This window comes from Lethenteron reissneri, chromosome 68 (assembly GCF_015708825.2).
Source record: "Lethenteron reissneri isolate LAM-NWPU_2019-01 chromosome 68, ASM1570882v1, whole genome shotgun sequence".
NCBI classification, from domain to species: domain Eukaryota; kingdom Metazoa; phylum Chordata; class Hyperoartia; order Petromyzontiformes; family Petromyzontidae; genus Lethenteron; species Lethenteron reissneri.
The window spans coordinates 7,437,114-7,561,439 of record NC_083846.1 but is presented as its reverse complement, the minus strand read 5'-3'; the positions used below and the strand labels follow the sequence as shown (position 1 = coordinate 7,561,439).

Genomic DNA, 124,326 nt, shown 5'->3' with positions numbered 1-124,326 from the left:
TCACCCTGCCACTCACTCAATCTTTAATCCACTCACTCAACAATTTACTCACCTACTCAACTATTCACCCCCACTCACACACCCACCCATTCACCCACTCAACCTCTAACCTACCCACCAATGCACTCCACAACCCACCTACCCACTCACCCACCCAATAAACTAAACAATCTTTTTTATTTTACCAGAAAAGGCTCAGAACTATATTAATATTTTCAGAAGTGACCTGGTTACCTGATTATCACGGAGACATTTATTGCAGCCAAATCCTCTAAATGCATGTTGATCTTAAATCTGGACAGAAAACCTGGAGGACCCGGAGAAAAATCCACACAACCACGGGGAGAACATGCCAACTCCAAATATACAGGTGGAAAGGATGGGATCGAATTCACAAACTCCTGTATACTAGGTGAGGTAGTTAACATCTCGCCACCGTGGTGCCCCATTCTTTGACTCACCCACCCACCCAATCACACACTAACAACTCACCTGCTCAACCTTCGATATTCACTCACCCACCCACTAACTGACCCACCCAACAATCTACTCACCCACCCACTAACCTATTCACTCAACTCCTCACTCACCACTCCCCCACACAATCACGCACTGACCTACCCACTAACTCACTCAGTCACTCACTAATTCACCCCTCACTCAACCATCCACCCACTCATGCTACCATCCACTCACTTACTTATCCAGGCACTCACCTACTCACCCATTAAGCCACTCACCCACACAATCACCTAGTTACCCACCCACTCAATCTCTAACCCACCAATTTACTCATCCACCACCAACCCACCTCTCAGCCACTCCCTCACCCACTCACTCACTTCAAACTATTCACTCACCCACCCACCCACTAATTCACACAATCACCCACCACCCACTCAATCTCTAACACACTCATTCACCTACTCCCTCAACCACTGACCCCCACTCACCCACTGACTCACCCATTGACTCACCCACCAACTCACTCACAGACCCACCCAGTTAATCACCCACTCTATGTGTAGTCCTCACCTCTTCCAGTATTGAGATATTCTTCCTCCCAGCGGTATCTTCACGACAACGCCCTGGGGGGTGGGCAAGCCTCTCAACGAGTCCGGCGAGCGGGGCATCAGCCTGGTCATGTTGGGTTCATAGCGCAGTGCGGCATACGCATACACACAAGCAGACCCCACAAATATGAACACAATAACAACAGTGGGAGCCACTCACGCGATAGGGATGGACTGCATGGTCCACTCCAGCTCGATGTACGGCTTGCCCGGATACAATGTTAACTACCTCGTCTGGTATACAGGAGGTGTCGGTTAGATCCCAACCCTGACACCTGTATATTTGGAGTTTGCATGTTCTCTCCGTGGTCAAGTGGATTTTTATTCTGGTCCACTGGATTTTCCCTATACATTAGAAACAGGCGTTTAGAGGAGTTGGCTGCTATAAATTTCCACATAAAGCACGTTGACTTATCATTTATGGCCAGGTCACTTCTAAAAAAAGAGTTATGTTACTTAGTGAGATGGTTTAGACACAGGTGATGAGCCTGTGTGTAAGGGGTTGAGTGAGTGAGTGGTTGAATTAATGATTGAGTAACTGATTGGTTGAGTGAGTGGCTGAATGAGTGAGTGAATGGTTGAGTGAGTGGCTGAATGAGTGGTTGGTGGAGCGATTGGTTCAGTGAGCGAGCGGGTAGTTGAGTGAGCGAGTGAGTGGTTCAGTGAGTGAGTGGTTGAGTGAATTAGTGAGTGGTTGAATGAGTATTTGAATGAGTGAGTGTTTGAACCAATGAGTGAGTGTTTGAGCGCATGAGTGTGTGGTTGAGTGAGTGGTTGAGTTAATGACTGAGTGAGTGATTGATTGAATGAGTAGTTGAGTGAGGTTTAAGTTAGTGGTTGAGTGAGTGGCTGTATGAGTGGCTGAGTGAGTGAGCGAGTGGGATGAGTGAGTGAGTGGCTGGCGCGCACCTTTGCTGCGTTGTCCAGAGTGTCCCGCTGGTGCCGCCCCACTGTGTTGCTGCACTCCGCCAGGGTGAGAGCGGCGGTGCCGCGCCCGCAGCTGCTCCAGCGACTATGCCATCTTGCCCAGCCCCTCCTGGCGAGCACGCAGCATACCCTGGAGCTCCCATCACATGGTGCTGGCAATCTGAGACACCCGCCTGTAGCACACACACAGAAGAAGAGATACGGGAATGGATTAGGGTGACCCGGGTGACGAGAAGTTCACTACTTCGCCCGGTATGCAGGAGGTTGTAGGTTTGATCCAAACCCTGATGCTTACATATTCAATTCTGCTCGTCCAGGCGGGGAGAATCCAATCACATTTATTCGATGCGATGTTTCTCTTGGGATATAATAAGCGACAACATTTGGACCCCAAACCGAGAGGATTCTGGGATGTTTGTGGTTTTTTTGGCAATAACTCTGGAAGGAAATGTCGCAGACCCATCAAGGTGGGACTCGTCCAGCGACATAATGGTTGAGTGACTGGTTGAATGAATTCGGGAATGGTTGAATGAGGTGGTGGTGAGTGAGTGGTTCAGTCAGTTAGTGGTTGAGGGAGTGAGTGGCTGAGTGAGCGAGTGGTTGAGTGATTGAGTTAGTGTGACTGAGCGGCTGAGCGGTTAAGTTAATGAGTCGTTGAGTGAGTGTGGCTGATTGAGTGAATGGTTAAGTAAGTGAAAGAGTGATGGTTGAGTGGTTGAGTAAGTGATTAAGTGAGTGAGTGGTTGAGTGAGTGGTTGAGTGAGTAAGTAGCTTCGTGAGTGCGCGGCTGAGTTGTTGAGTATGTGGCTGAGTGAGTGGCTAAATGAGTGAGTGGCTGAGTGAAAGGGTGAGTGGTTGAGTGAGTGGCTGAGTGAGTGAGAAAGTAATTGGTTGAGTGGTAGAGTAAGTCATTAAGTGAGTGAGTGGTTAAGCTAGTGAGTGGTTAAGTGAATGGTTAAGTGAGTGGTTAAGTGAGTGGTTAAGTGAGTCGTTAAGTGAGTCGTTGAGTGAGTGGTTGGGTGAGGGGTTGAGTGAAAGGTTGAGTGAGTAAGTACTTGAGTGAGTGCTTGAATGAGTGGTTAAATGAGTCTTTGAGTGAGTGGTTGAGTGAGTGGTTGAATGAGCGAGCGAGTGGTTGAGTGAGTGAATGGTTGAGTGAGCGAGCGGTTGAATGAGCGAGTGGTTTAGTGAGCGAGTGGTTGAGCGATTGAGTGAGCGGCTGAGTGAGTGAATGGCTGAGTGGGTGAGTGGCTGAGTGAGTGGCTGAGTGAGTGAATGGTTGAGTGAGTGAGAGGGTGATGGTTGAGTGACTGAGTGAGTGGGTGGTTGAATGATTGGTTGAGTGAGTGGTTGAGTTAATTATTGAGTGAGTGAGTGAGTGGTTGAGTGAGTGAGTGAATATTTGAGTGAGTGAGCGGCTGAGTAGTTGAGTGAGTCGTTGAGTGAGTGTGTGGCTGAGTTTGTCGCTGAGTGAGTGAATGGTTGAATGAATCACAGCTATGATAAAAATGGACATCAGCATATAAGTGGTCTTGTTTTCACTCAGTAAATGAAGTTTAATATAAAATTGTACACTCACAGGATCGAGATAAAGATGACATTGCACATCGGAGTAAACCGAGTCGCGGCTATGATGAAATTTTGCATTAGCATAACATTGCTTTATTAGCATACAAAATGACTTTTGCAGAGCGATTTAACACAAAAGTGTGATAGACTACATTAATTTTTTTTGCTAAAAAGTACATACAAATCAGGCATCAATACCGTTGCTTTGTATGATCTGTGAAATGCAGAAAATGTCAGATAAAATCGGACATGTTGAGCTTGCTGCTGTATCGAATGAGTGGAATCAATACAATTAATATCGATTCACAATCAACAAAGACCATATATGGGAAAATCTCTGATCGGTGATTTTGATTGCATCGTATTGCAGCGCCCCTTTGATGATGTTATAAAGCACTTGCCCCAACAGTCTGTTAAAGGCTACACGGGGATCTTTGTGTGCGAGTAGCTCACAGATCCTTGAGAGATCTGAACACTGTCCGATCATCAGCGAGCTCCTCCGGCAGGCGAGGCTGCGTTGGCGGTTGTCTGTGCATTGAGAGGTGTTAACTATCCCACGCAGAGAAGTCTGCTTACAGAACATAAGAGATTCTTCACGTACCGTGCCCTGTGTCACCTGAATGTTAAATGGGGCTCCGGTAATTCAGTGTCCACCGCCGAATCATCTTTCACCATCACCACGCGTCCATTAAGGCCAATGTGACGAGGCCATAGATATGTAATGTAGTAACTCGGCAGGAGACGACTTCACGGGTAGCACACTCTTTATTTTCACCAACTTGTAGTTACACGGATGACTAACACCATACTCCGTTACACGGGTGACCAACACCCACTTAGCTACACGGGTGACGAACACCCACTCAGCTACACGGGTGACTAACACCCACTCAGCTACACGGGTGACTAACACCCACTCAGCTACACGGGTGACCAACACCCACTCAGCTACACGGGTGACCAACACCCACTCAGCTACACGGGTGACAACACCCCCTAGCTACGGGTGACTAACACCCACTCAGCTGTACTGACACGGGCTCTTACGCCCCGTAGCCTTCCGGGACACACCCAGCCGGGGTGCCCGTCTCGGCTCTGGGTACCACCGTCCCGACCCACACGGGCGTCGGACTACGGTCCCCCAGTCTCGGCTCCGAGCCACACAGGGCCCCGGTCCCCACAAGGACGGCGGGACTAGGGGTCTCGGGCCACTACCTCCTCCACCCCGTCTTCGGTCTTCAACTGGTTAACACTGACCACGAGTGCTCTCGCGCGTCCCCTTTATACCCCTCCTGCGGACGTCGCTGAGAGCACCCACTTATCTGACCAATCACTGCGCACTCGCTACGATCCTCTTTTCCCAGCTTGTGTGAGCGCGCCTACCACCGGCGCGCGCGTCCATGCCACGCCCACATCGCGTGCCCAACCCCGCGCCCCGTGATCCATCACTGTCGGCGCACGTCAATACACCCACTACATCACCCCCTACCACATAGCTCGCAGCCGACCCGGCTGCTAATAAAAATATACAACACCCTTCACTCCCTATGGTGCCCGGTAAACATAACAACAAAACCCTAACAACACAACATGAAACACCGCAATCCGCAAAACCCAGCAAACCGCCCCACCCACAACAAGAAAACATATGCACAATCCGGCGAAGTGGCAACGATACTGTGTATGCGGAAAGATAACAATAAAAAAAATTGCTTTATTCATTTTCTCTTCTTTCTCTCCGACTCATGCAGCGTCCCAATGTTTCCGAGCGTCCTTTGAACAGGACATTACCCCCGGCAGAGGGGAAGCCGGCAACGAAGTCGGGCTTTAACAAAAAAAGTTTTTTTTTTTTTTTTTTCATGAAAGGGTTGCGTCCTTTGCCCGAGTCCGCCTTGCCGGACCGTCGTACGGCACAGGACGCAGTGGGCCATCCGGCGCGCCGGCAGTTCAGGAAGGCATGGGCAGTGCATCGGGGCTCCGCGTGAGCCGCGGGGTTCCGGTTCCTCGACGGTCAAACAGCCGTCAGGTCCGAGACACCTGGGGGTGGTCAGGTGGAGACACGTGAGGATCAGCCTGCGACACATCCCTCCCCGAGTCGACGGTCACATCACACGCTCGGTCGTCACGGCACAACCCGGGGTCACGCGGCGCCGCGTAGGGTTTCAGTCGGGAGGGGTGCACGTACCAACGGCGTTTTCCCCATTTAATCTGTATACTCGGGGTCGTGCAACCCCGCACAATTTCCACCGGTCCCCTCCATGGTCTCAACAGTTTGGGGGACGTAGCCAACGGTGCGTGTGGACAATGCAGCCAGGCCTTATCGCCCGGTTCCCAATTGTGCGTATGCACCTTCCGTTCATGCAATCGCATCGTGTCGCGATCTGCCGAGAGCGTGAATTCATCTCGCAGCCTCACGCGCCTCAGCCAATTTGGCGATGTTAAACTTAATATGGTCTGCCAATTTAGATTTTGCACGTGGCTGTGAAATCCCCAGTTGGACGTCCATGGCCGGATCAGCCTCCCGCCCATACATCAGAAAAATGAGAAAACCCCGTCGCCGCATGGGTGCCATCCAATAGGGCCGCTAGTACCCCCGGTACCTGTAAGTCCCAATCCACCTGGTCGTCGCATACCTGTTGGCACAGCATAGACGTAATCGTCCTGTTCAGACGTTCAACCATACCGTCAGTCTGTGGGTGGTACCGGGAGGTACGTACTTTCTTTGTACCCAACAGGTCGCACACCTCGCGCAACAAAACACTCGAAAAGTTTTTCCCCTGATCCGTCAGCAAGCGTTCGGGGGCGCCTTTGTCCAAAACGTAACCTTGGACAAAGGCGTCCGCCACTGCCGCAGCCGACTGGTTGGCGAGTGGCCACGCCATGGGCCAGCGGGTGAAGTACTCTACGCCAACCAGCAGGAACTTATTTCCCCGAGGTGTAGTGGGAAGGGCCCCAAGATGTCTAGCGCGACCAATTCGTTCGTGCGCGAAACTTGAATGGATTTCAGCGGTGGATTAGCCGCTATTGGTGGCGGTTTTCTTTTAGCGCACCCTACACACCCCTTAAGAATGTTCGCCACGTCGTTTGCCCATCCCCCGGCCAATAGTAGTCTCGCTGAATGAGGGCGAGCGTTTTGTGAACCCCAGATGCATGAGTCGTTCATGGGCAGCCAGGACGACCTTACCCCGTACAGCAAACCGGCACCACAAGCATGTGACGCCGGGACATGGAGTCCCACTTCATCAAGAGGCCCTGTCTGCACACCCAGGAACCGACCCGGTTTCCCCGCCCTCGGGAACGTCAACCTTCCGAACGTAGCGCGAGTAGGGAACTGTCGGCCATTTGCAGACGGCCCCACTCGATGAGAGGCAATGCTAACAGCGAGTCCCTCCCCGTGGGGGCGTCGACCCCCGTAGTATCCGTGGCGGCTAGCACACACTTCCGCGGGGACAGCGACAGAGGGTTTACATCGCGCCGATCCTAACTGACATGCGCATTCCGTACACGTCGGCAACCGTGACAATGCATCCGCGTTCGAGTGGCGCAACCCCTTGCGGTAAATCGTCCGTGAATTGGTAGTCCTGAAGGACCTCCAACCATCGGGACAATTGGCCGGATGGCTGCGCCACCCGCATAGCGTATTGGAGAGCCGCATGGTCCGTGCGAACCGTAAAGTGACGGCCATACAGATACGGCCTGAATTGCTGTATAAAAACACAATCGCCAGCAATTCACGCCGTGTCACGCAGTAGCGTTGTTCCGCGGGGGACAGAACCCTGCTACCGTAGGCGACCACCCGTTCGACCCCCCCGACCACCTGTGAGAGCACTCCCCCCGATACCCGTGTTACTGGCATCCGTGTCGAGCACAAACGGTTGCGTGAAATCGGGGTAACACAAGGGGGGAGCCTGCACCAAGGCGTCACGAAGGGAGCAGAACGCAGCCTCCTCCTCCGGCCCCCAGTGAAACCGCACCCCTTTAGCCGTCAAAGCGTGCAGGGGCCTGGCTATGGTGGCAAACTGCTTGACAAAACGACGGTAATAGGAGGCAAATCCTATGAAGCTGCGGACTTCAGTAACAGAGGTCGGTGTTGGCCATGAGCCGACGCATTGCGTCTTAGCAGGGTTCCGTCGAGATCCCCGAACGGCTAACGATATGGCCCAAATACCTGACCGATTCCCGAAGCAGAAAACATTTAGCCGGTTTTAAACTTTAGCTTCGCGGAACGCATCCTGAGAAACACTGCTCTCAGTCGCTGGAGGTGCTCCTCAAAAGTTCGGCTGAAAACGATGATATCATCGAGGTAAATCAACAGGTGTCCCATTGGAGGCCTGACAAAACCAATTCCATGAGCCTCTGGAACGTGGCAGGAGCGGAATGTAAACCCATGGGCAATCGGTGGAACTCAAATAGGCCTCCCGGTGTCCGGAAAGCGGTTTTTGGTTTTGATTCGTCATCGAGGGGCAATTGCCAAAATCCCGAAAGCAAATCGAGCGTCGAAAAAAACTGTGCTCCTGCCAAGGCATCCAGCGACTCATCCATCCTGGGGAGCGGATACGCATCGGCATTGATATTTTGTTTAGGCGGCGGAAATCGACACAGAACCGCAGGGATCCATCCTGTTTTTTAACCAAGACGATAGGAGCACCCCACGGACTGGAAGAGGGCGCAATGATGTCGGCCGCCAACATGTCATTTACTGCCGACTGCACATGCTCCTTCTCGGCTGGACTGAGCCGGAAGGGATTCTGTCGAATAGGGGCCGCGTCCCCAGTCTCTATGTGGTGGCGCAACAGGTCTGTGCAGCCAATGTCGTACTTGTGCCTGCTAAACACGTCAGCGAACTCGAGCAGCAAGCCCCTCAATGCACCCAACTGCACACTGGACAAGGTACTGGACGCGGCACACAACGAGTCCAACCACTCCGTCCCCTCCTCACTTTGGGGATGCGTATCGACATTTGAATCGGCGTGAGCAACGAGCTGTTCCTCGACGGGTAGCGGCGCGGCGTGAGCCAGCACCGTTCCCTGCGTAATCACGGCCGGCCGCGACCCCGTATTCAGGACCACAACGAACGGCTCACTGTCCCCCCTCACCATGGTCTGGGCCACCGCTAAGTCGAGGTCCCCTTTAGCCCTGTTAGACGGCCCCAATAGAACTCCCTGTGCCCCCGCATCCGCCCCAAGGGTTTTCTCAACCGAAGGGGTACCAACATTTGCGATCCCGGGGGCACCCGTACAGTCCGGGTTGCCAGCGCCTGCACCGTCGCACAAGCCGTGCGTATCTTATTTGGACTCTTCAAAAACTCAACCCGCCGACCCGACGGAAGCTCAATGCAGGCCTGGTCTATGAGAATTTTGATGGGCATTTTAGACAGAAAGTCCATGCCTAGTAAACAAGGAACGGCCAACGATGATGATACAAAAATAGGACCCGCCAATTTAATGTCGCCAATACAAATATTCGCCCGAATCTGGTCGATGATTCCCAAGATCCCCCGTTCGCCGCGGTAAAATGGTACGTCCACCGGCAGAAGGGGTCGACATTGGACGGGAAGAATATTATAAATAAGGTCCGAAATAATAGTGGCCGACGCACCCGTGTCCACGAGCACCCGGACCTCAACCCCGTCAATGTACCCCGTTACCACGGACGACCCGGCCGACGCAGCCACAATCCTGTGGGCCAATTCGGACCACTCGACTGCCTTCGGGCCGTACGCGGACCCCTCTCGCCGAACCGAACCCCCGGTGCCCATACCGGTCCCCCCACCGCCTAAGCGGCGACCCGAACGTGCCGTGCGTGTGGACCGAACGTGTGAGGTGCCGCGACTTGCCGGGTTCAGCTGGGATGTCTTGAGGCCTTGGTCGTCGTCCGGACGTGGTCCCGCGGTGCGTTGACGCGGGGCCCGGCACCCGGACGCGACGTGGCCCCGAAGGCCGCAGTTGTAGCAGACGACGAGGGACGTCGTAGGTTTCGGTTGCTCCAGCTTGCGGGAGGAGCGTGTGGGCGAACGACCTCCCGTTCTCCACTCCCCCAGCCTTGAACCAGCGAAGGCCTCCTCCCGAGGCCCAGCAGGCTGAGGTCCGATGATCGTGGCGGCCGGTGCCCCGTTCTCCACCGATGCGCAGACGACCGTCGGCTTCCGCTTTAGGACCTCGTAAGCGTGGATACTCGTGGCAATCCCCAGGGAGCAGATGTCCATTTCGTCCGCCGTATTAATGGGAACTCCCAATCCGTGAGCCAGCGCCAGCAGCTGCTCCGTCACCATGGCGTCCTTCCCCTCCTTGTCCATGCGGGGAAAAGCTGAGTCCGCCAGGGCGAGCAGCGCCGTGCGATAGGCGAGCGTTGTTTCCCCAACCACCTTCCGCCGATCGTAGAACTGGTGGCGACAGGTCGAGGGCGGCCCGAACACCTTGGCCATCAGGTGTAGCGCGGCCTGGAGCGTTGAGCGGGACGACCTCGGGGCAGACGTGAAGGCCGCAAGCGCGTCGTCGTCGAGCATCGCTGGCAGCGCGCGCAGGGCAGTGGTGTCGGACCACCCCGACATTTCTTGATGCGCGATGAACCGTCGCTGGAAGGCTCCCCAGTCGCCCCCGTCCGCCTTGAACACCGACAGCGCGGGCAATCGTTGCTGGAGAACTCGATCGTCGTCGTCGTCGTTGGAACGATTTTCCCGCGCGCCGCTGTGGTTGTAGAAAATGTCGGCTCCGTCTGCAGGCGCAAAATGGAGAGCTCCGGCGCTCGCCGATGACGCGGGCTGCGCTGTGTGGAGATCTCTGGCCACGTGGTGTCCCCGTTTCCCGCCAACCGGAGGCGGACCCTCAAAAATGGCGCCAACTCCAAAACTTTTGGCGCGAAACGCCTTATGGCGGGAACCCTCCAGCCGCGCCGCCTCCTCCAACCCCGCAGGCGTTCCACCGGCCGCTGGAACGGAGATCTCCGCCAAGATCGCAGCGGCGGCGAGCAGCAACTCCGCCAGGCGGGAGTGTGCGTCCTGCAGGCTGGTGTCGGAGGCGAGCGGAGCATCGGCCATTTCTGCGAAGTGCTGCATCGGCGGCAACTCCTCGTCCTCTCCTCCCGAGGGTGGTGTCACCGGTACGCCGTCGTCTCCCCGGTCTTGCACGTGGGAACGAGAAGTCTTCCTTGTGTCCATTCTCCTTGAAGACAGGTTTACTTCTGACGCCAGTTGTAATGTAGTAACTCGGCAGGAGACGACTTCACGGGTAGCACACTCTTTATTTTCACCAACTTGTAGTTACACGGATGACTAACACCATACTCCGTTACACGGGTGACCAACACCCACTTAGCTACACGGGTGACTAACACCCACTCAGCTACACGGGTGACTAACACCCACTCAGCTACACGGGTGACCAACACCCACTCAGCTATACGGTGACCAACACCCACTCAGCTACGCGGGTGACCAACACCCTCCTTAGCTACTCGGGTGACTAACACCCACTCAGCTATACTGACACGGGCTCTTACGCCCCGTAGCCTTCCGGGACACACCCAGCCGGGGTGCCCGTCTCGGCTCTGGGTACCACCGTCCCGACCCACACGGGCGTCGGACTACGGTCCCCCAGTCTCGGCTCCGAGCCACACAGGGCCCCGGTCCTCACAAGGACGGCGGGACTAGGGGTCTCGGGCCACTACCTCCTCCACCCCGTCTTCGGTCTTCAACTGGTTAACACTGACCACGAGTGCTCTCGCGCGTCTCCCTTTATACCCCTCCTGCGGACGTCGCTGAGAGCACCCACTTATCTGACCAATCACTGCGCACTCGCTACGATCCTCTTTTCCCAGCTTGTGTGAGCGCGCCTTACCACCGGCGCGCGCGTCCATGCCACGCCCACATCGCGTGCCCAACCCCGCGCCCCGTGATCCATCACTGTCGGCGCACGTCAATACCACCACTACATCGACGCCGCGTTATAACGGGGGGGGGGGGGGGGGGGCAAGAAAAACGTCGTACTACGTGACATCACAACACCCTGCACACAGCCATAGTGGCTGATTAGGGTGCGCATCATTTACGAATATGTGGTTTAAGTGGTTGAGAGTAGATTTTGGTGTAAATTGATCACGATGCTTTGCGTAGCCTGCATTTAAAATTTCATGCGTGGGTGCGTGAGCAGATATGAGTGGGTGAGTGCGTGAGTAAGCCGGTAAGTGAGTATGTGGGTGGATGGAGGGAGCTGGGCAGGCATGGCATGGGCTGGAGTGGAGGTGGACTGATGCGGTACGGGAGGATGTGGAGCTGAGTGGGCTTTGCCGACGACTGGTACCAGTGGTGTCGAGATCGGCCTCTGCAGGGAGGCTCGTGAAGGATGCTTCTACTTGGCAGTTGGTGACACTCGCCCTCCAACAACAACGGAGGAGTGACGCTCACAACAACGAGCGGAACACCGGATGATAAATATGCAGCAATTTGGCACAGTATGGGGTACAGGTGGTGCTGCCAGTCATCTCAGTCAGCCAACCCATGGCACCTGGGTCTGTTCCAGGACCTCCGGTCAGCGAGCCTTCGACACTTCACGTGGCTTCAAAGTGCACCTGGCCTGGCACAGGCGCTGTGGTGACGTCACTGTCACTTATTGGCGAATGGTGACGGTTGATAATGCAGCGGTGGTTGTGAGAGATGCCATTTTGGGGGGGGGGGGCACCAACCCTGACCAGCTGTGAACCTCACGTCGCCCGCAGCCACCAGTGGCCACAAGGAGTTCTGGATGGGTGCGAGGAGCTGGTAACCCCCCTCCACCTTCAACTAAATTAACACACATTCACGTGCGAGCCCTTGGGTCTCTCTGTGAGTCGATGGATCTCTGTGTGGTGAGTCGATGGGTCTCTGTTTTGTGAGTCTATAGGGCTCTGTGCGAGTCTGTTTAAGTCGGTGGTTCTCTGTGTGATGTCTATGCGTTTTTGTATAACTCTATGGGTCTCTGTGGGGTGAGTCTATGGGTCTCTGTGGGGTGAGTCTATGCGTCTCTGTCTGATGAGTCTATGGGTCTCTGTGGTGAGTCCATGTGTTTGTGTGGTGAGTCTATGTTTCTCTGTGCAAGTGTGAGGGTCTGTGCGTAGTGAGTGTATAGGTCTACTAGCTGTACTACCCGGCTTCGCCCGGGACTTGTATCTACCACGGCCGGCCGCCTTTGTCTCCCCAGTGGCGATGTTAATACGCTACAGTAGTTAAGTTACTCGTTTGAGGCAGAGTCGACCTAGGGGAGGTTCAAATAATCGTCACCGGTGGTGGCCGTGAGCGGGAATCGAACTGGGTTTGCCGGGTTGGTAGCGCAGCGTAGCGTTAAGCACTACACCCACCGCTCCTCACACACCACACACGCACAGACACACACACAGACACACACACAGACACACGCAGACACACACAGACAGAAACACACACACAGACAGCACGCTAACCACTACACTACCGCTCCCCACACACCACACACGCACACACACAGACACACACACAGACACACACACAGACACACACACACAGACACACACACACAGACACAGGCAGCACGCTAAGCACTACACTACCGTTCCCCCTACACAACACACGCGCGCGCGTCCATAGGTACACATACACGCGCTTGCTGCAGACACACACGACTTTCAGGGTGCATACGGCAGTAAACGACTGAAATAATAAAGCGGCAATGCTGTGTAAGGAACGCCTTAGACCCGCATTATACATTTGTGTAATGCGAGCGTAAACACACAAACACACACAAACATATACACAATACACACACACATACATGCAGACACACAGACAGACACATAACACACATACATACACACACATACAAACACAGAAACACATACACACACATACATAGACACACACATACATACACACAAACACATCCACAGACGTACATACACACATACATACAGGCACGCAGACATACACATAAACACATACAAAAAAACCCACATACATACACACACACATACATACACACAAACACATGCACACACATACATACACACATGCATACAGACACACAGACATACACATAAACACATACACACATACACATGACCCGGCTTCGCCCGGGACTTGGATCCACCACGGCGGCAAAACCGACATACATACACACACAGACATACACACAAACACATACACACACATACATACACACATGCATACAGACACACAGACATACACATAAACACATACACATGACCCGGCTTCGCCCGGGACTTGGATCCACCACGGCGGCAAAACCGACATACATACACACACAGACATACACACAAACACATACACACACATACATACACACATGCATACAGACACACAGACATACACATAAACACATACACATGACCCGGCTTCGCCCGGGACTTGGATCTACCACGCCCAGCCGCCTTTGTCTCCCAAGTGGCGATGTTAATACGCCACACCAGTTACTCGTTTGAGGCTGAGTGGACCTAGGGGAGGTTCAAATAATCGTCACCGGTGGTGGCCGTGAGCGGGAATGGAACTGGGTTCGCCGGGTTGGTAGCGCAGCGTAGCGTTAAGCACTACACCCACCGCTCCTCACACACCACACACGCACAGACACACACACAGACACACGCAGACACACACAGACAGACACAGACAGACACACACACACACAGACACACAGACAGCACGCTAAGCACTACACTACCGCTCCCCACACACCACACACGCACACACACAGACACACACACAGACACACGCAGACACACACAGACAGACACAGACAGACACACACAGACACAGACAGCACGCTAAGCACTACACTACCGTTCCCCCTACACAACACACGCGCGCGCGTCCATAGGTACACATACACGCGCTTGCTGCAGACACACACGACTTTCAGGGTGCGTAAGGCAGTAAACGACTGAAATAATAAAGCGGCAATGCTGTGCGAGGAACGCCTTAGACCAGCAACACATTTGTGTAATGCGAGCGTAAACACACAAACACATACAAACACATACACACACATACATACACACACATACACACAAACACATACACACAGACATACACATACACACAAACACACACATACATGCACACAAACACATACACAATACACACACACATACATGCAGACACAGACAGACACATAACACACATACATACACACACATACACACACATACATAGACACACACATACATAGACACACACATACATACACACAAACACATGCACACACGTACATACACACATACATAGAGACACGCAGACATACACATAAAGACATAAAAAAAACCCACATACATACACACACACATACGCACAAACACATACATACACATACATACACACATACATAGAGACACACAGACATACACATAAACACAAACACACATACACATGACCCGGCTTCGCCCGGGACTTGGATCCACGATGCCCCGCCGCCTTTGTCTCCCCAGTGACGATGTTCACACACGACAGCAGTTACGCTTTTGAGGCTGAGTGGACCTAGGGGAGGGCCAGGTCCGTTTCAAATAATCGTCAGCGGTGGTGGGCGTGAGTTGGAATCGAACTGGGGTCGCTCAAGCAGCTTAATGACTGTTTGTACAAAGAACATATAAAGAATCGATTATAATAACCAGGCAAGAGTCCACATTATAGACTGCCAGTACACGCACTCAGCTTCATAAGCAGGCTAGAGTGTACATGATAGAGTGGCAGTACGCTCACCGAGCTTAATAAGCAGGCTACAGTGTACATGATAGACTGGCAGTACGCTCACCCAGCTTAATGAGTATTTGTACAGTGAACATTAAAGTAATTGTGGTGCCACAACGACGGGGCCGCTCTGCCGAACCAGGGAGCCGCCCGGCTTCCCCCACCGCACTGCCCCCCATCACCCGCCCCACATAAGCACACACCCGCACGCATTCCCCCCCCCCATAGAGCTGGAAGGGAAGGTCACCTGATCGACCGGTTTTTATCCGAGAGACCCTTATCGGGATTAATTCTCACGGTTTCCGGCGATCAGGGAATTGGATGACCTCCCCGTGCTACGTGGCACCGCGGCGCTGCGGCCGGCCTTAATATGGTAGGTCGTGGCGTGGGGCATTCGGCCACCGCGGTTGAGGCGCATTTCCCCCCACACACACTCCCACGGGTCGACGGGGCGAGCAGGGGAGGCACGGGACAGCATGAATAGCGGGGTCACAGGGGCTGTTGCGCATAGTCATGGAGGGTTGGGATAATTGCGCTTGAGCGCGCAGGCCCCATTGTTAGGGAGGGTAAGGGATTAAGTAGGATTTACGCCTTGCACGCGGCACACTGATTAGCATATCAACAGCACCCAGAACCGCCGTGCGCGTGCCAGAGGATCGCGAGCCCATTGTTTAGCGCAGCATCCCCTTGAAGGTAGGGAGGATAAATAGAGGGGCGCAGAGGGAAAATAGCTCGCTTCTCTCCAGGCCAGCGGACCAGCAGGACTTCCAGCCAGCGACCCGGACGTCCGTGCGACGCATCGAGGTACGCTGTTAGCGCAGAGAGCAGCGAACCTCCGCGGGCACCAAGCAGTGAGTGGGGAGGTGAAGTAGGGTATCGTAAGCCGATAAATAGGGAATAGGTACAGGTTTAGTGGAATAGGCCAGCCTCGTCGACTCACTGATTCCACATCAATTCGCAGGTAGCATATAATAAATCATTAATAGCGAAGCGTGGTCTCGCGTGATCTTGTCGTGCGGTGTGAGCGTGTGGGTGCGCTGTGTGCACAGTGGTTCGCCACGTGAGTGAGCGCTGCGCGGAGCTGAGCGCGCGGGTTGCGCGTGGGTACGCAGTGATTCTGTGGTGCTGCGGCTCGCCTCGGGGGAGCGCTGCGCAGAGCGGTGAGAGAGTGGGTGTCGCGTGTGTTCGCTCCGTGTGTGATACAGGTGCGCGAGTATAACGTGAGTTGAGTTGGAGTGCGCGGAGCGGCGTGTGTGTGGGCGTGCGTGCGTTCGCCCCGCGTGGGTTGCAGGCGCGCGATTAGGAAAGGGAAGTATCATAGTAGAGAGGGGCAGAATACTAATCGGTAATTAACCATGCCCATTACGCGGACCCGCGGTGGAGGGGAATCCGCGGGCGACGGCTCCCACACCATAGGTGAGGAACTTAGCAGCGGTTCGCTTAGCAGCGGGGGGGCGATTGATGATGCTAGCCCGGCCGTTAGCGTTATCGAGGGAGGGATCTCGGGGGCTAGCGACCCCCACATAATCGATTGTTGGCGCGTTGGGTTTAAAAGTAATATTAATAGCACACATTGTGGTGGGGGTGTAGTGAAGAGTAGGAAAAACTTTGATGAATTTACCTCAGAGTGGCGTGGTGGGTGTCGAGGCCTAGTAGCGTGCAAAGCCTGCGGCCTCGCCTAAAATTGTCGGCTTGGAAGAGGCAGGGTACGGGTGGCGTTCCTTCCCCCCCCCTAGCGCTCCAACAATACTGTGTAATGGCTATTATTTAATTAAATACGGAGCTTATGAAAGTGGCGAAGGCGTGGCTAGCCGTTGGCAGGGGCAACCGCCGTCCAATGAAACTGCAGCCCTTGGCGAAGGCGTGGCTAGCCGTTGCCAGGTCCAATGAAAGCGGCGAAGGCGTGGCTAGCCGTTGCCAGGGGCAACCGCCATCCAATGAAAGTGCGTATGGGCCAAAGTCCACACACACACACACAGACAGACAGACATGAACGATTTTATATATATAGATGTGTGATGACTCTATGGGTCTCTATGTGATGGATATCTGTGGTGTACATATCCTGGCACAAGCGCCGTGGTGTCGTCACCACTACTTAGTGGCAAATGGCGGTTGTTGTTGTTGAAGGTGTCCGCAGTAACCCGATTTTTGGTGAGTGTAGTGCGTCTGTGGTATGCTTCGACCGGTCCAGCTTGAAACAGGCGGGATATAAATACCATTGCCAGTGTCCCAATTTGACATGTACACATTGAGGCCTGCGAATCTCCACCACCTAAAATACAGGTATTTTGAGTTAGATCACTCTATAAATGTGTCGTTAAACCCGCCGCCACCCGACAGCCAATTAGTAAGTTGTCATGTAAACAGAATGTGCCAATTCGTTACTATTGTAGTGACATAGAACGGTCACTACTGTGTCGGCCCGTACGAGGGCTGGGGGCCCCAAGGGGATGCCTGGCGGGTCACGTGGTGGAGGGATCCGGACCTTCCCAGAGGTGGGGGAAGGGAGGCGTGGCCTGGGAAGGGAGGCGTGGCCTGGACAGAGCCAGCCACGCCTGGGCGGAGCCGGCCACGCCAAAGGAGATATAAGCGTGGTGTGAACGCAGAGCAACGCTGTTGTACTGTACTCCGAAGTGAAGACATCATCGGTCGTCAAGTCCCGAGTCGTCCTGGGCCAGGCAGGCCGTTGCCTGCCTGGTCCAGTCTGTGTCGTGTTCCAGAGTGTTAGTGAGTTGAGGAAGGTGGTCACCACCTCATGTACAGTGTTATATTACTTACCGTTTAATAAATAGTGTTGCCTCCAAGCTGCGTGTGTGTGCACCTAATTCGAACTCACTACATAAAATGGGCACACGAAAAACAAATATAAAACTCATCTGGAAGCCTTCGTACGACGGGGATGGTGTGATGACCATCCTTCGGACAGCCCCGGGGATGGCAGCCCCGGTGACAGAGAGAGAGAGATGGCGCTGCACGTGGAGCGGCGGGACTGGCATCGCACCGCTGCTTCGCCGCCATCGGGAACGGAGCGATGGAGCCGCGGGGAGAGGACACCGTCGTCTCTGCGGGGGCTGGCGGGGGAGGCCCGGGCATGCGGGCCACGCGGTGGGGCCGCCAACTCGGCGGCTGATCGTGGCGCTGTTCCCGCCAACTCGGCGGCTGGTCGGGGCGCGGTTCCCGCCAAAACGCCGCTCCCGCCAACTTGGCGGCTGGTCGGGTCGCGGTTCCCGCCAAAACGCCGCTCCTGCTGCCGAAATGCCGCTCCCGCCGACATCAACGCCTGCAGAGGGGGAGTTCCAGCCTTCTGCTCGAGCGCGAGAGGTGGATGGGTTCGCAAGAGCAGGCCGTGTTCACCATGAAAGATTCTTCGGGCCGTCTCAGTGCTCCACCTTGCCGCCCTCCGCAATTCACAGTTTGCCAGGCGAGTTGTGACATGACAAGCACCCGGCCCCAAGAAAAATAATAATATCTTCACCCATCTTACGTGCGCTGGGTTGCGATCGCGGGTGTTTTTTTTTAACTTGCTGGTTTGCGGAGCGTGTTCGTCCGGTTGTGTGCGTGATAAATTGACGCGGCTTCACAGCGGGTGTCTGCTTGTAACAGTGTTGTTGTTAATTACGGCGTCGAGATCGGTATCTTCTGGGTGAAGTTAATGATTAATTCGTTGTTTGGTGTCCCGAGCTCCGTTGATATCCTGTAGGTTGCCGTGTTAATGACTCGTGTTGTTACGTCGTTTTGTTGCGAAATCGCCATTGTTATTGTGTATACTGTATAGAGTTTCGCTCGTGATTGTCACGTGTAACTGTCAGAAACTTTGATCGTCATTGTTGCCAATGTATAGACCGTATGGAGCTTTGCTTGAAATTGTTAACAGTGTATGGACTGTTGGGTACTTGCTTGTGATTATTTACTATGTACGGATTGTCTGGAGTATTGATTGTGTGTGTTGCCATGTGGGGACTGGATGGAGCATTGCGCCAAATGATTGACTGTACGAACTTCGTATACTGCATATACTGTATTAATCAATTCGGTGATTCTTGGGGTTTGTGTCTAGTTTTTTTGCTCTTAAAATTCGAATGCCCTGAGTCCCATGGTTAATGTTGAAGGGGATTTTGAAATGACAGGTTCGGTTTGTTTCAAACTCACTGGTTGGTTCCTGTCCGTTGTTGCACAGATGATGTCTTTTGTGCGGGAATGCCCCTTGTGTTCTACATGGATCGGGGGTGCGTTTCCGTTAATTGCCGTCAAATTGGGTTGCTCTCTCCACTCGGTCGGTACAGCTGCATGCTGCAATGCGAGTCTCGGAGATGATGTGTACGGATACGGGATGTGAGGTGTATTGTTGTGACCATTGAATATTCGGGATCGTCACAAATTGTGCGTGCCTGTTCGGCATTGGATCAGTTTTGTGGGGGATCATAATTCAAATTGTATGTGTTGTGATGGTGTTAAATTGCGATGGTGACATGCTGCCAGGGATTTGGAATTGTGGTGCTGGCTGTCACCTATCTTGGGGCGCAGATCCTGACCAGGATGGCCCAGTGAGTGTTGCGTGTCTAACACGAACATTGTGGTCCCGTCATGCTATGGCTGACGGTTTGACCTGACAGCCCGGAGATTGAAACACTCCGTGGCATGTCTAGCCTAGTGGGCTGTGCGCTCACATGGCTCGGAGAGTGTGGTCCCGTCATGCTGTGTCTGACAGCTTGACCTGACAGCCCGGAGATCGAGACACTCCGTGGCTTGTCTAGCCTAGTGGGCTGTGCGCTCACATGGCTCAGAGAGTGTGGTCCCATCATGCTGTGTCTGATGGCTTGACCTGACGGCCAGGAGAATGAGACACTCCGAGGCGCGTTGAAAAAGTGGGCTGGAGATTCGTAGTGTTCAGGTGGAGTTGTCCCGTTACGTTGGGACTGTATCCCTCAGTTGTTAGGGTGCATGTTGTGCAGTGAGTGAACGATGGGTCGTCTCAGCTCGGTCGGTACAGCTATATGCTGCGATGCGAGTCTTGGAGAGACACTGGGTCGTCTCAGCTTGGTCGGTACAGCTATATGCTACGATGCGAGTCTTGGAGAGACACTGGGTCATCTTAGCTCGGTCGGTACAGCTATATGCTGCGATGCGAGTCTTGGAGAGACACTGGGTCTCAGCTCGGTCGGTACAGCTATATTCTTGCGATGGGAATCTTGGAGAGAGACTGGGTTAAAATTCCCCCGATACGGCTGACGCGTGCTACTGGTTGTGACGCGCGTCGGAAAGGCGGTGGGGTGGTTACATAGAGTTCCCCCCCGATATGGCGATGTGCACGGTTTTAAGGATGGAGACGCCACGTCGGAAAGGCGGGGGGGGGGGGGTGCTAACAGGTGACATGTAATGTCTGTGGTGCTCCTCAGTGAAGGCTGCTGGGCCACCATTTTGTACGCTTGTGGGAAACCGCGGCGATGTTCGCGCGTTGGCCCGCCATTTTGGGCGCGCGCGGGAAGCCGTGCAGACACGGGTCGCGCATGCGGCCGCTATTTTTTTACGTACACGGGTGGCCTCGGAGATGTGGGGGTTGCACGTGTGAACTATTTCTGGGCATGAGCAGGCATTTTTTTTGTCAGTGCCACGTTGATTAACATATTTTCATTAAAAAAAATGTAGATACTGGGGCAACCCTGAAGGTGAGACTTCTTTGCTCAGTACATGGGTCAACCTGGAAGCATGACTTCTTTGACCCGGGATGTTGTACAACATCCAACGTTGTACCTTGGGTGCAGCATACTGGATCAACCCTGAAGCGTGGCTTCCTTGAGCCAGTACATGGGTCGACCCTGAAGTGCGACTTCTCAACCTGGGACGTAGGGAGACGTCCGGAATGTTAAGTGCTGTGAGACCCTGCCATCTATGGGGTGGTTGGGTGATTTTGGTTTGATTACCGGTGTTGGTTGTGCATCCAACGCGTCGGAATCTATATATTTTCGTTTTTCTTTCTTCCGCCGGGGGGGAATACGATCATCTCCACTTCCCTGAGCCGGGTGGCTGTTGTGTCCGACAAGCTGAGGCGGGGGCTCGTGATGCTGTGCCTCAGGAGGTGGTTTCTTCTCGTCACAGGATTCCTGCACCTGCCGCCTTGGAGTCGCCGGTTGTGCTGACCGGATGTGGACTTGAAGGGGGGAGTGGAGTGCCCATACATCACTCTTGCTCATCCTGTTGCCCAACTCCTGGGGAGGGGCCCTGCCCTTTTTGGGGCCTTTTTCAAAGTTCCCCCAGGACCTCCAGGAAGAGCGTGCTTGCCTCCCCTGGGGGCTCGGCCACGTGAACTTGTTCGAAGATTGGCCGCTGTGCATAACTCTCACACCTTGTTGTTTGCCTACTCGGTGTACATGTGTTGTTGTTGGTTCCCCTCGTCCCATACGTTCTTCCCTCCCCCCCCCTTTCGGTGTGTGTACATATGTTCTCGCGGTAATTATTATCGTCGCCAGTTATTTATTGATGTTGTTGTTGGAGGCACACTTTTTCTGTATTGTCAAAGCCAGGACGGCTGTTTTTTTACGTGGGGGAGGGTGATGTAGTGATTGTAGCATCACTACTGTGTGCACACGGGTGACGTCACCATGTGGGTGAGCGTTACTACCACGTGGGCCTACACACACATGACGTCATCCCGGCTGGAGGTCAGAATGACGTCAGGGCCGGTTCTGGACTCGGGAGGCGTGGCCGGGGTGGGGCCCATATAAGCGGCCTCCTCAGGAGGTTCGGGGCTGTTCCTGCGAAGAATGAAGACGCCTCGTGAAGATGGCAAGAAGAGAAGGCCTACAGTGAGCGGACTGCCAGCAGCCACCTGGCAGGGTCACGCGGGAGTAGCTAAGAGACAAGTGTGTGTTAGCTAGGGTAGGTCGGTGGTCACCACCCTATGTGTAGAGTAAGAACAACTGTTGAGTAACTGTTGTGTTCATCAATAAATGAGTGTTGCCTCCCAAGAAGTGTGTGCGCCTAAATTGAACCCATTACACGAGGATGTGCCATCACTTGTAGAAACGTAACACACCCCATCAGAGAGATAAGAAGAGAACCAAGTTAGAAAGGCATAATAGCAGCCGACATGGCTATGAAGACCCTCGATGAGAATAGAATGATGCTGGGGATAAATCCAGGATAACCAAATAAGAAAGATATCCAATCAGTAGATAATAGATTATATGATACAAGAAGTAAGGCGGTTTAAGTTGAGTTTTTTTTCTTCCAAAAACCGAATTGCATCTGATCAGAGGTCATGTTGAATAATTATTAATTAGATTGTATATGACATTCCCTGATCTTCGATAAGAATGGGAGATTTAAAATAGGGTGGTAGTTTGCAGGTGTTTCAGAATTAAGCAACAGATTTTTGAGAACTGGGGTGACAGCAGCTACTTCAAGTGCATATTGAAATACCAGGGAGCAAAGTGGGTCATTAATAAATTTAGTAATACATCGAATTAAAACAGTAGAACATGGAATGCTTCAAAATTAAAACCTTGATTTAGACAAGAAGAATCCAATGAGCCATGAAGGTATTTTTTTTACACAAATGCCCACTATGGGCGAGTCAGCAAGTTACAACAGCAAACAATACAAACACGACAGGAGTGCAAAAAGAGAAAATGGAAAGCAAGTCGCTAAATATGTGTAGAGGAGTAATTTGGAGACGTGACGTCATACGCGCTGTGCGGTACGATGCGGTACGATGACCTCATGTCACCTCGGGGTACTTAAGGGGGGCCCCGTGACGAAAGCGGGGTTGTTGTGGGAGCCTGGGATGGAGAGCGGTTGAAGAGACAGTCAGGGGTAGAGCTGAGGAAGTCTGGAGAAAAGCCGGCGGTAGTTGTGGAAGGTGCTGCTCTCCTCGGTCGGTCGGTGTTGGCTGAACCCCCGATCCGACTCGAGAGAGAGAGCCCAAGAGATAGCCGAGCTAGGGACAGACAGGGCCGAGGGTCCACGTGGAGGACCAAGTGTAGGGCACCTACCTCTGGTGATAGATGTCACCAACCCTTGTTAATAAACCGGCGCAAGCCCTTACATGAAGACCTGCCTCAGCGTCGTCATTTAGCACACGACATATGAATACGTAATTATTTAAGTCTGACTTATACAGATTGGACAAGACAGCAAAAACAACAAAGCAGTCACAGAGCACACAAAGATAACACACAGCAGTAGTAGGCCCTCAATAAAATGGCACATTAACATTGAACTATCGATGAACAGGATATACTTAATGAATAAGGCAAAGCGCCAAGACTCACGATGTTTGTTTTAGTTCAATGTGAAAAGAGAGACTCGTCACCCCAATCTACCTGCTCCCTCTCCTCCCTGGGATACCTGCGGTACGGGGGAGGGCGCAGAGCCAGGCAGAGCTCAGCTCTCGGCGCCCAAACTGCTGGGGAACGGCGCCCACAGAATCAGAATATTTTTTGATATACTGTAAGAATCCGAAAAAATTTGAAGCTCTTTTTCACAGATGTCCAGTAGGAGGCACACAATCAGGACATTAGAACAACAAGCAATACAAGGATATGATCGGAATGCAAAGTATAGGAAAGGTAAACACATAACTTAAAAAAATACAAATGAAACTAAACTATTTATTTTATCTTACTAGGTAAAACCCACTGAGGTATTAGTTTATTTTTCAGAAACGACCTGGCCACAAATTATAGCTCAACGAAGTGGCTTATCGTGTGTAAATGTATCGTAACCAAACACAGTAATCTAAATACTTTGAACTTAAAACTTTCGTCACTGCAGGAATTCATATTCTTGGTTCTTTCGGTAGTCAGATAGAAAACAAATAAAAATAATTAAATTAAGAATAAACATAATAAATTGAAAATAATAAAAGCAAAAAACCCACAAGAATAGTTAAATAAATTTTAAAATAAATTCAATTTATTTATCATTTCATTTTATTTAACTATTTTTATTGTGGGTTTTTTTGCTATTATTACAGTATTTTCAATGTATTATTTTTACTAAAATAAATAAATAAAGTTTATTATTATTATTTTCACTTTTTATTGTGGGTTTTTTGCTTTTATTAATTTCATTTCATTATTTATATTTTAGTTTTCTATCTACGTGACTTTACCCAAAAAACCAAGAATATAATCTAAATACTGATCACGCGTGGTGATTCGAAACGATTGAGTGGGTGGAGTTCCCTGGTGACGTCACCGTGGGGGGAACTCCTTTGACCCGACTCCGAGCGCGTCTCGCGCTGATGACGTCACGCGAAGTCGCGAGCGCAGAAACCGCGAGCGGGGTGAGTACAGTCCAGTTGCTGTGTGTACTGTACTGTGTGAGTACTGTACTGTGTGTACTGTGTGAGTACTGTGTGTACTGTGCTGTGTGAGTACTGTGTGTACTGTGTGAGTATTGTGTGTACTGTACTGTGTGTACTGTGCTGTGTGTACTGTACTGTGTGTACTGTGTGAGTACTGTGTGTACTGTGCTGTGTGTACTGTACTGTGTGTACTGTGTGAGTACTGTGTGTACTGTGTGAGTACTGTGTGTACTGTGTGAGTACTGTGTGTACTGTACTGTGTGTACTGTGCTGTGTGTACTGTACTGTGTGTACTGTGTGAGTACTGTGTGTACTGTGTGAGTACTGTGTGTACTGTACTGTGTGTACTGTGCTGTGTGTACTGTACTGTGTGTACTGTGTGAGTACTGTGTGTACTGTGCTGTGTGTACTGTGTGAGTATTGTGTGTACTGTGCTGTGTGAGTACTGTGTGTGGGTGTTGTGTGTACTGTGTGAGTATTGTGTGCACTGTGTGAGTACTGTGTGTACTGTACTGTGTGAGTACTGTGTGTACTGTACTGTGTGAGTACTGTGTGTACTGTACTGTGTGAGTACTGTGTGTACTGTACTGTGTGAGTACTGTGTGTACTGTGCTGTGTGAGTATTGTGTGTACTGTGCTGTGTGAGTATTGTGTGTACTGTGCTGTGTGAGTACTGTGTGTGGGTGTTGTGTGTACTGTGTGAGTATTGTGTGTACTGTGCTGTGTGAGTACTGTGTGTGGGTGTTGTGTGTACTGTGTGAGTATTGTGTGTACTGTGCGAGTACTGTGTGTGGGTGTTGTGTGTGTGTACTGTGTGAGTATTGTGTGTGGGTGTTGTGTGTGTGTACTGTGTGAGTATTGTGTGAGTATTGTGTGTGTGTGTACTGTGTGAGTATTGTGTATTGTGTGAGTATTGTGTGTGAGTGTTGTGTGTGTGTACTGTGTGTTGTGTGTGTGTACTGTGTGTGAGTATTGTGTTTGTGTGTACTGTGTGAGTATTGTGTGTGAGTACTGTGTGTGAGTGTTGTGTGTGTGTTGTGTGTGTACTGTGTGAGCATTGTGTTTGTGTGTATTGTGTGTGTACTGTACTATGTGGGTATTGTGTGTGGGTGTTGTGTGAGTATTGTGTGTTGTCTGTGTATACTGTGTGTGAGTATTGTGTTTGTGTATATTGTGTGTGTACTGCGTGAGTATTGTGTTTGTGTGTATTGTGTGTGTACTGTGTGAGTATTGTGTGTGAGTACTGTGTGAGTATTGTGTGTGAGTACTGTGTGTGTACTGTGTGGGTATATTGTGTGTGTGTACTGTGTGCGTATTGTGTTTACTGTGTGTGTGCGCTGTGTGAGTATTCCGTGTGTTTACTGTGTGATTCTTTGTGTATATTGTGTATGTACTGTGTGCATATTGTGTTTACAGTGTGTGTACTGTGTGGGTATATTGTGTGTGTGTATTGTGTGAGTACTGTGTGAGTATTGTGTGTGAGTACTGTGTATGAGTACTGTGTGTGTACTGTACTGTGTGAGTATTGTGTGTGTGTACTGTGGAGGTATTGTGTATATTGTGTGTACTGTGAGTATTGTGTGTGTACTGTGTGAGTACTGTTGTGTGTATATTGTGTATGTACTGTGTGAGTATTGTGTGTGTGTATTGTGCGTGTGTATTGTGCGTGTGTACTGTGTGAGTATCGTGTATATTGTGTGTACTGTGAGTATTGTGTGTGTACTGTGCGAGTATTGTGTGTGTATTATGTATGTACTGTGTGAGTATTGTGTGTGTATTGTTTGGGTATATTGTGTGTGGGTGTTGTGTGAGTACTGTGTGGGTGTATTGTGTATTTACTGTGTGAGTATTGTGTGTGTGTACTGTGGAGGTATTGTATGAGCACTGTTTTTTGTGTCCTGTATTATGTGTTAACATTGTGGTTGTGTATATTGTGCGTTTGTATTGTGTGCATGCTGTGTGCGAGTAATGTAAGTATTGTGTGTGAGTGTTATGTACTGTATCTATTTAGTTGTTTTACTAGTGTGCGTTAATGATTGACGTATTTTTCGGCGGTTTGGTGCTTGTTTTTTTTCTATCCGCGTGCGTGTGAACCGACACGTTCGTCAGTACAGTATTTGTATTGTGTCTGTGTTATTTCTGTCTGTGTGATTGTGTATCTAGGTGCGTGTGTTCGTGTCTGTGTATGTTTGTGTGCATTGTTATGTTTTAATGTATTGTAATTATACAGTAGTGTGCAGTTCAGCATAGTGTGGCTTACTGTATAGTGTTTAGTAACGTGGAGCACTACAGTGTGTACAGTATGGTCCAGGCAGTGTGTGTATGGTACGGGTTGTGTGTGTGTGTGTAGGCTTTGATACTTGGCGGTACAGACTGTGTGTGTAAATGGTGCAGGCTGTGTGTGTGTGGACCGTGGTGATGTGAGTGTGGAGAGCAGTAGTGAAGTGGTGAGCGTGCTGCGTCAGGAACCCGGCGACCCCAGTTCGATTCCTGCTCACGGCCAACATCAGCGACAATTATCTGAACTGGTCGTGGGTCCTACCCTAGGTCGACTCGGCCTCAAATAAGTACCGAGTGCGGATGCCACTCTGTTAGGAGACGAACCAGTACCGCTTGGACCTCTGTGGAATACAGAAGGTTTGGTGGAGCGGTTCTGGTTCCAGTCATAATGAGGGGTGGACAGTTCTCTACTCGGGGCAGAAAACTGCCAAACAACACGAATTAAGGGGGTGTGAGAGCGTGGTGGTGAGGTTTGGGTAGCTGTAAGTCCCAGGCTGCTGTGGGCTCGCCTCCCCATCAACAAGAGGCGAGGAATGGTGGTGGTTGCTTACAGCATCACTGAAGATGAACATAATTGGAGGGATGCAGAAAAGGCTGATGTGTCAGGCGCCTTCTATAACCTCTTTTTCCAGCTGCAAGCTAAAGTGGCCCCTCGGGATAGAGTCATCCTGTTTGGTGACTTTAATTCCCGAGTGGGTCATGACGCAGACACCTTGGTTGGTCATGGGCCAGATTAACTCAATAATAATCTGTGCAGTTTGTAATTGCCAACACGCTGTTCCGGCAGCGGTGCATCAACAGGACATCAAGCAAGAACATCTGCTGGAATATATATTGTGACAGATGAGCAGATGCAGGCCCATGTCATTGACACCAGGACGTACCGTGGAGCTAATCTGACCATCGGCTTGTCATCTGTAAGCCGCACCTGTCATTTTTCCACTCCAGTGGTGGACGGCCATCTCGGACCCTATTCAAACCCACAGTAGCCTTGTCTCAGCTAACTGAGAATAGTTACAAGCAGGTATTTCAACTAGGGTTGGCATCGTATCCCCTCCGCCTGATGGTGAGGTTCAGGAATGTGGCTCAAGCAGCTACAATGGCTGCATTTGGTATGCAGAGACCCTGGCTGAAGGAGGAGGTGTACTGGCTGGTTGAGAGAAAATGACGGGCCTACTGTCATCTACAACAACTATCATCGGAGAAAGATGAGGCTTACTGCAGCCTTCGCTCAGAGGTTCGAAGAGCTGTACGGTGTTGCAACGATGAGTGGTGGGTGTGAGTTGCTGAGGAGGTAGAATCTGCCTTAGTTGCCCGCACAAATCACTCTTTAATTCCATCAAAAAAGTTACTTGCAGTGCCTCCACCTACCACCATCCTTAAGGGAAAGAATCGTTATCCGATCTCCAGCCCACAGGAACTACTGGTCTGTAGGTTTACAGAGAATTTCTATGAGGTCTTGGGGGAGGGGAATTACCTCAGCCCAGACAACATCATGGAGCAAGGTGTGGATGAACTTGCTGGGGCTGCTGTGCCTCAAATATTGCCAGAAGGTGCTACCCCCTTCTGAGCGGTTGACTGAGGTGCCATCTGTAGATGAAGTACAAGGGGCAATCCAGGGTCTGAGACCAGAAAAAGCGCCAGGCAGAGATAATTTTAAAAGCAAAATGCTAAGGGAGGGTGGATTCTGTGTAGATTTCCCTACGTGATATCACAAATAGCTGGACCACAGGACGGGTTCTGCAGGATTCGAAGAATGCCCTGGTGGTCTCCATTCTTTAAGAGGGACTGCACAGATTGAACAATTGTGGGGGCATCTCTCGCCTGAACATTGCCTTTCCAGGCAACCTGAGGAGAGGCTTGCGAAGCCCCTGTGTATATTTAGACCAGGGCAGTCGTTCACGGATGCCATTCTCTGTCTGTTACAGTAGAGGTGTAGGGAATTCTAACAACACCTACATTTCTGCTTTATTGACCTGGTCAAGTTCTATGATACCATCAACATGACAGGGCTCTGGGCTGTTTGTGCTTCCCGAGTCCCTTACTCTCTGCACACAATAATTAAGGGCCTTCCTGATGGTGGGCAGGCCCGGGTAAAGCTACTTTATCAGGAGTCACAGCCATTCCCTGTCCACCTGGGGGTGCGACAGGGAAGTTTTCTGGCTCCCACATTATTTAACATCATCTTTGACCACGTAGTTCTAGATGACTTCCATGGCTGTACCAGAGGCATCTCCATCTGGTACAGATACAATGGGTGGCTTCTTGATGCCCAGATGCAGTCAAGGGATGGCTCTCGATTGGTCAACAATGTTACGTATGCTGAAGATCTGATGATGGCTGTTCCCTCAGAAGAAGCGTTGGAGACACTGCTGCTGAACCTGAAGTATGCCACAAAGAGGTGGGATCAGCGCCATCAAACGCTCCACCCCCTCAACTCCCCATTGGTGATAGAGCAGTTGTGGAGAGAGTGGAGATTTTTCTACTCCTGGGCAGTGTGCTTATGACCAGCTCCGGTTTGACAGCAGAGGTCTCACTCCAAATCAGCCGAGCAGCATATCTTTTAATCGGCTGCATAATGCTGTGTGCAAGTTACCTGGTCTGCCGCTGTGAAACGTGGACCCTTCTAATGGGACATCTGCACTGCTTTGAAACATTCAGGCGAGCCTGCCTATGATCCATCCTAGGTTTGACCAGGTTGGATTGTGTGAGGAGCTTGCAAATCTTTGAAAGATCTGGACACATTCCCATCAGTGAACTCCTCTGGCAGCCAAGGCTACGTTGGCACAGTCACGTAGCCCGCATGCCCATTCACTGCATGCCCAAGTAGCTTCTGTTTAGCCGCACAAAGGGGGCTAAACAGGCATGGCACGGTACATCGGGACGTGGAGCTGAGTGGACTTGCCGATGACTGGTACCAGTGGTATCAAGATCAGCCTCTGTGGAGGAGGCTCATGAAGGATGCTACTGGGCAGTTGGAGGCAGTTGCCCTCCAACAACGAAGGGCGGAGGAGCGACGCTCACCACAATGAGCGGAGCGCCGGGTGGCTAAATCATAGCAAGTTGGCACAGTAAGGGCACACAGATGGTGCATCGGCCAGTCAACCCATAGCACCTGGGTCTGGCCCATGACTTCCTGTCAGCAACCCTTCGACACTTCTCGTGGCCTCAAAGTGCACCTGGCCTGGAACAGTTACCGTGGTGACATTTATTGCCACTTAGTGTCATATGACGGTTGTTGTTAGTGTCTGTGAGTAGTGTGTGTAAGTATTGTGTGTGTGAGTATTGTCTGTGTATTGTGTGAGTGAATATTGTGTGAGAGTACTGTGTGTTTGTGGGTATTGTGTGTGTGTGTGTCAGTAGTGTGTGTGAGTAGCGTTGTATGTGTGTAGTATCTAGTTAATTAGGCTACATTAACTCATTGACTGTATTTTGTGAGTATTGTCTGTGTGTGAGGATTGTGTGTAAATGGGAGTGGTAGTGTGCTATGAACCCGGGCGACCAGAGTTCGATTCCCGCTCATGGCCAACACAAGTGACGATTATCTGAACCAGTCATGGGCCTACCCTAGGTCGACTCAGCCTCAAATGAGTACCTGTAGAAACCAAGGCGGCCTGGCATGGCGCTGGCCACCCATCTTCTCATGAGCCATGCCAGCCTTCATAGGTGTTTTTGTACGTTTATCTGCAGAATCATTCACATGGAGAAGAAACCCTCGACACAGCCTGGTGCTAAAAGACACCAATGCGACCAGTGTTCGTACCGTACGGATCGCACTGGACACTTGAAGAAGCACCAGAGAACACACACGGGTGAGAAGCCCTTCAAGTGCTTTGTGTGTGGGAAGGCGTTTACTCAGTCAGGAACTCTTCAGATTCATCAGAGAACACACACAGGTGAGAAGCCCTTCAAGTGCACTGTGTGTGGAAAGGGGTTTACACAATCAGAATCCCTTCACAGACACCGGAAAACACACACAGGTGAAAAGCCCTTCAAGTGCACTGTGTGTGGGGAGGCATTTACACAATCAGCAACTCTTCACGTTCATCAAAGAACACACACTGGTGAAAAGCCATTCAAGTGCACTGTGTGTGGGAAGGGGTTTACAGTGTCAGGAAACCGAAAGAAGCATGAGAAGATCCACAAAGAGAAGAAGGTGAAATCGACTTCTGAATGTCCAAATGCTGCACTGAGCCCTTCTCTTATAAAACAAGAGCCAGAAGACAACCCCAGCTTTGAAACGTGGCCAGGAGTGAAGGTGGAATGTGAAGAAGTGAAGGTGAAATTTGAAGATGAAGATTCGAATGCAGGACACGACCTCCAGGTGGATGGAGGCAGCGTGAAGCAGGAGGAAAATTCAGAGTCTGTGGGAGAGCGGGTCGGGGAAGGTCTGTAACTCTCTATGTGAGCTGTACCCAATCTCAAAGATGTCGGAGTTCATGGCTCTCTATTTAGCTCTGTCTATGATTTCTATGGGATGGCCCTTTGTGTTTGACCAGAGAACAATGACAAGAGGCGACCAGTACAAGGAAAATGCAAATATCAAAGCATTAATAGCCCGGGTCGAGCAGTTATATATCTGGGTTGCTTTGTTGCTGGCATCACGATGATGAAAAAATTAACCCGTAAAAACAAAGTTTTTCACTATAAATCCTTTATATGCGTGGCATCGGTTTTATTTTATTATTCATTTCTGTTTTTCTTGAGTAAGAGTTTCATTTTTATCACATTGGTATTTTAAATTAAATATGAAATTTGTTTTTCCTAAAAAGTGGAAATTTTTTGAAAAAAATTTTCACGAAAATAAATTGTTACGCACAACGAGTATGTGTGCAAAATGTCAGCTCGATTGGATCACGGGAAGTGGGTTAAAAACGACCGAAAGATTTGCACGGTCGTAAGCGCGCAAGCAAGCAAGCGAACTTAATATAAAGGATAAAAAAAAAATAACCCGTAAAAACAAAGTTTTTCACTATAAATCCTTTATATGCGTGGCGGCTAGAGTCCTCTCGTCCTCTGGCTTGAGATGGCTGCCACCTATGGGTCAGATGATTGCCTGCCACCATTAAGCAATTGGTAATTACATATAAAAAAAATTCCTAAAAAGTGTAACATTTTGGAAAAAAAATTTCACGAAAATTAATTGTCACGCACAACGAGTCTGTGTGCAAAATGTCAGCTCGATTGGATCACGGGAAGTGGGTAAATAAACGACCAAAAGATTTGCACGGTCGTAAGCGCGCAAGCAAGCAAGCGAACTTAATATAAAGGATAAAAAAAAAATAACCCGTAAAAACAAAGTTTTTCACTATAAATCCTTTATATGCGTGGCGGCTAGAGTCCTCTCGTCCTCTGGCTTGAGATGGCTGCCACCTATGGGTCAGATGATTGCCTGCCACCATTAAGCAATTGGTAATTACATATAAAAAAAATTCCTAAAAAGTGTAACATTTTGGAAAAAAAATTTCACGAAAATTAATTGTCACGCACAACGAGTCTGTGTGCAAAATGTCAGCTCGATTGGATCACGGGAAGTGGGTAAATAAACGACCAAAAGATTTGCACGGTCGTAAGCGCGCAAGCAAGCAAGTGAACTTAATATAAAGGATTTAAAAAAAATCGCGACGAAGGTGGGATTCGAACCCACGCGTGCAGAGCACAATGGATTAGCAGTTCATCGCCTTAACCACTCGGCCACCTCATCTCACGCACTCACACACGCAAGAACATACAACCAGAACCAGGATGAAGACTTGCACGCACATACATACAAACAGACCCCCCCCCCCCACACACACAGTCATACCATTATTTTTTCCTAAAAAGTGTAAAATTTTGGAAAAATGTTTTCACGAAAATAAATTGTCACGCACAACGAGTCTGTGTGGAAAATGTCAGCTCGATTGGATCACGGGAAGTGGGTTAAAAAACGACCGAAAGATTTGCACGGTCGTAAGCGCGCAAGCAAGCAAACTTAATATAAAGGATTTAAAAAAGAAAATATGCTTTACCTTTTCTGGCAATAACACTGGGTTTTAAGATGTTCAAACACCAAACCCCCCCATTATTGCGAGGCATCATCAAGACTGCAATAACCACACTTCATGCTTGTGGTAAAACATGCAAACAAGCATGCTTTGATAATAATGTATGCATTGTCCTTGAAACTAATTGGCCTACACAAGAGAGACAAACTCTTTTATGACATTGTCTCATCAGTGTTAGACTAACTGTAGAAGGTGAACAGTACAAGGACAATGCACATATTAAAGCATCAATAGGTCTGGTTGAGCAGTTATTTCTAGATAGAATGTTAATGGAAATCAGTCTGAACATTTGCTAAACTAAATTAAATAACCCTATGAACATGATTTGTAAAAATAAATATTATAACCTTATGTGTCTTGACTTTTCAACCAACCAGTATATTCTCCTTTTAAGGTCACAGTGTTATTTACAAATGTGTTTCAGTTACGGGAAGCCCTCAACTTATGAACGGGTTCTGTTCCTGGGCTCCATTCGTAAGTCGAACAGTTCGTCAGTCAAAACAATGAAAGCATATATATTATGGTTCAACAAAAAAGGGAAGCATTGTTAAACTTATAAATGAGATATTGTACAATTGCATGGAATACATATTTGATAGTAAATCAAACTTAAAATAAAGTAACAAATTGACGTATTCGTGGTACACTGGTGCAGCATGACGCACCGGTCCTCATAACATAGATCTAAAATTGAATCCACAAATTAGTTTATCAGTCTTTAATTGACCCTGTCATCAAGTTTGACGCAATTCAAAGGTTTATTCAGGCTACTAAGACTTGCTAAAATGGTCAATATTGACCGTTGATTTTTGTCCGTGGAATCGAGGAACCATCCGACCAAGTCTAGGGTATGAGTCAAATCTGCCTTTGGAACACGGAGCCAATCGTCATCAGGCTGGCCGCTATATGGCAACAGACTGAAGCTTCGTGTTCAGCTGCTAATAACATTCATCTTATGATTGCTTCAACATTATGAGAACTGATTTTGACGCATATCACAACATTGACTGGGATTGCGAATCGCAGGAAAATAAATAATTGTGAAAAATGTGCTATTTTATACCGTGCACCAGTGTACAGCCAATACATTGCTTGTCGGAAGGGATGCAATGAGACCCCACAATTGCACACACACACGGGGATACGTGCGCACACGCACAAAGACACACACCAACGACAGCGATCCCCATACAACCTTGACAGACTGTTGGGGCAAGTACAGTTAGTGAGCAGCGCCTATGAACGCTGGCACGGCACACGAGGGGGTGGGTGGCTGGCTAGAACCACGCCTTTGACTTCCCAGTCGGGATGTTTACACACAGCACCAGGTACTCATTTGAGGCTGATTTGACCTAATAGAGGCCCAGGACAATTCAGATAATAGTCACTGTTGTTGGTTGTGAGCAGGAATCTAACTCGGGTTGGGTTGGTAGAGCAGCGCGCTAATTGTTACAGTACCTAGATTTGAAGCTTTCGTGACTGCAAGGATTCATATTCTTAGGTTTTTTCGGTAAAGTCACGTAGGTAAAAACATCAAAATTCATGAAAATAAAATAATATAAAACAAAAAATCACGACGTTTCGGAGGCAACACAAGTCTCCGTCATCAGGTGGGACCGTCACAGCCGAATTAGCTGTATCAAGTGAGGCAATGATTCAAGATGTAATCCCTTATAAGCAAGATTGAAGGGGGGGAGGAGAGGGGGGGGAAGCTCATCAGAATGTGGTAGCCAATGAATGGAAACGTATCGGGAGGGAGGGGGGCGGGGCTCAAAGACAGCACGGAGTGCTCAACACATGGGGCAGAGAGGGGGAGGGGAGGCCTGATACACATGATAGACAAAAGAACGAAAATGCCCCTGTTTATACCAATGCTGGCTGAACAATGAAGAGAGTACTGTTAAAAAATAACTGGGGATGTTAACACTCGGTAAAGTAAAGTAAAATAGTGCCTCCTGTCAGATAAGATGGTCCAAAAAAGTGTAATTAAGTCTTTTTTGCGTGGTTGATAACATCTTTCCAATGATTACTAAGTTTGTACCCATCATCACGGTTGAAATTATGTCTGTGTTTGTATATTTGTATGGCTTCGTGTACAAACCTTTGATGGTAGCCGGGAGGTTTGCAGAGAACCTTGGTCTCGGAAAAGACAATTTCATGAGAGCCCACAGAGTTGTAGCAATGATCGGCAACGGCAGAAGAATCAGTTCTGCCGTGTTTCAGATCTGACTTGTGCTCGCGGACACGATCAGAAACATGACGTTTCGTTTCTCCAATGTAGCAATCACCACAAATGCAACTCAATTTGTAGACTCCAGGATACTGTAAGTCAGGAACGACATCCTTCACAGATGGAATCAGATCACGGATTTTATGCACTGTACTGAATCGGACTTGGATCTTATGTTTGTTTAGAATTTTGGAGATCTTTTTGGTCACGCCTGCTATGTATGGTAACGTGATGGTTTTGGGCGGAGTTTCATGTGGCTGTTTCTGTGTGGTGGGAGAGACAGCTTGGCGGATAGTACGGTCAGAGTATCCGTTCATCCTGAGGGCCCGATGTACATGTCTTAATTCACCGGTCAGGTGGTGTTTGTCAGAAATGCTATGGGCTCTGTGGTATAGCGTTTTGATGAGATAATTATTTTGAGAAGGGTGGTGGTGGGAATCCGGTTTCAAGTAGGAATCTGTGTGGGTGGCTTTCCTGTATACAGAATGTCCCAAGGATCCGTCAGGCCTCCTCTCAAACAGAATATCCAAGAATGGTAGTTTACCGTCTTTCTCCACTTCCATGGTGAATCTGATGGATCAATTATAGACACCCATCCATCCGGAGCCAGTCATGAGCACACTGCCCAGGTATGGGAAACTCTCCACTGTCTCCACAACTACCCCATCACCAATTGGGAGTTGTGGGGGTGGAGTGTCCGATGGTGCTTAGTTTTGGTGGGGCTGATTGTAAGGCCCCACCTCTTAGTGGCACGCTCCAGGTTCAGCAGCAGCACCTCCAACTCCTCTTCTGAGTGAGCGGCAATTACCAGATCATCGGCATATATAACATGGTTGAGCAATAGGGAGCTATCCCTTGACCGTACTTTTTAATGTTTTTACCTACGTGACTTTACCGAAAAAACCTAAGGATATGAATCATTGCAGTCACGAAAGCTTCAAATCTAGAACCGCAGAGACCTATAAAGGTGTAGTGTCCTCCTTCACGGCGAGTGTGTGCGTGTGGTGTACGGCGCACACACTCATTCGGAGACGAAGTAGTTGCAGGAGGCACTGTCTCTAATGTCTCGTTCACACCACAAAGTGAGTGTGTGGGGAGCGATAGTGTCCGCGGTTTGTGCCCTCTGCAAGGACTTCGATTCCCGCTCAGCCAATACCAGTGACGATTATCTGAACCCGTCCCGGGCCTCCTCTAGGTAGACTCAGCCTTAAATGAGTACCTGGTGTGGTGTGTAAACATCAGCACTGGGGAGCCAAAGGCGGCTGGCCGTGGTCTTGGCCACCGACCCCCCCCGTGTGCCGTGTCGGCCTTCATAGGTGCTCATTAACAGCACTTGCTCCTAGTCTGTTAAAGCTGTATGCGGGATCTTTGTCGTTGTTGGGTGTGTAAAAGTGAGAATGTATGCTTTTGTTCGGCAGGATAGAGGGGCTAAACGGGCGTGGCACGGGCTAGAGAAGAGATGGAGTGTTGTGGTACAGAAGGATGTGGAACTGAGTGGACTTGCTGATGACTGGTACCAGCGGTGTCAAGATCGGCCTCTGTGGAGAAGGCTCGTGAAGGACGCTATTGGACAGTTGGAGGTAGTCGCCCTCCAACATCAACGGAGGGCAGAGGAGCGACGCTCGCAACAACGAGCGGAGCGCCGGGTGGGAAAAGCACGACAAGTTGGCACAGTAGGGGGCACAGGTGGTGCATTGGCCATTCATCTCAGTCGACCCGTGGCTCCTGCTAGCGGGCGTTCGACACTTCACGTGGCCTCAACGTGCACATAGCCTGGCACAAGCGTCGTGGTGACGTCACCGCCACTTAGTGATAAATATCTGAATGCATCTTGGGCCTCCCCTAGGTTGCCTTGGCTTCAAATTATTACTTTATGCAGTGTGTAAACATCGCCACTGGGGAGACAAAGGCAGCAGTGCGTAGTGCTAGCCACTCACCTCCTAATGTGCCGTTTCGGCCTTCATCGGTGCTGCTCGCTAACAACACTTTTCGCAAAGACAGACACATACAAGCGTGCCCCATGATTGTGTCTGTCTTTGTGTGTGTGTGCAATTGTTGTTACTCATTTGGGCCCTTTTCGACAAGCAAGCCAGCATCAGGACTCAAGGTAAATGAACGTAAAACAGATTATTATTTATTAATGCTACTTTATTTAACGTTTTATTCGCAATAGAGTATTGTTTTCCAATGTTACATGCAAATGTACAATTTCTTCTTATTTGTGAGTTAAAACGATGCTTCCATTTTTCTTGAAACGTAACACATTTCATAACACCGTATTGGCATTTAAATACAGTACATTGTTTTGTTTCAACTTACAAACAGTTCGACTTACAAACGGGTGTCAGGAACTAAGTGTTCATAAGTCGATGACTATATAATGCTTTTTGTCTCAACTGTAATTCTTAAATATGGTTATGTTAGTTTTAATCTTATGTTAGTCATATAATAAAAATCTGTATTCATACTGGAGGAAGCCGATGAGCAATGAAGCTCTTTTTCACAGATGTCCGGTAGGGGCACGGGTTTATAACGTTACAACAATACAAAAATACGATAGGAGTGCAAAGTATAGGAAAGGTAAAAACATAACAAGATTTTTACTAGGTAAAGCCCACTGATCTATCTTAACTTATTTTTCAGAAGCGACCTGATCACGAATGATAACGAAGTGGCTTATGTGGAAATGTATACCTTAAAAAAGTTAATAGCATTTTTGTTCTTTGGGAGATTAAAAAAAAGACAGTTCTGTCGGGAGAACTTTCAAGTTCCGTGCTATCCGGGTGCCTCGTTTTGAGTGTTGTGTTGAGTTTTATTCAAAAACAAAAACAGGTTTTTCTAGATTTAGTTTGTGTAATGAGGTGCTGAATACAGCCCAACCCTGCCTGGGAATGTACACTCCAGCTAAACACAGAGACACGGGGAGAGACATACACGGGGAGACAGGGAGATTAAGAGAGATGCAGACAAGAAGATATTAAGATTTGACACATATACACAACGAGACAGACTAAAACACACTCAGACTCACACTCACGTAAACATACACTGACGTAGACTCGCTCATTCAGACTCAAACACACAAACACACTCGCTCACACAAGTAAACATAGTCACACACACTCTCACATACTCACGCACGGTCACATAACACACTCACAAAAATATAGTCACACGCACTCACTCAGACTTACACACTCACTTAAACATACATTCTTAGTCTCACACACTCAGACTTACATACTCATTCAGACTCATACACACGAGCCCAGCTGATAGAGTGGGATGCTGGCGATCACCGCTGGTTGAAAACTGCAGCCTTCCAAGCTTCAGGTGAGACCGTTCCAATAATTTATGCCACAATGAAAGGCCATTGCCCGAAACGTTTATTATAGACAGTAATACTCCAATTTACGTCTCCTTTAACGTTTTGTAAATCCGTCGTCACTTGACTGACTAACGTCGCCTAAACCCACACCCACTCACATCATTGACTGCATCGTCCATCCTTTCTCATTCGTCACCTCGGCCTTCACCTACCTACCCACCCACCTACCAAACTACCTACCCACCTACATACACAACCACCTACATACAACACCCGCCACTAAGTGGCAGTGACGTCACCACGGCGCTTGTGCCAGGCAATGTGCACTATAAGGCCACATGAAGTGTTGAACGCCCACTGGCAGGTCACGGTACAGATCCAGGTCCCATGGGTCGACTGACTGAGATAACTGGCCTATGTGTTGCACACTCGAAATGAAGGACGTGGGCAAGTGCTCCAAATCGAGGGCAAGCACATTTATTGTGGTTAATAGCACCGTCACTCTGTAAAATGCAACAGCACGTGTTACAACAGCATTTCTTCCGAGTCGCCATTAACCATGTGGCTGTTTACACGTGCGGTTATTCATTAACAGTTTTCTCTTAAACCCAATTCTACTACTGATAAACCATCTTTGTCTTTGACAATCACATTTGCACAGCACTATTCGAATATTCCTTTAATCCTAAGCTGTATGTCTATCTATACCATCCACTTATATCAGTATCTTATACCCATTATATGTACTGTATGTGTACAGTATATGTACTGTATATCACCATTGTACAGCTTACTACTTTACATGTGTTCTATTCTCAATAGCATTGCAAGTAGTCATACTCTGGATACATGGGCATGGTTATAGAATAACAGTACTAGAGTTAGAGAATTACAATGACAGTAGGTAATTACAGTGCGTCATCCCTTTACAATGCACAGTGCTAAAACGCCTCTAATTGCATATCTCACAAACGAACAATTCAAAGCCAAGCTTAAAGTCTAGAACAAATCTAGAACATTTATATAACTATCAAAAACAACCTTTGGGTCCTTTACCTGTAAAATGCAACAGCATGTGTCACACAGCAATTCTTCCGAGTCGCCATTAACCATGTGGCTGGTTTACACGTGCGGTTATTCATTAACCCTGCCAGCCACCTACAGGCCCAACTCAGTCATCACATGCTGCTGTCCACACATGCATTGATGCACTGCACAGCACATCAGGACTTTCACAGAACCACACTTTACTCCCTTGCTGCACAAGGATATAATTAAAAGAGTGATCCATTCCTAATGTGCCACATATGCGCCAGCTGTGTCCTCTTACAGTGCCAACTTGCTGTGTTTTAGCTGCCCGACGCTCCGCTCTTTGTTGTGAGCATCGCTTCTCTGCCCTCCATTGTTGCTGCCTCCAACTGCCCAGTAGCATCCTTCATGAGCCTCCTCCACAGAGTCTGATCTTGATACCACTGGTATCAGTCATCAGGAAGTACATTCAGCTCCACGTTTCGTTGTACCACATAACTCCATCTCTTCTCTAGCCCATTCTGCGACTATGTATCCGCTATATCCAGCCGAACAAGAGCTGTTTATGCATGCGGTGGCTGGGCATGCGGGCTACATGATCCAGCCAACGCAGCCTTGCCTGACGGAGGATTTGTGAGCTCACAATCCAGCCTAGTTAAACACAGAATGGATCGTCAGAATAGCGTTAATATTTCTAACCGGCGAAGACATTCCATTTGGTCCACACAACAACAACAACCGCCATTCGCCACTAAGTGGCGGTGACGTCACCACGACGCTTGTGCCAGGCCATGTGCACCTTGAGGCCACGTGAAGTGTCGAACGCCCGCTGGCAGGAGGTCACGGGGCAGACCCAGGTGCCACGGGTCGACTGACTGAGATGACCGAGATGACTGGCTGATGCACCACCTGTGCCCCCTACTGTGCCAACTTGCTGTGCTTTAGCCACCCGGCGCTCTTCTTGTTGTTGTGAGCATCGTTCCTCCGCCCTCCGTTGTTGTTGGAGGGCGACTGCCTCCAACTGCCCAGTAGCGTCCTTTACGAGCCTCCTCCACAGAGGCCGATCTTGACACTGCTGGTACCAGTCATCGGTAAGTCCACTCAGCTCCACGTCCTCCTGTACCACATCACTCCATCTCTTCTCTAGCCCGTGCCGCACCCGTTTAGCCCCCTCGATCCGGCCGAACAAAAGTTGTTTAGGCATGCGGTGGCTGTGCATGCGGGCTACATGACCCAGCCAATGCAGACTTGCCTGCCGGAGGAGCTCACCGATGGGACTTTGCCCAGATCTTTCAAGGATTTGTGAGCTCCTCACACAATCCAGCCTGGTTAAACCCAGGATGGATCGTAGGCAGGCCAGCCTAAATGTTTCCAACCGGCGAAAATACTCCATTAGGAGGGTCCACGTTTTGCAAACGTAGAGAAGGGAGGGAATGACTGGCCGAGAAGACCTGAAGCTTCGTGCGGAGCGCAGACCAGGTAGCTTCCACACAGCGTTACGCAACCGATGAAAAGATATTGCCGCTCGACTGATTCGGAGTGAGACCTCTGCTGTTAAACTGGAGCTGGTCATAAGTACACTGCCCAGGTATGGGAAACTCTCCACTCTCTCCACCACTGCCCCATCACCGACTGGGAGCCGTGGGGGTGGAGTGTCCGATGGCACAAAATACCCAGGCAGGTGCTTAGCCTTGGTGGGGCTGATGGTAAGGCCCCACCCCTCAGTGGCACGCTCCAGTCTCAGCAGCAGCACCTCCAACCCCTCTTCTGAGTGAGCCACCACCAAATCATTGGCACACACAACGTGGCCGACTAACAGGGAGCCATCCCCCGATCGCACCCGGGCATCGATCAGCCTCCCACCACGTTTGCACCAAATGAAGACTCCCCCGGTACAACCATTGAAGGCTTCACGAACTACGTGGTCAAAATAGATGTTAAATAATGTTGGAGCCAGAGGACATCCCTGTCGCACCCCAAGGTGTACAGGGAAAGACTCTGACTCCCAGCCACGTAGTTTTACCCGGGCCCACTCACCATCATGAAGGTCCTTAATGATCGTGAGCAGAGGGTCAGGGACTCCGAAAGCACGAAGAACAACCCAGAGCCCAGGCCTACTGACCAGGTCAATAAAGCAGAGATGTAGGTCATGTTGGAATTCCCTACACCTCTGCTGTAGCAGACGAACAGAAAATATGGCATCTATGCAGGATCGCCATTGCCTGAAACCGCATTGGTGCTCCGCAAGCCTCTCCTCAGTGTGCCTGGCAAGGCGATGTTGAATAATCCTTGGCAGGACCTTTTCCGGCACACTGATGGGCAGCTGCAAAAATCCTGACAACAAGTCGAGGGTTGAGAAAACACGTGCACCCGACAAGGTACAGTGAGGGAAAAAATATTTGATCCCCTGCTGATTTTGTATGTTTGCCCACTGACAAAGAAATTATCAGTCTATAATTTTAATGGTAGGTTTATTTGAACAGTGAGAGACAGAATAACAACAACAAAAATCCAGAAAAACGCATTTCAAAAATGAGGGAATTAAGTATTTGGCCGCTCTGCAAAACATGACTTAGTACTTGGTGGCAAAACCCTTGTTGGCAATCACAGAGGTCAGACCTTTCTTATAGTTGGCCACCAGGTTTGCACACATCTCAGGACGGATTTTGTCCCACTCCTCTTTGCAGATCTTCTCCAACTCATGAAAGTTTCGAGGCTGACGTTTGGCAACTCGAACCTTCAGCTCCCTCAAAATATTTTCTATGGGATTACGGTCTGGAGACTGGCTAGGCCACTCCAGGACCTTAATGTGCTTATTCTTGAGCCACTCCTTTGTTGCCTTGGCCGTGTGTTTTGGGTCATTGTCATGCTGGAATACCCATCCACGACCCATTTTCAATACCCTGGCTGAGGGAAGGAGGTTTTTACCCAAGATTTGACGGTACATGGCCCCGTACATTGTCCCTTTGATGCGGTGAAGTTGTCCTGTCCCTTTAGCAGAAAAACACCCCCTAAGCATAATGTTTCCACCTCCATGTTTGACGGTGGGGATGGTGTTCTTGGGGTCATAGGCAGCATTCCTCCTCCTCCAAACACGGCGAGTTGAGTTGATGCCAAAGAGCTCCATTTTGGTCTCATCTGACCACAACACTTTCACCCAGTTGTCCTCTGAATCATTCAGATGTTCATTGGCAAACTTCAGACGGGCATGTATATGTAATAAAAGCCTCCGTCAGGCACTGCTGGTCTCCGTTGGTATTTTATTCAAGTTCTTTCTTCGCACCCCGCTGGTCTCCTTCGCGGACCAGCGTCGTCTCTCGCGTGCCCCCGCACGCGCTTCCTCCTCAGCTCCTCCAGTCGTCCTCACACCCCGCTGGTCCTGACAAGAGACCAGCGTCTCCTCTCGCGTGCCACGCACATTCCTCTCGCGTGCACCGCACGCTCCTTTCACCACATGGCTGATGGCGCGGCGCGGCGGCCACCCAACGTGGTCCTGCTTCTTCACTCCATCAACTGACCTCGATCTCTTCCGGGCTCCCCTCTATATCTTCTTTCCCTACGTGACCCTGACTCCTCCCCTTCCGGATCGTCAGATCCGGCCTTCCCATACTGCCCTGCTGGCTCCACGTCCATTCACCTTGCTTCCCATTGGAGCCGAGGTGAACGGCGGCCCCTCCCACACGCCCCCCATACTGGGCTCCGCCCCCAATACCCCGGGCCGTGTGATTGGGCCAGAGCCCAGCAGCAACCCCATTTATGCTCGCATTACATATATGTGCTTTCTTGAGCAGGGGGACCTTGCGGGCGCTGCAGGATTTCAGTCCATCACTGCGTAGTGTGTTACCAACTGTTTTCTTGGTGACTATGGTCCCAGCTGCCTTCAGATCATTGACAAGATCCTCCCGTGTAGTTCTGGGCTGATTCCTCACCGTTCTCATGATCATTGCAACTCCACGAGGTGAGATCTTGCATGGAGCCCCAGGCCGAGGGAGATTGATAGTTCTTTTGTGTTTCTTCCATATAGATAGATAGATCGTTTATTGTCATTGTCACCAGTACAACGAAATTTAAAATGCTCACCAGTCAGGGCATCATTCATAAATTTAAATTAAATAAAACAAGAAAATAAAAATAAAATTAAATGAAAGATAATCAATTTATACTATATATAAAAACAGCCCAAGTATACCCACATACCCACATAAGGTTACATTTTGTCATTGCACATCTCTATTTCACAATCAATTGTAAACACTATTACTTAATAATTAACTAGCATTATTGAGTGTGGTGATCGCTGTAGGATAAAAGCTCTGTTTGAATCTGTTTGTCCTTGTTTTGACTGATCTGAATCGTCTGCCCGATGGCAACAGCTCAAACAGTGAGTGTCCAGGGTGAGAAGAGTCCTTTATAATGTTCTGTGCTTTTTTGATGCAACGTGAATTGTGTAGTTCTTCCAGTGTGGGGAGATGGCAGCCGGCGATCTTTTGGGCTGTGTTGATGACCCTCTGGAGCGCTTTCCTCTGAGCCACTGTACAGCTGGTGTACCATACACAGATGCAGTATGTAAGAATGCTCTCGATGGAGGCTCGGTAGAAGGACACCAGCAGTTTCTGTGTGATGTTATTATTCCTGAGAATTCTCAGGAAGTAAAGTCTCTGCTGGGCCTTTTTCAGAAGCTCAGTTCTGTTGGCGCTCCAGGTCAGGCCCTCGCCAATGTGGACTCCCAGGAAGCAGAAGTCTGCCACCCTCTCCACACAGTCCCCGCTGATGATTAGTGGTGGAGTGTCCGTTTTCTTTCTCCTGTAGTCTATTATGAGCTCCTTGGTCTTTGCGGTGTTAAGGAGCAGGTTGTTGCCCCTGCAGTATGCTGTCAGCCGCTCCACCTCGTCCCTGTAGGCAGACTCATCCCCCCCAGAGATGAGCCCCACCACCGTGGTGTCATCAGCAAACTTCACAATGGTGTTGCTATGGTGGACGGCGGCACAGTCATGTGTGTAGAGGGAGTAGAGCAGGGGGCTCAGTACACAGCCCTGGGGGGAGCCGGTACTGAGGCTCAGGGCTGTGGATGTATGACGGCCCACTCTGACCCTCTGTCTGCGGCCCGAGAGGAAACTATATATCCACATGCAGGTGGAATGTGGAATCCCCAGGTCGCCCAGTTTTTCCACCAGTTTGTGTGGGAGGATGGTGTTGAACGCAGAACTGTAATCCACGAAGAGCATCCGCACATAGCTCCCCTGCTGCTCCAGGTGTGACAGTGCAGCATGTAGTGCTGTGGCCACGGCGTCCTCCGTGGATCGGTTCGCTCTGTAGGCAAACTGGTGGGGGTCAAGGTTTCGGGGCAAGCTTCCTATGATGTGACTCCGGACCAGTTTTTCAAAGCACTTCATCACCACTGGCGTGAGTGCTACTGGCCGGTAGTCGTTGTAGCTGGAAATGTGGGTTTTTTTGGGCAGCGGGACTATGGTGGAGGACTTTAGGCAGGTTGGTACGGTGGACTGTTCCAGAGACAGGTTGAAAATCCTTGTGAAGACTCCAGCCAGCTCGTCAGCACAGTCCCTCAGCACACGTCCCGGGACGCCATCAGGTCCCGCAGCCTTCCTCGGGTTGACGGCCCGCAGCGTGCGCCTCACCTCATGCTCCTCTACTGTGAGGTTTAAGCTGCTGTGGACCGTGAGGTTTGGTGATGCTGTCCCTTGTGGTGTCACCTCAAAGCGGGCAAAGAAGAGGTTCAACTCCTCTGCCAAAGCGTTGTCACCATCAGCAGCTCCGCGGTTGGCCCTGTAGTTGGTGAGGTGCTGGACTCCCTGCCACACCTGCCTGCTGTTGTGACTGTCCAGGCGTTCCTCAATCCTCCTCCTGTAGTCTGCTGCGAATAATCACACCAACTGTTGTCACCTTCTCACCAAGGTGCTTGGCGATGGTCTTGTAGCCCATCCCAGCCTTGTGTAGGTCTACAATCTTGTCCCTGACATCCTTGGAGATCTTTGGTCTTGACCATGGTGGAGAGTTTGGAATCTGATTGATTGATTGCTTTTGTGAACAGGTGTCTTTTATATGGGTAACAAGCTGAGATTAGGAGCACTCCCTTTAAGAGTGTGCTCCTAATCTCGGCTCGTTACCTGTATAAAATACACCTGGGAGCCAGAAATCTTTCTGATTGAGAGGGGGTCAAATACTTATTTCCCTCATTAAAATGCAAATCAATTTATAACATTTTTGACATGCGTTTATCTCGACTTTTTTGTTGTTATTCTGTCTCTCACTGTTCAAATAAACCTACCATTAAAATTATAGACTGATAATTTCTTTGTCGGTGGGCAAACGTACAAAATCAGCAGGGGATCAAATACTTTTTTCCCTCACTGTATCTAGGAGTCGTTCATCCGGGGGAGCGAGTATGCGTAATCCACAGAAACTTTATTTAATTTCAGTCGGCACAAACATGCAGACTCCCATCCCGTTTTTTTAAACAAAACAATGGGAGCCCCCACAGACTGGTGGAAGGGGAGATAATGTCCGTGGCCAACATTTCATCAACTGCCTGGCGAACGTGATCCTTCTCCTTGGGACTGAGCCTGTACGAATTTTGTCAGAAAGGAGCATCTATACCCGTGTTGATACGATGTTGAAATAGTGATGCGCGGCCAATATCAAATTTCACCTGGCTAAAATTATGCTCAAATTCTCAGAGCAAGGCACGCAACTCGCCCCGCTGTTCCCCGGACAATTCAGAATACTCCCTGCATAAGGCATCCATCCAAGCCCCATCCGACTTGCCTACTTGCTCCACCACGGCAATGACCTCTGCAGCCTCCTTGCAGGCCTCCTTACAGCATGCAGCCATTGCGTGGGCCAAAACTGTACCTGCTTGAACTACAGCAGCCCCCAGCGCAACGTTCAGCACTTGCAAAAAGGGCTCCTGGTCCCCTCGTACATAGTTTGGGCCCCCACCAACGCGAGACCCCGAATTGCCTTGTTCAAAGGGGTGAAAAGGACCCCTTCAACGGTATCCGTCAAATCGAGTTGCTTTCGCAACCGCAAGGGCACCAACATCTGAGCGCCTGGAGGAACTGTAACAGTTTCCTTTACCATGGCCTGAACCGTGGCGTTGGCCCTTTCTAATTGGGTCGAAGACCTCAGAAAGGTCAGCCGCCATCCCGACAGCAATTCAATACAACAATGATCAACCAAAATTTTAAGGGGCATCCTCCCGAGAAAATCGGTGCCCAAAAGACAGGGCAAAGCCAAAGTCCTGGAAACCAGCATTGGCTCCGTCAACTCAATGTCCCGAATGCATACTTTCGCAAATATCTGGCCTATAATGCCCAAACTCCCGTCATTCGCGGTGACACATGCACTAGCGACCAGGCTAAGACAACAGACCTCGGCGGGAATAACTTAAAAATAAGCTCCGAAATCATAGTAGCCGATGCTCCTGTGTTGATCAGCACCCTCAACTCTATCCCCTGAACATATCAAACTACCGCGTATGACCCCACCGCCGCCTCCACAACATGGTGCGCCAACGCGTTCCACTGTCCTGTGCCCCACGGCTACCTGCTCCATGCCGAAGTCCGTTGCTCGCACGCCGTAACATGATGAGGGATGACGATGTGTGAACCCGACGCGCTCAACAAGGGGGATGCATGAAGTGACATTTGCTCTACTATAGTCAGTATATACAAATGTAGTGATAGTAAATACTACTACAGTCAGTATATACTACTGTTGTGCTAGTCGATACTCCTATAGATTATGTACAGTGAGGGAAAAAAGTATTTGAAACCCTGCTGATTTTGTACGTTTGCCCACTGACAAAGAAATGATGAGTATATAATTTTAATGACAGGTTTATTTAAACACTGAGAGACAGAATAACAACAACAAAATCCAGCAAAACGCATGTCAAAAATGTTATAAATTGATTTGCATTTTATTGAGGGAAATAAGTATTTGACCCCCTCTCAGTCAGAAAGATTTCTGGCTCCCAGGTGTCTTTAATACAGGTAAGGAGCTGAGATTAGGAGCACACTCTTAAAGGGAGTGCTCCTAATCTCAGCTTGTTACCTATATAAAAGAACCTGTTCACAGAAGCAATCAATCAGATTCCAAACTCTCCACCATGGCCAAGACCAAAGAGCTCTCCAATGATGTCAGTGACAAGATTGTAGACCTACACAAGGCTGGGATGGGCTACAAGACCATCGCCAAACAGCTTGGTGAGAAGGTGACAACAGTTGGTGTGATTATTCGCAAATGGAAGAAACACAAAAGAACTGTCAATCTCCCTCGGCCTGGGGCTCCATGCAAGATCTCACCTCATGGAGTTGCAATGATCATGAGAACGGTGAGGAATCAGCCCAGAACTACACGGGAGGATCTTGTCAATGATCTCAAGGCAGCTGGGACCATAGTCACCAAGCAAACAGTTGGTAACACACTACGCCATGAAGGACTGAAATCCTGCAGCGCCCGCAAGGTCCCCCTGATCAAGAAAGCACATATACATGCCCGTCTGAAGTTTGCCAATGAACATCTGAATGATTCAGAGGACAACTGGGTGAAAGTGTTGTGGTCAAATGAGACCAAAATGGAGCTCTTTGACATCAACTCACCTCGCCGTGTTTCGAGGAGGAGGAATCCTGCCTATGACCCCAAGAACACCATCCCCGCCGTCAAACATGGAGGTGGAAGCATTATGCTTTGGGGGTGTTTTTCTGCCAAGGGGACAGGACAACTTCACTGCATCAAAGGGACGATGGACGGGGCAATGTACCGTTAAATCTTGGGTGAGAACCTCCTTCTCTCAGCCAGGGCATTTAAAAGGGGTGTGGATGGGTATTCCAGCATGACAATGACCCAATACACACGGCCAAGGCAACAAAGGAGTGGCTCAAGAAGAAGCACATTAAGGTCCTGGAGTGGCCTAGCGAGTCTCCAGACCTTAATCCCATAGAAAATCTGTGGAGGGAGCTGAAGATTCGAGTTGCAAACGTCAACCTCTAAACCTTTATGACTTGGAGAAGATCTGCAAAGAGGAGTGGGACAAAATCCATCCTGAGATGCGTGCAAATCTGGTGGCCAACTACAAGAAACGTCGGACCTCTGTGATTGCCAACAAGGGTTTTGCCACCAAGTACTAAGTCATGTTTTGCAGAGGGGTTAAATACTTATTTCCCTCATTAAAATGTAAATCAATTTATAACATTTTTGACATGCGTTTTTCTGGATTTTGTTGTTGTTATTCTGCCTCTCACTGTTCAAATAAACATACCATTACAATTATAGACTGATCATTTCTTTGTCAGTGGGTAAACGTACAAAATCAGCAGGGGATCAAATACCTTTTTCACTCACTGTAGATACTACTATTATCAGTATATACTAATGTAGTGATAGTAGGTACTACTACAGTCAGTTTATACTACTATAGTGATACTACTGTAGTGGTGTTAACTACTCGCTGTTCGCAAACTGTGTGTGCAGATCGTGAACAAGGGTTTCCCGCTCAACCAAACGGTCAGGGTCAAATAGGGTGACGTAGGATCCAAATGCCAGATTGGGAAGGACCAATCGCAGGGTTCCACAAGGTGGCCGGGGATTGGACAACCCGGCCACGAACAGGTATAAAGCCAGAGCGCTGAAAGCTCTGGAGGAGTTCTGCTACACGAAGACCCAAGACGGCCGAAGACGTCTAGGACCCTGGACCAAGCCCTCCAGCCCTTATCAGGGCTAGGGCTCAGAGTAACCAGTGATAGGGGAGAGATCCCCTAGGTCCAGCCAGAGGACGCTGAGAGAGCAGGGAGATTAGATAGCCTGCAAGGTCCGGAGGCTTGTACCTTCCGAGGGAACGGGTGAGGGGACCATATACCCCTTAGTGTGATAGGGACTGTGTTATTTAGATAATAAATGGTGTGTGCCATAAACGACGTTTAGAAGTCCGTCCTTACAACACTACACTACTATAGAGTTAGTAGATACTACTGTAGTGACATTGCAGCATGTCACTGTGTATGCCGGCCCAAGAGAGGCACGGCGTGCGGTGTCTTGACATCGCGGATACCACTATGATGTGTGTGCAGTACCATCCCTAGAGAGGCTCGGTCAATGCTGATTGACAGCGCTGGATGCCATCATGCTTGGCGTGCAATGCCAGCCCTAGAAGATCGGGTGTGTGAGTGCTGACCATAGGGAAGAGATTACTGGAGGCCGTGCACTCTGGTTGACCCAAGAGGACACGTGACCAGTTAAGTCTACAAAGGGGCCCCAAGTGGGGGCTGTGGGTGGTCACGTGGTTCGGGTTGAGATCCTGCTAAAGGGTTCTGGAAGGTGGTCGTGGCCAGGGGCGAAGCCGGCCTCACCACAAAGGATATAAGCTGGGTCCCCCATAGGGACTGGCGCTGTTGTTCATCCTGAAAAAACCTTCATCTACGTTCTACGTCCTATAGAGTCTCCAACACGTGGACCTGGACCCAAGCTGGGGTCCAGTCCATTGTAGATAGTTATGTTGTAATTAGTGTAGTTAGCCTGGTGGTCCACCACCCTAGGTTGTTACTCTGTTAACCCAAGTGTTGGTGTTAATAAATGTGTTGCCTCCAAAGAGTAAGTCTGCGACTCAGTTGAATCCACTACACTACTATCGTCAGTATAAACTGCTATCAAGTCGGTAGATACTACTATAGAGTTAGTAGATACACCTATATAGTTAGTATATACTACTATAGAGCCGATAAATACTATTATAGAGTGGGTAGATACTACTACAGTCCGTAGATACTACTATAGTCAGTATATACTGACTATAGTAGTATACTACTGACGGCAGTAGTTTCGGTAGTTTCGGTAGAAACTACTGCTGTCAGTAGAAACTACTGTAGATTCACTAGATACGATTATAGAGTGAGTAGTTATGACTATAGAGGTGGTACATACTAATGTATAGTCGATAGATACGACTATAGAGTCGGTAGACACGAATGTAGAGTCGGTAGATGCTACTGTAGAGTCAGTAAATACTACTATAGAGTCTGCAATTACTGCTATAGAGTCAGCAGATACTACTATATAGTAAATAGATACTATAGAATCAGTAGTTACTCCTGTAGAGTCGGTAGTCAGCACTATAGTCAGTAGATACCACTATAGTCAGTATATACTGCTGCAGAGTCAGTAGATACACCTTTCGAGTCAGTAGATACTGCTATAGTCAGCAGTTAATGCTATAGAGTCTGCAGATAGTACTATTGAGTCTGCAGATACTACTATCGAGTCAGCAAATACTACTATAGAGTCAGTAGATACTACTACAGTCAGTATATACTGCTGTAGAGTCAATAAATACGACTATAGATTCAGTATATACTACTATAGTTATTAGCCACTACTGTAGCGCCAGTATTTACTACTATAGAGTTGGTTGATACTACTATAGAGTCGGCAGATACTACTATTGACTCAGTATATACTACTACCACTATGGTCAGTAAATATTGCTACAGTCAGTAGATACTACTACGGTCAGTAGATGCTACTACAGTCAGTAGATACTACCGCAGTCAGTATATACTACTGTAGCGTGAGTAGTTACTACTATAGTCAGTGGATACTATTACAGAGTCGATTGATACTAATGTAATAACTCGCTGGAGACGGCTTGTAGAATCGGTCCTTTTATTTCACTTCTTGCAGTTCACAAACACTCCCCGTTGCTGGCAGGCAACGGGAAGCGGGCAGACAGCCACCAGAGACACACCACCACGTGGCACCCGGAGCCCCACTTGCGCGTGGCCCCTCTCTCTCTCTTCGTTCCGTGTCTGACTCCGTGTCTCTCCTCTCTCCCCTTATTTAATGCCTGGGTCACGTGGTACACTCCAGCCAATCCTCCATAGCCTGCGTCGAATGTTCCAGATCCCCCATCAACTCCTGGGACCACGCCCCTGACTTGTCTTCCCATTGGCTGAGGAAAGGACCAGCGAAACCAATCACCTAGCTGACATGCCGTGATCACGCCGAGGCCATGCTCCCAGGCTCTCCCCCCATTGGCTGTAAAGCGGGACCGGCAAAGCTGATCACCACGTGAATCCGACATAGGCTCTTATTACACTAACGTACAGTCGGTAGATACTACCATAGAGTCAGTAGATGATACTAGAGTCAGTAGATACTACTATAGAGTCAATAGATACGACTATAGATTTAGTAAAAACTACTATAGTCATTCGATACTACTGTAGAGTCAGTATTTCCTACTATAGAGTTGGTTAATACTACTGTAGTGAGTCCAACTGAGGCACAGACGGTATCTTGGGAGCAACACTTTTATTCACGTAACAATACATAACATAACACAACCTACGCTCGGATCTCGAATGCCCATCTAATCACTATTGAAGAACCCCGAGCTCCTCACAGAGCTCTTATTATATGCCCCTGGGCTGGGGCTGGCACCGCCCTTAGCCCCGTCCAACCTTCCAGGCTTCTCGAGCTCCCTCTCGAATATTCCCGAGAGCTCTTCAGGACCACGTGACCGCCCCTCGGCCCCCGTCCACCGGTGCCCCCCCTCCTCCAGCATCGTCCAGTCACGTGACAACAGGTCAGTCAGAGTATCATGCCCCAGAGTAACCATGGCTGGCTGACGCTCGCTCTCTCACTGGGAGCTGGCACCGCACACTGCCCGCGGTGCCTCTGCGCTAACCAGAGCTCACCCAACCACCGCTACTGTTGGTACTGCAGCTTGCAACCCGGGCTGCCCGCAATGACAACATTACCGGCCGTGACTTCGCAAGTCCCGGCACCACACAATGACAAGTACAGTCACTACATCACCCCCCCCCCCCCCCCCCCCCCCATGTAGCTTCCAGCCGTCCCGGCTGCTAACTCCCCTCAAAGCAAGCAACCGGCGTAAACTAACATAACAACCACCTACGCTCGGGTCTCGAATGCCCATCTAACCACGCTACGGCAGAACTAGACACGGTTTGCTTTCCCGGTCCGGACCACAAGCTGGGTCCCGGACTGCGTGGCTAGGCTTCTTATCCCCGACGTGGATCTTGGAACACCAACACTTGAAGAACCCTGAGCTCCTCATGGAGCTCCCATTATATGCCCCCGAACTGGGGCTGGCTCCGCCCTTAGCCCCGCCCAACCTTTCAGGCTTCTCGAGCTCTTTCTTGAATGTTCCCGAGAGCTCTTCAGGACCACGTGACCGCCCTAGGGCCCCTGTCCACCAGTGACCCCCCTCCGGTATTGTCCGGTCACGTGACAACAGGTCAGCCAGAGTATCATGCCCCAGAGTAACTATGGCTGGCTGACGCTCACTCTCGCTCCCTCACTGGGAGCCGGCACCGCACACTCCTCGTGGTGCCTCCACGCTAAACAGCGCTCACCAAACCACTGCTAGTGTTGCTACTACAGCCCGCAACCTGGGCTGCCCGCAATGACAACATTACCGGCCGTGACTTCACAAGTCCCCGCACCACATAGTGACAGGTACAGTTATTACACTACGAAAGAGTCGGCATATTTTACTATAGAGCCAGTAGATACTACTACAGTTAGTTGATACCAATTTTTTCAGTAAATACTGCTACAGTCAGTGGACACTACTATACAGTCAGTAGATACTACTGTAGGGACGTTGGAGAGAGGGCCGTTATGCATGGCAGCCTATGGGAAAGAAACACAGTGGGCGGGGCTACGTGTGTGCACAGGGAGATGCCCTCTGCGACGTCCGAGCCAGACACCCTGGGGGGGGGCTGGTTCGGCGTTACGATCCCCCGGGGCCCCACCCCTCAAGGAGGGTTGGGTATAAAAAGGGGTCGTTATATGGGCTTAGTCAGTTATGTTATAGTTAAGCTAAGAAGTCGGAAGACGTCGTAGCTAGAGCCCTGGACTCCCCCTGATCGCCGCCCTTATCAGGGCCCCACGGGATCAGGCTCGAGCCAGTGGCGTGGTCCCGTGAACCAGAGCCAGTGCTCTGGGACTCCGGGTACCGAGCCCGATTACCAGTGTCGGGCCAGACAGCCTCCCCTAGCTCTTAGTGGAGGACTCAGGGGATAGGCTATGGATAGCTAGGGGTATTCCCTGAGTTATACGGGTGAGGGGGCCGCTACCCCCTCTAGGGCTGTCCTGTACTGGCAACTTGTTAAATAAATATACGTGTGCCTCAACTCCGTTGTCAAGCGTCCTCGACGGGTACTTCATCTGGCGTCAGAAGTGGTAAAAATGGAAACGCGCCATACAGCTCGGACCAGGGTACCACAAGAGGAGAACGCCGCGGAGATCGCCGAGCCCGAGACAGAGCAACAAGATGGGGTGCAGCCGGAGCCTGGCGCCTTCTCACCGGGACGTCAGCATGGAGAGGGGCCGCAGCCAGATGCACTACGACTGGCTCACGAACGGCTGGCGGAGCTACTTTATGCCGCTGCCGCCACACTGGAAGGCATTACGCGGTTGGGGGCTGGTGGTCCACCGCAGGGCGAGGAGAACCGGCGGCCGGAGCACTTTCCCGCCATTTCAGCGACTTCACAATTTGAATTTCCCGCCATGGACGCCGCGGCTGTTCGGGGCGTGGCCAGCTTAGACATCGGCTCCGACATCGCCGTCGCCGGGGCTGCAGCGTCATCGCAGCCGAAGGATGCGTCATCGCTGCCGCGACAGGCGATGCCATCGGCCAGTCGCGCCGAGGCACCGCCAAAGGGAGGTGAAAGCAACCTGCGGGAGTCCACATCGACCGCTGCGCTTCACCAAAGGCTGCCCCCGCTGAAGGAATTCATCGGTGCGGAGGGTGACTGGGGCGGCTTCCGGCGACGCTTCCTCGCCCATCAGGAGATGGCGCGGTGGTCCGACGAGGAGGCCCTTTGCGCGCTGCCGGCGCTCCTCGATGGGGACGCGCTCGCCGCACTCACGTCGGCGCCAAAAGAGAAGCGGGCTACACTACCAATGGCGCTACAGCTGCTGGCCGGGGTCTATGGACCTTCAGCCGAATGCCGTCAGCAGTTCTACGATCGCAGGCGGGGTGAAAAAGAGTCGCCTCTGGCTTTCCGGACAAGTCTTCTGGCGCTGGCAAAAACAGCCTTTCCCCGCATGGACGACGACGGCGTGGACGCAATGGTCGCGGAGAAGATCCTCCTCTTGGCGGACGACCTCGACATCGTCGTCATCGCACAAGGGGATGCAGAAATGACCTCCCTCCAGGCTGCGCGACTCCTCCACGCCAACCTTCTGCAGCAGCGGCGAAAGGCAAACAGGGCATCGGCTGGGCGTGCGGTGGCTGCAGCCACCCTTCCGTCAGAAGAACTTTATGCCGTCGACCATCGACGGCAACAGACGACGGGGGCGCGGCCGGGTCGGGACGGGCCGAGGCGTTTCGACCGTCCATCGTCTCCATCGGCGCTCCCGCGGTGCTTCAACTGCGGCATCCGGGGCCATGTCGCCTCGGGGTGCCGTTCTCCTCGACAGCGGGGGACGACGCCTCGACAGGACGCCGGCCCTCCTCTTCCTCCTCCCAAGCTCCAGCACCATGATCCGGCGAGTCGCGGCACCTCACATGTTTGGCCAACGCACCCACCTGTCGCACACTCTCGCACCGTAACGAACGGGGGGCCGGTGGGGCGCTGCGATGGACCGGCGCGGATCACTGCGGGGACTCAAATCGAGCCCGAGCGGTGGTCAGTGTTGGCCCATCGCGTGGTGGCCGCGGCGTCGGGATCGTCGGCCGTGGTCGGTTACATTGATGGGGTGGAGGTACGCATCATAGTCGATACAGGGGCATCGGCGACAATTATTTCGGAACTAATTTACAATATTCTACCGGTGCAGAGCCGTCCTTTGCTACCGGTTAATGTCCCTTTCTATGCCGCTAACGGGGGCTCTCTCGGCATCGTGGGACAGATTCGAGCGCAAATTTCTATCGGGGACATCAAATTGTCGGGGCCGATTTTTGTCTCCTCCTCACTGGCAGTTCCGTGCCTGCTGGGGACGGACTTCTTGGGCAGGATGCCAATTCGTATTTTGATCGACCAAGGATGCATTGAGCTTCCGTCGGGGCGACGTATGGCGTTCCTGCCTTCCCCTGTAGCGACTCGGACGGCGTTCGCGACGGTACCGGCGTTCGTCGTAAAAACAGTGCGTGTGCCGCCGGGGGCACAAATGCTGGTACCTCTTAAACTTCGTAGGCCCTTCGCTAAGGGTGTTGGGGATCAGGGTGTTGTGCTGGGGCCGTCTAGGGCCGGGGTTAATGGGCCTCATTTAATTCCGGCCCAGACCATCGTAAGGGGGGACGAGGATCCCTTCATCGCGGTCCTCAATGTCGGGTCGCAGACAGTAGTGGTTCCCCAAGGGACTGTGCTCGCTCACGCGACGCCGGTGCCCTGCGAGGAACCTGCCGTGAACCACATTGACACTGCTGCTCGGACGCACCCGCATTCGGACGGCGATGAAGGGTGGCTCGACGCGCTTTGTGCGGGATCGACGAACCTGTCCAATTTAGAGCGCCAACGGCTTAGATCGCTGCTAAAGGAATTTTCCGACGTTTTCAGTCGGAATAAATACGATTTGGGTTGTACTCACCTGCTGCGTCACCATATTGACACGGGTGACAGCGCGCCTATTCGCCAAAATCCTTTTCGGTTGAGTCCCGCCGAAAAGGACCATGTCAAATCGGCTGTCGATGACATGTTAGCCGCCGACATTATCTCTCCCTCTACCAGCCCTTGGGGAGCACCGATTGTCCTGGTTAAGAAACAGGATGGCTCGTTGCGGTTTTGCGTAGATTTCCGTCGCCTTAATAAGGTTTCGGTTGCCGACGCATACCCGCTCCCACGGATGGACGAATCGCTGGACGCCTTGGCGGGAGCGCGATTCTTCTCCACACTAGATTTACTTTCGGGATTCTGGCAGCTTCCTCTGGACGATGATTCGAAGCCTAAAACCGCTTTCCGTACACCGCACGGCCTGTTCCAATTCAACCGGTTGCCGATGGGCTTACACTCAGCGCCGGCAACCTTCCAGCGGTTGATGGAATTGGTTTTGGCTGGATTGCAATGGGAATCGTGCCTGATTTATTTGGATGACGTAATTGTTTTTGGAAGAACCTTTGACGAACATCTCCAGAGGCTGCGGGCGGTTTTCCAAAGGATGCGGGCTGCTAATTTGAAATTTAAGCCCCAAAAATGCTATTTGTTTCGCGAGTCAGTGCGTTATTTGGGGCACATCGTGGGGCACTCGGGTATTGCTACCGATCCCGCCAAAACGCAGTGTGTCAGCTCCTGGCCAATTCCGACCTCGGTGGGGGAGGTGAGGAGTTTTATTGGCTTCGCTTCATATTACCGACGGTTCGTCGCTAATTTTGCTACAATTGCCAAACCCCTACATGCTTTGACATCAAAAGGGGTTCGGTTCCACTGGGGTCGGGATGAGGAAGTAGCTTTCTGCTCCCTTCGGGATGCATTGGTGAAGGCTCCTCCTTTGACTTACCCCGATTTTTCGAGGCCGTTTTTGCTCGACACCGACGCGAGCAACACAGGTATCGGAGGCGTGCTTTCCCAGGTGGTTGATGGCGTGGAACGGGTGGTTGCGTACGGCAGTCGGGTGTTGTCTCCAGCGGAGCAAAAATATTGTGTCACCCGTAGAGAACTGTTGGCAATTGTTTTCTTCATCCAACAGTACCGCCCATATCTGTACGGTCAGCATTTCACTGTCCGTACGGATCATGCGGCACTGCAGTACGCCCTGAAGGTTCAACAGCCATCGGGACAATTGTCCCGATGGCTGGAGGTCCTCCAGGATTTCGATTTTGACACCACCTATCGTAAGGGCATTCGCCACACAAATGCGGACGCTCTGTCGCGCATGCCAACCACCTCCGAATGCGCATGCCTCCTGGGGTCGGGGCGTTGCAAGCCAGCTGGGGACATGACGGTTCCAGTCCTGGCGGCCGCCGCCGATGTTGACACATCGCTCCCCGATGAGATCGGGAAACAGGGAAGGGATTCCCTGCTTGGGTTGCCTGTGATTGAGTGGGGACGCCTCCAGATGGAGGACGCCTCCCTCCTCGCGCTGCGTCGTCGCGCCAGGGAGAGGGGGTGTGGGACGGGTGATGCCGACAATTGGGAAATACACGCGGGCTTGCTCATGCATTGGGACGGTAAATCCCACCGTCACCGGCTGGTAGTTCCTGCGGGGTTACGGGGTAAGGTGGTGTGGGCTGCTCATGAGCGCCTCCTCCACCTGGGTACCCAAAAGACCCTCGCCTCGCTCCAGCTGGATTTTTTTTGGCCGGGCATGACACGGGATGTCACGGATCTCCTGGCAGCATGCCCCCGGTGTGCGCAACGCAAACCACCAGCTCGGGAGTCGAACCCGCCGTTGCAGTCCATCACAGTCTCCAGGGTGAACGAACTCGTAGCGTTGGATATCCTGGGGCCGTTTCCCGCCACCCCTAGGGGCAATAGATATTTGCTAACAGGGGTCGAATACTTCACACGCTGGCCTATGGCCTGGCCCCTGGCAAATCAGTCGGCAGCAGCCATCGTGGACGCCTTTGTCCAAGGCTACGTCATGGACAAAGGTGCTCCGGAGCGGCTGCTGACCGACCAGGGTAAAAATTTTTCCGGGAACCTCCTCAAACAAGTCTGTGATCTCCTAGGTACAAAGAAGATTCGTACCTCTCCCTATCACCCACAAACTGACGGGATGGTCGAGCGTCTGCATCGTACCATCACGTCTATGTTGTCGCACCTGGTTTCGGAGTCACAGACCAATTGGGACTTGCAAATTCAAGGGGTCCTGGCAGCATATCGATTGGCCCCCCATGCTGCCACGGGATTTTCACCCTTCTTTCTCATGTATGGTCGCGAACATGACCCACCTGTTCGGGCACAGCTGCAGATCCCCGCGCCTCTAGGTAAAATTAAATTGGACGAGCACGTTAAATTTAACCTTCAAAAGCTAACTGAGGCGCGGGATGCTGCCATGCTCAATTCCCGCATGCGCCAAAAGGCGAATGAGCGCCTCAGACTTGCGCGCGCGCACGTGCTGCAGTGGAAGCCAGGGGACAGGGCATGGCTGCACTGTCCCCAGGTACCGCTTGCGACCTCCTCGAAACTGGTACGGCCATGGCGGGGCCCCGTCGAGGTGGTCGAGGTTTTGCGACCGCAGTGCGTTCGTATCAAGTGGGGGAGGCGCCGGTGGTTCGTTCACCCCTCTAGACTAAAACCCTTCGTTGCGGTGCGGGACTCTGCTCCACACGCGCAGGGCCAAGCATGTGAGGGGTCGACCGACCCGGAGGGTCCGCCTCTGTTGATCTCACCTGACGTCTTGCCGGTTGCCCCGCCCCCAGGTTCTCCCGGAATGACGGGCTCGCGCACATCCCTCACGGGGGATGCCGAGGGTCCCGCCACTCCAATTGCGGACTCGCCTCGGATGGGACAGCGGCCACCGAATGGTCCGCCATCTGAGGTTGGCCCTTGTGACGGGCCTGCGGCAAGGACGCGCGCTAAAATGCGCAGACTCTTATAAAAACACTGGAACGCGAACAAGAAGTGAAAACGAAACGAAAATAAGAAGAAAATTTTTTTTTATTTTTTTTGCGTTTTCTGGTACACTTTCGTGTGCTATTGTTGCTGGACGCTGCGTTCGTGTGGCGCTCTTGGCGCGTTGTTGTATTATGGCTGTGTGTGTGTGTGCGTCTTGTGTGCGTGTTGTGCGTGCGCTGAGGGTTCCGGGAAATGTACATATCTTGCCTCTACGGATTTCGTATTTATTCGGGGGGGGGGGCGCGTCGGTTTGTTCTCCCTTTAGGGGCATTGTTAGTGTTGTTGTTTAATTCTCGTTCTGTTAAATGGAAAAAAAATGGGGCACACACGGGGGGAGTCAAGGGGTAAAGATTCATTTGTTGAAATTGTTGCAGCCGGGACGGCTGCGAGCTATGCGGGGGGGAGTGATGTAGGGACGTTGGAGAGAGGGCCGTTATGCATGGCAGCCTATGGGAAAGAAACACAGTGGGCGGGGCTACGTGTGTGCACAGGGAGATGCCCTCTGCGACGTCCGAGCCAGACACCCTGGGGGGGGGCTGGTTCGGCGTTACGATCCCCCGGGGCCCCACCCCTCAAGGAGGGTTGGGTATAAAAAGGGGTCGTTATATGGGCTTAGTCAGTTATGTTATAGTTAAGCTAAGAAGTCGGAAGACGTCGTAGCTAGAGCCCTGGACTCCCCCTGATCGCCGCCCTTATCAGGGCCCCACGGGATCAGGCTCGAGCCAGTGGCGTGGTCCCGTGAACCAGAGCCAGTGCTCTGGGACTCCGGGTACCGAGCCCGATTACCAGTGTCGGGCCAGACAGCCTCCCCTAGCTCTTAGTGGAGGACTCAGGGGATAGGCTATGGATAGCTAGGGGTATTCCCTGAGTTATACGGGTGAGGGGGCCGCTACCCCCTCTAGGGCTGTCCTGTACTGGCAACTTGTTAAATAAATATACGTGTGCCTCAACTCCGTTGTCAAGCGTCCTCGACGGGTACTTCACTACTATAACGTCAGTAGATACTACTGTAGAGTTAGTATATACTACTACGGTCAGTAAATACTACTACAGTCAGTAGATACTACTATAGAGTCAGTAGATACTACTACTACGGTTTATATGTACTACTATAGAGTGGTAGGTACTACTGTAGAGTTAGTATATACTACTACAGTCAGTAAATACTATGACAGTCAGTAGATACTACCATGGTCAGTAAATACTGCTACAGTCAGTAGATACTACTAGACAGTCAGTAGATACTACTACGGTCAGTATATACTACTGCAGTGAGTACATACTACTGTGGCGTTCGTAGTCACTACTATAGTCAGTGGATGCTACTATGAACTTAGTAGTTACTGCTATAGAGTCGTTTGATACTAATGTAGTGACATCGCGGATGTCACTGTGTAATGCCGGTCCTAGAGAGGCACAGCGTGTGGTGTATTGACATCGCAGGCACCACTCAAATGTGTGTGCAGTACCGGCCCTGGAGGGGCTCGGTGAGCGCTGACTGACAGCGCTGGATGGCACCATGCTCTGCGTGCAGTGCGGACCCCTACAGGATAGGGTGTGAGAGTGCTGGCCATGAGAATGGGGTTACTAAGGGCCATGGCACTCTGGTTGACCCCGAAGGACATGTGACCGGCAAAGTCTACACAGGGCCCCCAGTTGGGGGCTAGGGGTGGTCACGTGTCAAGTCCGAGATCCTGCTCGAGGATTCTTGAAGGTGGTCGTGGCCAAGGGTGGAGCCAGCCCCGCCACAGAGGATATAAGCCGGGTCCCCGAGAGGGACCGGCTGCTGTTGTTCATCCTGAAGAGTCTAGGTTCTGCGTTTTACGTCCTTCAGAGTCTCCAACATGTGGACGAGGACCCAAGCTGTGATCCGGTCCGTTGTAGCTCGTTACTGTGTAATGAGTGCAGTTAGCCTGGTGGTCCACCACCATAGGTTGTTATTGTGTTAAGGGGTAGTTTCCCCGTGTGTTGGTATTAATACATGTGTTGCTTCCAAAGAGTACATCTGCGACTCAGTTGAATCCACTACACTAATATATAGAGTCGATAAATACTACCGTAGAGTAGGTAGATACTCCTATAGAGTCAGTAGATATTACTACAGAGTTAGTAGTTACTACTATAGTCAGTGGGTACGACTAGAGATTCAGTAGATAATAATATAGTCATCAGATACTACTGTAGAGGCAGTATTTTCTACTATAGAGTTGGTTAATACTACTATATCGTCAGTACATATTACTGTAGCATTAGTAGTTACTACTATAGTCAGTGGATACTTCTATAGAGTTAGTAGTCACTGCTATATAGTCAGTAGATACTACCACAGTTAGTAGATACCACTACGGTCAGTAAATACTGCTACAGTCAGTTGATACTACTATATAGTAAGTAAATACTATTATAGAGTCAGTAGGTACTACTGTAGTGTTAGTAGATAGTACCATGGGTTGTTAATACTACTACAGTCAGTAGATACTACTATAGTGTTAGTAGATACTACTGTAGCGTTCGTAGGTACTACTAACGTTAGCAGATACTACTATATAATCTGTAGATACTATGATATAGTCAGTCGGCACTACTATAGAGTTAGTAGTTACTACTATAGTCAATAGATATTACTGTAGAGTCAGTATTTACTAATATAGTCAGTGGATACTACTATAGTCAGTAGTTACTATCATAGAGTCGGTAGATACTACTACAATCATTAGATACCACTATAGTCAGTATATACTGCTGCAGAGTCGGTGGATGCGAACATAGAGTCAGTAGATACTGCTATAGTCAGCAGATACTGCTATAGAGTTAGTAGTTACTACTATAATCAGTAGATACTACTGTAATAAAGGTCGTGGAAGCGACTTCTGGAATCCGGTCTTTATTTGTCTTTCGTTCACAACACTCCTATCTTACTTCTTCACGCTGCTGACAGACAGTGTGAGAGGGATAGAGAGAGAGAGACGCGTGGCCACATGGCGAAATGGCCTCGTCGGCCACACTTGAAACATGTGGCTGCCGCCCGGCGGTCGGTCGCCCCGGTCCCTGCCCGTGGACGTCCGGCCCCATCACGCTGCTCGCGTGGCCGGCGTTTCGGGACCCAGCGAGGAATGGCTGCCATCACCTCGTCGTCGCTGGAGTCGTTGGAGCCGTGGACGACACGACGTGGAGCCCATCCCAACGGTGGCCCATCTATCTCAGGATCTCCCGTCCATGCAGCCATCTGGTCCCAGCGTTTGAGGTTGAACTTGGAGTCCAAACAACGCGCTGCCCATCGAGACGTTAGCGGTTCGTGGCCGCACACCGGCAATGATATGTTAAGTTCCTGGGACAACTCAATCATTCTAGAAAGGATGAGAGGATCCAGGAGATCGGCTGACGAATCGGGGTAGGCGGCCATGGCAATCACCAACAGCGCCCCTCGGTAGGCCAAGGGCGATTCATCCGCTCCTCGACGCCGCTGCATGAATTTCCTGGTAGCCACCGTCGGCGGCTCATAGAACTCCGCCATTTCCGTGAAAGCGTCACGCAGCGTTTTTTTCTTACTCGCCGGGATGGAGCGGAAGACTACCAAGGAGACGTCATCCAGTAGCGTGGGCAGAGCCTCCAGCGCTTCTGCCTCCGTCCATCGCACCGACCGAAAGGCTGACTCGAACCGCCACGTGAACGCGCTCCAGTCGCCCCCGGTGACAAATTCTTTAATTTGAGAAAGGCAATGGCCGCGGTGAATATCCGAGGCCTTGGGCGTGTCAGATCCCGCTCCCCGCGCAGCACGTGGCTCCGTCAAGATGGCGTCCGGCGGCCGCGTGGCAGCAGCCCCGCCCAAGATGGCATCCGGTGGCCCCGTGGCAGCAGCCCCGCCCAAGATGGAGGCCTCCCCCTCCGTGGCAGGAGTAATGGCGGACGGCGTTTCCCGCTGAAGATCTTGGTCATTGGCCCTTGGGTGAGTTCCACGCGGCCGACCGAGGGCCGCTGATGACGCGACCGCCGTTGCAAGATTTAGCAGGATCGCACGGAGCGATTCTATCTGATCCGCCACCCGACACCACCCCTCGTCCGCAGCCGGAGATGTCGCCTCGCCAGCCTGTCGTCGATGCGCGGCGTCGGGGAGAGCAGCAGACGGCGGTAGAGGACCCGTGGCTCCCAGCAGCTCTTCCTCGTCTGCCTCGACATCTTCATCCGACGGAGGATCCGGTGGGTTTCTTTTCTTGAGGTGCTTGGACATTTTCTAATAATTGTCCAAACGGTCTCAAGAAGCATTTATGTCACCAATGTAATAAAGGTCATGGAAGCGACTTCTGGAATCCGGTCTTTATTTGTCTTTCGTTCACAACACGTGAGAGGGATAGAGAGAGAGATGCGCGGCCACGTGGCAGCCTGGACCCCGCTCCAGCGTGGCCTCACCCTCCGTTCGTTCCAGATTTGACCACGTGTTGTCAGTCTCCACCCCTTTTAATACCCGGGTCACGTGGTACCTTTCCACCAATCCTGGTTAACCTCCATGGAATCTTCTAGACTCCATCGTACGTTCCCAGGACCACGCCCCTGACTCGTCCCCCCATTGGCTGTAGCTAAAGCCAGCAGATCCAATCCTCTATTTACAGATGTCACCTTCCCATTACGTCAGGGCCACGCCCCTAGACTTCCCCCCATTGGCAATGGGCCAGGACCGGTAGAGCCAATTATCGTAACGAGGTGTGATGCATCAGCAACCCGGATATATCCTCACATTATACTACTATAGAGACAATAGATATTACTATAAATCCAGTAGGTACTATTATAATCATTAGACACTACTGCAGAGTTAGTGGATACTTCTATAGAGTCAGCAAATCCTGCTATAGAGTTAGTAGTTGCTACGATAGAGTCGGTAGATACTACTGTAGGGTCAGTAGGTACTACTACGGTCAGTAGCTACTACTAGTGAGTAGATACTACTATACAGTCAGTTGCTACTTCTGGGCTCAGTAGATGCTACTGTATAGTCACTAGATACAACATCAGAGTCAGTAGATACTACTATAGTGTTAATAGATGCTACTATAGAGTCAGTATATACTACTGTAGATCCAGATACTACTGTAGAGTCAGATACTACTATAGAGTCACTAGATACCCTATTGTATGTAGGGTGTGTAGGTATACAGTATATGCTTACGTGGGGGGGGGCGGTCGACAATTTTCGGAAACCTTTTACATCAACTATTCACCCCCCACTTTATATAACTTTTTTTACTTATGTAAGCCTCGTATAATTTTGTTTACGGACAAATGGACAAACGGCACGCCGGACATTCACAATAGCTTAGTATTTGTGTAAGTATATGTTACGTTTTAAGATAAGTTTTAAAATATATTTTCCCACAGGCAACGCCGGGTACTTCCCGCTTGTAAACTTATATAGAGACCCATAGACTCACACAGAAATCCATAGACTAACACAGAAACGCATAGAGTCACACAGACATGCACAGACTCACACAGAAACGAAAAGACTCACACAGACCCATAGGGATGCCTAGGCTGACCACTTTTCTATGAGCTGGCTGCAGGGATGCCGGTCACGGGAGAGCACGACCCTCCCCACTACTGCAGTGATGACAGTTGCCATGGGGCCGTGGCAAGGCATCCCAGAGCCAATTGCTGCACGAGGCTTCAGTACGTCTGCTCACCGCGTGGTGAGTGCCTTTTGGTAACCATTCCAGAATCATCTTTTTCCTACTCCTTCCTCCACTTTAATCTTCGTCCCTACTCCCTCTTTTTCTTTCGCTGACCCACTACCGCAGTCATCCACCACCCACTCACTCACTCACACATTCACCACCCACCCACTGACTCATCCACTCAACTCACTCACTCATCCATTCACTGACGCCAACATGAATACAAGTTAGAAACTGCCTTCTTGACCGTGACTATTTTATAAGAACATCGCAAGTACTGTGCACAGACCTGGTTGACTAGTTGGGCTGCTGCAGTGGTTAGAAGATGTTATTCGCCACGTCTGGTATACAGGAGGTCGTGGGTTCGATCCAGACCCTGACACCTGCTATATATTTGGAGTTTGCATGTCTCTCTCCCCATGGTGAGGAGATGTTAACTGCCTCGCCTGGTATACAGGAGTTCGTGGGTTCGATCCCAACCCTGATGCCTGCTGTATATTTGAAGTTTGCGTGTCCTTCTCTCCCCGCGGTTGCGTGGATTTTCTACAGCTACTCCAGTTTTTACCACTACATGTAGAATTAACATGAGTTTAGAGCAGGGGTCCTCAAACTTTTTAAACAGGGGGCCAGTTCACTGTCCCTCAGACCGTTGGAGGGCCGGACTATAGTTAAAAAAAACTATGAACAAATTCCTATGCACACTGCATATATCTTATTTTGAAGTGAAGAAACAAAACGGGAACAAATACAATATTTAAAATGAAGAACAAGTAAAGTTAAATCAACAAACTTGCCAGTATTTCAATGGGAACTATGGGCCTGCTTTTGGCTAATGAGATGGTCAATGTCCGGTTCCATATTTGTCACTGCTAGTCGTAACAAGTGATGCAAGTGTGCATCCGTTAGTCTAGATCTGGTTGGAGATTTCAAATGTTTCATTCTGGAAAAAGTCTGTTCACAGACATAAGTGCTGCCAAAGATGGTTGCCATTTTGAGCGCATGGTTCCTGAGATGAGGATATGTCTCAGAGGGGAGAGATGCATAGAAATTATGAAGGCTGCTTGACTTGAATGCGTCTTTCAGAGAGTCACAATAATGCAGTTCAGCCAGTTCCATTTGGTAAATTGTATCCACATTTTCAATGTCAATAGAAAATGGGTTACGGAAAAGCTGTATGTCCTGTTCATGGAGATGAAGCTCTTTAAATCTAAATTGGAACTCCTTTTGCAATTTTTCCAGTGAATCCACACATGTTTTGTTTGGGAATGCAACCAATGGTTTTTCCGCTAACAGATTTTGAGTTGTGGGGAGATGGCAGAAGTTTTCCTCCTTCATTTGTTTGATGAGGAGGCCTAATTTTACTTCAAATGCTTTGACATGTGATTGCATATCACAGATGAGCTTCCCCTTTCCTTGAAGTTGCACATTGAAACTGTTGAGTAGCTCTGTTACATCTGTCAGAAAGGCAAGGTGCCATTTCCATTCTGCATCATTGAGCTCTGGTACTTCTTTGTTTTTAGAAAACAGAAAAGCTGTAATCTGTGGAAGTAAGTCATAAAAACGTTTCAAAACTCTTCCTCGACTCAGCCAACGGACTTCTGTGTGGTACAGAACATCTTCATAGTCAACATTTAGCTCAGACAGAAATTCCTGAAATTGTCTGTGGTTTAGTGCATGAGCTCTAATGAAGTTAACAGAGTCCCACTTCAGTAATTTACTACACAGCGCTTGATGGTGGATGAGGCAGTGTATGGCTATTGGATGAGAATGGTTATGTTTGTCCATCTCTTGGTTAAAGCGAGCAATTACTCCTTTCTTAGACCCCACCATGCTAGGAGCACCATAAGTTGTCACACTGGCTAGTTTAGCCCAGTTCAGCTCCAAACCATTCACAGTTTGGCAAACCTTTTCATAGATATCCTCTCCTGTAGTCGTTCCTTTGATGCTTTGCAGTGCAGCAAGCTCTTCTGTGACTTCGACATAGTCATTCGTCCCACGAATAAAAATTAGAAGTTGTGCAGAATCACGAACATCATTGCTTTCGTCGAGTGCCAAGGAAAAATAGGAAAGTTTTTTTGTGGAGTTTTGCAAATGCTGATGCAAATTGTCTCCCATTTCTTCAATCCTCCGTGTAATTGTAGGTCCTGAAAGACTCACTGTACTAAATAAATCGGCCTTCTCTGGACACATCTCTTTGGCAACAGAAAGAAGGCATTCTTTAACAAATTCTCCCTCCACGAATGGTCTGCCAGTGCACGCTATTAGCTTAGCAACTTGAAAACTTGCTCGCAGTGATGACATATTTAGCTGCTTCTGCTTCACAAAAGTATTTTGCTGAGTTGTTAATGTATTTTTCAGTTTTAATATTTTATCTTTTCTCACTTCTCCGACCAAACAATCATATTTATCTTAATGTTGAGTTTCATAGTGTCGACGTAAATTGTATTCTTTGAACACAGACACTATATTCCGGCATATCAGACACACAGCTCTTTCCTAGTACTGCATGAAAAAAGTAATCATAAGTCCACTGTTTTTTGAATATCCTACACTCCGAGTCAATTTTTCTCTTTCTTGACATCATTGTTTACTAGGGAGTCAAAATTTATATTAGTAAAATACCAATATATATACAGCGCTACAAAAACAATATACCAGCAATAACTTTGCCCACACAGAGACATACAGACTGCACTGCCCATCAATGCAGTCTGATTGGGGGAACTCCGCTTTTACCCCAGGCTCACACTGGTGCGGGTGCCATTACAAAGTTAATTACACCTGCAGTTTTGTTCACAGATCGCTGTGCGATCTGCGAACTCGCATAGGAATCTGATCGCATGGGGGAGAAGACCCATGCGATCCGATTCCACTGCAGGAAAAAAGAAGGCACATGTGCCTTTTTTCTTCCGAATCTAATGCAAGTTCAGCCATACAAGCATATGGCTGAACTCGCACTGCTCAGAGATCGCAACAGTATGAACCGGGGCTTACACAACATACAACATATAACCTCATATAATTGAATAGCAATCAGAATATAAATGCACTTACTGTCATTTAAATTGGGTTTCCTACTCCTCGGCTGTCTGTCACTGACCAGCACGGGAAAACAGCAGGCAGCTCCTCCAGAGATCAGAGATCACTCTGTTATTACTCCTCTATCATTTACTCAGCACACGGGAATATCACTGGGAGTGGAGCCGAGGGGCAAGTGAGGGAGCTGAGGGAGGGAGAGCCAGTCAAGCGCAGCCAGGGGAGGGCTGGCAGCCTTAGGCCTGGGGGGCAAGTCCAGTCAATTGGCCTTTTGAACCATTCACCAGCGCAGCCCAATAAGTCCCCACCGCCGCAGCTCAATCATTGCCCACTGCCGCAGCTCAATCAGTGCTCACCAGCGCAGCCAAATCAGTGCTCGTCACCGCAGCCCAATCAGTGCCCACCACCGCAGCCCAATGAGTGCTCACCAGCGCAGCCCAATTAGTGCTCACCAGCGCAGCCCAATTAGTGCTCACAAGAGCAGCCCAATTAGTGACCATGGGCCGGATAAATGCCCTCGGTGGGCCGCATGTGGCCCGCGGGCCGTAGTTTGAGGACCCCTGGTTTAGAGTATTTGGCTTCTCTGAATTTCTACATGATAAGCCACTTTGTTGAGCTATCGTTTGTGGCTAGGTCACTTAGAAAAAAGAGCTATACAGCTCAGTGGGCCTTACATGGTGAAATAAAATAGTTTAGTTTAGTTTATTTCTTATGATGGGAAAATATTATGATGGTGGTGCAAAGCAGCTCCACCACATCGTGTGCTTTTAGATGCGCTTCTGCGGTCATCTGGAATGCTCTTCCTTCTGATATTAGGAAGCCACTGGAGCTATGCACTTTTAAATCCAGATTGAAAACTGATTTTTTTAGAACTTCTCCGAGTAACACGGTTGTATACGTACGATGTGAAATAAGTATAACATAATACACTCACAAAGAGAGCCCTAGGAATTACACAAAGACCCATAGACTCACATAAAGACACAGAGACTCACACAGAGACCCATATACTCTCATAGAGACACAGACTCATATGGAGAGACACAGAGTCTCACACATAGACCAATTGACTCACAGAGAGACACAGATACTCGCATAGATTCACAGAGACACAGGGACTTGTACATAGACCCATAGACCCATACAGAGACACATAGACTCGCACAGAGACCCAGCTACCCTCATAGAGATACAGACTCGTATAGAGACACAGATAACCATTTACTCGAACAGATACCCAGAGACTCACACAGAGACACTGCATCAAATAGACTCACACATAGATACATAGACTCACATAGAGACACAGAAAATCCCATAGAGACACGTCATCCCATAGACTCACAACAGAGATCCATAGATTCAAATTGAGACTCACAGAATCGCACAGAGACCCATAGAATCGCAAAGAGACCCATAGAAGCACACATTACCATCTTGGATTATCATACCCCACCTCCAATAAGCAAAAGAAGTTCAACATATATCAACATACATCCCTGATGACTGGAGCATAAAACGATTTAAAATATGTTTCTATTTTTATTTTACTAGGTAAAGCTTTCTAGCTATTTTTCAGAAGCAACCTGGCCACAAATTAAAGTTCAACGAAGTGTCTTATCATGTGGAAATTAGGAGCAGCCAAATACTCTAAACTCATGTTGATTCTAAATGTATAGGGAAGAAACGGAGGACCCGGAAAAAATCCACGAGACCACGGGGAGCGAGAGAGAGAGAGACATTCAAACATTCATACAGGTGTCAGGGTCGGGATCGAACCCACGGCCTGATAAATACCAGGCGTGGGAGATAATATCTCGCCACAAACTCCACGTAGCTTTGTGGTTACGTCGGACATCAAATCCAGGCGTCTTCTTGCTGTGAGTGTTGGCTGCTGGACAGGGATAGCTTCCGTTGGGGGTATGTACAAAGTATGTATATTGAACACTATGAGATCTAGTAGTAGGTTTTTTACCCTTTTAAACTGGTACAAAACTGACATCTTTATTCAAGGCATCATGTTTGCAATAACCACAACACAATTAGTCAAAAAAGCAAACAAAAAAGAAGCAACTCTGATAATGATAATAATATGCACTGTCCTTGAAGTTGATTGGTCCACACCCAAGACGGCTTTCTTTAGAGCCTAGTCCCCATTGGTGTTGGACCAGATGGTGTCATCAGTTTTGTACCAGTTTAAAAGGGTAAAAAACCTACTACTATATTTTGCCACTGGTAAAAGAGATCTCATAGTGTAAATGCTTACTATGAGATCTCTTTTACCAGTGGCAAAATGTAATAGTAGGTTTTTACCCTTTTAAACTGGTGTAGTAGAGTTCACGACTCTTGGACGCCGGAGTTGGAGGCACACGGGTTTATTACACACAGCACGGTTGTGACATACAACACTAGAGGGGGTGTCGGCCCCCTCACCCGGCTAGCTGGGGATACACGCGCTAGCTACTTCTAGCCTGCCTCCTAGTCCTCCTCTAACGGGCTAGGGGAGGCTGTCTGGCCCGACACTGGTAAGTCGGGCCCGGTACCCTGAGTTCCAGACCAGCTCTGACAAGAGCACCGGCTCTGGACCTCGGGACCACGCCGCTGGCTCGGTCCTGTTCGGCCCTGATAAGGACGGCGAACCAGGGGAGTCCAGGGCTCTAGCTAAGACGTCTTCAGTCTTCACTGGTTAGCTTAACATGACTCCCGAGCCCTTTGATACATCCCCTTTTATACCCAACCCCTCGCTGAGGGGTGGGGCCCCGGGGGATCACAACGTCCGAATCAGCCCCCCCAGGGTGCCTGGCGCGGACGTCGTAGAGAGCACCTCCCCTTGCACTCACGTAGCCCCGCCCACTGTGTTTGTTTGCCATAAGCTGCCATGCATAACGGGCTCTCTCTCTAACACCCCTACACTGGTACAAATAAAGGTGTCAGTTTTGTACCAGTTTAAAAGGGTAAAAACCTACTATTATATGTATATTGAACTTATTTTGCAACAATACATAGCCAACCATGCAAATAGGAGGTGCGAGAAAGGACAGTGAACTAAACACAAGTATTTATGAAGAAATGGGCTTTCTATTTAGTATAGTGGTGTAGTGCATAGTGTAGTATAAAGTAGCGTGTAGTGGTGTAGTGTACAGTGTACGTATATGTAGCATAATGGATTGTGATAAGTCCTCCCGCCCCTTTTTTTATTTGGAGTAGACAGTCCAGTGAAACCTGTAGGTCTGAGCAGGGGAGTTCATTCTGCTCCAGAGCCCTCACATGCAGAGATTCAGGTTTTGAGACCGGTCCAGGCCAAGACAAAGGCAGGGGGGTTGGGCACCCCCTGTAAAGTCAGTTCAGTTGAACACCACAGGGCGCGGTAGGAGCAGAAGCAACACTGGTACGAGCAGAAATTGCGGAACAAGGCAGCGGCCGCAGCAGCAGTACCAGCACTGCCAGCGCCAGCCCCGACAGCACCGGCACCGGTACCAACAGCAGGAGCGAACTGGCAGTGGTCCTGGCAGCATCAGTAACAACACTAGAAGAAGCGTGTGCACGTGTATGTGCAGAGTCTGTAATTGGTTGCGCTAATAAACCCAGTTGAAGTCACCATAATGTGCTCCCTCTGTGCCATGCAAGAGTCCGTTTGAACAAATAAATGTGTAGCCATCAGTCAGAAACCGAACTCAACATATTACTTCTTTCACACCTCTGCTGTAGCAAACGGACAGAAAATATGGCATCCGTGCAGGACTGCCCTTTCCTGAAAACACATTGGGGCTCCGCAAGCCTTTCCTCGGTGTGCCTGGCAAGGCAATGTTGAATAATCCTTGTCAGGACCTTTCCCGGCACTCAAGTCTGTGGGGGGTCCCCCTTCTTTAAGAGGTGGACAAACAAGGCATCCTTGTAAATCTGCAGAACTTGTCGAGTAGTCCAGATTGTTATTACGTTGTAATAAAGGGCAGTATGCACACCAGTTTGCTTGGGAGATCATGCCTGCCCGGCACTTTTCCTGGTCTCAGACTCTGGATCGCCTCCCATCCTGCCTCAACAGATGGCACTTCAGCCAGCCACTTACAGGGGGTGACTGTTTCTTCGAATATTTGAGGCACCATAGCCTCAGCAGGGTCATCCCCACTTTTAGCCATGATGTTTTCTGGGCTGAGGGATTTCCCCTCCCCAAGATCTCGCATAAATGCTCAGCAAACCTGCAAACCTGTTCCTGGGGGTCGGAGATCAGACCACCATTCTTTCTCTCTCCTTAGGATGGTGATAGGTGTGATACTGCAAGTTCCTTTTTTTAAATCCTTTATATTAAGTTCGCTTGCTTGCTTGCTTGCATGCTTGCTTGCTTGCTTGCGTGCTTGCTTGCTTGCTTACGACCGTGCAAATCTTTCGGTCGTTTTTTAACCCCCTTCCCGTGATCCAATCGAGCTGACATTTTCCACACAGACTCGTGCGAGACAATTAATGTTTGTGAAAAAAAATTCCCAAAATTTGACACTTTTTAGGCAAAATTTTTTTATTTTACATATATTCAAATAGAACTCATTCATGGCTTTGGCTGAACGTCACAGTGTAAGAGCCCAGAGCGTAACCCCTTCACAGGCCATGGCGAAGTAGCGCAGTTGGTAGCGCCCTCGCTTCCCATGCCAAAGGTCGCGGGATCGATCCCCGCGTCCTCCACAGGCGAATATATTTTTAAATCCTTTATATTAAGTTCGCTTGCTTGCTGAGGACCGTGCAAATCTTTCGCTCGTTTTTTAACCCACTTCCCGTGATCCAATCGAGCTGACATTTTCCACACAGACTCGTTGTGTGTGACAATTAAGTTCGTGAAAAAAATTAATAAATTTTACACTGTTTAGGGAAAACAAATTAAATATTTAATTACCAATTGCTTAATGGTGGCAGACAATCATCTGACCCATAGGTGGCAGCCATCTCAAGCCAGAGGACGAGAGGACTCTAGCCGCCACGCATATAAAGGATTTATAGTGAAAAACTTTGTTTTTACGGGTTTACTTGTTATGGAATTAAAAAGTAATTTGTGAGCGCGGGCTATTGAGGCAGATTCCATCTCTTCAACCCGCGACCACCACTCATACTTGCAGCACCACGCAGCTCTCCGAACATCCGAGCGAAGGCTGCAGTAAGCCTCCTCATTCACCGATGTGGGATGCTGTAGATGGTGGGGGTGCGCCTGTCGCTTTTTCTCAGGCAACCTGGAATACCTCCTGTCAGCCATGGACTCTATGGTGGTTTGGACCACGTACCCATAGCAGCCAATGCAACTGCATGAGCCACATTCCTTAACCTCTCCCATTTTTCCTCTGCATCAGGAGGCGGGGGGGGGGGGGATGCCAACCCCAGCTGCTAGCGATGATGAAAATCTTGCTTGCAAATTTAATCAGACTGACAGGCGCATTTTACAGATGACTAACCAATACATTACATTTCGATATTTTACTAGGTTATTTAATTTTAGTGTGTCTCCTGATTTTCAAGCTTGCGTGCCGTGCCGCGTCGTTATCTTACTTGCAGCATCACGTTGTCGTCCACTCATTGATATGCTAATTTTTTCTCTGCCCCCTCCCTCTCTCCGCCCCTGCCCCCGCCCCCCGCTCTATATTTAAGGCCCCGTCACAGAAACGACCTCTCTCTTTGTGCCGATATGTGTTCTCTCTCTGTGTGTCCTTGTGATGTCTGTCTGCCTGTATGTCTGTCTATAGTTTTCTAGTTAGATTTTTGTTGCTATTTCTTTTATGCCTGATGATGATTGCTTGTGTTGCAATCGAAACGTCGTAATATGCTATTATTTAATTTATTATTTTATCTTTAGACGTGACTTAACCGAAAGAACCGAAGAATAATTCCTGCAGTCACGAAAGCTCCAAAATTAAGAGTCAGTAAGCAGAACAGCTCCATGGTAGGTCCTGGTGTCAAGGACATGGACTCTGCATTCGTATCACTATATAGTCCAGCAGATGTTCTTGCTTGGACCCGGCGTGTGTCCATGATGTTGTGTGGATGCGCCAATGCATGGGACAGTGTGTTGGTAATTACAAGTTCATGGGCTGCACATAACTCTAACAGCCTCCTAACGTTCTTATTGAGCTGATCTGGCCCATGCCTTCAAATCACTTAAGCCCAGGTGCCAGTGTCATGACCCAATCGGGCATTAAAGTCACCCAACAGGATGACTATCCCAAGGGGTCACTTTAGTTATCACCTGTAGTAGAAGGTTATATAAAGTGTCTGGCTCATCGGCCTTTCCTGCATCCCTCCACCGATGTTCATCTTCGGTGGGGGCATAAGCAACCACCACTATCATCATTTCTCGCCTCCGGTTGAAGGGGCGATGAGCACACAGCAACCTGAGGCTTACAGCTTCCCACAGCTCTCCCCCATGCTCCCACATCCCCTTTAATATTTTGCTGTCTGTTGTTTGGCAGTCCCCCGCCCCGAGTAGATGACTCTCCACCCCTCATGGTGACTGGAGCCAGAGTTCATCCCCCAGACCTCCTGAATGCCACAGATCCAGGCGGTACCAGTCCAACTCCCAATAGAGGCAGCCTCCCCTCTGCAGTGAGTGTTCGAGCATTCCACAAGCCGACTCACAGTGGATTTTTTTACTTTTCTGGAGGAATCCCGAGTGTACGGATTCAGTCTCGTGGATCCGCCAAATGGGGTTTGGACAAAAGGCTTCATAGATGCCTGTCCCCCTTGGGTCACCGGCACGCACCTACTCACTCACCCACCCACCTACCCACCCACCTAGCCACCAACTCGCCTCCTTATCCGCCCACTCACTCACTCACCCACTCACCCACCCATACATTCTCCAACTCACCGACTTACTGAACCATTTACTCACCCACAAACTTACCTACTCACTCGCCCACTCACTTACTCGCTTGCTCACTCACTCAGCCTTCCAATCACTCACCCACCTATTATTGCTGGACATCTGTGAAAAAGTTTCATAACTGATCGGGTTTCTCCAAGATGAATAAAGATTCTGATTCTCACCTTCCTACTCACCCACACATTCAAAATAAGGGTAAATGACCAGAACTAGGCAGGGAGACTAAAGTGCCATTTAAAGGAGTGAGTTTTCAGGACTTAAATATTGCTTAATTAGCAAACGCAAAGCGTTGTTCCAAAGCCTAAGCGCTGCACTGGCAACAGCCCAATAACTCCAGGACCAAAGCCTTGACTTATTATTTAACTTTTTTTATTTTACAAGATAAGATCCAATGAGCTATGTGGCTATTTTTCAAAAGCGACCTGGCTATCACATATGATAGCAGCTGAAGGAAGTGGCTTATCCCGTGGAAATTTATAGCAGTAACCAAATACTCTCAACACGTGAAATAGATTCTACATGTGGAGGGAAAAACCGAAGGACCCGAAGAAAAATCCACAGGACCACGGGGAGAGAGTGAGACGTTGACTACAAAAGGTGTGGGGTCGGCATCAAGCCCATGGCCTCCTGCATACCAAGCCAGGGGGTAACGTCTCCGAGCCCACCGTGGCGCCTGGTGGCGATTCTTTAGAAGAAGGCGATCCGAAGATCTCAAGGACCTCGTTGGAGAGTAAACACGGATCAGTTCCAGCAAATATTGGGTGGCTAGCCCATTGAGAGCCTTGTAGGTCAGCAGCAGGGTCTTATAGTCCACTTGATACTTCTTCTTCTTGGTTCTTTTGGTAAAGTCACGTAGAATGGAAATAATAAAATAATAAAAATAAAACATAATAAAATAATTTAATATAATAATATTATTAAATAATATAATAATATAATAATGATACTTGACTGGTAGCCAATATAGAAACAAGAGAGCAGGTTTGTGATGATGTTCTCACGAAATGGTGGCCCTCCTTTAAAGCAGATACATTTCTACGTAGGATTATTGCCTGAAACGTCATCTATTATAAATGTATATGACATACTTACATTATATATGTTATATATACGGTATATCTTCGATTATCTGGCAGCTTTAGGGGGGGGAAGGACGCACCGGATATAAAAAAAAAACGCCGGATATTATTTTTGCACATTCTTGCATGACAGAATGTTTTAAGTGTTGTATACGTTATTTTAGTGTCTTAAATTAGTTTACTATATGAAATTGGCATAAATAAACATACAAATAGACTAAAAATAAATATCATACTCCAAAAAGTTACTGTATTTACTTACTGTACTTACCACTCCAATCTCGAAGACTCTGCATGGGGTGCTGTAAGTAGTACAGCTCTTGTTTCAACAACATGGGTTTGATGATTGCCGGACTGATGCGAATGCCTAATTATATACACTTTTCATTGGATCGCAATGTAGATTTTCAGTTTTTTCTTACAATTATTATTAGTCATTAACTATTTATATACGTGCAGTATTTTCATTGTTTAAGTTGTATGTAGTGTATAATTTGCTGTAAATTATTTGACACTGAAATCAAGCGTAGCTACTTTTTTTGGCACACACATGGTACCGATCGCCGGACTGGAACAGCCTGCAGAGCGGTTTTGCCGGATCGGCCCGGGACCGCCGGATAATGTTGGAAGCCAGAAAATCACGCGCCAGATAATCGATGATCAACTGTAATGTATATATAATGGTTTATTGTAGCATTTTATGTGCTTTGAAGAGAGTAGACATTGATAATTTCCTATAGATATTACGGGGCTGTCCTATTGGGTGCCTATAGATGCATACATGGATGTTGAACTTATTTTGCAGCGGACATAGCCAACCATTTTGAAGGGTACTGAGAGATGGAGGCCAACTAATGCTGCGGTGCCCTGATCATCCATGATCTTAAATTTCGATTTAAAGCTTTCGTGACTGCAGGGATTCATCTTCTTGGTGTTTTCGGTAAAGTCACGTAGAAGGGAAGTAATAAAATAATAAAAATATTAATAAAAATAAAACATAAAACATGTTTTCTTTTTATTATTGTATTACTTCCCTTCTACGTGACTTTACCGAAAAAACCAAGATGAATCCATGATCTTGTAGAGGTCATCGGTAATTATCTTTAGTATAGCCATCTCAGTGCTGAAGAACTGCAACGGGTTGAATCGACCCATCACATCGACGTGGGGAAGTAACCACTTCAGACACAGGCACTCCACGACCTTTGAAATCATCATACTCGGATTTGCGATTAGTATAACGAGAGAGCTCTCAACACCTGCGTTTTGTCAGATCTGCTGTATATTGCGGAGGCCTGGACATTGCTTCAGGCTGATTTGGATCAGCTGCAGTCCTTCCACATGTGAATGCAAAAAATGCCTTCTTGGCATCGGATGATTCGACTTAGAAATGTTACCATTGGGACATTTTCCACCAGTCTCTTCGTGATGGAGAGCTCAGTTCAAAGGAGACGGCTCTGTCACGTTGTGGACACGTCGCCCGTCTTGATGCACAAACTTCAACAAATTGCGCAACTTGAGTTGGCGGTCAAAGTTTGAAGTGGATTGCGACCATCAAAGGAATGGCGCTGCCTCTGTGATCTGTGGATCATCTATATATATAAAATCGTTCATGTCTGTGTGTGTGTGTGGACTTTGGCCCATACGCACTTTCATTGGACGGCGGTTGCCCCTGGCAACGGCTAGCCACGCCTTCGCCGCTTTCATTGGACCTGGCAACGGCTAGCCACGCCTTCGCCAAGGGCTGCAGTTTCATTGGACGGCGGTTGCCCCTGCCAACGGCTAGCCACGCCTTCGCCACTTTCATAAGCTCCGTATTTAATTAAATAATAGCCATTACACAGTATTGTTGGAGCGCTAGGGGGGGGGGAAGGAACGCCACCCGTACCCTGCCTCTTCCAAGCCGACAATTTTAGGCGAGGCCGCAGGCTTTGCACGCTACTAGGCCTCGACACCCACCACGCCACTCTGAGGTAAATTCATCAAAGTTTTTCCTACTCTTCACTACACCCCCACCACAATGTGTGCTATTAATATTACTTTTAAACCCAACGCGCCAACAATCGATTACTTTAATGTTCACTGTACAAATACTCATTAAGCTGGGTGAGCGTACTGCCAGTCTATCATGTACACTGTAGCCTGCTTATTAAGCTCGGTGAGCGTACTGCCACTCTATCATGTACACTCTAGCCTGCTTATGAAGCTGAGTGCGTGTACTGGCAGTCTATAATGTGGACTCTTGCCTGGTTATTATAATCGATTCTTTATATGTTCTTTGTACAAACAGTCATTAAGCTGCTTGAGCGACCCCAGTTCGATTCCAACTCACGCCCACCACCGCTGACGATTATTTGAAACGGACCTGGCCCTCCCCTAGGTCCACTCAGCCTCAAAAGCGTAACTGCTGTCGTGTGTGAACATCGTCACTGGGGAGACAAAGGCGGCGGGGCATCGTGGATCCAAGTCCCGGGCGAAGCCGGGTCATGTGTATGTGTGTTTGTGTTTATGTGTATGTCTGTGTGTCTCTATGTATGTGTGTATGTATGTGTATGTATGTGTTTGTGCGTATGTGTGTGTGTATGTATGTGGGTTTTTTTTATATCTTTATGTGTATGTCTGCGTGTCTCTATGTATGTGTGTATGTACGTGTGTGCATGTGTTTGTGTGTATGTATGTGTGTGTCTATGTATGTGTGTGTCTATGTATGTGTGTGTATGTGTGTGTATGTATGTGTGTTATGTGTCTGTCTGTGTCTGCATGTATGTGTGTGTGTATTGTGTATGTGTTTGTGTGCATGTATGTGTGTGTTTGTGTGTATGTGTATGTCTGTGTGTATGTCTTTTGTGTATGTGTTTGTATGTGTTTGTGTGTTTACGCTCGCATTACACAAATGTGTTGCTGGTCTAAGGCGTTCCTCGCACAGCATTGCCGCTTTATTATTTCAGTCGTTTACTGCCTTACGCACCCTGAAAGTCGTGTGTGTCTGCAGCAAGCGCGTGTATGTGTACCTATGGACGCGCGCGCGTGTGTTGTGTAGGGGGAACGGTAGTGTAGTGCTTAGCGTGCTGTCTGTGTCTGTGTGTGTCTGTCTGTGTCTGTCTGTGTGTGTCTGCGTGTGTCTGTGTGTGTGTCTGTGTGTGTGCGTGTGTGGTGTGTGGGGAGCGGTAGTGTAGTGCTTAGCGTGCTGTCTGTGTGTCTGTGTGTGTGTGTGTCTGTCTGTGTCTGTCTGTGTGTGTCTGCGTGTGTCTGTGTGTGTGTCTGTGCGTGTGTGGTGTGTGAGGAGCGGTGGGTGTAGTGCTTAATGCTACGCTGTGCTACCAACCCGGCGAACCCAGTTCCATTCCCGCTCACGGCCACCACCGGTGACGATTATTTGAACCTCCCCTAGGTCCACTCAGCCTCAAACGAGTAACTGGTGTGGCGTATTAACATCGCCACTTGGGAGACAAAGGCGGCTGGGCGTGGTAGATCCAAGTCCCGGGCGAAGCCGGGTCATGTGTATGTGTTTATGTGTATGTCTGTGTGTCTGTATGCATGTGTGTATGTATGTGTGTGTATGTGTTTGTGTGTATGTCTGTGTGTGTATGTATGTCGGTTTTGCCGCCGTGGTGGATCCAAGTCCCGGGCGAAGCCGGGTCATGTGTATGTGTTTATGTGTATGTCTGTGTGTCTGTATGCATGTGTGTATGTATGTGTGTGTATGTGTTTGTGTGTATGTCTGTGTGTGTATGTATGTCGGTTTTGCCGCCGTGGTGGATCCAAGTCCCGGGCGAAGCCGGGTCATGTGTATGTGTGTATGTGTTTATGTGTATGTCTGTGTGTCTGTATGCATGTGTGTATGTATGTGTGTGCATGTGTTTGTGTGTATGTATGTGTGTGTGTATGTATGTGGGTTTTTTTGTATGTGTTTATGTGTATGTCTGCGTGCCTGTATGTATGTGTGTATGTACGTCTGTGGATGTGTTTGTGTGTATGTATGTGTGTGTCTATGTATGTGTGTGTATGTGTTTCTGTGTTTGTATGTGTGTGTATGTATGTGTGTTATGTGTCTGTCTGTGTGTCTGCATGTATGTGTGTGTGTATTGTGTATGTGTTTGTGTGTTTGTGTGTTTACGCTCGCATTACACAAATGTATAATGCGGGTCTAAGGCGTTCCTTACACAGCATTGCCGCTTTATTATTTCAGTCGTTTACTGCCGTATGCACCCTGAAAGTCGTGTGTGTCTGCAGCAAGCGCGTGTATGTGTACCTATGGACGCGCGCGCGTGTGTTGTGTAGGGGGGACGGTAGTGTAGTGCTTAGCGTGCTGCCTGTGTGTGTGTGTCTGTGTGTGTGTGTCTGTGTGTGTGTCTGTGTGTGTGTCTGTATTTTGTACCATCGGACACTCCACCCCCACAACTCCCAATTGGTGATGGGGCAGTTGTGGAGAGAGTGGAGAGTTTCCCATACCTGGGCAGTGTGCTTATGACCGGCTCCAGTCTATCAGCAGAGGTCTCACTCCGAATCAGTCGAGCGGCAATATCTTTTCATCGGTTGCGTAACGCTGTGTGGAAGCTACCTGGTCTGTCGCTCCGCACGAAGCTTCAGGTCTTCTCGGCCACGGTCATTCCCTCCCTTCTCTACGCTTGCGAGACGTGGACCCCCCTGGTGGAGCATCTTCGCCGGTTGGAAACATTTAGGCTGGCCTGCCTACGATCCATCCTGGGTTTAACCAGGCTGGATTGTGTGAGGAGCTCACAAATCCTTGAAAGATCTGGGCAAGGTCCCATCAGTGAGCTCCTCCGGCAGGCAAGGCTGCGTTGGCTGGGTCATGTAGCCCGCATGCCCAGCCACCGCATGCCTAAACAGCTTTTGTTCGGCCGGATCGAGGGGGCTAGACGGGCGCGGCACGGGCTGGAGAAGAGATGGAGTGATGTGGTACAGGAGGACGTGGAGCTGAGTGGACTTGCCGATGACTGGTACCAGCGGTGTCAAGATCGGCCTCAGTGGAGGAGGCTCGTGAAGGACGCTACTGGGCAGTTGGAGGCAGTCGCCCTCCAACAACAACGGAGGGCGGAGGAGCGACGCTCACAACAACGAGCGGAGCGCCGGGTGGCTAAAGCACAGCAAGTTGGCACAGTAGGGGGCACAGGTGGTGCATCAGCCAGTCATCTCGGTCATCTCGGTCAGTCGACCAGTGGCACCTGGGTCTGCCCCGTGACCTCCTGCCAGCGGGCTTTCGACACTTCACGTGGCCTCAAGGTGCACTTGGCCTGGCACAAGCATCGTGGTGACGTCACCGCCACTTAGTGGCGAATGGCGGTTGTTGTTGTTGTTGTTGTCTGTGTGTGTGCGTGTGTGGTGTGTGGGGAGCGGTAGTGTAGTGGTTAGCGTGCTGTCTGTGTGTGTGTTTCTGTCTGTGTGTGTCTGCGTGTGTCTGTGTGTGTGTCTGTGTGTGTGTCTGTGCGTGTGTGGTGTGTGAGGAGCGGTGGGTGTAGTGCTTAACGCTACGCTGCGCTACCAACCCGGCAAACCCAGTTCGATTCCCGCTCACGGCCACCACCGGTGACGATTATTTGAACCTCCCCTAGGTCGACTCTGCCTCAAACGAGTAACTTAACTACTGTAGCGTATTAACATCGCCACTGGGGAGACAAAGGCGGCCGGCCGTGGTAGATACAAGTCCCGGGCGAAGCCGGGTAGTACAGCTAGTACAAATATATGAGTGATAAATTAATGAATCTCAACACCTCTAGGTCTCCTGCAGTTGGCCGAGGCGCTGCTCGCCCTGCTGGTGCTGGCCTGCGTGGCTTCATCGCAGGCCGTGTTGGCCGGCTACAGCGCACTGGGACCGGGCCTCGGCTATGCGAGCTCTGAGCTATCGGGCGGCTACTCGGGGTTCGAGGGAGCTGAGCTGCAGCGAGCGCACGACCTGGACGCTGCCTTCACCCTTCTCAGGGCGCCGGCACTCTATGGGGGGGTGGCGTTCTCCCTCGTGGCCGCTGTAGTCCCGATCGGGGTCATGCTGGCCGTGGCGCGGTATGCAACAGTCGGTCGGGTTCAGTCGAGTTTATAGGTAGTTGTATGTGTGTGTGTATGTTGAACTTATTTGGCACTATATGTAGCCAACTGTGCCAATCAGAGGTGCGGGGGAAGGACAATAAACTAAAACAACAGGCATTTCTAAAGAAATTAGTTTGTCAATATAGGTGATTTAAAAGTGAATCACTCCAGTGGCTTCCAAATATCTGAAGAAAGAGAGATCCAGACGGCCGCAGAAGTGCATGTTAGAGTGTGTGATACAGCGACATTATTTTTTTCGATAGTTAGTCAAAAGTTTTGTATACAATGTTTAGTATAGTGTATAGTGTATTATAGTGCAGTGTCTATAGCATTTGAAGTCGCACGATGAACAGACTGTCTTTATTTGTGGGCTATCCAAAAGTGTAATGTATAGTTTCGTGTATATCAGTGTATACTATAGTGTATAGTCCTGCATAATGTAATATATAGTTCAGTGTATAGTGTAGTGTATATATATATAAAATCTAAAAGCGTGTGATGCGGTGACCATCTTTGTTCGATGGCTAGCCAAAAGTGGCTGCGAGGATGAAGGGAGTTTGTGTGATTGCTCATGCTCCTTGACGAGATCAGCAAGGTACAGTATTGTGGTTCATTTGTGGCAAGAACGTTGTGTGTAACGAGTGCAGCCTTATTTTGTGTTAGTTCGGCAAATGGAAGCCAATGCAGCTCAGTGAGCAAAGTATGTTCACCCTTGCGCACCAGATTCACGCTCACCACAGTCGTATCGCACGTACGTACCGACCAGGTCGGGCAGATGGGAGCAGATGTACGAGTGTTGAACTTCTTTCGCACCAGATGTAGCCAACCGTGCTAATCTGTGGTTCCCTTTCACACCTCAGTCGTTTTTTCTACGAGAATGAGTGAATACCGTGTGGGGTTATTAAAAGTTGACGGATAATAATCAATGTGCTCCCTATGCTTCTGTACCTGCCTCTGCCTAGCCCCTACCCCTCATGAACTACCTCGTCCATGCACTCAGCAGGACAGAAAAGAGGCCGGACAGAAGCGCCTTCGTTCGCCTCCTGTGGGTAGAGCTGTTCATGGACGCGCTGGGTAGTGCGGCATTCATAGCCGGCGTAGCGCTCTACCTGTACCAGGTGTTGGAGGTGAACAAGAGCGACACCTGCAAGCAGCGGGAGCAGCTGTACATAAGCCGAGGTTACACTTGGATGACGTGTACACTCGCAGGTGAGAGTTGGGGGGTACGGATGAAGGCGGTTGCCGTATCTTATCTTTGCACGTTTCTTGATGTATATAGCAGCAAAGTCTGAAAGGGGCACCGTGTTGGCGAAATGTTAACGCCCTCTCCTAGTATGCCTGTATATTTGGAGTTTGCATGTTCTCCCTGTTGTTGCATGCATTTGTCTGTGGTTCCTCCAATTTCTCTCTCCACATTTAGAATCAAAATGGTTTTAGAATATTTGGGTGCTATCAATTTCTACATGATAAGCCCCTTCGTTGCTCTATTATTTGTGGCCACGTCGCATCTGAAAAAGAGCTATATAGCTCAGTGGGCTTCACCTGATAAAATAAAAAAAATAGTTGAGTGTTTAGTTTACTCTTAATCCAAGTTGCTTTACGACGATTATAAAATTGTGCATGAGATGAGTGTGATTGAGTTAAACAGTGGGGTTTCTAATTATGAAAAGTGGGGTGGTATAAAAACTTAATTTGGAGCTTTCGTGACTGCAGGAATTACTCTTCGGTTCTTTCGGTAAATACACGTATAAAGATAAAATAATTAATTAAATACTAGCATACGACGTTTCGATTGCAACACAAGCAATCATCATCAGGTATAAATGAAATAGAAACACAAATCTAGTATACTAAGAAATGTAATGTAATGCAACAGAGAGTCGGATAACATAACAGTCAACAACACCCTACCTGGTTGATTACGTTCTTCCTGAGAATGCTAAATTTGAGAGAGAGATAAAACACAGAACCAGAGACATATAGACAGACATATAAGCAGACAGATATCACAGAGATGCATAGAGAGAGAACAAACATAGGCACACAGAGAAACCACGCCTCTGTGTCGAGGCCTTAAATAGAGAGAGGGGGCGGGGGCGGAGAGAGAGGGAGGCGTTAGATAAATTAGCATGTCAATGAGTGGCACGGTGAGTGCCAAGGTGCAAAAGCTTGAGAGAGGGGGCGGGGGCAGAGAGAGAGGGAGGAGTTAGAGAAATTAGCATGGCAATGAGTAGCACGGTGAGCAAACGCTTGAAAAAATTAGGAGACAGGGAGAGAGACACACTGAATTAAATAACCTTAGCAAAATGTCTAAATGTAATGTAATGCAACACAGAGAGTCGGTCAACACACAATTAACGCATAGCCTGGTTGATTACGTTTTTCAAAGATTGCTAAGTTAGAAGTTAAGTGTGAAATTTTAAAGAGAGACAAGACACAAACACGAAGAACAGACAAAAGCAGAGAGGGAGAGGGACAACAGCCGAGACACACAGAGAGAGCAGAACATAAGAACGACAAAATGAGTGGAGACAGAGAAAGTATATTAAATCAAATAAACCTAGCAAAATTTCGAAATGCAATGCAATGCAACACAGAGGGTCGGTCAACACACAATTAACGCATAGCCTGGTTGATAACGTTCTTCCAAAGATTGCTAAATTAGAAGTTAAGTGTGAAATTTGAAAGACACAGACACGAAGACCTATACACAAGCAGAGAGAGACAACAATAAACCCAGAGAGAGAGAACAAACAAACTTAAAACTTCCCCGTAGAAGTGGTTCAAACTTAATTTGGAGCTTTCGTGACTGCAGGAATTACTCTTTGGTTCTTTCGGTAAAGTCACGTGTGGAGGAGGGTGTACAACACAATCTGACGACAAAAAAATTATAATCATGAATCGTAAGATTAATAGGAATTTAGTACATGTAGCGTAATGCTACCATGAAACAAGGCACTACGTACACATAGAGTTTTCAGAAGTTTCACAGGAGGGAGCAATGGTACTATGTCTGTGCATTCCCAAATCGAGTAATTTTCTGTAATTTTTTTAACATGGCAAAATATGGATCATAATGCACGGCGCACAATGAGTTACTCCTTTGCCATAATGTGAGTGGATTTGTTTACATCCACTGTGAATCAGTTGGGTTGTAGTCAACACTTTCCCATTGCGATGATGCAAGTGTAAGTGTATATCATCAGTTTTTATTCCGATTCCATTCCGATTATGTATGTGTATATTCTGATGATGTACGTGTACGTCATCGGAACAGAATTGAAATAAACTAGAATATAATTACTTTATCATAATGAGGCGGGAGAATATGGTGCCAGCTATCATACATTTTGACTTAAAACTTTCGTGACTGCAGGAATTCATGTTCTGGGTTCTTTCGGTAAAGTCACGTATATAAAAAATAAAATAGAATACAACCTAATTACCACCACCATCCATTCCAGAAGAATTCCTTCATCAAAACGCTACACCATAGAGCTCAATGTATCTCCGACCATGGACACCTGACCAGTGAACTCAAACACACAATCCGCAAAGCCATCACCCCACCCGTGAGGAAGGAGCCATCTGAAGATATAATGAAAACCATCACCTTGCCTTACATAGCAGGGATAAACAAAAATATTTACAAAATCTTGAACAAACACAAGATCCAGGTCCGATTTAACTCAGTGCATAGAATTTGTGATCTGATTCCATCTGTGAAGGACAGGATTGACATGCAATATTCCGGCGTCTACAAACTAAGCTGTATCTACGGCAGCAGTTACATTGGGGAAACTAAGCAACATGTCTCGGATCGTGTTCGTGAATATAAGGCATATCTGAAACACGGCAGGACCAATACTTCTGCCGTGGCTGATCATTCATTTAATGCGGCTGGCTCACACGAAATTGATTTATCTAAGACGATGGTATTTGCAAGCCGACTGGCTATCAACAAAGATTCGTTCACGAAGCCATCCATATATACAGACATAGATACAATTTCAACCGAAACGACGGTTTTAAACTCAGCAATCATTGGAAAGATGTCATCAACCACTTTGGGTCATGACTTGATTTGTGTTTTCTTGTCAACCTCTACCATCAGCAGTGTTGATGGGTGTATTGAGGTGCAATGTCCCACCCATCTGTACCCCACTTTCTCCCCCTATATCTACCCTCATCCTCTCTCCCCCCTATCTCTACCCTCTTCATCCCCCCCATTATCTAACACACTTGGACTGCGCCCTCGCCTTTCAGCTCCACCTCTATCTCTACACCCCCTCTCTCTCCCCTTGTTTTTGCCCCCTCCCCCCCCCCCCATTGTCTAACGCACTACTTGTACCCCTTCTCTCTCCCCCGTATCTCTACCCTCTTCCTCCGTCCATTGTCTAACACACTTGGAGTGCGCCCTCGCCTTAAGCTCCACCTCTATCTCTCCCCCCCTCTCTCTCCCCCTGTCTCTGCCCCCTCCATCCCCCCATTGTCTCCGACATTTGCGCTGGCTGCCCCGCCCACTTTGAAAGCCCTTAGAAGCAGTTGCATTTGGAGGCTTGCTTCCTCTTTTCTCTCCGCCTGATGAAGACTGCTTGTGTTGCGATCGAAACGTCGTGGGTTTTTTGGTTTTATTATTTAAAAAATTGTATTTGTATTTTTTATTTGATTTGATTTAATTGTATTATCTTTTATTTTGTATTTTATTTTCTATCTACGTGACTTTACCAAAAGAACCAAGAATATAGCTGTTATAACAGGGGTCCTCAAACTACGGCCCGCGGGCCACATGCGGCCCGCCGAGGACATTTATCCGGCCCATGGTCACTAATTGGGCTGCGCTGGTGAGCACTAATTGGGCTGCGCTGGTGAGCACTAATTGGGCTGCGCTGGTGAGCACTAATTGGGCTGCGCTGGTGAGCACTCATTGGGCTGCGGTGGTGGGCACTGATTGGCCTGCGGTGGCGAGCACTGATTTGGCTGCGCTGGTGAGCACTGATTGAGCTGCGGCGGTGGGCACTGATTGAGCTGCGGCGGTGGGCACTCATTGGGCTGCGCTGGTGAATGGTTCAATGGGCCAATTGACTGGACTTGCCCCCCAGGCCTAAGGCTGCCAGCCCTCCCCTGGCTGCGCCTGACTGGCTCTCCTTCCCTCAGCTCCCTCACTTGCCCCTCGGCTCCACTTCCAGTGATATCCCTGTGTGCTGGGAATGTAGATCCCCTGTGTGCTGGGGATGTAGATCCCCAGCACACGCATTGCTGAGTAAATGATAGAGGGGTAATAACAGAGTGATCTCTGATCTCTGGAGGGGCTGCCTGCTGTTTTCCCGTGCTGGTCAGTGACAGACAGCCGAGGAGTAGGACACCCAATTTAAATGACAGTAAGTGCATTTATATTCTGATTGCTATTCAGTTGTATGAAGTTATATGTTGTATGTTGTGTAAGCCCCGGTTCATACTGTTGCGATCTCTGAGCAGTGCGAGTTCAGCCATATGCTTGTATGGCTGAACTTGCATTAGATTCGGAAGAAAAAAGGCACATGTGCCTTATTTTATCCTGCAGTGGAATCGGATCGCATGGGTCTTCTCCTCCATGCGATCAGATTCCTATGCGAGTTCGCAGATCGCATTGCGATCTGTGAACAAAACTGCAGGTGTAATTAACTTTTTAATGGTACCCGCACCAGTGTGAGCCTGGGGTTAAAGCGGAGTTCCCCCAATCAGACTGCATTGATGGGCAGTGCAGTCTGTATGTCTATGTGTGGGCAAAGTTATTGCTGGTATATTGTTTTTGTAGCGCTGTATATATATATTGGTATTTTACTAATAGCAATTTTGACTGCCTAGGAAACAATGATGTCAAGAAATAGAAAAATTGACTCGGAGTGTAGGATATTCAAAGAACAGTGGACTTATGATTACTTTTTCATGCAGTACAAGGAAAGAGCTGTGTGTCTGATATGCCAGATAATAGTGTCTGTGTTCAGAAAATAAATTTACGTCGACACTATGAAACTCAACATTAAGATAAATATGATTGCTTGGTCGGAGAAGTGAGAAAAGATAAAATATTAAAACTGAAAAATACATTAACAACTCAGCAAAATACTTTTGTGAAGCAGAAGCAGCTAAATATGTCATCACTGCGAGCAAGTTTTCAAGTTGCCAAGCTAATAGCGTGCACTGGCAGACCATTCGTGGAGGGAGAATTTGTTAAAGAATGCCTTCTTTCTGTTGCCAAAGAGATGTGTCCAGAGAAGGCCGATTTATTTAGTACAGTGAGTCTTTCAGGACCTACAATTACACGGAGGATTGAAGAAATGGGAGACAATTTGCATCAGCATTTGCAAAACTCCACAAAAAAACTTTCTTATTTTTCCTTGGCACTCGACGAAAGCAATGATGTTCGTGATTCTGCACAACTTCTAATTTTTATTCGTGGGACGAATGACTATTTCGAAGTCATCGAAGTCACAGAAGAGCTTGCTGCACTGCAAAGCATCAAAGGAACAACTAAAGGAAAGGATATCTATGAAAAGGTTTGCCAAACTGTGAATGGTTTGGAGCTGAACTGGGTTAAACTAGCCAGTGTGACAACTGATGGTGCTCCTAGCATGGTGGGGTCTAAGAAAGGAGTAATTGCTCGCATTAACCAAGAGATGGACAAACATAACCATTCTCATCCAATAGCCATACACTGCCTCATCCACCAACAAGCGCTGTGTAGTAAATCACTGAAGTGGGACTCTGTTAACTTCATTAGAGCTCATGCACTAAACCACAGACAATTTCAGGAATTTCTGTCTGAGCTAAATGTTGACTATGAAGATGTTCTGTACCACACAGAAGTCTGTTGGCTGAGTCGATGGAGAGTTTTGAAACGTTTCTATGACTTACTTCCACAGATTACAGCTTTTCTGCTTTCAAAAACAAAGAAGTACCAGAGCTCAATGATGCAGAATAGAAATGGCACCTTGCCTTTCTGACAGATGTAACAGAGCTACTCAACAGTTTCAATGTGCAACTTCAAGGAAAGGGGAAGCTCATCTGTGATATGCAATCACATATCAAAGCATTTGAAGTAAAATTAGGCCTCCTCATCAAACAAGTGAAGGAGGAAAACTTCTGCCATCTTCCCACAACTCAAAATCTGTTAGCGGAAAAACCATTGGTTGCATTCCCAAACAAAACATGTGTGGATTCACTGGAAAAATTGCGAAAGGAGTTCCAATTTAGATTTAAAGAGCTTCATCTCCATGAACAGGACATACAGCTTTTCCGTAACCCATTTTCTATTGACATTGAAAATGTGGATACAATTTACTAAATGGAACTGGCTGAACTGCAGAATTGTGACTCTCTGAAAGACGCATTCAAGTCAAGCAGCCTTCATAATTTCTATGCATCTCTCCCCTCTGAGACATATCCTCATCTCAGGAACCATGCACTCAAAATGGCAACCATCTTTGGCAGCACTTATGTCTGTAAACAGACGTTTTCCAGAATGAAACATTTGAAATCTCCAACCAGATCTAGACTAACGGATGCACACTTGCATCACTTGTTACGACTAGCAGTGACAAATATGAAACCGGACATTGACCATCTCATTAGCCAAAAGCAGGCCCATAGTTCCCATTGAAATACTGGCAAGTTTGTTGATTTAACTTTACTTTTTCTTCATTTTAAATATCGTATTTGTTCCCGTTTTGTTTCTTCACTTCAAAATAAGATATATGCAGTGTGCATAGGAATTTGTTAATAGTTTTTTTAACTATAGTCCGGCCCTCCAACGGTCTGAGGGACAGTGAACTGGCCCCCTGTTTAAAAAGTTTGAGGACCCCTGTATTATAAAGTTCGGTCATGTTAATACGGTTCTCTGCGGTAGGTACAATGTCTTTATAAATAATAGCGTTACACCTCTGTGAATATAATTAATGCTGAGCCGCTTGTGCGTTCCGAGATTCAGCAGTGAACACAACCCACCCTGCAACTTGCAGACGCCTCAGAACGGGAAAGGCTTAATATGGCCAAAGTAAAACGGAGGCCTGCCAGATTCGATCTGTGAGCGTCTGCAACAAAGCACTACAGCTGGGCTGTGGTACTGCCCCAGTTGTGGGTTGTGGTGGTGGCAGCTTTAACTTATTCAGCATTGCTTGTTTCAGTTGTAATGGTATGTCTTATCGACCACAACCTGTGGAATGTTAATCGAGTCTTAGTATGGCTCTATTGGCGTATGTGATTAACACTGAACCCTATAGGAGCCAATCGTTCTGCTCTGTTATTCTCAGTGATTAACACTCAACCCTATGGGAAGGTCTGTGTGGCACTGTGATCATCCGAAGTGTTAATTTAGTAAACATATTATCGTGATAGTCTTAGTCTAGTGCAGTGGTTCCCAATCTTGTACTTGTAGTTTAACTCCTACCTGCTCTAACAATTGTCCATATAACTACCAACAATATACATTTTACGGCAGCCCTACCAGCCTTACCAACTCTCTGTGTACCCCTAACAGCAACAGCAGCAACCATATATTCTCACGACTCGCTCTCTTGTCTTCTTAATAAGGAACCGATGCAGCGGTGGCTGTCTTTGGGTTGATCGCCGCTTGCTGCTATTTGGCTGGAGCTGTTCTGTGTTGCATCAGACTGACAAAGGTATAACAATCATTATTTTCGGTTTCTCTGTCTATTAACCCTTTCCCGTTTCGATAACATACGTGTATGCCAATAGTTTTCCTGAGGACGGAAAAACACTCAAATAAATTTACTTATCAGTACCGAGGCTCCCACAAGGCCATGTGGGCGTGTCACATTTTGGCGCCAGCTATCATAGAGTGCGGTCACATCACTATAGTTCTCTGCGGTGAGTACGATGTCTTTAAAAACAATGGCACTCTACCTCTAAATAAAATTAATACTGAGCCGTTTGCGTGTTGCAGGATCAGCAGCGAATGGGACCCACTGCAACTTGCAGACGTCTCAGAATAGGAAATGGTTAAACTAATATTATAATGGTAATAATAATTATTACAATAAATACGGTGACAAAATTATGATGAAGGTGATTAATTATGACAATATAACCGAGTTTGTCTGTATCCAGGTGAGAAAATGCAGGCAAACACCTAATGGCACTCACGCCACTGGTGATGCTACTTCTGAAGATACCACTTCTGGAGACCAGGAGATATGGGACAAGGATCGGAAAAGGAAGATACCGCCTAAAGTTTGGACTAAGAGCAATGGACACACAGTACAAAATGGCTGTACTGGACATGAAACACAAAATGGCCATCATAGAAATGAAATGCAAAACGGTCGCTGTGGAAACGCAACTCGAAACGGCGGCGCAAAGCCGGCGCAGGCTCCAGTGCAGGGGCAGAGTGGTCACGCAATACAATTGAGAACAGAATTGTAAACTCTCATCAACCAGTCCTTGGTTTACTAAAAAATACAGATATTTCTCATCATTTTAAACAAAACTTATTTTTATTTTACCAGGCAATGCCCACTGAGCTATGTAGCCACGAATGACATCTCAACGAAGTGGCTTATCATGTGGACATTTATAGCAGCCAAATGCTCTAAACGCGTGATATAGATTATTAATGTGGAGGGAAAAACTGTACGAGGACCCGGAGAAAAATCTAAGCTACTTTATGGGATGTCAGGGGTAGGGATGGAGATAGACAGTGGATTAAAGGGGCATGGAGATAATTCCCGCCAAAATGAGTGGGGCAGTGGAGCAGGAACAGTGGAAGAGGGGAGTTACAGGTGAGAAGATATATGAGGGGGGCATCAGGGGGCTCGGGGCATTCTGGCGGGGAACGGATTGAGAGAGGGCTGTGGGCAAGTGTGGACTGGGGGAAATAAAGGACGGACCTCCCCCCCAACCTTGTGTCGGCTCGACTTTACACTACCATGAAGAGAGGGAGAGAGACATGAACTCCATTTGTATGGCAGGTGTTGTCAGGGTCAGGATCGAACCTACGACCTTCTGCACACCAGGCGAGGGAGATGACATCTTGCCACCTATAACCATTATTTTTAACCACTTCTGGATGAGGGTTTCCCAAGATAATGCTAACTTTCATGGTCTTGCAACACAACAATATTTAAGGGAATAAAGCTTACAACCCCCTTCATGGAAACAGTGACATGGTACCCTCCTTGCTTGCGCGGGAACGGAACGTTTAAACCACCAACTTAAAGGCAAGGGAACGGGAGTTCGAAGTCAGATAGTCCAATTTCTGTGAAGCCTGATGTGATGTGTGTTCACTGGGAGGTCGGGGATGAGCGCAAGGAATGCCTCCCTTCCCCTGGGGATGGATGGGATGCAATCAACGCTCTATGGGACTATAAGTTCACCGAGCACGTATAAGTTATTCTTTCCTAAGTGCTTCTCCCTTTCCTTTAACCATTCCACTCCCCCGTCCCCTCTCCCACCCACCTAGGCACCAGGGTATTGCACCCCCCCCCCCAACTTCTTCCCCTCACTCCCTTCACGTTTTCATGGTCCCAACTCGGTGGGGCAGAGTTAAAAGGATGCCGTTCATTTTCATCAATATATCCAATGTTCAGACAGGACGACTGCCATATAGCTTTACTTTAATTTAAGCTAAAATATTTGTTTGACTTATTTTAAGTGTAATATGCCTCACAACTAGTTAACGACTTGTTACCACTGCAAAAATGAGCAAGAAGTAACCAACAATTTACGTGGTAAAAATTATGAATGTGATTGTGCAAAATCACCATTTGAAGATGTTATTACTAATTTTGCAATGAAAAAAGTTCATCTCTGGTGTAAATTTCTCTAATCTTATGACAAAAAAGATTGACATTGACATGACTCTGCCTCTGTACAGTGAGGGAAAAAGCATTTGATCCCCTGCTGATTTTGTACATTTGCCCACTGACAAAGAAATGATCAGTCTATAATTTTAATGGTAGGTTTATTTGAACAGTGAGAGACGGAATAACAACAACAAAATCCAGAAAAACGCATGTCAAAAATGTCATAAATTGATTTGTATTTTAATTAGGGAAATAAGTATTTGACCCCTCTGCAAAACATGACTTAGTACTTGGTGGCAAAACCCTTTTTGGCAATCACAGAGGTCAGGCGTTTCTTGTAGTTGGCCACCAGGTTAACACACATCTCAGGAGGGATTTTGTCCCACTCCTCTTTGCAGATCTTCTCCAAGTCATTAAGGTTTCGAGGCTGACGTTTGGCAACTCGAACCTTCAGCTCCCTCCACAGACTTTATATGAGATTAAGGTCTGGAGACTGGCTAGGCCACTCCAGGACCTTAATGCGCTTCTTCTTGAGCCACTCCTTTGTTGCCTTGGCCGTGTGTTTTGGGTCATTGTCATGCTGGAATACCAATCCACGACCCATTTTCAATACCCTAGCTGAGGGAAGGAGGTTCTCACCCAAGATTTGACGGTACATGGCCCCGTCCATCGTCCCTTTGATGCGGTGATGTTGTCCTGTCCCCTTAGCAGAAAAAACACCCCCAAAGCATAATGTTTCCACCTCCATGTTTGACGGTGGGGATGGTGTTCTTGGGGTCCTCCTCCAAACACGGCGAGTTGAGTTGATGCCAAAGAGCTCCATTTTGGTCTCATCTGACCACAACACTTTCACCCAGTTGTCCTCTGAATCATTCAGATGTTCATGTGCTTTCTTGAACAGGGGGACCTTGCGGGCGCTGCAGGATTTCAGTCCTTCACGGCGTAGTGTGTTACCAACTGTTTTCTTGGTGACTATGGTCCCAGCTGCCTTGAGATCATTGACAAGATCCTCCTGTGTAGTTCTGGGCTGATTCCTCACCGTTCTCATGATCATTGCAACTCCACGAGGTGAGATCTTGCATGGAGCCCCAGGCTGAGGGAGATTGACAGTTCTTTTGTGTTTCTTCCATTTGCGAATAATCGCACCACCTGTTGTCACCTTCTCACCAAGCTGCTTGGCGATGGTCTTGTAGCCCATTCCAGCCTTGTGTAGGTCTACAATCTTGTCCCTGACATCCTTGGAGAGCTCTTTGGTCTTGGCCATGGTGGAGAGTTTGGAATCTGATTGATTGATTGCTTCTGTGAAGAGGTGTCTTTTATACAGGTAACAAGCTGAGATTTGAAGCACTCCCTTTAAGAGTGTGCTCCTAAATCTCAGCTCGTTACCTGTATAAAAGACATCTGGGAGCCAGAAATCTTTCTGATTGAGAGGGGGTCAAATACTTATTTCCCTCATTAAAATGCAAATCATTTTATAACATTTTTGACCTGCGTTTTTCTGGATTTTGTTGTTGTTATTCTGTCACTCACTGTTCAAATAAACCTACCATTAAAATTATAGACTGATCATTTTTTTTGTCAGTGGGCAAACGTACAAAATCAGCAGGGGATCAAATACTTTTTTCCCTCACTGTATAGATGTAGTGGTGATACGCGCTGGCAGTAGGGATCATGTGGCAGCACGTGGTGATTGGCTGTGTGTCAGGTGACGCGCGCTGACAGCGAGGGATCATAGGGCAGCGCGGGGTCATGGGTTATGTGGTGGTGATTGGCTGTGTGTTGGTGACGCGCGCTGACAGGGAGTGATCGTGTGGCAGCGCGTGGTGATTGGTTGTATGGTGGTAACACGCGCTGGGAAAATGGATCGTGTGGCAGCGCGTCGTGATTGGTCAACTAGAGTGGGTGCTCACATCGCGGTCCGCATAGGCTCCGTCTCCTCGGGAGCGGAGGACTATAAAAGGCGGTGCGCGCGGGCGCTCGGGGGGTTGGTGACCAGTGAAGACGGAAGACGGAGGAGGAAGAGATAGGGCCCTGAGACACCTAGTCCCGCTGTCCTTGTAAGGACCGGCACCCTGTGTGGCTCAGAGGCGGGACCTTGGGACCCGGGGCCGGACGTCCGTGTGAGGGCCGTGCCGCGGGACCCAGTGGTCGTGACCCATACCCAAGCTGGGGTGGGTCTGTAGGTTCCCCCGGATGCTACGGGGCTGGAATGCCTGTGTGTGTGTAGCCGGGTGGAACGTGTAGCGTGAGCTGTAGTAACCACACGTGTCGGGTGGAACGTGTAGCGTGAGCTGTAGTGACCACACGTGTTATTGTGGCAAGACAAGTGTTAATAAAGCGTGCTACCCGTCAAGTGGTCTCCCGCCGTAATTTACAATACTACAACTGGCGTCAGGAGTGAAACAGTCTTCCTGCCATGGATACCAGGAAGACTCATCGGACTCACGAGTGTGACCGGGAGGAAAACCACGACGACTCGGGCCAGCAGGCATCAGGGGGAGAAGAGGAGGAGATGCCGGCGCCACAGGACCCCTCATGGGCGCCCAACGAGCGGCTGGGGGCTGATGCCGGACTCCGCGACGCGCACTCCCGCCTGGCAGAGCTACTACTCGCCGCGGCGTCCATCCTGGCGGAGATCACCACGTCTGGAGGAGCGAGAACGTCGACGGACATTGAAAGGGCTCGCGTTGCTGATTCCCGCCAAAATGACTTTGAAATTCCCGCCATTTCTGCTGAGCGGCCATCTATTGGCGGGAACTGCGAGCAACACGTGGCAGGAATCCTCCAATCCCTGCCGCTTACGCCATCAGCGCGCGCTACGGGCCGCCATCAGCCACCCGCCATAGGGGCCTCCATTTTGCAGGTCGACGGTGCGGCGCGGGAGAGTCACGAAGCGGAGGGCGACATCATTTTCCAGCAGCGTCTTCCCACATTGACAGCCTTCAAGGCGGAAGGTGGGGACTGGGGCGCATTCCAGCGAAGATTTCTCGCCCATCAAGAGATGTCGGCCTGGTCCGACGCTACGGCACTGCGGGCACTGCCCGCCATGTTGGACGACAACGCGCTCGCGGCCTTCAGATCCGCACCGAGATCGGCCCGCTCCACGCTCAAGGTTGCGCTGGGCCTCATGGCCAAAGTGTATGGACCACCTTCAGCCTGCCGCCACCAATTTTACGAGCGACGGAAGGCGGACACGGAGACCGCGCTCGCCTACCGCACGGCGTTGTTGGCTCTCGCCGACGCCGCGTTCCCTCGTATGGACGAGGAGGGGCAGGACGCTATGGTTTTGGAACAACTGCTGAAGTTGGCGCAGGACCTGGGGGTCCCCATCAACACAGCTGACGAAGTGGACATATGTTCGTTGCGTGTTGCAACGAGTATCCAGGCGCACGAGGTCCTGAAGCGGAAACAGGTGGTCGTCTGCACTGCTGCCGCGGTCTCAGCTCCGGCCACGGTGGTCACCGAGCCCCAGGTCGATCACCCACGGGAGGAGGCGTTCGCTGCAGCACGACCGGGGGATTGGAGGTCGGGGGGTCGTTCGCCTCTGCGATCGACCCGCAAGCTGGAGCAACCGAGACCTCCGACGTCCCTCATCACGTGCTACAACTGCGGCCTTCGGGGCCACGTGGCGTACGGGTGCCGCGCTCCACGTCAGCGTGCCACGGGACCTCGGCTGGACGACGACCAAGGCCCCAAGTCGTCCCAACTACCCCCGGCAAGTCGCGGCACTTCACATGCTCGGCCTACATACACGACACACATGGGCCGTCGCTTTGCGGTGGAGGATGTGCGATTGGGGGTCGGGGATTCGGTTCGGAGAGGGGGGTTCGTACGGGGCCGGGGGGACATTAAATGGTCCGAGTTGGGCCACAGAATAGTGGCTGCGTTGGCTGGTTCGTCGGTCGTTACGGGATTCATAGACGGGGTCGAGGTCAGGGTGTTGGTGGACATGGGAGCGTCGGCGACTATAATTTCCGACCTCATTTATAACATTCTCCCCGTCCAATGTCGACCTCTGCTTCCGGTGGACGTGCCATTTTACGCAGCAAATGGGGGCTCGTTGGGTATTATCGGTCAGATTCGGGCGACCATTTGCATAGGGGATATTAAATTGGCGGGACCTGTTTTCGTCTCCTCTTCCCTAGCGGTTCCTTGTCTGTTGGGCACAGATTTTTTGGCTAAGATGCCCATTAAAATTCTCGTGGATCAACGTTGTATTGAGCTGCCATCGGGTCGCCGTATTTCATTTTTATCTAACCCTACTGTAATACGGACGGCGTGCGCGACGATCCAAGCGCTAGCGACACAGACGGTGCACGTGCCCACGGGTTCACAGATGTGGATACCCCTCCGGTTGCGGAAGCCATTGGGTGGAGAGACTGCGGGACAAGGCGTGCTTTTGGGTCCATCGAATAGAGCTGTCGGCGGTCTGGATTTGGCGGTGGCTCAAACGTTGGTTCGGGCTGACGAGGACCCGTTCGTTATGGTTTTAACGCTGGTTCGCGGCCGGCCGTTATTCCGCAGGGCACCTTGCTTGCTCACGCGGCACGGGTCCCTGCGGAAGAGCGCCTTATTGCACATGTTGATCCCGTCCCGGCGCAGAAAATTCTATCGGGTGATGACCTTGGATGGGTCGATTCGCTGTGTGCGGACTCCACTGATTTGTCAAGGGTGCAATTGGGTGCGCTGCACGCTCTGCTGATCTAATTCTCCGATGTGTTCAGCAAGCACAAATATGATATTGGGTGCAAGGACCTGTTACGCCACCACATTGAAACAGGCGATGCGGCACTAGTCCGGCAGAATCCCTTCCGGCTGAGTCCTGCCGAGAAGGAACACGTTCAATCGGCCGTCAATGACATGCTGACCAGCCGACATCATTTCGCCCTCATCCAGTCCGTGGGGAGCACCTATCGTTCTGGTTAAAAAGCAAGACGGGTCCTTGTGGTTTTGTGTAGATTTTCGTCGCCTGAATAAAATCTCCGTGGCTGACTCGTATCGGCTCCCCAGAATGGATGGGTCCCTGGACGCATTGTTCGGGGCGCGGTATTTTTCTACACTTGACTTACTGTCGGGATTCTGGCAGCTGCCACTCGACGATGACGCTAAACCTAAGACAGCATTCCGGACCCCAGGGGGCCTGTTCCAGTTTAATCGGTTGCCCATGGGACTCCACTCCGCTCCCGCGACGTTTCAGCGCCTTATGGAATTGGTTTTGTCGGGTCTGCAATGGGATACTTGCTTAATTTACCTTGACGATGTCATTGTTTTCAGTAAAACTTTTGAGGAACACCTCCAGCGATTAAGAGGGGTGTTCTTGCGGATGCGATCGGCTAAGTTGAAGTTTAAACCGGCGAAATCCCACCTTCTTCGAAAATCCGTGAGGTACTTGGGCCACATTGTCGATTCTTCAGGGATCTCCACCGATCCCGCGAAGACGAACTGTGTCAGTTCATGGCCAACGCCCACGTCGGTTTCTGAGGTCCGCAGCTTCATTGGTTTTGCTTCCTACTACCGCCGATTCGTTGAGCATTTCGCCACCATTGCCAAACCCTTGCACGCTCTAACAGCCAAAGGGGTCAGGTTTTGATGGGGCCCAGAGGAGGAGGCCGCGTTCTGCTCCCTCCGGGACGCCTTGGTGGGTGCCCCGTCCTTACGTTACCCTGACTTTACGAGTCCCTTCTTGCTGGATACTGATGCTAGTAACACGGGCATTGGGGGGGTGCTCTCACAGGTCGTTGGGGGAGTTGAACGGGTGGTCGCCTATGGTAGCAGGGTTTTGTCGCCTGCGGAACAGCGCTACTGCGTCACCCATCGCGAGTTGCTGGCTATTGTTTTTTTTGTACAGCAATTTAGACCTTATCTCTATGGCCGTCATTTTACGGTCCGGACGGACCACGCGGCGCTTCAGTATTAATTGAGGGTCGCCCAACCCTCGGGCCAATTGTCACGGTGGTTGGAAGTCCTCCAGGACTATCAATTTACGACCACTTACCGTAAGGGGTTGCGCCACACCAACGCGGATGCCCTGTCGCGGCTGTCGCCTCTTCCCGAATGTGCATGTTTGATGGGGTCGGCGCGCTGTAAACTGCCAGGTGCTGTACCTGAGAGTGAGTTGGTCGCGGCCGCGAATGCGCCGATGGTTGACGTTCCCGCTACCCCTGCGGGCGGGGACTCGCTACTCTCACTGTCTCTCGTTGAGTGGGGCCGACTCCAGATGGCTGACAGCTCCCTGCTCGCGTTGCGTCGCAGGGCGGGGGGTCCCGAGGAGGGTCAAAAGCGAGCTGGCTCCTGGCTGCTCAAGCAGGGCCTGCTAATGAGATGGGACAATATGTCCCGGCGGCACGCACTCATCGTGCCTTCCGCTATGCGGGGCAAAGTTGTTGTGGCCGCGCACGAACGCCTCTTGCATCTGGGGGTAAACAAAACGCTTGCTCTGCTCCAGCGTGACTATTATTGGCCGGGGATGGGGAGCGATGTGGTCAATATACTGAAGGGGTGTGTGGATTGCGCCAAACGGAAACCACCGCCCGTTGCGCCAAATCCACCGCTGCAGTCTATTCAGGTCTCGCGCACTAACGAGCTCGTTGCGCTGGATATTTTGGGGCCTTTTCCTGTCACGCCTAGGGGTAACAAGTACCTTTTGGTTGGTGTGGAATACTTTACCCGATGGCCTATGGCGTGGCCACTCGCCAACCAGTCGGCAGCGGCCATGGCGGACGCCTTTGTCCAGGGCTACGTCTTGGACAAGGGGGCTCCCGAACGCTTGCTGACCGACCAGGGAAAGAATTTTTTGAGTAAATTGCTGCAGGAGGTGTGCGGCCTTTTGGGTACTAAAAAGGTGCGTACCTCCCCGTACCACCCACAGACTGACGGGATGGTGGAGCGACTCCACAGGACTTTAACTTCTATGTTGTGCCAGCAGGTGTGCGAGGCACAGGTTGACTGGGACTTGCAGGTCCCGGGGGTCCTCGCCGCATATAGAATGGCCCCCCATGCAGCTACGGGGTTCTCCCCATTTTATCTGATGTACGGTCGGGAGGCCGATCCGCCCATGGAGACTCAGCTGGGACTTTCCGTGTCACGGCCTAATTCCAAATTGGCCGATCATATTAAATTTACCATTGCAAAACTCGCCGAGGCACGGGAGGCCGCACGGCTTAATTCGAGATCTCGGAAAATCGCCAACGAGCGCTTGCGTGCACGGAAGGTGTCCGTACACGATTGGAAACCGGGCGATAGGGCCTGGCTGCACTGCCCTCATGCACCTTTGGCTACGTCGCCTAAATTGTTGAGGCCATGGCGGGGACCCGTGGAGGTCATGCGGGTTGCATGCCCCCAGTGTGTTCAGATAAAATGGGGAAAGCGCCGTTGGTACGTTCACCCCTCCCGGCTGAAACCGTTCTCGCCTCCATATGGCCTTCCTTTATGTCGTGAGGACCGAGCATGTGATGTGACCGACGACCCGGGGAAGGAAATGTCTCCGCCTGATCCTCACATGTTTTCGCCTGATCCGCTCCCAGGTGTCTCGGAACTGACGGCTGCCGACCACCGGCGACTGGATCCCCGCGACACGGCCGGTCCTTCCAGGGCCGAACCGTGCCTTCCGGGGCTGCCGGAGCCACCAGACGGTCGTCAGCGTCCCGTCCCGTACGATGGACCGGCCATGCGGACTTGCGCTAAGTCGCGCCACTTTTCCTGACCAATGAATGAGGTGGAGGTGCGGTGCGAGTCGACCGGCTCGTCTCGTCACGGCGTTCCCCGTCTGTTCGACCGCTCTTACGTTCCGTTCAAGGAGCAAGCAGAAGGGGGATTGGGAGTCGAGGGGACACTGGACACGTCGGTCTTTTCGAAATAACTTTTATTCGGTTACTCGTCGGGTTGTACATAGTACGTTCTTGTTACTAGTTAACGTTCAGGTGTTGTGTTGTGTTGTTGTGTTGTGTTGCTGTGTTGCATTGTGGTTAATGTTACGGGGCACACTTGGAGAGTGGGGTTTTTTTTTTGGTTTTTGGCAGCCGGGCCGGCTGCGAGCTATTAGGGAGGGGGTGATGTAGTTGTGATACGGGCTGGCAGTAGGGATCGTGTGGCAGCGCGTGGTGATTGGCTGTGTGTCAGGTGACGCACGCTAACAGTGAGGGATCATAGGGCAGCGCGAGGTCATGGGTTATGTGGTGGTGATTGGCTGTGTGTTGGTGACGCGCGCTGACAGGGAATGATCATGTGGCAGCGCGGGGTGATTGGTTGTATGGTGGTAACACGCGCTGGGAAAACGGATCGTGTGGCAGCGCGTCGTGATTGGTCAACTAGAGTGGGTGCTCACATCGCGGTCCGCATAGGCTCCGTCTCCTCGGGAGCGGAGGACTATAAAAGGCGGTGCGCGCGTGCGCTCGGGGGGTTGGTGACCAGTGAAGACGGAAGACGGAGGAGGAAGAGATAGGGCCCTGAGACACCTAGTCCCGCTGTCCTTGTAAGGACCGGCACCCTGTGTGGCTCAGAGGCGGGACCTTGGGACCCGGGGCCAGACGTCCGTGTGAGGGCCGGGCCGCGGGACCCAGTGGTCGTGACCCATACCCAAGCTGGGGTGGGTCTGTAGGTTCCCCCGGATGCTACGGGGCTGGAATGCCTGTGTGTGTGTAGCCGGGTGGAACGTGTAGCGTGAGCTGTAGTAACCACACGTGTCGGGTGGAACGTGTAGCGTGAGCTGTAGTGACCACACGTGTTATTGTGGCAAGACAAGTGTGAATAAAGTGTGCTACCCGTCAAGTGGTCTCCCGCCGTAATTTACAATACTACATATACACTGTGCCTATTTTTGCTATAATAAAATATTTATTTACGAACATATCTTGGTTCCAATTTTTATTATACAAAAAAACATGGTCAAACTTTTATTTAGAGAGGCATAGTGCTGTAGTTTTTAAATGCATTTTAGTTACCGCAGAGAATCGTAGCGACACGATCGTGACACTTTATGATAGCTGGGACCAAACTGTGCATTACTTTCGATGACATACATATACGGAATCGGAAGAAAACTAATGAAGTACACGTCATCAGAATGGGAAAGGGTTAAGTTGTTGAGTCATCTGGCCAGAATTGGGCAAAGCCAACCTATTTTTCACTCGAGCAACTGGAGAGCAGCACGGACGACGTGTTTCTGACATAAAAATCAAATTAACATATTGAAGAATCACGCACCCACATCAGCGAGCTATACTGTTGCACTTCTGCTTGTACAGGAACGTTGCTTCCTGTGCAGTTTATACTTGCGTTACTACCCATGCTGAATGCCACGCTGAGGCTGACCCACCACGCAAAATCTGAACCCCAGATGTATGCACAGTCTGTTCTCCGAAAAACACATGTTTCATAACGCGAATTGGATATGAGATTAATGTATTAGGGAACATATTTTTAATACATGTGTAGTGACATAGAATCGGTCACTTAGCAGCATAGCGCTTGCTGCTGGCAGAGAAGGGGATCTGCAGTTGCAGCAGCTCTGACTGACAGCAGGTCATGTGATAGGCCAGAGAGAGGGATGTAGGTGAAATGTTACAGAAGGGGCACGTGAGGGAATCCCGGGAACCCGCTAGTCGGTTCTAGCTGAAGTCTTCACCATCCTTCTCGTCAACGTCTCAGTCTTCACCATCTCGGGGCGTCATCAGTCAGGCAGCCTACCAACTGTCCTGACTGAGTAACGTCGCCAACCCCAGACGGACGTATTATAAAGTGTTAACCCCGATGGTGCTTATTAATAAAGAAGTGCCTCCAATCTTGATTTGAAGCTTTCGTCAATCCAAACGCTTTGGTTCTATCGGTAAAGTTATGTAGGTATAAAATAAAATAAATCACGACGTTTCGGGCACAACACAAGCGTCCGTCATCAGGTGGGAAAGCATGGTCTGCTGCTAAGGCAGACTGTTTTAAAAAGGTTTGAAATGGGTGTAACTTAAGGGTCATAAAGAAGTGGCCGGGATAGTGATGGTAATGTGAGAAATTAGCATGTAACTGTAAGATAGCAGGAGAGCAGCCTCCTCGACGAGGGAATGCAACCCAATGGGTGCAATCCAAAGGGCATGTGAATATGAGAGTGCAATCCAAAGGACATGTGAGCATGAGAGTGCAATCTAAAGGCATGCGAGTGCAATGCAAAGGACATGTGAGCATGAAAGATCTAAGAGAGAGGCATAGAGAGAGAGAGACACAGAGAGTCGGAAATAACAGCTGACATAGGCAGGTAGGATGAAAACATCACAGTCACTTAAGACTTTACCTGGTTAATAATGTCCTTCCAGTGATTGCTCAGTTTGTACCCATCCTCTCGGTTGAAGTTGTGTCTGTGTTTATATATCTGAATGGCTTCATGAACAAATCTCTGAAGGTAGCCGGTAGGTTTGCAGAGTACCTCTGTCTTGCAAAATCAATTTCGTGTGAGCCCACAGCGTTAAAATTAATGATCAGCAACGGCAGAGGTATTAGTCCTACCGTGTTTCAGATCTGCCTTATGTTCACGAATGCGGTCTGAGACATGTCGTTTTGTTTCCCCAATGTAACTGCTGCTGCAACCACAACTCAGTTTGTAGGCACCAGCGTATTGCATGTCAGGAATCACATCCTTTACAGATGGGATTAAATCACGGATTTTGTGTACTGTGTTGAAACGAACCTGGATCTTGTGTTTGTTTAAGATTTTGGAAATCTTTTTGGTAACCCCTGCTATGTACGGTAAAGTGATGGTTTTGGTTTGATCCTCAGAAGGTTGTCTCTGCATGGCTGGGGAGACAGCTATGCGGATTGTATGGTCCGAGTATCCGTTTATCCTGAGGGCTTGGTGTACGTGCTCCAACTCACTGGCTAGGTGGTGCTGGTCGGAGATACAACGGGCCCTATGGTGTAGTGTTTTGATGAGGGAATTATTCTAGGCTGGATGGTGGTGGGAGTCAAGCTTTAGATAGGCATCCGTGTGGGTGGCTTTCCTGTAGACCGAATGTCCCAACGAGCCATCAGGTCTCTTCTCGATCAAAACATCCAGGAATGGTAGCTTGGCCATCCTTTTCCACTTACATGGTGAATTTGATAGACGGTTGTATGGAATTAATGTGGTTGAGAAATTGGTTCAGTGTTGGCAGGCCATGTGGCCAGATGACGAACGTGTCATCTACGTATCCAAATCAACTCATATCGCAGCGACAACGGAACGACAAGGCGCCAGCGACCCCGCAAGTCCTCTCTCCACATCAACAATCCGTCCCGGAGAGCTGCTCCCGGCATCCCATCAGATGACAGATACCCCTTTGACTTTGCAGCCTGACACCGCAAGGCCGCAAGCGAGTCATCGAGCAATTGTTCACGAACCCACACGGAGCGCGGCAAATTCAAAACCCTATCAGCCGGCTCGGGACAGGTGGAGTCCGCGGGCTTATCCACAGCGGACATGATAGGCCGAGGGAGCTGTGGAACCTGCGTGTACCTATTCGTGCCCGAGGCACACGCGCAGGCGGACCCATGTGGCAGTCGGGAGAGCGGGTCCGCATTAGCGTGACGGGAACCCTTACGGTATTGAATGTCAAACGATAACTCCTGTAAAGTTTCCAGCCATCGTGCCAGCTGGCTAGATGGCTGGTCAACTTTCAAGGAGTATTGCAAAGCCGCATGGTCCGTGCGCACAATGCATTTTCTGCTATACAGATGTAATAAAGCTCGTTGAGACGACTTCTGGAATCCGTCTTTTATTCAACTTATGTTACAGTTACTTCACGCTGCTGATAGGCAGCGTGAGAGGGACAGATAGAGTGAGAGACGCACTGCCACGTGGCAACTCGGAGCACCGCTCCCGCGTGGCCCCCTTCCTCCATTCGTTCCCGTTCTGACCACATGTCGTTCGTCTCCACCCCTATTTAATACCCGGGTCACGTGGTAAGTTTCCGCCAATCCTCGTTAGCCTCCATGGAATCTTCCAGGCTCCCTCGTCAGCTCCCGGGACCACGCCCCTGACTCATCTCCCCATTGGCTGTGGCCAAAGCCAGCAGAACCAATCCTTATAGCTGTCACCTTTCCATCACGTCAGGGCCATGCCTCCAGGCTTCCCCCCATTGGCTGTAAACCAGGACCGGCAGAGCCAATCACCATGACGAGTTGTGATACGTCAGTGAGCTGGATATATCCTCATATTACATCACCCACCCCCCCCCCTCCCGGTGTAAAAAGTCAGCCGTCTTGGCTGAGAAAAGGGTGACAAGCCGAATCCAATTTAGATAAATATTAGGGCGTCTGAGACACATTAACAAGGTAAGGGGGGAAGTAGGGGTCTACGCACCGAGGAATTCAAAACATTAAACAACAGACATACATTAGGGCGCCCCTGTAGCACAGTAACAACAAGGTAACAGACCGCAAGGCAATCAGTACTAACGAAACGGAAGAGATTTCTACCGCGTACGCGACGCAGGACCCTCTTCAGTTTTTTGCGCATTGTCGCCTCGACGCCCGATCTGCAGGAGGTGGTTGCCGTGGAGAAGAAGAAGAATTTTTGGTTTCGGTCGTATCTGGGATAGGTCCCGTTGGAGGAGGGACGTCCGGGGTCTCGTTGAGGGGGGTACAATACAGCCCCGCTGAGGATCAACGGGCGAGGCAAGTGGCACATTCGGCACGCCAGACCCTGGCAGGTCAACAAGTGGAGATGAGGGGCCAGCACGCGGGTCAACGTAGGGTTGAGTCGCGACGAATGGACATACCAACGACGTTGGCCGTACTGGATGCGAACACTCTCGGGGTTCCGAATGTCCACCAGCCTCACAGGTCCCCGCCAAGGCCTGTGCAGTTTAGGGGACGTTCCCACTGGAACCTGAGGGCAATGGAGCCATGCCAGATAGCCCACCGACCAGGGCATGTCAGTTCGCGATCGACGCGCATACCTCTCGTTAATTGCCTGTAACCCGTTTAAGCGAGTCGCGTACGTGATCAGGCAAGGAAGGGGACGGTTGTTTACCCACCATACCCAGTTGCACATCAATCGGGAGTACATTCTCACGGCCATACATCAGGAAAAATGGCGAATATCCTGTGGACACGTGCGGAACCATGCGGTATGCCGCCAGGACGCCCGGTATGTGCAAGTCCCAATCGGTTTATTTTTCACTTACCGTGTGACAAAGCATGGCTGAAAGGATGCGGTTAAACCGTTCCACCATGCCATCCGTTTGCAGATGGTAAGGGGAAGTGCGGATTTTCTTTGTGCCCAACCCAGTGCATACATCCTTGAGCAATTTGGAGGAGAAGTTACGTCCCTGATCTGTGAGCAGCCCTTCGGGTGCTCCTTTATCCATAACGTAACCATTCAAGAAAGCCTCGGTGATGGACGTGGCTGTTTGGTCAGGCAGAGGCCAGGCCATAGGCCATCGAGAAAAATATTCGACCCCGACAAAAAGGTATTTGTTTCCCCTAGCCGATGGAGGGAACGGGCCCAGGATGTCCAGAGCAACTAGTTCATTGATACGGGATACCTCAATCGAACGTAGTGGCGGAACATAATGTTGCCGAGGCGGTTTCCTCTTCGCACAATCATGGCATGACCGGACAAAGTCAGTGACATCCGCCGTCATGCCGGGCCAAAAGAAATCCTGCTGCATCGCGGCCAACGTTTTCTGCACGCCGAGGTGCAGAGCGCGGAGCAGGTCGTGGCGAAGGGATGTCGGCACGACCAGGCGTGAACGGTCAGACAATCCATCAGTACATCTGCCATTTCCATCCCACCAAATGAGCTCTCGGTTTCCAGATCAATTTCCACAGCGGAGCCAGAGAGGCATCGGCCTCCTGCTCGCGTAGCCACACCGAGTGCAGCAAACGCAGTGTATCGTCGGCGCCAATGGGTACATCCTGGCCTTCATCGTTCGACATTGCCCCCATAACCGGAAAGAGCGAGGTAGCCAGTGCTGCACAGCGGTGCGTACCCGTCAGACAGGCGCAGGGAGGAGTGGGTGGCAACCTGGAGAGAGCGTCCGTGTTGGCATGGCGAGTACACTTGCGGTACATGATATCAAAGGAAAATACCTGTAACGATTCCAACCACCGAGCCAATTACCCCGATGGTTGGTCCAATTTCAACGAATATTGCAAGGCCACGTGGTCAGTGCACACGAGGAATTTCCTTCCATACAGGTACGGCCGGTACTGGTGAACAAAATATACGATTGCTAACGGTTCCCGTCGCGTCACGCGATATCGCGTTTCGGCAGGGGACAGAACCCTGCTGCCGTATGCCACCACTCGTTCGACTCCGTCTTTCCATTGCGACAAAACGGCTCCTATGCCGATATCGCTAGCATCCGTGTAAAGGATGAACGGCTGGGAAAAGTCTGGGTAATCGAGCATAGGCGCCGTGGCGAGGTGATCCCGAAGAGATTTAAAAGAGCGTTCCTCTTCCGGGCCCCATTTAAATCTCTGATTTCCGCATCAGAACATGCAGCGGCTTAGCCAGTGTCGCGAAGTTCTTAACAAAACGGTGATAGTAGGATGCAAATCCAATAAACCGCCGTACGTCGCCCACTGAAGTGGGCATGGGCCACTCTCGGACACACTCCGTTTTCTGAGGGTCCGTGGACACATCGTCCGAACTGACGATGTGACCCAAGTATCGGACGGACCGTTGCAAAAGGTGACATTTCTTTGGTTTAAATTCATATGAGAGTGCAATCCAAAGGACATGTGAGCATGAGAGTGCAATCCAAAGGACATGTGAGCATGAGAGTGCAATCTAAAGGCATGCGAGTGCAATGCAAAGGACATGTGAGCATGAAAGATCTAAGAGAGAGGCATAGAGAGAGAGAGACACAGAGAGTCGGAAATAACAGCTGACATAGGCAGGTAGGATGAAAACATCACAGTCAGTTAAGACTTTACCTGGTTAATAATGTCCTTCCAGTGATTACTCAGTTTGTACCCATCCTCTCGGTTGAAGTTTTGTCTGTGTTTATATATCTGAATGGCTTCATGAACAAATCTCTGAAGGTAGCCGGTAGGTTTGCAGAGTACCTCTGTCTTGGAAAAATCAATTTCGTGTGAGCCCATAGCGTTAAAATAATGATCAGCAACGGCAGAGGAATTAGTCCTACCGTGTTTCAGATCTGCCTTATGTTCACGAATGCGGTCTGAGACATGTCGTTTTGTTTCCCCAATGTAACTGCTGTTGCAACCACAACTCAGTTTGTAGGCACCAGGGTATTGCATGTCAGAAATCACATCCTTTACAGATGGGATTAAATCACGGATTTTGTGTACTGTGTTGAAACGAACCTGGATCTTGTGTTTGTTTAAGATTTTGGAATTATTTTTGGTAACCCCTGCTATGTACGGTAAAGTGATGGTTTTGGTTTTATCCTAAGAAGGTTGTCTCTGCATGGCTGGGGAGACAGCTATGCGGATTGTATGGTTCGAGTATCCGTTTATCCTGAGGGCTTGGTGTACGTGCTCCAACTCACTGGCTAGGTGGTGCTGGTCGGAGATACAACGGGCCCTATGGTGTAGTGTTTTGATGAGGGAATTATTCTGGGCTGGATGGTGGTGGGAGTCAAGCTTTAGATAGGCATCCGTGTGGGTGGCTTTCCTGTAGACCGAATGTCCCAACGAGCCATCAGGTCTCTTCTCGATCAAAACATCCAGGAATGGTAGCTTGGCCATCCTTTTCCACTTACATGGTGAATTTGATAGACGGTTGTATGGAATTGATGTGGTTGAGAAATTGGTTCAGTGTTGGCAGGCCATGTGGCCAGATGACGAACGTGTCATCTACGTATCCGAATCAACTCATATCGCAGCGACAACGGAACAACAAGGAGCCAGCGACCCCCGCAAGTCCTCTCTCCACATCAACAATCCGTCCCGGAGAGCTGCTCCCGGCATCCCATCAGATGACGGATACCCCTTTGACTTGGCAGCCTGACTCCGCAAGGCCGCAAGCGAGTCATCGAGCAATTGTTCACGAACCCACACGGAACGCGGCAAATTCAAAACCCCATCAGCCGGCTCGGGGCAGGTGGAGTCCGCGGGCTTATCCACAGCGGATATGACAGGCCGAGGGAGCTGTGGAACCCGCGTGTACCTATTCGTGCCCGAGGCACACGCGCAGGCGGACCCATGTGGCAGTCGGGAGAGCGCGTCCGCATTAGCGTGACGGGAACCCTTACGGTATTGAATGTCAAACGAGAACTCCTGTAAAGTTTCCAGCCATCGTGCCAGCTGGCCAGATGGCTGGTCAACTTTCAAGGAGTATTGCAAAGCCGCATGGTCCGTGCGCACAATCCATTTTCTGCCATACAGATGTAATAAAGCTCGTTGAGACGACTTCTGGAATCCGTCTTTTGTTCAACTTATGTTACAGTTACTTCACGCTGCTGATAGGCAGCGTGAGAGGGACAGATAGAGTGAGAGACGCACTGCCACGTGGCAACTCGGAGCACCGCTCCCGCGTGGCCCCCTTCCTCCATTCGTTCCCATTCTGATCACGTGTCGTTCGTCTCCACCCCTATTTAATACACGGGTCACGTGGTACGTTTCCGCCAATCCTTGTTAGCCTGCATGGAATCTTCCAGGCTCCCTCGTCAGCTCCCGGGACCACGCCCCTGACTCATCTCCCCATTGGCTGTGGCCAAAGCCTGCAGAACCAATCCAGATAGCTGTCACCTTTCCATCACGTCAGGGCCATGCCTCCCGGCTTCCCCCCATTGGCTGTAAACCAGGACCGGCAGAGCCAATCACCATGACGAGTTGTGATACGTCAGTGAGCCGGATATATCCTCATATTACATCACCCCCCCCCTTCCCGGTGTAAAAAGTCAGCCGTCTCGGCTGGGAAAAGGGTGACAAGCCGAATCCAATTTAGATAAATATTAGGGCATCTGAGACGCATTAACAAGATAAGGGGGGGGAGTAGGCGTCTACGCGCCGAGGAATCCAAAACTATTAAACAACAGACATACATTAGGGCGCCCCTGTAGCACAGTAACAACAGGGTAACAGACCGCAAGGCAATCAGTACTAACGAAACGGAAGAGAATTTCGACCGCATACGCGACGCAAGACCCTCTTCGTTTTTCGCGCATTGTCGCCTCGACGCCCGATCTGCAGGAGGTGGTTGCCGTGGAGAAGAAGAAGAAGAATGTTTGGTTTCGGTCGTATCTGGGATAGGTCCCTTTGGAGGAGGGACGTCCGGGGTCTCGTTGAGGGGGGTACAATACAGCCCCGCTGAGGATCAACGGGCGAGGCAAGTGGCACATTCGGCACGCCAGACCCTCGCGGGTCAACAAGTGGAGATGAGGGGCCAGCACGCGGGTCAACGTAGGGTTGAGTCGCGACGAATGGACATACCAACGACGTTGGCCGTACTGGATGCGAACACTCTCGGGGTTCCGAATGTCCACCAGCCTCACAGGCCCCCACCAAGGCCTGTGCAGTTTAGGGGACGTTCCCACTGGCACCTGAGGGTAATGGAGCCATGCCAGATCGCCCTCCGACCAGGGCATGTCAGTTCGCGATCAACGCGCATACCTCTCGTTCCTTGCCTGTAACCCATTTAAGCAAGTCGCGTACGTGATCAGGCAAGGAAGGGGATGGTTGTTTACCCGCCGTACCCAGTTGCACATCAATCGTTGTCTGCCAGCAACGGAGAGTGAGTAAGGAAAGTGTATGGTGGAGTGGAAATAAAAAGGACTGATTCCGAAGCCGTCTCCTGGAAGGTTATTACATATTAGTTCACACAAACACTTCATCCACCTGTTCCTGGCCCGGCCCCTCTGTCAAATTTTAGAATCCATTGTGGCCCACGTGTCAAAAAGTTTCCCACCCCTGGATTAGTCAGTTTAACACGTAGGCTTTCGCGACCAATATTATTCATAATAAAGGGGGGGGGGGGTGGGCAAATGGTTACTTGGCCCCCGTGCTTCCACCCCCCTCCCTCTCCTGCACTTTAAGGCCACATAAGGTGTCGAACATCGCTGGAAGATTACGGGACAGACCCAGCAGGTGCCCATGGGTTGACTGACTGAGATGATTGGCCGATGCACCACCAACCTGTGTCCCCGACTGTGCCAACTTGCGTATATTAATCGCCCGGCGCTCCGCTCGTTGTTGTGAGCGTCGCTCCTCTGCCTTGTTGTTGCTGGAGGGCGACAGCTTCCAACTGCTCAGTAGCGTCTTTCACGAGCCTCCTGAACAGAGGCCGATCTTGGCACCGCTGGTACCAGTGGCGGCTCCTGCAAAATCTCTCAGGGGGGGCAAATGTCTGGATGATTGATAAGGATAAGGTCTACCCATGCAATGGATAAATTAACAGCTTAAGCATGTAAAGGCAACTTCACTTCTTTAATATTAATGAAAAATAAAGTGACTCTTACAATACATCTCGTTTGTTTCTATACTCACTATTAAAACAAACCACTCAAGTTTATTTTATTGAAGATTCCACTAGGTGGCAATAAATTATATTGTTGGATGAAACGTGCTTACGTATGATGACGTTAGCACGTATGATGACGTAAGCACGTTAGTGCATGCCCTCCCGGAAGCCATAGAGAATGCATTGGAGCACCCGCCGTTCGAAAAAAAACATATTTGAATGTAAGTCTATGGGGCCACTCGGGGCGATTCTCAGCCGGAGTGAAATCGCCCAAAAAGAGGCGGTACTCCACAGAACGTGACATGACGCTGATTGGACTATATCCAGAGGCTGCAGTGACGGCTAGCGTGACTCTGTGGTTGAATGACATTGGTGGTGCGTCGCCCAATCGCCCTAATGAAGAAACCGCCCCTGGCTGGTACCAATCATTGGTAACTCCACTCAAATCCATATCTTCTCATACCCCATCACTTCACCTCTTATCTAGCCCGTGCCGTGCTCGTTTAGCCCTCTATCCGGCCTAGAGGCTAGAGGCCAACTGAAATTCGGGTTCGGCGCAGAAAGTTGTCAAATGGCCTCTTTCGGCATAGTTTAGGTTTCGGCCGAAAGTAAATTTTTTACTTTCGGTTTATTTTCGGTTTCGGCCAAAAGTCAAATTTTTTACTTTCGGTATGGTTTCGTTTTCGGCCGAAACCAGAAATTCAGTTTCCGTCGGCCTCTAGTGGGAGGAGCAGTTGAAGAAGCGGGGAGGAGGGCGGAGGAGGAGAAATCGGAGTGTGAGAGTAGGAGGAGGGGTTGTGGATGAAATGCTTTCGGTCGTTTTTCAACCCACTTCCCGTGATCCAATCGAGCTGACATTTTGCACACAGACTCGTTGTGCGTGACAATTTATTTTCGTGAATTTTTTCCCCCAAAATTTTACACTTTTTAAGAAAAAATAAATGATATTTAATTACCAATTGCTTAATGGTGGCAGGCAATCATCTGACCCATAGGTGGCAGCCATCTCAAGCCAGAGGACGAGAGGACTCTAGCCGCCACGCATATAAAGGATTTATAGTGAAAAACTTTGTTTTTACGGGTTAATTTTTTTAACTTTCGGTTTCGGCCGAAACCAGAAATTCAGTTTCGGTAGGCCTCTAATCAGGCCGAACAAAAGCTGTTTGGGCATGCAGTGGCTGGGCATGAATAGATACACAGAGAGATAGACATAGAGATACATTAAAGATAAAACAAAGTAAATATGGCCAGGCAACCCTAACCATAGACCCTATAGTAAACCCATAGAGACTCATAGAGATACACAGACTGCAAGAGACACAAAGCGATACATTGAAGAGAAGACCCAGTCGTGAGATTGTGACCATGCAACCCAAACTATGAGCCGTATCATGAACCCATAGAGATACGTAGAGACCCATAGAGATGCCTAGATACATGAGTCCCGTAGAGACTAATAGAGGCATGTACAGGTCTGGTAACGCCATTCGCAGTAGCCGCATTGTCTGATAGTTTTCAATGTCAAAGTCTCTCTTAGCCTTCACTGTTAAAGTCTCCCATAAGCTTCAATGTTAAAGTCTCCTCCCATAGGCTTCTCCTCCCATAGGCTTCATTGTTAAAATCTCCCATTGGTGTGTGTGGCACGAATCACGAATCCACATTGTGCCAGAGATGTCCAATAAAACAGCACGTGCATAATGCTATGCACGGAGAGGAGACAAGTGAGGAAGTGCAGCAGCTGGCAGATGATTCACAGGGGGTGGTGGCGCAGCGATTAGCACACCGCACTGCGCTACGAACCCGGGTTGGATTCCCGCTCTCACGGCCATCACCAATCTCGGTCCCAGCGAATATCTTGAATCGTGTCAGGCCATCTGTCCCTCCCTCTTCTAGGTCGACTCAGCCTTAAATAAACGAGTATACCTGATGTAGTGCTTTTGAATAAATCAGCACTGGGGGAGAAAAAGGTGGCCATGCCTGGCTCTGGTCACACCACCCACCTCCCTATATAGGTGCTGCTGCCCGCTAACAACACTTGCCCAAAAATATTCTGTTGAAGGCTACACGGGGGATCTTTCCCAGCTTACTAATTTATTAGATGATTTAGTCCCCCAGCTGTTAAGTGTTCCGGCTTGTGGTTTTATTTAGCTAATGTTTTTACGCGTGACTGTCACACAGTTAAGAGTGCACAGATATGGAATAACATTATTTAAATATTTGTTCAATGTTATATATATCGTGAATGGACGTCAGCCCCACGTAGCCACAGAGCCATGTGACAGCTTCCTCCTCCAGCACGTGCAGGGCAACAACCAGTACCGCCCGTGGCACGCCCTTACGGACTTCACAGCCAGAGACGATGTCTGTACGCCACGGTCTCACTTCTCCCCACATTCCCACAGCAGGGCTTGTCACACAGTAGTACTATGCCCCATTAATGTTCGGAAGCGGTACGCACACATTCTGCCCTGGTCACAGCGGAAGCGGTTCAACTGATCCCTACTGGTGCCTTTTGGAGGTCCAAGCCAGTGGCACTCTGGACAGACAGATCACCGATGAGGTTCTTGTCGGCAACATCCACACATCTCCGATCCTCGTGTAATGTGAGAATATATCCGGCTTAATGACGTATCACAACTCGTCATGATGATTGGCTCTGCCGGTCCTGGTTTATAGCCAATGGGGGGACGCCTAAGGGCGTGGCCCTGGCGTAATGGAAAGGTGACAGCTGTAAGTAGGGGATTGGTTCTGCTAGCTTTGGCCACAGCCAATGGGGAGATGAGTAAGGGGCGTGGTCCCGGCAGCTTACGAGGGGGCCTGGAATATTCCATGGAGGCTAACCAGGATTGGTGGAAAGGTACCACGTGACCCGGGTATTAAATATGGGTGGAGACGAACAACACGTGGTCAGAACGGGAACGAACAGAGGAAGGGGGCCACGCGGGAGCGGGGCTCCGGGTTGCCACGTGGCAGTGTGTCTCTCTATCTGTCCCTCTCACACTGCCTGACAGCAGCGTGAAGGAAAAGCTGTAATACAAGTTGAATAAAAGACGGATTCGAGAAGTCGCCTCAACGAGCTTTATTACACTCGTACCCAGGCAGCGTGGGTATGCCGTATACACGGAGTCTTCGGGCTGTGGTAATGCCCACCACACTGGGTGTCGGGACTTGACTTCAGACATATGGGGGTGGAGGCTTGAAGACGTCGAAGTGAAGGGGCAACTGGTGTTGCCGTGCGTTCCACCTTGTTCAACATCTTGGCCACTGCAGCTTTTTAGCGGCGGGGGGAGTGATGTTGCAGAGTACTGGCAGCTACGGTATTGGGGTTGTCCTCATCGCACCGGAGAGTTCTCACGGTGACATATAGCTGAGTGCCACGAATTTGGTGTGAGCCGATTGAGTCCATACGGGGTTGCACGGTGCTCTGTTACAGATTACACTGGTCTACTGTTCCCAAGATATGTAAGTTTTTACATTTTACGTCTATGTATATTGTGTAGATAGAGTTTTACTCATAAATTGTAAACCTCGGTCTTGTCACGTGTTTATGGTTGCTTTATATGATAATAGGTCACCTGTCCATGTAACACTTAAAAAATCAGCAAAAGGGTTATATAAATAAAATGTATTTATGAAACAAAAGGAAAAAAACTAGTATGTATTGTACATAGTTTAGTCCTTATTCAGTGTCTACTCGGCACTTCTTGGCTTGTCTCTTGTATTAATTAAATGGAGCATCTCTTGTTACTGTCCAGCAATAGTCTTCAAGCAATGATGGGCTTCATTTGCCCTGATAGGGTTTCTCCATTGTTGCAATGTCCTGATGAAATCGCTCGCCATGCTTGTTGCTCACTATGTTCGTCGCTCACTGCTCTGCTGTTCGGTAGGAAAATATCTAGATGAGAGTGCAAACAAATGTATATTTAGTGACATTACAACCAAGGCTTTTGTATGCCTTGAGGTTTTCCACCAACTTCCTGTAGTTGTCTGCCTTGTTGTTTCCGAGAAAATTCGTTGCCACTAACTGGAAGGCTTTCCATGCCATCTTTTCCTTGCCACGCAGTGCACTATCAAATGCATCTCGAAGAAGTTCATGAATCTGAGGACCAACAAAGACACCTTCCTTTATCTTAGCTTCACTTAACCTTGGAAATGTTCCACGGAGGTACTTGAAAGCTGCTTGTGTTTTGACCATGGCTCTGACAAAGTTCTTCATCAGACCCAGCTTCATGTGTAAGGGTGGTAACAAAATCTTCCTTGATTCAACAAGTGGTAGATGCTGAACACTTTTCCTCCCAGGTTCCAATGACTGTCAGAGTGGCCAATCTATCTTGTAGTGGGGATCTCTCGCACGACTATCCCATCTATATATATAAAATCGTGCATGTCTGTCTGTCTGTCTATGTGTGTGTGGATTTCGGACCATACGCACTTTCATTGGACGGCGGTTGCCCCTGGCAACAGCTAACGACGCCTTCGCCGCTTTCATTGGACGGCGGTTGCCCCTGGCAACGAGTAGCAACTTTTCGCCGCGAGGTGGACGCCATTTTTAATAGCGCGGGGGGGGGGGGGGGGGGGGGACGACCGGCACCCGTACCCAGCGTTCGCCGGGTAGGAAAATCAGGCAAGGCGTGAGGCTCTGCACGGTGCTAGGCCTCGACACCCAACACGCCACTCTGAGGTAAATTCATACAAATTTCACGTCCTCTACAGAGTGGCGAGGGAGGGAGAGTGGCGAGGGAGGGACTCAGCCTCAAAACGAGTAACTGGTGTGGCGTATTAACATCGCCACTGGGGAGACAAAGGCGGCCGGGCGTGGTGGATACAAGTCCCGGGAAAAGCCGGGTCATGACTATGTGTGTATGTGTTTATGTGTATGTCTGTGTGTCTGTATGTATGTGTGTATGTATGTGTCTGTATGTGTTTGTGTGTATGTATGTGTGTGTCTGTGACATTCAGGAGGTCCGGTGGACCGGTTCTGGCTCCTGCCACCATGAGGGGTGGACAGTCCTCTACTCGGGGCAGGAGACTGCCAAACAACAGGGTGTGGCTCTTCTTCTGAACAAAAGAATGAAGGGGGCGTGGGAGCGTGGCGGTGAGGTGTGGGAAGCTGTAAGCCCCAGGATACTTTGGGCTCGCCTTCCCATCAACCAGAGGCGAGGAGTGGTGGTCGTGGTTACTTATGCCCCCACCGAAGACGAACATCCGTGGAGGGATGCAAGCAAAGCCGATGAGTCAGACGCTTTCTATGACCTCCTGTCACAGGTGCTGGCTAAAGTGGCCACTCGGGACAGAGTCATCTTGTTGGGTGACTTCAATGCCCGAGTTGGTCATGATGCTGACACCTGGTCTGGAGTGATTGGAAGGCATGGGCCAGATCAGCTCAATAATAACGGTAGGAGGCTGCTAGATTTTTGTGCAGCCCATGGGCTTGTAATTACCAACACGCTCTTCCGGCATCGGCGCATCCACACAACATCATGGATACATGCCGGGTCCAAGCAAGAACATCTGCTGGACTACATAGTGACGGACCAGCGGATGCGAACCCATGTCCTTGACACCAGGACCTACCGTGGAGCTGATCTGTCCTCTGACCATCGACTAGTCATCTGTAAGATGCGCCTGCCTTTCTTCCACTCCGGTGGTGGGTGTACACCCAGGATCCCATTCCAACCAAAAGTGGCCTGGTCTCAGTTAGCTGATGAAAGTTGCAAGCGAGAATTTCATCATCGCTTGCAGCTGGGGTTGGCATCGTCCCCCACTCCACCTGATGTCGAGGGTAAATGGGCGAGGTTTAAGACTGTGACTCATGCAGCTGCAATGGCTGCTTTGGGTACGCGGTCCAGACCTCCCCAGAAACCCTGGCTGACAGAGGAGGTGTTCAGGTTAATTGAGAAAAAGCGTCAGGCCCACTCTCATCGCCTACAGCATCCCACGTCAGAGAATGAGGAGGTTTACCGCAGCCTTCGCTCGGAAGTTCGGAGAGCCGTAAGGCGCTGTAAGGATGGGTGGTGGTCGCGGGTTGCTGAGGAGATGGAGTCTGCCTCAGTGGCCCGTGATCACAAATCACTATTTAACTCCATCAAAAAAGTAACCTGCAGCGCCACACCTATTACCATCATTAGAGGAAAAAACGGTGATCCAATCTCCGACCCCCAGGAACAGGTTTGCAGATTTGCTGAGCATTTCTGTGAAGTCCTGGGGGAGGGAAATTCTCTCAGCCAGGAAAACATCATGGCACAAAGTGGTGATAACCCTGCTGAGGCTGCGGTGCCTCAAATATTGGAAGAGGTCACCCCCTGTGAGTGGCTGGCTGAGGTGCCAGCTGTTGAGGAAGTACTGAGGGCGATCCGGAGTCTGAGACCAGGGAAGGCATCGGGCAGAGATGATCTCCCAAGCGAAATGCTGAGGGAGGGTGGCGTTTGTGCACAGACTGCCCTATATGACATCATAACAACAGTCTGGACCACTGGACGGGTTCCGCAGGACTGGAAGGATGCCCTGGTGGTTCCCCTCTTTAAGAAGGGGGACCGTACCGACTGTAACAACTACAGGGGCATCTCACTCCTCAGTGTGCCGGGTAAGGTCCTGGCAAGGATTATTCAACATCGCCTTGCTAGGCACGCTGAGGAGAGGCTTGCGGAGCCCCAATGCGGTTTCAGGAAAGGGCGGTCCTGCACAGATGCCATATTTTCTGTCCGTCTGCTACAGCAGAGGTGTAGGGAATTCCAAAAAGACCTACATCTCTGCTTTATTGACCTGGTCAAGGCCTATGATACCATCAGTAGGACTGGGCTCTGGGTTGTTCTTCGTGCTTTCGGAGTCCCTGACCCTCTGCTCACGATCATTAAGGACCTTCATGATGGTGAGCGGGCCCGGGTAAAACTACGTGGCCGGGAGTCGGAGCCTTTCCCTGTACACCTTGGGGTGCGACAGGGATGTCCTCTGGCTCCCACATTATTTAACATCTATTTTGACCGCGTAGTTCGTGAAGCCTTCAATAGCTGTACCGGAGGAATTTCCATTTGGTACAGATATAATGGGAGGCTGATCGACGCCCGGGTGCGATCAAGGGATGGCTCCCTATTGGTCAACCACGTTATGTATGCCGATGATTTGGTAATAGCTGCTCATTCAGAAGAGGAGTTGGAGACGCTGCTGCTGAGACTGGAGCGTGCCACCAAGAGGTGGGGCCTTACCATCAGCCCCACCAAAACTAAGCACCTGCCTGGGTATTTTGTACCATCGGACACTCCACCCCCACAACTCCCAATTGGTGATGGGGCAGTTGTGGAGAGAGTGGAGAGTTTCCCATACCTGGGCAGTGTGCTTATGACCGGCTCCAGTCTATCAGCAGAGGTCTCACTCCGAATCAGTCGAGCGGCAATATCTTTTCATCGGTTGCGTAACGCTGTGTGGAAGCTACCTGGTCTGTCGCTCCGCACGAAGCTTCAGGTCTTCTCGGCCACGGTCATTCCCTCCCTTCTCTACGCTTGCGAGACGTGGACCCCCCTGGTGGAGCATCTTCGCCGGTTGGAAACATTTAGGCTGGCCTGCCTACGATCCATCCTGGGTTTAACCAGGCTGGATTGTGTGAGGAGCTCACAAATCCTTGAAAGATCTGGGCAAAGTCCCATCAGTGAGCTCCTCCGGCAGGCAAGGCTGCGTTGGCTGGGTCATGTAGCCCGCATGCCCAGCCACCGCATGCCTAAACAGCTTTTGTTCGGCCGGATCGAGGGGGCTAGACGGGCGCGGCACGGGCTGGAGAAGAGATGGAGTGACGTGGTACAGGAGGACGTGGAGCTGAGTGGACTTGCCGATGACTGGTACCAGCGGTGTCAAGATCGGCCTCAGTGGAGGAGGCTCGTGAAGGACGCTACTGGGCAGTTGGAGGCAGTCGCCCTCCAACAACAACGGAGGGCGGAGGAGCGACGCTCACAACAACGAGCGGAGCGCCGGGTGGCTAAAGCACAGCAAGTTGGCACAGTAGGGGGCACAGGTGGTGCATCAGCCAGTCATCTCGGTCATCTCGGTCAGTCGACCCGTGGCACCTGCTGGGTCTGCCCCGTGACCTCCTGCCAGCGGGCTTTCGACACTTCACGTGGCCTCAAGGTGCACTTGGCCTGGCACAAGCATCGTGGTGACGTCACCGCCACTTAGTGGCGAATGGCGGTTGTTGTTGGTTGTTGTTGTGTGTCTGTATGTATGTGTGTGTGTATTGTGTATGTGTTTGTGTGTATGTATGTGTGTGTTTGTATCTATATATATAAAATCGTGCATGTCTGTCTGTCTGTGTATGTGTGTGTGGATTTCGGACCATACGCACTTTCATTGGACGGCGGTTGCCCCTGGCAACAGCTAACGACGCCTTCGCCGCTTTCATTGGACGGCGGTTGCCCCTGGCAACTTTTCTCCGCGGGGTGGACGCCATTTTTAATAGCGCGGGGGGGGGGGGGGGACCGGCACCCGTACCCAGCGTTCGCCGGGTGGGAAAATCAGGCAAGGCGGGAGGCTCTGCACGGTGCTAGGCCTCGACACCCAACACGCCACTCTGAGGTAAATTCATACAAATTTCACGTCCTCTACAGAGTGGCGAGGGAGGCAGAGTGGCGAGGGAGGGACTCAGCCTCAAAACGAGTAACTGGTGTGGCGTATTAACATCGCCACTGGGGAGACAAAGGCGGCCGGGCGTGGTGGATACAAGTCCCGGGCAAAGCCGGGTCATGACCGGGTCATGACTATGTGTGTATGTGTTTATGTGTATGTCTGTGTGTCTGTATGTATGTGTGTATGTATGTGTCTGTATGTGTTTCGGTGGTGTAGCGGTTAGCGCGCTGCGCTACGAACCTGGCGACCCGAGTTCGATTCCCGCTCACGGCAAACACCAGTGACGATTATCTGAACCGGTCCTGGGCCTCCCCTAGGTCGACTCAGCCTTAAATGAGTACCTGGTGCGGTGTGTAAACATCGCCACTAGGGAGACAAAGGCGGTCGGGCGTGGTGCTGGCCACCCACCCCCTCGTGTACCGTTCCGGCCTTCATAGGTGCTCGCTAACAGCACTTGCCCCTACAGTCTGTTCAGGCTATACGGGGGATCTTTTTTTTTTGTGTGTGTATTGTGTATGTGTTTGTGTGTATGTATGTGTGTTTGTATGTATGTGTATGTCTGTGTGTATGCATGTGTGTGTATGTGTGTGTATGTGCGTGTATGTATGTGTGTGTATGTGTGTGTCTGCAGCAAGCGCGTGTATGTGTACCTATGGACGCGCGCGCGTGTGTTGTGTAGGGGGAACGGTAGTGTAGTGCTTAGCGTGCTGCCTGTGTCTGTGTGTGTGTGTCTGTGTGTGTGTCTGTGTGTGTGTCTGTGTGTGGTGTGTAGGGGGAACGGTAGTGTAGTGCTTAGCGTGCTGCCTGTGTGTGTGTCTGTGTGTGTGTGTCTGTCTGTGTGTGTGTCTGTGTGTGTGCGTGTGTGGTGTGTGGGGAGCGGTAGTGTAGTGGTTAGCGTGCTGTCTGTGTGTCTGTGTGTGTGTGTCTGTCTGTGTGTCTGTGTGTGTGTTCTGTGTGTGTGTCTGTGTGTGTGCGTGTGTGGTGTGTGGGGAGCGGTAGTGTAGTGGTTAGCGTGCTGTCTGTGTGTCTGTCTGTGTCTGTCTGTGTGTTTCTGCGTGTGTCTGTGTGTGTGTCTGTGCGTCTGTGTGTGTGAGGAGCGGTGGGTGTAGTGTTTAACGCTACGCTGCGCTACCAACCCGGCGAACCGAGTTCGATTCCCGCTCATGGCCACCACCGGTCAAGATTATTTGAACCTCCCCTAGATCGACTCAGCCTCAAACGAGTAATTGGTGTGGCGTATTAACATCGCCACTGGGGAGACAAAGGCGGCCGGCCGTGGTGGATACAAGTCCCGGGCGAAGCCGGGTAGTACAGCTAGTGTATGTGTATGTCTGTGTGTATGCCAGTGGCGGCTGGTGATATTTATTTTTGGGGGGGCGCATTTTTTTTATTTTATTGAGGGGGGCAAATAAATATAAAGCAGTACCAAAAACCATTTTGACTACTTGAATATAAATTTTGATGATCTTTATTTACATTTCAGACCAAAAGAAGTACCAAAAAGCATGTTTCCTACTTGAACATAAATGTTTCTCTTTTATATACATTTCAGACCAAAGTACCAAAAAGCATGTTTCCTACTTGAACATAAATGTTTCTCTTTTATATACATTTCAGACCAAAGTACCAAAAAGCATGTTTCTTACTTGAACATAAAAACGTTAGTTTCATGCTATTATCAATATGGCTGCGGCTACTTTCATGACGTTTGCATTTGTCAGAGAGATGTTTGAGGTCTCTTACCCCCGTCGTTGTCCACAAAACTTCAGTGCCGACACTTTGAAATAAAAGACAGGGAAAACAAAAAAGAGAATTGCTAACATCACATCCAGCCAGCCACCTCCGTTTCTCATAACAAGCGCGGGTGAAGCTTCGTGTGTAGCTTCGTCCTCTGTCACTGGCCTGCTGCTGGATTTGTAAATCGGGTTGGTCCGGTCCGAGATCCTTTATCTTTTTTATTTCTTCCAGCGAAAGCCTTGTGAAAGGGTTTTTTTGTAAATAAATTACAGAATTTGGATGAACTGCTGCCATTGTTTACACAAAAAATTTGATCAGCCTAGCAAGTGTCAAAGTGGTGTCGCCTTCGCACTCGCAGTAGTGGCCTACAGCGTAAATTTGAATGACAGGTGACGAGAACCAATCAGATTGGATAAAATAACATGTATCCAATTCTGATTGGCCAGGGACGCAACGACTTGCGCCCCGAGGAGAATCTTTAAGAAACCAATTAGAGACCAGCTTCAGGTCACATGCTGTCCGAAAATGTAAAGTCTCACATAGACATCCATTTGTCCGGCGCCCCGCATGAAACACATTGAAAAACATAGAAAATAGTTGACCGATTAAAGCCAGTTTTTATTAAATGCTGATGCTTTTCTTACTACCAGCCGGCACATTGTATGAAAAAAATATTTTATTTATGTATTTGTATATAAATTTTGCATATGTATATTTCTTGAATATTGATGGGGGCGGCGCCCCTGCGCCCTCTATTGACGAGCCGCCACTGGTGTATGCATGTGTAGGGGTGTCAGGGGAAGGATTCCCACCAATAGATGGGTTAGTGGGAGGGGTGATCGAAGAGATATAAGGAGAGAACGGGCGGGAAGAAGGGGCCTTTGGCGGGAACGAGATTGGGACGGCTGGGGGACAGGTGTGGAGAGAAGGAAAAGAATAAAGGACGAGACCCCTGCAATCTGGTGTCGGCTCCTACTTTACATCTGGTGGCAGCGGTGGGATCTCATGGCTACAAAGAAAAATCCCCGCGGGAAAGAGCCAAGGGAGGAGGAAGCAGGGGCCGGGGATCCTTCCCATCCCGGGCAACAAGGGGGCCTGCTATCAGAAGCAGCAGCAGGGGGCCCGGATCGCCTGGAGGACACCATGGAGGACCGCATGGCCCGCGTGGAGAGGGCACTCCAGGAGCTCCTACAGAGGCTCCCTATGGGGGACCCGCCAGCACCGGGACCCCCACCCCCACGCGTACTACGGGAGGAGAGGCCACGGGACCCGGAGGCCGACCAGCCGGCCGGGCAACCAACCTCGTCACGCCAGCCGCCGCCGGTCCCGCCAAAACCCCCAGGGCTAACCACCCAACAGGGAGAGCAGGTGGCCGGACGGCCGCGTCGGCTGGGGCCCGTCGACAAGTTCGTGGCTGAGGAAGAAGACTGGGAGGAGTTTGTCCGCCGATTCGAGGCTGCCTTCCACGCTCTCGAGTGGACAGACGAAGAGGCACTACGAGCGCTGCCATCCGTTCTGGGCAAGGAAGCACTCGCCTCTTACACCTCCCTTCCCTCGCACAGCAAGACCACGCTACAGGCGGCCTACGAGGCTTTGGGGGAGATCTATTGCCCGGCGGAAGGGGCCTTTAAACGGTTCCAGGATCGCCAGCGAGGGGCTAAAGAATCCCCTTTATCCTACAGGGGTGCACTGCTCGTGTTGGCGAGGAGAGCTTTCCCTCGCCTGGCTGAAGAAGCGCTCGAGGATCTCGTGGTCGAGCACCTCATCGCCTACGCTTGCCGCGCCGGCGTTGTAATGCCCGTGGTGACGCCGGGGGAACGCACCTCGCTGTGGGCTGCCCGGACCATCCAAGCCCACGAGCAGGTCATGGGCCGGGCGCCACCCGTGGGCCCGGTAGCTGGCGCGGCGGGGGGGAACAGCCGAGCCGTTGCCGCGGCACTACTGGGTCCAGCGACACCAACCGCCGAACCTGCACCGTCGCCACAGGCTGCCTGTGGAGCAGCTGGGGACGGACCCCCGACGTCTGAGACGGAGCCATCGCTACGGGAGGTGTACGCGGCGATCCGGGGACTGGCGGAGCAGAGGGACCAGGGGCGCGACCAACCGCCGCGTCGCTGGCAGCCGCCTCTACAACATCGTGCCGAGCCCCCCCGACGGAACGCCCCGTGGGTCTGCCACCGTTGTGGTCGAGAGGGGCATGTGGCGAGGGGGTGCCGCACAGAGCCGGAGGCCGCCAACGTTACCTGGAACCCGCCGGGGCCGAACGCCGACAGGATCCAGGCGAGTGACGCCGTCCCGCCCGGCCTCTCGGTCGGGCCGAGCAATTATAATTCCGACGCCGCGAACTTACCGGGAGTCTCCTCGGGGTGGGCGCCGTCGGTGTCGTTCCCCGGTCCCCATTGTCCGGGTCGGGGGAAGGGAATCGCGCCGGGGATAGCGCCGGGGCCTGGGATTGCGTCGCGACCAGGGGTGGCGTCGCGACCCGGAGTGGCGTCGCGAACGGACGTGACGTTGCATCCGGGAGTGACGTCGCGGCCAGGAGTGGTGTCGCGGATCACGTCGGGGATCGCGCCGAGGCCGGAGACCGCGTCGGGAGTCGCGCCGGGGCCGGAGACCGCGTCGGGAGTCGCGCCGGGGCCGGAAGGGACGTCGCGGGCGGACGTGACGTCGCGGGCGGAGGTGACGTCGCGGGCGGAGGTGACGTCGCGGGCGGAGGTGACGTCGCGGGCGGGCGTGGTTTCACCGGCGGGCGTGACGTCGCGGGCGGGCGTGACGTCCCGGGCGGGCGTGACGTCGCGGGCGGGCGTGACGTCGCGGGCGGGCGTGACGTCCCGGGCGGGCGTGACGTCGCGGGCGGGCGTGACGTCGCGGGCGAGCGTGACGTCGCCGGCGGGCGTGACGTCACCAATTGCCTGCGACGCCGGCGAGTTGCCAGGGGCAACGGCCCGGGGGCGGAGGCAGCCCACAAGATTGACAGTGCGCCCTGAAGCAGTTCCACGGGCCGCCTCACCACCGCTTTGCGGCAGATTGAGACGGAACCAGGGGGACCACGCCCCCGTG

The 124,326-nt window shown here is 50.1% G+C and overlaps 1 protein-coding gene across 7 annotated transcripts; it reads left to right on the top strand.

Moving 5' to 3' along the window:
- Window positions 1-24,488: 24,488 nt before the first annotated feature.
- On the top strand, window positions 24,489-93,980 carry LOC133360269 (MARVEL domain-containing protein 3-like). Of its 7 annotated transcripts, XM_061578895.1 has the most exons (7): window positions 24,489-24,562; window positions 30,554-30,759; window positions 64,587-64,722; window positions 81,417-81,699; window positions 82,724-82,932; window positions 90,295-90,383; window positions 90,832-91,517. In XM_061578895.1, exons 3-7 carry the CDS (start codon window positions 64,599-64,601, stop codon window positions 91,144-91,146), a joined length of 1,020 nt encoding a protein of 339 aa, XP_061434879.1. In that variant the 5' UTR covers window positions 24,489-24,562; window positions 30,554-30,759; window positions 64,587-64,598; the 3' UTR covers window positions 91,147-91,517. The 7 variants fall into 7 exon arrangements, with proteins under 7 accessions (XP_061434879.1, XP_061434883.1, XP_061434884.1 ...); XM_061578896.1 differs by lacking the exons at window positions 24,489-24,562; window positions 30,554-30,759 and adding an exon at window positions 37,947-38,473; XM_061578894.1 differs by lacking the exons at window positions 24,489-24,562; window positions 30,554-30,759 and adding an exon at window positions 37,951-38,473 and having other exon boundaries at window positions 64,597-64,722.
- The last annotated feature ends 30,346 nt before the right edge of the window (window positions 93,981-124,326 follow it).

Bases quoted from the DNA above. Each gene is read 5' to 3' on its own strand.
- LOC133360269 (XM_061578895.1), top strand. From the start codon at position 64,599: ATGCCGGTCACGGGAGAGCACGACCCTCCCCACTACTGCAGTGATGAC. The intron at 81,700-82,723 runs GTATGCAACAGT...CCATGCACTCAG, and splicing joins GTCATGCTGGCCGTGGCGCG to CAGGACAGAAAAGAGGCCGG. The intron at 82,933-90,294 runs GTGAGAGTTGGG...CTTCTTAATAAG, and splicing joins GATGACGTGTACACTCGCAG to GAACCGATGCAGCGGTGGCT.